The sequence below is a fragment of the Mustela nivalis genome (assembly GCF_964662115.1).
Source record: "Mustela nivalis genome assembly, chromosome: 6".
In the NCBI taxonomy this organism is placed as follows: Eukaryota; Metazoa; Chordata; class Mammalia; order Carnivora; family Mustelidae; genus Mustela; species Mustela nivalis.
The window spans coordinates 1,680,614-1,807,900 of NC_139025.1; the positions used below are offsets into that span (position 1 = coordinate 1,680,614).

At 66.3% G+C, this 127,287-nt stretch overlaps 4 protein-coding genes and 2 long non-coding RNA genes across 9 annotated transcripts; 2 read left to right on the forward strand and 4 right to left on the reverse strand.

Moving 5' to 3' along the window:
* Positions 1–2,744: 2,744 nt before the first annotated feature.
* Positions 2,745–7,627, reverse strand: CRIP2 (cysteine rich protein 2). The gene is made up of 8 exons (XM_082737360.1): positions 7,476–7,627; positions 4,656–4,750; positions 4,490–4,547; positions 4,018–4,158; positions 3,866–3,934; positions 3,690–3,784; positions 3,416–3,473; positions 2,745–3,336 (listed from the first exon to the last, which is right to left on the reverse strand). The coding sequence occupies exons 1-8, from the start codon at positions 7,516–7,518 to the stop codon at positions 3,269–3,271; spliced, it is 627 nt and encodes a 208-aa protein (XP_082593486.1). The 5' UTR covers positions 7,519–7,627; the 3' UTR covers positions 2,745–3,268.
* Positions 7,628–10,489: 2,862 nt separating this feature from the next.
* Positions 10,490–41,181, reverse strand: MTA1 (metastasis associated 1). 4 transcript variants are annotated; one of them, XM_082737326.1, is made up of 22 exons: positions 41,023–41,180; positions 29,633–29,700; positions 25,741–25,834; positions 22,589–22,639; positions 22,374–22,500; positions 22,243–22,306; positions 21,121–21,238; positions 18,734–18,836; positions 18,031–18,130; positions 17,532–17,720; positions 16,619–16,693; positions 16,477–16,535; positions 16,111–16,226; positions 15,786–15,937; positions 15,504–15,693; positions 15,286–15,375; positions 14,136–14,288; positions 13,955–13,990; positions 12,410–12,421; positions 11,457–11,488; positions 11,207–11,358; positions 10,490–11,126 (listed from the first exon to the last, which is right to left on the reverse strand). In XM_082737326.1, exons 1-22 carry the CDS (start codon positions 41,048–41,050, stop codon positions 10,976–10,978), a joined length of 2,160 nt encoding a protein of 719 aa, XP_082593452.1. In that variant the 5' UTR covers positions 41,051–41,180; the 3' UTR covers positions 10,490–10,975. The 4 variants fall into 4 exon arrangements, 3 of the variants coding, with proteins under 3 accessions (XP_082593452.1, XP_082593453.1, XP_082593454.1); XR_014313434.1 differs by lacking the exon at positions 12,410–12,421 and having other exon boundaries at positions 15,786–15,890; positions 41,023–41,181; XM_082737327.1 differs by lacking the exon at positions 12,410–12,421.
* Positions 41,182–41,374: 193 nt separating this feature from the next.
* LOC309868007 lies at positions 41,375–44,741 on the forward strand. Its single transcript, XR_014313450.1, has 2 exons — positions 41,375–41,478; positions 42,302–44,741. It is a non-coding gene; the product is annotated as an uncharacterized lncRNA (long non-coding RNA).
* A 604-nt stretch (positions 44,742–45,345) lies between these two features.
* Positions 45,346–57,705, reverse strand: TEX22 (testis expressed 22). The gene is made up of 4 exons (XM_082737363.1): positions 57,169–57,705; positions 48,065–48,193; positions 47,819–47,982; positions 45,346–45,907 (listed from the first exon to the last, which is right to left on the reverse strand). The coding sequence occupies exons 1-4, from the start codon at positions 57,304–57,306 to the stop codon at positions 45,877–45,879; spliced, it is 462 nt and encodes a 153-aa protein (XP_082593489.1). The 5' UTR covers positions 57,307–57,705; the 3' UTR covers positions 45,346–45,876.
* A 2,448-nt stretch (positions 57,706–60,153) lies between these two features.
* LOC309868005 lies at positions 60,154–61,728 on the forward strand. Its single transcript, XR_014313447.1, has 2 exons — positions 60,154–60,991; positions 61,211–61,728. It is a non-coding gene; the product is annotated as an uncharacterized lncRNA (long non-coding RNA).
* Positions 60,727–116,395, reverse strand: PACS2 (phosphofurin acidic cluster sorting protein 2). Its single transcript, XM_082737325.1, is given in 26 exon segments — positions 60,727–61,410; positions 61,993–62,106; positions 62,331–62,557; positions 63,234–63,369; positions 63,498–63,540; positions 64,688–64,730; positions 67,770–67,802; positions 68,513–68,621; positions 68,903–69,013; positions 69,289–69,331; positions 69,333–69,444; positions 69,746–69,852; positions 69,993–70,097; positions 70,368–70,500; positions 71,348–71,490; positions 71,976–72,050; positions 72,202–72,292; positions 74,063–74,220; positions 76,214–76,273; positions 77,362–77,442; positions 77,829–77,902; positions 78,378–78,540; positions 79,895–80,020; positions 81,097–81,186; positions 83,286–83,373; positions 116,159–116,395. Coding segments are annotated over 26 exon segments (2,703 nt in total). The 5' UTR covers positions 116,278–116,395; the 3' UTR covers positions 60,727–61,291.
* Between the last annotated feature and the right edge of the window lie 10,892 nt (positions 116,396–127,287).

Here is a 127,287-nt window from a genome sequence, read left to right on the forward strand (position 1 = left end):
GCCCCCACGCAGTGCCCCAGGCTCCAGGCCCCTTCCTCAATGTGGACAAGCATCAGGTTGTTCCCTCCTAAGGCTGAATGGCCAAACGCCCCAGGGCAATTGCTGGCCTCCCTCTCCAGGGTCCACCCCTGCCCTTTCCCCAGGCTCAGCTGAGTCATGGACACTCAGACATTCCCAGGGCCTATTTTCAGCAGCTTTTCCCCCGGGACCCCCTGTCTGCTCCGAGGTTCTGCCCCAGAGTGGGACCGCTGGGCCCCCGACGGCCTCTCCTTGGACCCTCGGACACTGCACTTTCCCGGAAGGACTCTGCTCCGGTCCACCCTGGCCTCATCCAGGACAGGAGAGAGGGCAGCTCTCCTGCTCTCTTGGAAGCAGGACTGGCATGCAGATACGACCTTGGGCTCCTTCTGTCAGCCCTGCCTGGGGTCCACAGTCTGGCCAGATCGGGGGCCCCCTCCTCCCCCTGAAGGCTGAGCCTTGTTCCAAGAATCTGTCCTGGGGCCAAAGCCCATGCAGAACCGCCTCAAATTCTAGCCTCACCAGCCCAGCAGCTGAGCCTTTTCATGAGCCCCGAGCCCCTCCCCCCACTCCGGGAAGCCAGCCAAGCCCTGTGCTGCCTACACCTGGCTGCCCCTGTCCCCTGCCAGTCTGCACCTGGTGTAGCGCTGACACTCAGCCCCTGGGACCACAGCCAGTGGCCAGTGAGCTGGAGCTCAGACGAGGGACGGGAAGGAATCCTGTCCCCCTCCACCGGCCCTAAAGAAATTCACGGAGGCTGGCCTGACCCTGGGTAGGGTCCTCAGAGAGCCTCCATCTGGGGCCCGGGCGCCAAGAGGTGACGCTGGGTTCCCCCTGCAAGGAGCCAGGCTGGAGGTCCAGAACATGGGAATCCAGGATCTGGACTTTGGGGAAGTGGAGGCAGAGGGAAGAGCAGGGAGGGCTGACCCCACCGCACACCGGGGACACGAGCCTGCGCCACCGGAGCGGCCCAGGACCTTGGCAGGGCCCGGCTTTCCCCAGCTTTGGAAGCCTGGACCTGGGAGGGGGTGGCCTTCAGTTGGGGAGCAGGGGGGTGAAGGCCGGCCTGAACGCCACGCGTGGCCCTGGGCTTCTGGACCGGGAAGGAGGCCGTTAGATGGCATGTCAGGGCCGCCCCACCAGCTCGCACGAAATTGAGGGGCAGGGGTGGAGGCCAGGCGAGGGACAGGGCCCAGCGTGGCGCGGGAGCACACGGGCCCATTCCCGCCTCCCCGGCCTCTTGCGGGAGCGTCCGGGGCTGCGGGCGTCGGAGGAGGCACGCAGCTTGTCGGGGCTTCCCGGAGCGCGGGCCGCCCCCCCGCCCCCGACACGCCTAGCGCCCGGCGCCCGACCGAGGGTGGGGGCACCGCCCCGGTTTCCATGACAACCGCTGGCAACAAACAAGGCGCGCGTCATCCTCCGCCCGCAGGAAATGGGAGGCGCCTCCCCCTGCCAGCGCCCTGGGCCGGGGTGCACTGTGTCCCCGGGCGGTCCCCGCCCCTCACCCCGGCGCGGCCGAGCAGGCTTTCATGCGCTGCGAGGCCGCGGCCGCTCGGGCTCCGGGAAAAGGCACGCTGCCACCACGTCCGCTCCCCACATAGTTTCCACTGGAGGCTCCCCAGGGAGGGCCCGAGCTGTGCCCTTAACAGCTCCCTGCGCCGCAAGGGGCAGGCATTTCCCATCCAACACCGCAGCCAGGGTGGGCAGCCCGTGGTCAGAAACGTCCAGCCCACCGGCGGTCAGGCCTGGGCGGGAGGTGGGGGTCTTCCGCGGAGCTTGCGCGGAGCGCCGGGGCCTGCGTGAGCCTCCCCTGTGTGTGTGGCGGGCGCTGGCTGCCCCTGGGGTACCTGCTGCGGTGTCCCGCCTACTGCAGGCCACCTGCCCCGCGCATGCTGGCTGCACCCCCAGGCTGGCCAGAGGGAAGGAGACACCGCTGCCCACAGTGGGCACAGCTGGACTGGACTGCCTGGGAGGAAGGCGGCCGGGCACTGCTGGACATGGGGGCCTGCCGATGCACCCCTAGGGACACGGAAGGCTGCTCGCAGGACAATAGCCACAGCACCCAGCTCAGCTGTGCCTGACCCAGTGGACTGGAGGGTGGGCCAGGGAGGGGCCTGTGCCAGGGGCTGGGCCCAGGGAGCTGGTCCTGGGGAGCAGAGTACAGGGGCGGGGAGGGCCAGACCGTGCTCTGCCCCGGAGCAGCGGGGAGGGCAAGGCGCGCCCCCTGGTGGGCTGTCCAGGATTGGCCGGTACCGAGAACGCCCTGAGGAGGAGCTCCCGGCAGCTGCCAGGGGTCCTGCTTCAAAGGGCAAAGCCAGGACCTGGGGAGGGTGACTGTCCGTGTGGACCCAGACGCAGGGACACTGGCCGGGCGGGAGCACCTGGACAGGCGGACTGGAGCCTCAGACCGTCCGCGTTCTGTCCCCCTTGCTGAAGCAAGGAGACCAGGCCCATGGGACTGCACCTCCCCATCCAAGCTCATTCCGACCCCTCCCCAGCGCCCTGCACTCCCGCAGTGGACCCCCCTGTGGCCACCTACGCCCTGCCCTCCCGACCCCCCCAGTGCCAGGCCATGAGCTGTTACTTGAGACTGACCCCTCCCCACCTTGGGGACAGGACCCGCCCCCACCAGAGGCCAGTCCACAGGTGTCTGAGCATCTGGGGTTGACACAAGGGCTTGCTGCCCCAGATTCACAGCCATCTCCCAACCAGAGACAGCGCTCGGCCCCCATCCTCAAACCTTTTATTGACAGCCGGGCTAGGCAGGTAAGTGGGAGCCGTGGGAGGGTGTCAGACAAGCGCTCGCAAGGCCGTGTGGGAGGCAGGCGGCGGGCTCCTGGCAGGGACGCCCTAGGTCCGCCCGAAGGTCACCGTGAAGAGCGTGGCTGTGGCCATCACCGGCAAGGGAAGCGGAAATAACACTGGGGGGTGGGCCTGGGGCAGCAGGAGGGGGACAGTGGGACGGCCGCCTCCGAGAGACCCACCGGGGCCACAGAGACACACATACGAGACTCACACGGGGACACAAAAGAGCATAAGGGGCATGGGGGGTGGGTACAAAGGCAGACACAGCGGGAAAAATGGGGCCGGGCAGTCGGGCCTGGTCTGCAGACAGCGCAGCCGGTCCCCTCCCGCATGACACTCAGGCCCCAGACTTGCAGGGCAGGACAGCCCGGGCAGCAGGGGGCAGCTGGTTGCTGAGGACGCCCAGGAGGCGGATGGGCACACGACCCCCAGAGGGGCTGCAGCCCTAGGGTTGGACTTTGCCCTCTGGGTCTCTGTCGTAGATGTAGCTGCCCACGGCCCCGGTGTTCACTCCTGCAGAGAGAGGCAGCCGAGTGGCGCGGAGCCGCGGGGAGCAGAGCCCCCAGGCCCCAGCCCTCCGGGCCACACTCACCCTTGGGTCCGAAGAGAATCCCGTAGCAGGGCTTGTGGCAGTAGGGCTGGCCGTCGTGCTGGGGCAGAGCGAGGCGTGAGCGCGCGCTCTAGCCCTCCTCCCCCCAGCACCCCTGCCCCGCGACGGCCACACCCCGAGTGCCCCCGCCGGGCGGAGAGGGCGGGGCCGCCGCGCACCTCCGTCCGGCCACCAGGGGGCAGCACGCACAGGCGGGTCCGGAGGGCGCGCCCCCCCCCCCGCCGCCCCCCGCCGCCCCCCGCCCAGCCGCCCTCACCTCCGCGTGCCCGCCCGGGGTCAGCGTCTTCCCACAGCGCCCGCAGCGCAGGCACGGGCGGTGCCAGTCCTTGCCCAGAGAGGTCACCTTCTCGGCTGGGAAGAAGGGGAGACGGTGAAGCGGGGGACCCTCGCGGGCGGCCCCGCCCCGGGCAGCTGCTGGGCGGAGTCACTCACCAAAGTAGACCCTCTTGTTGCAGCCGGGGCACACGTTGGGCTCCCCCGTGAAGGTGGTGACGCTGGAGGCTGCGGGGAAACGGCGCGTGACGCCGGCCGTCGGGGCGGGCCCGCCACGACCCCTCCCTCCACCCCCGGCGAGCCCGGCGCACCTCTGCTGGGCCCCTTGGGCGGGCCGCCGGCCTTGCGCTCCTCAGCCCGGGCCGCGGGCACCTGGACGGGGCCCGTGACCTGAGGTCCCTCGGCAGCAGGCTTCTCGTAGATGTAGGAGCCGGCGCCCCCGATGTTCACACCTGGAGGGGCCCGCTGCTGTAGGGGGTGACCTCACCCACCGCAGCTCTCACAGTACACCCAGCTTCTCAGAAAAGGGCCCTCCTCGGCCCACTTGATAGGGTCAGGACCCCCCCCCCACCCACCCAGAGGGTGCCAGCCGGCCGGGCGTGGAGGAGGCCGGAAGTTCAAGGTGGAAGGGTCTGTTGGGTCCGGGGTGGGCAGGGCGAGAAAGGGACAGGGGGCCGTGGGGGTCCAGGGGGTGGGCTGCCTCCACCCCACCATCCCCCTCTCCAGCCCCGCCCCCCCAGGGCCGGAAGGGTCCACAGGCCACGCAGGGGGACTCAAGCTCACCTTTGGGTCCAAAGAGTGTGGCATAGCAGGGTTTGTGACAGAACGGCTTCCCATCATGCTGGGCAGAGGGGCACAGAGTGAGGCCCGGCCCCAGGTGTGGAGAGCCGAGCTGCCTCCAGCCCTGCCCAGGCCCTCTCCGCCCCTCCGCCCCGGGGAGGTGGCTCACCTCGGCATGGCCCCCAGGGGTCAGCGTCTTGCTGCAGCGCTCACACTTGAGACAGAACTTGTGCCAGTCCTTGCCCAGAGAGCTCACCTTCTCAGCTGGGGATACGAGGGGAAGTCAGGGCCCACAGCCCTCCCGTGGCAGCCTCCTCACCCCTCCATCCGCCCCACCCAGGAACCGCCAGCCCCCACTGCGTGCCTTCTGCCCCTCGGGGCCCCTGCTCTCCTGCTGGGCCTTGGTCACCCTCCCAGCCCAAGGCCCACTCTCGGAACGGGAGAGTTCCGAGCACCTGTTAGGCCTCTTGGCATCCCAGCAGGCCCTCCGGCAGACACCTGCTCCGCACTCACACACCTAGGCCTCCCACAGACTCCTGAGCCTCCTAACTGGGCCCTGAAGGAGTTGGCTGAGCCGGACGCTGAGGGGAATGGGGGGAGGGGCTGAGCCTCCAGACCCCCTGTGGGGAGGCCCGCGCCGTCCCCCTCATGGCATGGGACAGAATGCCTACCTGTCTACATTTGGTTTCCTCAGGATAAGCCCTGGGAACTCCCCACCCCACGGCCTCCAGCTGCTGCACTGACGCCCAGGGCCAGAGGACAGCTGCTAGGGGCCCAGTCACCACCCCCAACCCCCCATCCCTCCCCTGCCCACTGGGCCACCTCCTAACGGACGGAAGTGTGGGGCCTCCCCAGGAGAGCCGGCAGGAAAAGGGCGGTGGAGGAGAGAGCAGGAAGAAAGGCCAGAGCCGAGCCGGAATTCCGCAGGGAAGGGTCTGGGCAGAAGCGTCAGGGAGGAGGAGGTCAGGCGGGCTGGGCCCTTCCACGCTGGCAGAGCCCCAAGAGGAGGCCAAGGACCAGCAGATATCTTCTGGTCCCCTCACAGAGAGGCTGCAAGCCAGGCTTCCCCAAGGGCATGCGCAGAGCGGGCAGCGAGGGTCTGGCTAGCTCACTCCCCAGCCGCAGAGGCCCATGGGTGCTGCTGGTGGCCCCAGCTCCCCGGGGCCCTGGCAGAACCTGCTGGGCCCAGCGAGGTCAGGGCCAGCGTCCAGGACGCCCCACCCCACACCCTCTTCCCAGAGGCGCACAGGCTTAGATCCCTGTGGCCACTCGACCCAAGGGTGCAGAGACAGGCTGGTCAGCTGTCCTGTGTCCATGGCAGGCTTGGGTCCTCTGGCAGCCACACGCTCCCGCCCAGGGCTCCTGCTGGCCAGCGGTGGCCATGGCAGCTGCAGCTCAGGGCCGCCACAGCTGCACTGCCCTGCCATGCGGGGGGCGGGCGAGCGACCCTGAGGCCCACTGGCTGGGTAGATGGCCGCACGTTACCAGCCCAGTTGGGGAGACAGAACTGATTGGGTCTGCTGTCCTGGAAGGGAGCTGGTTCCCCACTGGGCTGCACCATTGTTAAGGACACAAAAGCCAGGCATGCTGAGGTCACTCTGGGGTGTCCTGGCCCAGGTTCCACTCTGCTGGGGGGGGGGGGTGTGCCTGATTGGGGGAGGGGCAGGATTCCAGCCCAAAGCCCCCCCCCTCCCCGCCCCACTTGCGCCTCCTGCCCAGGACAGAAGCCAGCCCAGTCTGAGCTGCCTTTGTTTTCTGCTGGGAGCAGCGACCGCCCAAGCAGGCAGAAGCGCTTTCCAGGCTGTGCACAGGACTGTCAGCCCCAGCCCTGGAGAGCCCTGAGCTGGCCTGGCTGCGGGCACACTCATGTGCAGTGGGGCTGGCAGGAAGACTCTAGCGCTGTCCCCCACCCTGAGCCTTGCAGGGATGAGCCCCCTCTGGGTTGGGGACTGAGGACGGGGCCAGCTCCTGGGGAGGCAGCCGGAAGCCTCTAGGCTCTCGGCCAGGCCAGAAGCACTCCAGGCCAAATCCGGTCCCTCTGCTCTGGGAACAGCAAACAACCGTCCACCTCCTCCTCCCTCCCCTCAGCAGGGTAGCCAAGTGGCTTCCTTCACCTTGGCCTGTCCCCATTCCAGACCCTGAACCCTGCTCCCACAGTGACCAGGGAAGGGTCCCCTTCCTGCCCCCGCCCTTCTGACACTGTGTCCGTCTGTAAAGGTGTTAGCAGGAGTATCAGGGGACAAAGTCGAGAGAGGGTCAGCCAAGAGAAGAGTGGCTGAGTGAGCCAGACACCAGCGCGCGGGTGCCAGGGGGTGGGTAAGTGCCCCAGGGCCACATCCGCAGAGACCTACTGCCCCCTCCAGAGGCAGGGGCTCTCGGCCACCTAGGCTCCAGAGCCCTCTCCTGCTGGCGGGGCTTCGCTCGTCATCCCACCTGCCCACAAGAAAGTCCTGGGGAAAACTCGCGCCAAGCCAGGGAGCACGTTGGGACACGCAGGAGTTAAGAGGCCAAGGTCGCCCCCGCATGGACCGAGTCCAGACAGAGCCCATATCTGGCCTGGCCGGGTGTGGGCAGAGGTCGAGGTGGTGGTTGGGGGGTGGTCACTGCTCCGGGCCACGCCGTCCCGGCCACGTGTCCGCGGCGCAGGGCCGGGCGCAGCAGGAGCGCACGGGAGGCTCCCACGGCGTGCGTGCGCCCCGCCCCACACCGCCCCGCTCCGCGCTCGCGAACCCCCAACGTGACCCCCAACCCGGCCGCATCCCGGGAAGACGCGCACCCCCGCCGGCCGCCCCGGCCGCCGCAGGGCTCGGGCGTGGCCGCCCCCACCTCACCCAGCTCCGCCCTCCGGCCGCTCCCGCGTGGGCAGCGCGGCGGGCCGGGCTCGGGGTCGCGCATCCCGGGACCGCGCATCGCCGGGGCGGGGCGCGCGGCTCTGCGGCCGGGGGCGGACCGCGAAGGGCGGCGGGCGCCGGTCCGGCCCCGCACTCACCGAAGTACACGGTCTTGTCGCACTTGGGGCACTTGGAGGCCATGGTCGGTGCGCCCGTCGGCCCGCGCCCTCAGCCCGCGCCCGTCTCCGCGCCGCCGCCGCCGCGCCGCGCCCCGCCCCGCCCGCCCGCTGCCCGAGCACCCATTGGCTCCGCGGCCGGGGCGGGGCCTCGGGAGCCCGCTCCGCGGGTCCGGCCGGGGGCGCCGCGAGGGAGGGGGCGCACCTGCCGGGGCCGCGGGGGTGGCCCGACCCGCCTGGCGCCCCGACGCCGGTGCCTCGCCCGTGTCCATGGCGACGCCGGAGCCGGGGCGGGGCGGGGCGGGGGTCCGCGGTCCCCACGGTTCCGGGGGCATTCCCGGCTGGAAGGGCCTCGGCCCGGAAGGCCGGCCCCTGGACACGCAGACGGACGCCGGGCTTCGGCGCCTGGTCCCCACCCCTGGGGGCCCCCACCCACCCCGCCGCGCGCCCCCCGCCCCGCGTCCCTTTGTTGCTCGGTTTCCATAGCGACAGCCTCTCGCCAGGATCGGAGCCGGATTCCCGTCGGGCGTGGCCACCTGGCCGGGTCTGGGTCCTGCCCCGGCGCCCGCCCCCGCCTGACACAGTCGTTGGTGCTCGAGTCTCGGTGGGTGGGGGGCTGGGCGCCCCACACGTCCAGAAACAGCGGGAGAGAAACCGCTGGAAGCAGGAGAGGCGGAGGGCGCCAGGCCGTGGGGGGGGGGGGGGACCTGGGCGTGCCGCTGGCTGGTGCAGAAGGCACTGCCCCGAGCTCTGGTGGGATGGGACAGAAGGCGGGGTAGACCCTGCGTGCTGGCGGTGCAGGCGCCGTGCCCCAGTGGGCTGGCACTGCCATCTGCCCGCGTCCCTGCCCACGGCTCCGGCGGCGTGCATCCTTCCTGGACCCACTAGCTCAGGGTCTAGCGGGTCCAGAGCGCCAGCCTCCTGGCTTCAAAGCAGCAGGGCTAGGCAGCTGACAAGCACTCGGGGTCCTCTCCCAGCGAGGGCACTCCGGACCCCTCCATCCAGGAGCCGGAAGAACCCGGTCCTACTCGCTCTGGAGTGGGGGGTCCAGGAGAACCCCCTCATCTCCCTGAGGACCTGCCTGCCGGTGAGCTCTTTCCTGGGCCTCCAGCCCAAATGACCCCACCCAGTCTGGGCAGCTCCCCTAGAGCACCCCTTCCTCTGCCCCAAGTACTGGCCAGGCTCCTGGGCCAGGTGTTTGTGAGAGAATCTGGGTCCCACAGCTCTCCAGAACCTGGACTTTCCCAGCCCCACCCTGGCCCAGCTCCCGGGGCCCCGCCCCCCAACCTATAGCCACAGCTGCCCCAGCGAGGACAGCCCGGAGACATGCGGTCCCTCCTCCAGCCTGACTGACCAGCCTGACCAGCCCCCCTTCCCATCCGCACCCTGACTCTGGCCCCTTGCCAGGCAAGGCAGGAGATGGGGGTGGGGAGGCCTCAGCAGTCCTCTCTCCTAGGGCCAGCGGGGTCCAGCGTTTGACACCCAGCTCCTTGCTGAGGCTGGACCTCAGGTGTCTTCTATAAGGTTGTGTGGGAGGAGCCTGGTGCCCAGCCCTGACGGGGCAGTGACAGGGCAGTGACAGTGCAGAGTAAAGGAAAGACTTTGGCATGGGCCCGGCCCCTCTGACAGTGGGGAACAGATCCCCGGTGTGACAGGACTCTTCTGGATCAGTGGACACTGAATAGCACTGTCCACCTCTGAAAGCCCAGAGGGCTACAGGGTGGGCAGAGACAGGGCAGGACAGGTCCCCAATCAACAGCAGGGTTCCAGAGAAGCAGATAGGGTCCACAGATGGTGGGGGCAACTAGCCAGCCAGGTGTGGGGGCAGGTCCATTGTCCCCTGGGGCCATAGTGGCTTGGCGTCTTGGCAATGTTGGTAACTAGCACACAGGACCGTCTTGGCTCTGCTGCATGGACCCCCGGGCAAGGCGGGGGGGGGGGGGGCGGGGTTTGGAGGTGCAGGCCCCTCCTGGGGACGACTCTTGTATCCGAAATCCCCTGCGCCTGGCGGGGAGGGAAGGGACCCCTAGCCCACCCTCAGACCCCAGGTTGGAAAAAGGGTCCTAGGCAAGATCTCCACGCAGAGACACCACAACCTGCCTCGGGGCAGGGTGGGGACATGAGGACTAGGGCCCACTTCTCCAACACCCTGGCCTGTCACCTTACTGGGCCCCCTCCAGGCTGGAGGTGGGAGGCCAGGGCTCCCTTATCTGTTCTCAGCGGGAAGCAGGAGCCGTGGCTATTTTAAGTACCCGCTGAGATGTGCACACATCCCGGCAGGACTGGGGGCGGGAGGCAGAGCTCAGGGAGATAGGAGGAGCCCCGCCTCTGAGGGCCGCTGGGGTGGCAGGGATGGAGGTGTCCCCCTCCACTGGACCCCACTCTTCAGCGGCTGGATCGCTCACACCGGTCTCGCCGGCCTGCAGGGGTGGGTGCACACGGACGGCCAGAGGTAGAGTTTCTGAGAACAACGTACTTGCTGAAATCTGAGCAAATCCTCACTCTGGAAACTCCACACCTGCTGGGGGTTGGCCCTGCGGCTCTGGGCAGAAATCCGCAGACAGCTGGGGCAGGGCTCTGCCAGGAGCAGGGAGGTGGGCCGGCCTGACCCAGCTCTGCAGGCTGCCCCGGTGGGATGAGAGCCACGCAGCCACAGGAGCCAGACACCTGCCAGTCTGGGTCCCAGGGCACGTCCGGGGCCCCCCACCCCCACCATCTCAGCCAGACACAGGGGGTCTCAGCTCCACAGTGGGAAGGCCCTAAGCTCTGGACAGCCCTCTCCTGACCTCCACGGGAGAGACGGGGTCCTTGCGCCACACCCTACACAAGGCAGGTGTGGGGGGCAGAGACAAAACGACAGAAACCCCAGCCCAGGCACAGGTCGCCTGGTGCTCACGGGGGGCTTTGGCCACGCCCGGCGCACAGGTGGGCCTGGGATGGCCCGAAGGCCCCAGGCAAGGGGAGGGACAGGGGACAGAAGACACGGGAAGGGCTGGTTGGTTTTTTTCTTTTTATGAGTTTTTTTTTCTTTGTTTTTTTTTAATATGAAAATTACTTGAAAAGACCAGGGGCCAACCCCACCAGGCAGCTCGGCCAGCCACTGGCCGTGCCGATCCTAACATTCCAGATGTAAGTTACAGAGCTTAAGTTCATCTACAAAAAAAGTAATAAAAATAAAATTTAAAATGGCACCTTCAACAGAACACAACGAGACTCCGGCCGTCCCGCGAGGCCCGCAGCTGGTGCAGGCGTCCGGGGACGGTCCCTCAGCTCCGCTCCGGCCAGAAAGTAAACACAAAGCTAAAAACGGCTCCTCGGCATTCGGGGAATAAGCTTGACGGCACTTCTTCCCGCGGTGTCCCCGAAGGAGCGGCTTCTCTGCGGTGGGGCGGGAGGGGGCTACCAAAACCGGGCGGCGGGCGGGCGGGCGGGCGGGCGGGCGGGGGCTGTGGCCGCAGAGGCCTCGCGGGGCCGCGAGGCGCCTAGTCCTCGATGACGATGGGCTCGTCGTTGACGGGGGCCGGCGGGGGCGGCCGCAGCGGCAGGGCCTGGCTCTGGCGCAGGGCGACCGGCTTGTAAGGCCTGCGGGCCGCGCGCTTGGTCTCCGAGGACGACAGCAGCTTGCGGACCTTCCTGTGGACAGAGCGACGCCCGCGGGTGACAAGGGCGTGGTGGCTGCCCCCCGCTCACCCGTGGCCCGGGGAGGCCCCCACCTGGTCTCCTCGGTGGCCATGTAAAAGACGTCGTCAGGGGCGTCAATCCAGTTCATCCGCCGCCGCTTGACGGGGGGCAGCGAGCCCCCCCGGATCAGCCGCACTTTGGTGGGGTAGGACTTCCCGTTGAGCAGGAGGTTCCGGCTTGGTCCCTGCGGCAGGGGGGAGGCGTGAGGGGGGCCCCAGGGAACGAGGGAGCCGTGTGCACGCAGCAGCCTCCCCACGCCTCGTCGCCGGCTCACCCTCTTACCATGTGCCTGGTCTGCCCGTGGTTCGCCAAACCTGATGGGAGAAGAACGGAACGTGAGGCCCGGCAGCCGGCGGGCAGGGACCTGGAGTCACACACAGCCTGGGCCCGGGGGATGGGGGCGGGGGCGGAGGACACGGGTGCCTCGGCCGGCCCTGGCCCTGGCCCTGGCCCAGTCCAAGCAGCCCCCAGCTGACCCCACAGCTGCTGGGGCTCCAAGACCACCTCTGGCCCAGCCTGGGGGACAGGTACCGCCGTGGGCTCGAGGCAGGAGGCCCGGAGTCTCAGGTCTGACAGCCCGCTCCCTAGCACGCAGGCCGCCCGCCCTCGACTGCGCGAGACAGACGAAGCCGGGTTTACAGAGTAGCCAAGCAACGCCGAGCCCAGCTGTGAACACTGTGGTGTCAGAAGCCCCCTGCAAGGTGGCCCCTGCTCAGACGAGCTGCACAGACCCCAACAGGCCAGGCCATGTGTGGCTTTCTCCCAAGGGCGTCCAAGCGTCCCTCACTGACCCTGGGGCTAGCTGCCTTGGAGAAGTGAACGGAAGCTTCTAGAAGAGACCAGGCCAGATGCCTCCACCCTATGGGTTGGGCCTGGAGCTGCAAGCCTGTGCCAGTGGCCCCCCACCGAGAAGGCCCTGCCCTAGGTCGTGGTTCACATGCCCCCAGACCCTGGCCCGGCGACCCCGGGGCCGCCACGGCCGCCCCTGCTCTACCGGCAGCTGTGAGTGCACGCGCGGGAGTGTTCACCCAGCACAGGAACGTGCCGTGGGAGCACGCGAGCCTGTCCTGCCGGGACTAGCTCTCCCCAGACACGCTTCTCGGCCAAGATCTTTGTCTTGGGGAGCAGCTGTCCAGTCCCCCCGCAAACCACCTGCTAGCTGGGGGTGCCCGGGGGCAGGGCAGAGGGAGGGCTGCCGTACCAGGCCTGCAGCCCCCCGGCCCGGTGCTACTTACCCAGGTAAGTGCCTATCAGAGCGCCGGGCGCGGAGGGAAGAAAACACACGGTTAGTGGGAGACCGTGAGCTCAGGCACGGCCACGGGCCATGGGCTGAGGAGCAGACGTGCCGGCGGGGCCCAGTTAGTGAACGAGTGCCCCAAGGGTGCGGCCCTGGCCCAGAGCTCAGCTCAAGGCTGTCCTGTGGTGACCCAAGAGGGCCGGCTGTGGCCTCCCCTGTGCCGGGCTCGTGCGCGAGGCCCCCGAACCCTTGGGCGGGGGGTGGGCGCCCCGACAGCCTGGGGACCCGCATGCTAGGGCTGAAGTGGAGAAACACACCAATTGGGATAAACTGAAGAAATCAAGGTTAATAAATTAACCTCGTTCACCACACGGGCTAACGGCTTTTTACAAAACAAGCTCCAAGCCCACAAGCGGTGCAAGCACGGGCTTCCGCTTCGGCCAGACGTGATCGGGGGTCTGTGGGGCGTCTGCCCAGAGGGCTGGCGATCAGGCCGGCCCCACTGCTGACACAGGGCAGGAGGCAGGCCCCGGCAGGAGGGCGGGGGAGGGGCAGACAGCCAAGAGAAGAGTGGGCGGGCCCGGAGCAAGGCCAGGCTGGACGGCCGCCGCCTGCTGCCGTTTCCAGGTCCCTGTGCCTGGCCCACCACCATGGGGGCTGCGGACTCTGGGCACGTCCATGCTCGCTGGCCCGTGCTGTCGGAGTGCCCACCCGGGCCCCTGAGGCTCCCGTCACCAGGGGCCACGAGTGCATTCCCCCCGTCCTTCCCTCCGGCCTGCTGCCCCTGCCTGCCCCCCTCACGGGTCCGGCTGCTGGCTGACCCTGGGGCAGCCAGAGCCACTGGGACCCACAGGCCCCCCACAGCCACCTCCTCCCTCTGGAGCAGCCCCAGAGCCCATGGGTGCCCCTTGCCCAGCTGAGCAAGCAAAGCAAGACCCTGAGCCGCTGCAGGGGGCGACTGTGGACACGCCTGGACGCGTGGACACCCTGGACGCGTGACCGTGGCACCGGGGCACCTGCTGCCCGTGCCTTCTCAGCCAGCCTCGGACCCTTCCCCTGGGAGCCCCACCCCTGCAGGGCCGTGGCCCGGCCCACGCCCACAGCGCGGGCCTATCTGCCCCCACTGGAGAGGCCAGCGTCCCGAAGCCCCCCTCACCCCAGGCAGGGCGCGTAGGAGGGCTGGAGGCACAGCACGGGCAGCCACGGGAGCGGAGGCTGACGGCATGCGGGCAGTCACAGCACGACGGCGGACAGTACAGGCAGGCGGGGGCGCCGGGGCTACCCGAGCATGGACAGTCCACTGACCGGGCACCGGGAGGGCGGGGGCGACCCGTGAGCCGGAGGCCCCAGGGAAGGAGGTGGCACGTGGGGGCCTGCGAGGGTCCCCTGCCCAGTGACACAGGAGCGGCCCGGCCCGCGTGGACTGCCCCGTGAGCGGGCCCCGAGCCGCCCGCCGTGCACCATGCATGCGAGAGCACAGCACACACAGGCACCGCCTGGGGGCTTGCACGGCGCCCACGCCCGCGGCCGCCCCAGGCCTTACCCCTACTGGGCATCAAGAGACGCTTCTTCATGCTGCCTGCCAGCGCCCGGCGGCGGGAGAGAGGAGAGAGAGCACGGTCAGCAGGTGAAGGCCAGGCGGGGCCGGGGCAGGGCAGCCCACGGCCGGCAGGCCGCACCGGCCGAGCACGCAGGCCCCGCCTGGCTGCCCAGCGGACACTCACCGTCCACGCCGTTGTGCTGCTCGTAGCTCCTCTTGCCCAGGATGGTGGGGGAGCCGTTGTTGATGACGGGGGCCGACTTGGCAGGGGTCAACCCGCCAAGCACACCGGATACGCTCTTCACAGGGTCGGGCTTGGGGGGGCGGGGATGGGTCTCTGTCGGGAGCGGCAAAGGATGGGCTTTGTGGGAGCCGAAGGGCAACAGCCGCCCCCAGGCCCCACTGTGACGGGGGATGACCGCGGGGCCCGCTGGGGCAGACCCCCCCCCAGGCCCGCACCTCGGGGTGTTCTGGGAGCAAGGAGAAGCCAGGGAGGGCCGGGCCCCACCGGTCACTGGGCACACGCCAGGAGCTGCAGGCTCCAGACACGGCCCCAAAACAAGCAAGCCCATCAGAGGTGTCCAGGTCTGGGCCAGCAGAGCGGACCGCAGGAGGCTGGCCGCCGGCCAGGCAATGAATGAACAGCCGGGCGGCCGAGCCAGGGACATGTCCCACCGAGGGCTGGGCCATAGCTGGCTCAGGCTCGTACCTGCCAAGGCTCCCCAGCCCTTGGTGGCTCTCAAAACGGGGCAAGGCCCAGACCCACGACCCAGACCTGGACACCGGATGACGCAAGACCCACTTGTGTGCACACGGACACACTTAGCTCACGGCTTTGGAATGTCCTTTCTAGAAGGTCAACCACCTCCATGCCGGGAGGGGCTGACTCGCAACCCGGCCCTGGGCCCAGCGAGGGAGTCAGCCCTGAGCTCTCACGCCCTAGCAGCCGGCGGCTGAGCGGTGCTCGCGAGGACGCGCCCTGTCCGCTGCTGACCAGTGCCCGTGCCGCTCACACAGCGATGGGCCTTCCTCTGGGGTGGGGGTGAGGGACCATCCTGCAGGCGCCCACCGTGGATGCCCATCCTGGCTATGTCCGACCCAAACCCTGGAGCCCGCCAGGTCCCCTCCGCAGTACAGAACCGCAGGATGGAGGGGAGGGTGGGGCCGGGACCGCGGCGGCGCAGGCCCCCATCGCCCATCCAGGCCTGGTGTGGTGTGCGAGGTCCCAGAGGGGCAGGCCAGGAGCACGGGGGTCGGTCCGCAGCAGATGGAGGGCGCCCCCGCAGGTGCCCCTGAGCACAGCAGCCACGCCGTGTGGGGAGGGGCAGGCTCACCAAGATACCGCAGCACGGCTTCCAGCGGCTTCCGCACGGCCTGCTTCAGCACCAGCGGGCTCTGGGAGGCTTCGGGCAGCCGGGCCGTGCCTGCAGGGGCCGTGCAGGTCAGGGGGGCCCAGGGCGGGAACCCCACCCCCGCGTCCCCTGCGTCCCCCGCACGCATCCCCACACCCACAGCACAGCCCGTGAGCTGGAAGCCAGGGACCGACACTCACACTCGGCCTTGATAGCCGCACTGTTGATGGGCACGTAGGGGTGGCGGGCGGCGTGCCACGGGCGCAGGATCTCTCGGCACAGGCGCCGGGCGATGCGCGTGAGCTTGGTGGTGTGCAGGTAGAAGGCCTGTCTGGTCTTCATGGCAAACTTGGGGCTCCCGCTGCTCCGGGCTGGGATGCCGTGGGGGCTCTGCGGAAGGGGGCGCGCCGCCCCGACACAGCGCCATGACCGCGGGCCGCGCGCCCGGCCGGGCATGGGGGCGGGGAGGGGCGCCCACTTACCATGTTACTGCGGTTTGGTCCCGGCCTCTCTCCATCTAACCGGGTTGGCATTTTCAAGCCACCGTACTTCTTCCAGTACGTCCAGCAAGACGCGCAGAGGCGACACTGCATGTTAGGGGGACCCCAAGAATACCACTGGTAAGACTGGGCGGCTACGGACAACAAAGTTGGAGACAGACGGGTCCTTAAGCAGAACCGGTGAACAGCAGAGAGCATCACAGCGTCGCCTGCCCGCCCGCCCGCCGAGCGCCCCCCGCCAGGACCCCAGGGCGGCACAGGGCGCCCAGCGCGCGGGTGGGCCCCGAGGCCCGGGGCGGGCACTTACTGTAGCAGCTCTCACAGGCTCGGCCGGCCCCAGGGCTCTGGCCCGGCGCCCCCGCGCCGTTCACCACGCCTGCCTTGACGTTATTGGCGCTGATCTGGTTCGGGTTTGGCTTGTTACTTAGGGTGAGGGAGAGAGGGAGGCCGTCACGGGGGCGCCGGCCGCAGCTCCGGGAGACGAGCGGCCCCATCCTGCCGGGCGGGCGCCGGCACTCTCCCCTGCGGTCCTGGGCGCAGCTGCGGCCGGCTCCGAGCCCCGACTGCACCCCAGCTCTGGCTGGCAGAGCCGTGCTCGGCCCAGAGGAGGACCGCGCCCCTCCCGCCCAGCCCACGGCCCCCAGGGGAGCGAGGACACGCCGGGCGCACTTACTAGTTGGGGATATAGACTTGCTTCAGCTTGCTCTCCGCCTCGGCTGCTTTCAAGCGTTTCTGGAAACAGGAAACGGAGGTCAGGGACCCGGGCAGGGAAGGGCTGCCGGTCAGGGCACGGGGCGCGGGCGGGGGGCACGCACCTGCTGCACGTATCTGTCTGTGGTCTTCCACATGTAGTAGTACTCGATGATGCTGGTGAGGGACTTCCAGGGCAGCTGCACGGGACGGGGTTGCGCGTCAGGCAGCAGGGCCTCCTGAGCAAGGAGCCCCCCACCGGACAGGACCCCTCCCGAGGACGGCCGGCTTGCCGCCATGCGGCCCTCCCCAACCGGTGGAGGGGGCTCCCGCCAGCCCTGCCCACGCCAGCTGTGGGACCAATGTGCTCTGGGCATGAACGACGTACGTCTGTGGTGTGGACGCAACGTGGAAAGCTGCCTCGTGGCTTGCGGGACTCAGATGCCGTCTGTACACTGTCCCCAACCTGCGGCCGAGGCGGCCATACACTCACAGTGGGGTCCCAGCCCCGCGGCCCCACGTGTCTGGCCAAGCGTTCCCTGTGGGCCACCTTCTGGCTACGCTCGCTCACCGTGTCTGGGACCTCAGCAAGTCCCTCCTACGTCAGACTCCGGAGCGAGGGGACCCGGCCCTCTTCTCTGCCCTCCACGGGCCTGTCTACCTGTGGCACGTCCCCCACGCCTCCTAGAGGCTTGCTGGGAGGCCCACCCGTGACCTGGGACGTTCCTCCTCAGACGCCGGCCTGCTGGCCGTGTCCTGGCACTCCCCACGGGGCTTGCCGTGCTCAACGCGGCTGTCCCTTTGGAAGCACGTATGTAGTCTGGCACAGCACAAGGACAGAGAGGAGCGTGTGAGGCCACAGGCGCTGCCCACGCTGGCACTGCCAGGGGCTCACGAAGGGACAGTCCTCAGTGGACACGGAACAAGGACGCGGGAGGACAGGCTCAGCGGCTTCAACAGAAGCCATCGGCGGCCACGGAGCCAGGAGGACCCTGGTGCTGCCCCGGGGAGGGGTTCCGCACGCACACCGGCACTCACAAAGTCTTGCTGGATGTCTGTGAAGTCCTTCCCGTACTTCTCCAAGGCCTCCTCGAACAGGCTGGCCTCGGAGGCGGACCACTCCTCCATCTCGTCCCTGCAGAGCACGGGCCCGCCCTGAGGCACCAGTGCCGAGATGGCCTTGGCGACGTCGTACACGCTCTTGTGCAGCGTGTCCATGGCGTGGAACTGTGGCGGGACACACGGGGGTCACGCAGGCCCACCCCCTGCTGGGAGAGGAGGAGGGGCCCGGGAGACAGCCGGGGGTCCGCAGGGGTGCCGGTGGGCCTGCTCCCTGGACGAGCCTGCGGGGCTCTTGCGGACAGCAGGGGCAGACCCGTCCCACGTGGAGCCAGCGAGTCAACCTGTTTCCTCGGCCCCTCCTGTCCCTGCCCACCCTTGCTAGCGTGGGAACCGGCAGGGAAATGTGCCCTGTGAGGGGCGGGGACGGGGCAGGCCACCACAGGCCCCACCAGCATCAGCCGGGGTCCCCACTTACCAAAGTGATGTCCCGAGAGGCGGCTGCGGCGCTCATGTGCAGGCTGGGCTGCCGGACGGAGCTGCTGCAGTCCAGGGCTCGCGCGAAGGTGCCCACAGAGCTGGGGGTGGGGACAGTGACCACTGAGACCCCCTCTCTCAGTGACCAGAGAGACCCCCCCCAGCCCTACCCAGAGCACACGAGACGGCAGGCCCTGGAGACGTCGCGTGTGGCTCTGCTTCCCGAGGGTCCCCCTGCACAGTGAAGGCTCGGGGTGCAGCTGAGAACCACGGGGGCCCCCTGCACCCTCACAAGGCCTCCCCGCCGCTCGCCCAGCCCCAGGGCTCGACGGGGACCAGGAGTAGGCGTGTGCCCTTCTTGGAACCCTGCCTCCCTTGTGGCCCGAAGGCCCGGGTCTCAGGGGCCGTGTCCTTCCTTCTCAGCTCCCCCGAGCCCCACCCTGCTGTGTGCCCACGGCAGCCCACGACCCGTCCGGACAGGGACACGCATCTCTGCCGTCACCCAGCCCCAGGAACAGCCCCATCTGTGCCCGGCAGCTCGGCCTCTGCAGGTACCTGGCCTCCACGGGGTGTGGGCAGGCGACCAGGCCCCGCCTCTCAATCCACTGAGCCACCCAGGCGCCCCCAGGCCCCGCCTCTCAAAGCCGGAGCCGCCCCAGGACCCCAAGAGCAGTCTCCGCGTCCAGGGAAGGGAAGGGACCCACCGGGCCACCACCAGGAACTGGTCAATCTGCTTGTCTATGAGCGGGTTGTGTGCCTCCCACACCTTGGTCTCCAGCCTGGACTGGTCACGGCCGTCCTCCTCACCTGCACGAAACAGAAGGGTGACGCCAACGAGACCCTCAGACCCCCCCAGGCTCACACCAAGGCTTTTCAGAACGAAGGGTCTGCTCGCTTCTGGGGCCCTGGGGGACAGGCAGAGGGCCAGGTGGGCCCAGGAGGCGAGGCTGCCGTCGACGTGCTGGGCACCCAACGCATCTTCCGCTCTGCGAACAGCACGCCGGGGCCGGCACAGCAGGCCTGACAGCGGCGGCAGAGGCCGCTCGTTCTGGGTTTGCCTCTGGGATCCTGAGGCAGTGTGAGGTCCCCCAACTGGGACACAGGACGCCGACACAGCAACGTCCGGCACGGGCGTCTGCTCGGCGTCCTGCCCCTGGCTGCGCTGGACCCTGCAGACGCCAGAGCTGGGCTGGAGCCCGCGATCCGGGGGACGTGACGGCTTCGGGCAGAGCAAGCTCACAGGCAGAGGGCAGCACGGACGGCACAGGAGACCCCGGGGAGGGTTCACGCCCCCGCATGGCCGGCCAGCGTGAGCAAGGCACTCCCTGGCCCACGGCCACAGCCACAACCTCTCAGGCCTGCAGCTGCCCATGTGCCGGTGAGCCGCTCTGTGCCCCTTGCTTGTGGGGGCAGCGAAGTCCAGACCGAGGTCGGGGACCTTCACAGCCGTGTCCCCCACTGCATCAGGGCCCAGCCCACCCTCCACAGAGTCTGTGTGAGCAGGTGGCTCAGGCCGGGCTCACAGTCGCCAGGAAAACACGTGCTCCGTCGCTTCAGGGAAAGTCAGGCCTCGTGGGCCCAGCCGGGGTCACGGCCCCCCAGCACAGGGGTGCGGGACAGATCCCGGCTGCCCCGGACGGAGGCACAGGCTGAGTTCGGGCGGGCTGCTCCCGGTGTCGCGGGTGGCGTCCTTCTCAGGCGACCGTGTGCGGAGACCCTCGCCTGGGATCCAACGCCTCCCACCACGCAGCCTGGGGGCCAGCCCACTCGGAAGCCCCCGCGGGCGCCACGCCGCTCCCACTTCAGTGTCAGACGCGCGGCAGGCAGGGCGCCGTCTCGTTCCCTGGGAGGGTCCTGGGCTCCAGGGGCGAGACCCCCTTGCTCCAGCACCCAGGAGCTCGCTCGGCCCAGGCCCGGGCCCTGCACCCCTGAGGCTGCCCTCGTGGCCTGGCACCCAGGTCCCTGCCGGGAAAACTAAGGGCCTCGGACACAAGCCACTCAGTGCTCCTTCAGTCAGACCGGCTGCCCTCAGGACGGCGCAGCTCGTGGTGGCGCGTGCTCAGGGAAGCCCCCAGACGCGGCCCGGAGCCAGAAGGGGGGACGCAGGGCAGGACAAAGGGACCCCGTGTGCTTCCTGGTGTCCTGCAGTGCCTGCCCCCAGGCACCTCCTCACGACCAACCGCCCCGAACATAAAACCACCAGCCGACACAGGGAGGAAGCCGGTGTGCAAGCGCACACGCGTACTCGGCATCGGTGTGTGCGTGGAGGGGGCACGTGGGCACACGCACGTGCAACGAGGCAGCACACGTGTCAACACCACCAGACCAGCGTCGGAGAAGGGGGCCTCACACGCGTGGAGGAGGGCCGCAGGCCCCAGAAGGGCGCATGTCCTCAGGGAACAGCGGACACCGGGCCCTCAGCCAGCTGGCCTGGCGAGCCGCGGGCCCACAGACCCGGCTGGGCTTGGAGCAGGGACGTGACCCTGCAGCGCCGAGAGCCCCAGAGGACGCGGGACGGAGGTGCTCACGGTGGAGCCCCCCAGAAAGACGCTCACGGCAACTGGCCACAGGCTCACCCACGGGTCCCACATCACAGTTCAGAACTACCTCGGCAGAGCGGCAGGGGACGGGAGTGCACCTTGGGGGCGGGCAGGGGGCCGGGGAGACCAGCGGGCCAAGGGCCCCAGGCAACACCCAGCCGAGGATGCCCCCGGCCTGGCGCCCCTGCACCAGCTCGCAGACGGCCCCGGCCCGGCGCCCCTGCACCAGCTCGCAGACGGCCCCCGCCCGGCGCCCCTGCACCAGCTCGCAGACGGCCCCGGCCCGGCGCCCCTGCACCAGCTCGCAGACGGCCCCGGCCCGGCGCCCCTGCACCAGCTCGGAGAAACGATGCGGCCGTCCAGGCGCAGCCCACACTTCCCAGGCCCCAGCTGCCGGGGCCCGCGACGCCCACCGGACAGATGCGCACGGCCTCCCCCTGCACCACTACGGACGGCACCTCCCACAGGCAGGAGCCGGCGACACGGGCAAATTCATTCAAACAAGGTTTCTGGAGATGAAGCCGGAGAGCCGCCGGCCGCGCCGCGCCCACCTTCCTGCAGCAGGTCGGTGACGTCCGCCTGGTACCGGTTCCCCACGCGGATCTCGCCCTTGTCGGCCAGCAGGGTCTTCTGCTGGGGGTCGTAGACTAGAGAATAGAAGAAGAAATCCTGAAAGACAGCACACGACGCGGCGTCAGCAGGCCGCCCGGGGCCCCGGCCGGAGCCCACCCCACGCGGGGCGCGTCCGCGCGGCTGGCCGTTGCCGGCCACAGCCCCGCAGGACGCTCAGGGAGCAACGCGGGTGCACGGGATGCTCGCATGCAGCCCCCCGCAGAGACGCCCGTGCACCACGGAACATTCTGGACCCGATGCCCAGGCGGCTCGCCCGTCTGACCCCTGCTGCCTGCGTCGGACATTCAGCCAAGTTTCCCAGAAACCACGTTGAGCTGCCCGGCGGCCATGTGGGCTTTGGGCGCTGGGCCTCTGGCTCAGCCCGGAGGCTGCCACGAGCCTCCACTGCCCGACCCCCCGAGGCTGGACCAGACACGACTACAGCACCTTCAGCACGGCCCGCTGACTTGCAAGAGCGAGGTGCTTCCGGAGCCAGCGACTGGACACCGGCGCGAACAGCCGGGCCTCGCCTCCGGGACGGGCGCCCCCGACACTGCGCCCCCTGCCGCGCAGCATCCCGCGCCTTCTCTGAGCATCTGCCCGCCTGCTCTGCAGGACTGTCTGGGGGCCCGACCCCTCCCGGCAGCTCTGCAGGCTCCCGCCTCACGCCCCCCGCAGTGCACACAGGAGGGGTGAGGCGGGGAACACGCGACCCACCACAGGCCACCCACCCCTCCACACCCCATCTGTCCCCGCGGACACATGCGTGTCTGGAGACATTTTCGGGGGCCACACCCGGGGCGGAGGGGGCTCGGGGAGTAGCAACCCACAAATACACGAGGTCCCCACTCTTGTCTGTGGTGCAGGAACGCGCCGCGGCCCCAAGCCCCTGCCAAGGCTGACGCTTCTGGCTTCACAGAAACCGAAGCCCTTCCCGCTGCCCGGCCAACACAGCTGCAGCTCACGAAGGTGCGGGTCCCTGTGACACCCCTCCAGGCTGTGCCCCTGCCCATCCTCCAGGGCTGCAGACCCGGCCCCGGGGACCCTGCGGCCGGCCTCACCTCCCGCTCCAGGTAGGACTTGAGGGACTCGGTCTCGTTGAGCAGGGTGACGCTGCACTTCCCTCTGCAAGAGCGGGCACGGCGTCAGCGGGGCAGGGCGGCCCCTGGGCACCCTCCGGGCCGCCGGCTACCTGATGTGAGTGGCGGGCAGCGACTCCAGCTGCCGGGACAGGAACAGCTCGCGGTGCCGCAGCTGGTGCTTCAGCTTCTCGGGCAGGTCCACCATCTCCGGGTTCTCCATCTCCTCCTCGAGCTCTCCTGACGGGCGGGGGTCCCGTGAGCCCGCCGCGCCCGCCGCATGCCCTCCCCCCAGCCCGGGCGGCTCCCCGCGGCGCGCGGCTCTTACCTTCTTCGCCGTTGTCGGCCCCCGGTCCGGTCTTGTAGCAGACTGACAGGGCTAAACAGACAGACAGACAGCGCCCGGACGGGGGTCGGCGACGGAGCACCGGCCGCCCACCCACCCAGCCACCCGCGGGCTGTGGGGAGAGGGAGCGGGGAGGGGGGTGGACACAGGGCCGAGGGCCTCAGAGCCGGCGACGGGCAAGGGACGGCCCGGTCAGGTCAGCGGTGAGTCCACCGTCCCACGCGTGCCGGCCCAGTGGGCCTCAGCCACACCTGCAGGGCTGGACCAACAAGCCCAGGATTCACATGTGTGCGTGTGCATGCCTGTGCGTGTGCACACGCGGGTCCGGGTACTGGGAAGCCCAGCACACAGCACTGGGGGTGCAGTGACCCTGAAGGCACAGTGGAGGTCTGGGGCGGTGTGCGGGCCGTGGGAGGCCATGCAAGGGCAGGGGCGTGCAGAGGTCAGCCACCGCACGAGGCAGCCCCGGGTCCCTATCCGGGTCTCTCAGCCGCCACGTGGCCCTCTGCTGCCCCCCTGTGGTGACCAAGGGAAGTCCCCGGGTACACAGGCCAGGGCTCCCAGGGAGAGGCAGTCTCATGTTTGCTCCAGGGGTGTGGGCCCCGGAACCCAAGGGTCCACACTGCCGGCCCCCGGAGCCCGAGCGTCCACACTGCCGGAACCCGAGCGTCCACACTGCCGGCCCCGGAGCCCGAGGGTCCACACTGCCGGAACCCGAGCGTCCACACTGCCGGCCCCGGAGCCCGAGCGTCCACACTGCCGGCCCCCGGAGCCCGAGGGTCCACACTGCCGGAGCCCGAGCGTCCACACTGCCGGCCTTGCACCTCCCTGCCCACTTGCTGCACCCCAGCCTGCGGACATCACCCGTGTCCAGACATCCCCCAGCCAGACACAAGCCCACCGTGACCCATCAGAGCCGCCCTCAGCAGGGGTACGGAGGGGCCCCAGGAGTGGGAAGGGCTTGGGTCCTATGTGCACCCCCAGGACACCGGGAGAGCTTCCCACGGCCCCGTGCCCCCCATCTCAGCACCCCAAGCCTTCCTGCGGGCTCGGCCTCCAGGAGCCCAGGGAGTCACGGCTGGGGAGGCAGCCTGTGTGTCCCGGACCACCGTGTCCCGGTCCTGGACCCCACGTCAGGGGCTCCGCCCCCCACCTGACCTAGCAGCTAGCTCCGGGCGTCTGGGGAGGTCAGCTGTGCCTGCCACTCTCCCAGCACAGAGGGTCCTGCTCTCAGGACAGCTCTGCTTGGAGCAAGGTTCGGGGCAAGGGGCTGTGGCCACGTGTGCTGTGACCTGAGGAGACCGTCCCGGTTGCCTCCAAGGGGTCAGGATGGAGCGGACAGCGGCTGGGACATCCCACGGAGGTGTCACTGCTGCGGGTCACCCATGTGGCCCGGGGGCATCTAGCCTAGGCTGGGGCTTCTGTCTCTGAAGAAACCCTGTCAGCTGACGGACAGGAAAGGCCAGAGGCCTCTGACTGAGCAGTGGGCTCCCTGGGTCTCTCCCTCCTGCCGGAAGAAGGGCCCGCAGTGACCACGCCCGCCCGACACTGGGCTGCAGCACGGGCATGACGGCGGGCGGCTCTCTCCTGGGCTGCACCAGCAGAGCTGGCTCCACGGAACGTGGCTGCTGGGAAAACCACCAGAAGACTCCGCGGCCAGCACAAAGCGTGGCGGCTCCCAGAACGCAGAGGGAGGGTCCTGCCGGGGGCGGAGCCCATCATGCACCCCACTACAGTGCTCTGGGGGACCCTCAGGGCCACTGCCTCCCCCCCACCAGCTCCCATCACGTAACACCAGCCCAGCGCCCTCCTGGAGCTGACCTCCATGGTGCCCCACAGCGGGAGAGCCCGGCCCTGGGGACGCCGTGGGCCACGTGTGCAGGGGCTGGAGACCGAGCCACTCTGGGCCAGGCAGCGGACCCAGGTGAGGAGACCCTCAAGCATCAACAGTGACCCCCGGGTCTCACCGTCTATGCTTCATCCACGACTAGACACAAGCCACCGGCATCCTGAGTGCACGGTGGCCGATGAAACCAGAGGGGGGCATAAAGTGCACCAAGGCCCACAGCCACCCCCACAAGCACAGACATGGCCCCGCTGTCACCCGGGAAGCCCCTCCCCTGGGAAGCCAGGCAAGGCCAGCCAAGCACCGGCTCGGCTGTGCACCCCTGCACAGTGCAGGGGCTTGTCCCAGGGCCCTGCTGAGCTGTGCTGATCTGCCGGGGGCCCCTAAACGCGCCTCAGTGCTTCCGTCCCTCATCCCCGAGGCCCTGGGAGACCTGGTCCCAGACCCACTGCCTCTGGCCCCTCTAGGACCCACGGTGGAGGCCGGTGTGGCCTGAGTGTGCAGCCTCTCCCCCACCATGATGGGGGAAAGGCCGGGGTCCCCCCCAGCTAGGCCGTCCTGGCTCCCCCGTGTCTGGATCCCCAGCCCAGGGGACAGGTGGGACCACACCTGCCCGGACACACCGGATGAGCTCATGAGCACAGCGCCGGCGCCCAGGCGGGACGGCCTCTCAGGCAAGCACCGGGGGACCGGCGGCAGGCAGACCCCACCCCCGAGAGGAGCCGTCCTCCCCCGACAGAGGCCAGAACACCGGCCCAGGCTGAGGCAGCTCCCACCCCAAGGATGGGGACGCTGGGAATCCCCCCGTCACCGCTGGCTGGAGGGGCCACACGGGGCCCTGGGGCATGGAAGCAGGGGCGGCCCCGTCCCCAGACTGTGGCTTTCTGTTTTCAAGCGGGGACGCTGGCCCCTGGCCGGGAGGGGCTCACGCTAAGCTGCTGGGAGCCCCTCACGCCACGACTTCTGAGACTCAGGTTCTGATTACAGACGGATTCTGCCTGGAAAGCACAGCTCCAAGCAGCACCCACAACCTTCCAGTGGGAGCCCCCCCCCCCCCCCGCAACACCCAGGCAGGGTTCCCCAGGTTGGTCCTGTGAGCCAGAAACCCCAGGGAGGCGCGCCAGGCCAGCGGCCCGGACGTGGCAAGGCAGCAGAGGGCCCGGGCAGCGGCGCGGAGAGGCCTCCAGGACCCCACGAGCCGACCCTGGGGGTGGGGGGCACAGGGCAGGTGGGAGCCACAGACCCAGCTGCGCCCTGGGCCACCCCCGTGGGAACGGCCGAGACTCACTGGCGTGCTTGTCGGCCAGAGCGATGAGGGTGCTGGAGATGTCTCGTCTGCGGTAGAAACACACCACCTTGGCCTCCACGTTCCCGTTGGCCGTCTGCAACAGCAAAGCAGGGACTGAGAACACATGCCCCCAACGGACCGCTCCCAGCAGGGGCGGCCCCCAGAAGGGACCTGGGCTGGGACCTGTGACCCAGCGAGGGGTTGCTCGATGGACCTAAGCCCAGTCTGGGCTCCTACCCACCCGAGGCCTACCTTCCCTCCACCTCTGGTGTCATCTGTGGACACAGCTGACCCTACCCACGGGCCCAGATTCACTCCCGGTGGCCTCTTTGTCCCTCCGATAGGTCTTGCTTGCTCAGGGCCAGAACCTGGTGGACATCTGGTCACCAGAATAGGACGACCATGCCCCAAGGTTGGCCAAAGCCTGCCGTGCCCTCGGCCCCTGGAGCACCTGCCTTCTGGCACCCCTCTGGGCCTGACCAAGGCCAGCACACCCCTGAGCAGACCCCGGTGTCGAAACGGAAGCAGCCAGGGCCATCCGGAGGACTCAGTCTGGTAAGCGTCGGACTCTGGAGTTCAGGTCAGGTCCTGATCGCAGGGTGGTGGGATTGAGCCCCCCATCGGGCTCCGTGCTCAGCGGGCGTCTGCTCGGGATCCTCTGCCCCGTTCTCCTGCTTGTGCTCGCCCTCTCCCGAATACATCCATCTTGAAAATACACCCAGAGGCAGCCCGCGAGAGACTGGGAGCGAGCGGTCGACGCCCCAGCCCTGGGGAGAGGCCTTTACGGACCTGCACGGAGCTCCTCAAATACGGGACGAGAACAGGACGCTGAGGGAGAGTCTCATGGGAAGAGGGACCTTTTCTCAACTCACAGGGACATGAGGCTTCGCTACCACGACTCCATACAATTCAGTGCCAGCATCGCTATCATTAAACAAAATCGTCTTTACGACTCAAAAGTTCGAGTTATTTAATTCCGTGAAGCCGACAATCGTTCAAGAAGTCTGGGACTTCCCGCGGGTGCACACGAAGGCCAGGCAGGACCCGCTCTTGGCCCCGCACACTTGCACACGCGCAGGGCTGGGCCCCTCCAGCGGGAGAATGGAGACCCTCCTACCGAGTATGAGAATGGGGGGGCACCCAGTCGGCAGCCCACAGGCACCAAACCGTTGCAGGCGCCGTTTGCCATGACAGCTACGGACCTGGGGACACTCTGCATGCACAGGCTTCCTGAGGCTGCCCCACGAAGGACCCCCGATCGCTGCAGATGTCCTAAGAACGGTTCCAGAAACCGCCCGCTGGGGTCCAGACGAGCCATGTCCGCCGGGCTGGGGGCGCCCAGGAAGGTCATCAGGGCCACAGGCATGAGGAACGAGGTCGGACCCGCGGCCGCCGAAGCCTCATCCCAGGGGTGGGACGGGGCGGCCACCCTGTGTCTGCAGGGCACAGCCCACGGCCCCCGCTCTGGGCCCTGCTGGGGTCCCTGCACCCCAGCCCTGGCAACAGGCGCTGCCCTGCACAGCCTGGGCGAGGCCTGGCTCGAGACCCAGGACACCCGGGACTCCCTCTCCCAGGAGCTCCCCTTGCTGGTGCTCGGGACTCCCGGGGGCCCCACCAGGCTGCGGTCTGCACACACCCGGGCAGGAGGCAGGAGCCGGCCGGGGCAGGCTCTCTGGGTGGGTCTCCAGACCCTCCCGGTGGCGGCCACAGCCCCGAATGGTCTGCCTTCCTCTTCTGAGATTCCCACAGCCCAAGCACCAGGCCAGATGCCGACCTTCTGAAAGTCCAGTATTCCCTGCCGGCCGCTGCTACTTTATGGGCACCTCTGGCCTGGCCGCCACCCCACGTCCCTCCCCAGGCCCCTGCTCCTTTTCTTCCAAAACAGCAACATCCCCCAGCGCTGTGCAGACCCACCCAGCTCCGAGGAGGAACCGCAACAACCACCCCGAAGGCCACAGCCCAGGGTCACCGCACGGACGCGAACCAGCTCCGCAGGGCGTCCCGTGAAAGGAGACCCAGCGCGGCAGGACCCCTGCGACGGGTCTGCAGAGACTCCCCGTTTACAGAAAAGGGGCAGAACACGGTGCCCCTGCCCCTGCCGCCAACACCCTGGCAGGTGCCAGTTCTGCCCCGTCTCACCTGCCGCCAGCCCGGCCCTCGTCTCCCGCGCCCCCTACCAACCGCACGCTGGACTCTGGGTCTCCGGGGGCACCCTCAGCTCCTCAGCGAAGCCCAGGTTCTGGTTTTAGTCCCACCAACAGCTCCGGGTCCTCCCTCGCACCCTGGGCCGCCGCCCCCCACGTCCCAGGCCCTGCCTCTGCAGCACCCGCGCTCCTGCCAGAGCCTTCCTTTCTCCTGCAGCGCGAGGATGTGGCTTTCCACATTCGAGGTGTCCTTTGAACACGTGGCACCTCTGAGCCGTTCTTCCTGTGCCTGAGGGGCCTGTGGGCGCGGTGGCCCCACTAGGGGGACCTGCAAACAGACCTCCTGGCAGCCCCTGCTGGAACCCGGCCCGAGGTGGATCTGAGTCTACTTCTCTAGCCAGGACTGAGCCCCACGTCCCACAGGACCGCAGGGGAGGCTGGTGGGGCCCGGGGGCCGAGCACACGCCAGCCCACACTGTGCCTGCAGACCAGGGCCTCCCCCCTGGCTCAGCCGCACTCTCTGGTGCAGGAGGGTCCCCCAAGGCCTCCCGCAGCGTTAGCTCCAGACACAGCGTTAGCTGCGGCCACTGCCGGGCTGGGCCCTGGCCATCTGTGCCTCACTGGCCCCCACTGGTCCCACAAGCGGTACGACCTGCTCTCTCGGCATCAGGCCACCGCGAGGGTCAGAGGCCAGGCTGGCCTGGTCAGGGGGGCCACCTCCAGCCACCTGAGACCCAGCGTCCACGGCAACTGCAGGGTTGGCCCCTAGTGGCCCCCCAGCATGCTCTCCACTGCCACGGTAGGAGTCCCCGAGTCAGCAGGTGCCAGCAGGTGGGTGGGTGACCACGGGCTCCTGTCCAGCTGGGATGCCGTCCACCCCTTCTCCAGCCGTCCCTCGCAGGTGGCCTAAAGTGTCCCACCAACAAGGCGCCTGGAGGGCACGTGTCGCAGCGGGGGCCCCATGATGTCCTGGCGGCCTCCCTTGGCCCCGCCACCTCCAGCCCTGGGCCCGGCTCTTCCAGGCACTGCCCAGCTGCTCCCACCAGCCTCGAAGGCACAGGCTCCCCGCCCCCACGTGGCACACGCAGCAGGAGGCTCTTGGTGAGCAGGGACAGCGAGTCAGGGCTCAGCTGCGACCCAGTCTGGTCTTTGGGGGACCAGCACCCTGACCATCCTGCCCCGTCCTGCGTGACCCAAGAATCCCCAGCCACAGAGCCGCACAGCCTGAGGTCCAGGACGGACCACAGCGGGGGACAACAGGTCTCTCCCTGGGGAGGGCCCCTCTCCCGGCAAACCCAGCACCTCAGGGAAAGGAGAAGCCGCAGGGAGTCCGCTGACCCAGGGCCGCACCTGCCTCTCCCCCAGCGCTGCCCAGGACGCCTCCGATCAGGCGGCCAGCAGCAGAGGCAGGGAGGGTGGCCGGCGGTCTGCAGGCCCGGAACCAGGAGAAAGCGGGTGCCTCAGGGAGTGGGAAAGAGGCAGGAGGTGGGCAGGGAAGCCCCAGCCGGCGGGACCCCACAGGGCGTCCACCCCAACCATGTGCCAGACGTTCCTGCCCTGCTCAGGGCCCTGCTGGACACACCCCTGCATGAGGTCGCGGGGACCTCCCTGCCCGGCTCTCCAAGGAGAAGGACCCGGGTCTACGCAAGTGACCCTGGGGACAAACAGACCAAAGGGTCTGGGGCCAGCCCTGAGACCCCAGGCGGCACTGGAGCCCCCAGCCCTCAGGCCACACGAGCACACGCTACCTTGTTGAGCTCCTCGATCCTGCGGATCAGGTACGGGTTGCTGGAGGAGTTCTCGAAATAGACGTAGTCTGCAACAGGAGGAGAGAGCGTCACCCGCAGCACGCAGCCCTGCAGACCAGCGGGGCCCTGACCCCCCCCATCCCCATGCCCTCAGTTCTAGGCACCGGGACACAGGAGGGGACGGAGGAGCTCGTGCCCCAGCATCTCGGCGAGAAAACGAGGGACCCAGAGACATGCTGGTGGGCGCCAGGCACGGATCCACGGTGGGGGGAGGGGCCGCCCCCGCAGAGGCCTGCAGCCGCCCCCTCTATCCCAGGGACCCACATCAGCGGCCCCCGAGACCTCTGTCCCTCCTGATACCACGCTGTGGGAACCAGACTTAGCTTCCCCTGGGGACGGCGTTCTAGGGCTGCCGCCGGCCCGAAAGGGGGGCCCCCAGTCACACAGGCCGCGGCAGGCGAGCGAACAGAGACACCAGCCTGGAGCCCACGTCAGCGCAAGGGGGGCTGCTGGGCCCCCGCACGTCCTCCCCCGGCCCCGTGCACCCCTGGCGGTGAACGGGGAGACCAGAGCTCCCTGGGCAGAGGCCAAGCTCCCTGGGACGGGGCAACGGCAGGTGCCAGAGAAACAAGGTCCGGAGATCTTGAACAGATCCCAGAACACTACGGCATCACGAGCGTCCCTCCAGCTCCGCAGCGGGCAGCCTGGGCTCCGTCTCAGGGAGGCTCGCAGGCTCCCACGGAAAGCCCAGGGCAGCCACGAGGCCGCCCGCCGCCCTGATGTTGCAGGTGCTCCGCGGCGGCGCGGCGGAGTCAGTGCCAGGAAAGGGCTGGTTGAGGTCCCCACCAGCCTGCACCAGGAACGCCGGCCCCCTGTCCCCCGCTGCCCACACGGACGCCCGCAGGCCCTCCTCCGGCAGCTCTGCAGAAGACCGGAGGAGACTCGTGGCCGCTTAAGGCCGGGCCATGGCCAAGTGCCCACACCGAGAGCAGCCTCTGCCGGAGGACCCAGCCCAGCCCCACCCCCACGAGAGGTCCTACGGGTACTGGGGGGGACCCAGGCAAGCAACTGCCTTGCACACCTGCCTGCACACTTGGAACACGTGACTTTTATCTTGTAAATCATTGCTCAAAAAGCCATTTCTATGCGAAGTTATAAAACTTTCATTCTAAGAAACGCACGTGGCTCTCCCGAGGCCTCCGGGGCCGGGGCTGGCCGTCCTAGTGGGTGCACCCCACCCCCCGCGTCCCCCACCGGTCCCGGCGGCCAGCCACAGCCCGGCGAGCACCCCCACCATCCACAGAACTACAGGCTTCGGGGGAGCGGGCTTGGCTGCGGGTTCATGACCCACGGTCGATGACAAAAGCAACACGAGGAGACAGTGAACCCGGCGGACGGCAGCACACCCGGAAACACGCGCGACAGAGAAACGCCGGAGGGAGCCCAGTTGCTCCTGAAAACGGGCCGTGGCGGCTCAGCCTCCGATTGGGAGGCAAGGGAGAGTGAGAGACGCTGCGGGGCGCGGGGCCGGGCAGGAAGGGATGCGCGGCGGCTCTGGGCCAGAAGCCCGCGGCTCAGGGGAAATGAGGCAAACCCAAGCTCACGCTGGACAACAGGCAACCCTGCGCCTGCTGAAGAAATCAGGCTCCAGGGCGCCGAGGGGCTCGGTCCGCTGGGTGTCTGCCTTCGGCTCGGGTCATGCTCTCCGGGTCCTGGGATCGAGCCCCGCAACCGGGCTCTGCGCTCGGCGGGGAGCCTGCTTCCCCCTCTGGCTCTCCCCCCGCTTCTGCTCTCCCTAAAATAACAATCTAAAAAAGAAAAAAGTAAGGGGGTAGCGGCCCATGGATTTAAAAATTCTTCCAAATGTAACCACAAAGTAGAAACAGGCAGAGAGGAAAGAGAAGAAACGGCCCCCAGGCCCAGGGGCCCTCCCTGGGGAACGTGCCAACACCGAGGGGCGACCCGACGCCCGCCCCATGCCCGCTGTACCCGAGAGCAGACGTGGGGACCACGCGGGAACCGACGCGACGCCACAGCCCCGGGGTCTGTCCCAGAATGCAGGTTGGGTCAAGGTCGGAAATCCACGCCGTCTGAGCAGACACAGGGACACCGGCGCGGACAGGAACCCTCCAGCAGCCTGACAATGGGACACCGCCAGGCCCGCCACAGGCGCCCGGGGGCCTCGGCTGCCCTCACACCGTCACTGTCCTCCCAAGCAGGAGCACGCCAGGCACAGCCCGGGCAGCACTCCCCAAGTACAGAAATCCCGAGTCTACGCGGAGGTGACCGACTCAGGGGGCGGGGCGTGAGCTCGCGGGACACGCCTGGCACCGAGGAGCGTCCCCTCAGCCAAGGGCCCACGGTCCTGGGCAGGGACCTGGGGGTAATGAGACAACAGCAGGAGAAGGGAAGGGACAGCCCCACACAGGACCGCGGTGGGGCCCTGAGTCGGTCCGGGGCCCACGGGGCAGGAGGCTCTGCCCAGGACGCCCGGCGGGCACGAAGGCGGCGTCGCCACGGAGCGTCCATCGGTGACGCTGGAGGGAGACGGTCATGGGCACGGAGCTTTAGCTGACGGGACCGTCCGGGCCACTGGGATCCAAGGTCAGAGTGTGCGAACAGCACCACGGCACAGCGGCCCGCCCCACGGCGCCCGTGGACCCCGGCGACAGGCCGGCCGAAGCCTGGGCCCCGCCCCATGCACCCTTCCCTCCTGCTGTCCGCCTGGCGCGGTGGTAACCGCCACGAGGGGCCTGCGCTGCCCGCGGCGCTGACCGTCTCGCGCATCGGGAAGCAGGGCCGCCGCGTGCCCGGGGTCCGGAGGGCCCACTGCAGCCCTGGATGAGGCCCCGTCCCAGCACTCGGGGTCGGGCCCAGCTGCGCCTCCTGCCGGAACACGCCACGCAGTCGCCCCACGGGGCACCCAGAGCTTCCGGCGCCATTGGCGGCCACCACCGCGGCCTCGCCTGGTCAAGGTGCGGCTCGGGGGCAAGTGCGCCAGGTCACGCGGCCTCACAGAGGACGGTCAGCAAGCATCTTCCGCAGCCGCAGGGAGAGCAGTGGGTGACAGCGGCCCTTCTCAGTTTCTCCCCCGGATTTACGGAATCACAGGGAGATTTGACCCCCGCTGCACCCTGGGCTGCTGCACGGCGGCTGAGTCGAGCAAAGACAAGACCTACGCAGGGTCGTAATCCACAGAACTGAGGACGGTGACGCGCACGAGGGCAGAGGAGGTCCCGCTGACCCGCGGGTCCCAGGAGCAGGAGACCCCCAGTCCCCCAGGAGCTCCCTTCCCCAGCACAACGTCTCTGAGCCCTCGTGTGGTCGGGCGCCTCCCACGGCTTCCGCTCTGTCCCGCGTGCCCACCTGTGCCAGCCGGGGTGCCCCACGAGTGGCGCCCCAAGGCAGGCCGGTCTCTGGCCACAGTGCACGGCAGCTCCCCCCACACAGCGTTGCCGCCACCAGCCGGTGGCCCCACTTGCGTCTGCGCCGGGCCGTCTCCTCCTGACTTGCCCGACAGCTCGTGGCAGCCGGTCCCCGCACGCCTTCGGACCCTGTGTTCCCGCATGCCGCCAGCTGTCCCACGCAGCCCACGGACACACTGCTCCACGTGGTCACGCCTGTTGGGAAGCGGCTCCCGGCTGGCTGAGGAACGTGGGGCAGGAGCCGTGGACGGCAGCAGGTCTCCTTCCTTCCGTGGAGAAGCTCCGCTGGACGGAGGCTCCATCTTCAATCCTGCACCTCTCCTGACCGCCGTCCGCTCGCGAGCTGGGCGAATGCGGTGGTGCCAACAGATGGCGCTGGTCACAGCGGTAGTGGCCCCAGTGACACGCGGTGCTTTGCCATCTGAGCCGAGCACACAAGGACGTGCACACTGCTGGGGTCCACGTGCACACTGCCTCCCTGTGTTCCCGCAACGGGAGGTCACGGCACGGAGACCACCGCGGCACTCCGAGCGCTGCCAAGCAGGACTGTGTCCATGTGACTCGGGGACAGCACGGTGACGGCTCGGGTGACCTCGGCCGCACCTGGGAGAGTTTACCGCGATGCCGAGACAGGAGTCTCTCCTGGAATTCTCACGTGTGGGACACGCCACAGGGGTCCACTCTCCGCAAACAGCCCACGGAGAGCTCGCACCATCCCCATCAAAACCCCACGAGCCGACCCAGAGCCGCGTGGAGACGCAGACATCAGAGCGGGCCAGACGACTCAGAGAACACGGACCCGGCCTCGCGGCTTCCCGGGGGGACCAGCGGCAGGAATCGCAGAGCCACAGGAAACCAGTATGACGAGGAAGCCGGCCCGTCCGGTGAGAAAGGACACCCAGGACTCAACGCCGGTGACGGACGACAGGGCACACGTGAACGTGCAGAAAAAAACGGAGCTTCGAACTGCACGTCACACAACATGCAGCCCCACGCGGATCACAGACCGGACAGTGAAACCCATGGGGGGCGCCGGGGGCACAGTCGGCTCAGGGCGCGGTCCCAGGGTCCTGGGACGAAGCCCCGTGTCGGGCTCCCTGCTGAGCGCACACACGTTCTCTTACTCTCTGATAAAGAAAACCTTTAAAAAATTTTAAGAAACACAAAACCACAACAATTTTAAGAAAACAGGACAAAATCTCTGTGAGGCTGACTCAGGGCCAGATTATCACGGAGGAAGCTCTGCACGGCTCACGCGTGACTCCAGAACCACCAACGAGCTCTCCCGACTCCACGCCGAGAGAGGAGATGACCGGCGTCTCAGAGCAGGACAGAGGCCCGCGCGCCAGGAGAGGCCCCAGGCCGCTCGTCGCCAGCAGGGACCCGACGCCGCACGCCCAGCAGGACCGCGAGATGCTCGCTGTGCAGCCGAGTGACCCGGTCCCCGCGGCGGCGTCCTCGAGAAACCAGGCCGTGTTGGCGGAACTCACCACCGGAGTCCTCGCCAGCTTCCCCTGGCGTCACCAGAGACCGGAGACGGCCCGCCGGATCCTCAACTGCATCTCCAGGATTCGGGCTGAGACCCTGACCCCCACGATTCCCGCCCCCCTCACGACAGTCCCCCTCACGCGACCCGAGGGCCCACACACCCTGGAAGGCGGCCTCAGCAACGGGAGGAGCCTGGGCCTCCCGGCATCCCGGCGTCCAGGGCCGAGAAAACTCAGCGTGTCGTCCACAAACAGGCCAGCTGTGGCATGTGCCCGAACACACACCGGCCACCGGCACGGAGCCCGCCTCGCAGGGCGGCGTCTGGGGACTCCACGTCCGGGGCTCGCTGCTCAGCGGACGCCGGGTAACCCCTGGGGCTGTGGACTTGCTCTCCAGCACCCCGGGGCACGGCTGGCAGACGGCCGACCCGGCGAGCCTGACCGTGAGTACACACAGCCACGGGACGGCACAGGGCACGTGCACTCTGCCGTCACCGCTGACGCCAGCGGCGACCGCCCAGGGTCGGGGTCTGCTGGCCGGACCGACACGTGACCCGCAGCCGTGCAGGTTCCGGGTCAGAGACGCTCGACTCAGCGTATGTGGCCGGCACCTGCAGGAGTCCCCCCGACCCAGGCGTGCCCGCGGGCGGCGCCCCAGCCTCCCTGCAGACGCGCCACACCAGACAGCGCTCCGAACACCAGCTTAACAGGAGGACAGGAGCGTGGAAAGCGTGTCTCTGGACAGGCCAAGGAGGAGCCCTGCTCACGGACCGGAACGAGACCAGGAGGCAGCGCGCCGCGCCCTTCGACCGCAGCTGGGGCCCGCCCGTCAGGGACATGTGCCTCAGAGACTAGAGCGGGTGCCCCGAGTCCTGACGCGGGTCACAGGTCAAGGTGGGGAGCAGGCGGAGATCGGGCCCTGCGGAAGGCACGGGGACGGTCCCCAGCAAGAACAGAGCCCGCATGGCAGACAGCGGTCACGGCGAGACCAGCCCACGGGGTCAGGGCCATGGGCGGCCGGACACGCGTCCCACAACACCACCGAGAGCTCAGCCGCGCCACGCCGCGCCCAGCACCCCCGAGCGCTGCACCCCAGCTGTCAGAGTCCCTCCAGAAGCCACTCCCACAGGCTCTGCTGGGGACAGGACGGCCAGCTCCAGGCTTCCGCTCTGCTCCCCCACAGTGGGGATACGGCAAGCCTAGCATTTGCTTTTCTTCTTTCTTTTTCAAATTTGGGGATGGAACCAAAAGAAACACCAGCAGTGGCCAGTATCCCGGCCTGGCAAGGGGGCAGCCGGGGCTGGGCACACAGTCCCGGAGCACAGGACACCGAGTGACACCCGACTCACATCTCTGCCGGACCATCCCCCAAACGGTGTCCGAGGGTCCCGGTACTTCTACCCCCTAACCTGGGCCGCCCTCCAGCAGGGACACCTCCCACGCCCTCGCCCACTGGGCCTCCCACCCACCCACCCTGCCGGGCTGGAGCACAAGGGGACTGCAGAGGACCCCCCAGAATATGGGGGTGGCCCTGCCGGGAGAGCCAGCAGCATGGGACCACGTCACCGTCCCCACAGAAGTCCGGGACCAGAGCCTGCCTGGAGGGGGAGGTACGCAGGACAGGGGAGGGGCAGAGGCCTGAATGGGGCAGGCCCCTGTGCGGGCACACACGTGCTGGGGGAGGGGACTCGACGGCTCCCATGGGACCTCCTCCGCCCTCCCCTTCTCTGAAGACCCTGCTGGCTCAGCCGCCTCGAGTAAAGGGTCAGTGGGAACCACAGGCGCAGCGGCCCACCACGGGCTGAGGCTTCTCTGGGCCGCATTACAGGGGACCCCCGGGAAGCCCTGCCCTGCAAAGGCCAGGGGTCCAGCAGGGCCAGCCCTGGGGCCCTGCAAAGGGTCACTGCGCAGCGCCGGGACGGGTCACGAGCTCTCTGAGGCTTCCGACGGGACCCTCGGCTCTGCAGAAGCCGTTAAACAGTTGTAAGCAGTGAAGACAACTTAGAAGGACCACCTCCTAAGGCCGGTCACAGACCACAGAGCTGGGCCCAGCGTGGGGGCCACCAGGCACGCCAAGGGCCAGGGAAGGGGCACATGGGCCCTGAGAAGAGGCAGAGCCCAGCCCCCGGGGCCCACTCCAAGGGGCCGGCCTGCATGTCAGGAGGGCAGGCGGCGGGGACCTGAGCACCTGACAGCGTCTGCAGAGCCCAGTCTGGACCCCCGGCCCCTGTGGAGGCTGCACCTCTGCCCCGTCCGTGCACAGTGCCCTCGGGAGCCCTGAGGCAGCTGCGCCCCGAGTCTGCTGCCAGATGCACGGGGCACAGGGAGGGACACAAGGGTTCCAGGCCGGCCAGAGCCACACTCTGGAGCCTCGGCAGGCTGGGCCTAAGTGCGGCCCCACGGACGCCCCTGCCCCTGCCCCGCCTCCGCGGTAGCCACCCCCACGTCCACACCCCCAGACGCCCGCCGCACTGCTCTGAGCTGGCAGCCCCTCTCAGAGGCGCCAGGGTTTGGACCCCTCCCTCCAACATTCTTGACCCACAGTTTCTTTTCTACGAATCCTAAAGTTTAATGCCCAAATTCTTCTCTCAAAAGACACATGGGGGTGCCTGGGTGGCTCAGTGGGTTAAAGCCGCTGCCTTCGGCTCAGGTCATGATCTCAGGGTCCTGGGATCGAGTCCCGCATCGGGCTCTCTGCTCAGCAGGGGCCTGCTTCCTTCCCTTCCCCTCTCTGCCTGCCTCTCTGCCTACTGTGATCTCTCTCTGTCAAATAAATAAATAAAATCTTTAAAAAAAAAAAAAAACCTTTTAAAAAATACACTGTGAGGGGCGCCTGGGTGGCTCAGTGGGTTAAGCTGCTGCCTTCGGCTCAGGTCATGATCTCAGGGTCCTGGGATCGAGTCCCGCATCGGGCTCTCTGCTCAGCAGGGAGCCTGCTTCCCTTCCTCTCTCTCTGTCTGCCTCTCTGCCTACTCGTGATCTCTGCCTGTCAAATAAATACATAAAATCTTTTTAAAAAAAGAGAGACCTGGAAGGTCAGAGCAGGGCAGGGTGGGCTGGCCCCTAAGAGCCCGAGACAAAGGGCCGACCTCGCAGCAGGGGACCCTGAGCAACAACCCCCCCCCCCCACTGGCCTTAACAAGTTTGGGATTTTCCCGGGTGTGCGTGTCTCACCTGGTCAAAAGCTTAAACTCCACAAACAGCAACAGCACGAGCAGGGACAGGCGCAGAACCCAGAGCGCGGCCCAAAGGAACTCGGCCCCGTGGCCAGGAGCCTTGGGGAGCCCCTATCACCTCTCTAACGCACGTTTTTAAAAAAGCAAATTACTGTCCGTGGGCGCCTGGACGGCTCAGTGGGTTAAACCTCTGCCTTCGGCTCAGATCATGGTCCCAGGGTCCTGGGGTCGAGCCCCGCATCGGGCTCCCTGCTCAGCGAGGGTCTGCTTCCCCCCTGCAGCTCTGCCTGCCTGTGCGCTCGCTCTTTCTCTGTCATGTAAATAAATAAAACCCAAATCACCATCCAAGAGAACGGGTGTCAGCATCCAGCAATGAGAAGAAACGGGGGACCAATGGGAAACCCTGAAACCCAACAGTCTGTCCAATAGTGACCATGCTGGCAGGTGGCTTGCGGGTTCCGAAACCTTCTCCAACCTTCCCCAACCCCTCTGCTTGAAATGTGCGCCGGGAAGAGTCCCCCCACAGCACCCGTGGCACACCGCGGGTCCCAGAAGCCTGCCGAGGGCGCGGGAAGGCAGACCCCAAAGGAACAGAGGTCACGGACCCTGACCCAGCCACCTACAGTCGGGCCCCGCCTTGCCGCACTCAGAGCAGCCAACGAAGGCCTCTGTCGGCAGCCAGGTCACCTCCCTGGGAAGCAGCAGGCCGTCCCTCCCAGGCTGACCCACTCCACCCAGCGGGTCAGCTGGCACTGGGCCGCCCCCCCGCGCCCGCCCCACCCAGACGTCCTGGCAGAGCCTCGGAGCAGCCTGCCAGGTAAAACGCAGGACGCCCAGATAACTAGGGCTTGCCGCTACGGCGTTCTAGCCGGTGTGTCCTCCGCGGGGTTTGGGACACATTCAGACTCAGAAAGTGCTTATGTGACACTGTCGGAAAAGGCTCTGCTCTTAGGGTCCTGAGTGGAGGTAAGAAGGTGAAGGAAGTGTCCCACCTCTCAGAACATCCCCGAGACACTCCCCCAGACCAGAGCCGCCCAGATGGGGCAAACCCTGGGCCGCGATCAGCTCCAGAGAGAGGGGCCCCTTCCCTAAGCAAGCAGCTCCGCGGGGCAGGAGGCCAGGCGGCCCTGCCAGGCCCCTGGGCCACCGCCCCAGAGTCCCCATGCACACACAGAGCGAACAGTTCTTCGCAGGGGTGTTCTGAGTGGGAGCCTGTGGTCCCACCTGCGGCGCTCCGAGGGGACCAGCGGATGTGGGGCAGGCCAGACCCCCGCCAAGTTCACAGGCAGACAGGCCTAAAAGCCAAGCGGCAGAGCCCACACAGCAAGGGGGCCCAGGGTCTGGGTGGGGGCCCTGCTCAAGCCACCAGCCCCGTGCCAGGAAGGCAATGCCCGGGGCCACGGCCGCCACCCAGCCTGGCCTTCTCTCGTCTCCCTCCAGGAGCGGGTGCCCCTGTTCTGATGATGGCGTCTTCATCTACTCAATGAACCCCACGGCCCCGACGGCCCTGTGGGAACCAGCTGGTGGCCTGCAGGGCCCTGTCAACCGCTGGTGGGAGCCGTGGGGCCTCCCGCCAGGAAAAAGGGGGTCTGCACCGTAGAGAGGGGGTTCCAAGCACGCACGCAGAGGGGGAGCAGAACAGAGAAACTGCCTACAAGACAGGGAGGAGCCCTGAGCCGCAGCAGGGGGAGGGGGGCTGAGGAAGGGGCTGGGGGGTGCTGGGATGGAGGCAGGGGGGTTGCCCCTGGGGTCCGGCATCTATCAAGAGCTTCCCCGGCAGCGTGTTGGGGAGGGGCCTCTGGGCTGACACTCCTGCCTCGCCCCCCCCTCGCTTGCCGGGCCCCTGCAGCCCTGCCTGTGGCCCACATTTGTCCACTAGGGGCCTGCCGCTCCACGGGGTGCGGGCCCCCATTCCCATGACTGCCTCTGAGCCGGAGGTGGGGGGCAGGCCTGATGGCTGACGGGTGCCGTGCTGACCCACTACACAGATGAGGGCAAGCCCAAGGTCACGAGGCAGGCCTGGCTGGCTGGAGAGGTGAGTCCCAGGCTCTTGGGGGGCCAGCCAAGCTGTGACATCGGTGGACTGGGACAGTTCCCGCCCAGGACACAGGGAGGGCAGGCACCAATGGGAAGAGGCCCCCTCCCGGTGGAGGAGCAGGGCGGACTGGCCCAGGACCCCACAGAACACAGCGGAGCAAGGCCCCAAAGGCTGGGGGCTTCCTAAGACCCAAAGCAGAGGAGGAAGCGGGGGAAGCCCCCCAGGGCCCCAGCCGACTCCGCACCCCCCCCCAGGGCTCCTGACCTCTCCCCACCCCTCCCAAAGCACCTCCCTGCTGGGCTGGGGCACCGGAGGTGGAGGCGGTAAGAGCGCGGGGGCGCAGGGCGAGCGGCGGGGAGGCGGACGGCCGCAGGGGCTGCGCGCAACCTGCCCGGGAAGCCCCCAGGTCCACCCCGGGGGTCCCGGGCTCCGGGGGAGGCATGCGGCCCCAGCACGGCGCTCCCCACCGCTGCGCACCCGCACAGCCCGGAAGCTCGGCCCCGGAGGGCAGCCAGCACCTCCCAGGGCCACGCGCCCCAGCTCAGGGCAGTGGGGGCTCCCGCCGGCCGGACCCAGGCGCTCAGGCCCGCAGGATGCTCCGGGCCGCCCGGCGACGCGCACGCGCCCGTGCCAGGCCGGGCCGGGCCCCCAACAGGTGGGCAGAGCCCCCGGCGCCCCCACCCCCCCCAGCCCGCTCGGCCGCCGCCACCCGCTGGCCCCCGTCGGGGCCCGGCCCGGGGCCATTTCGGGTCGCCGGCCCGGGGCGAGCAGGGCCGAGGCCGAGGTGCGGGGCCGAGCCGGCGGCTCGCGAAGATGGAGCGGGCGGGGGACGGCGGCGAGGGCGGGGGTGCGGCGGGCGGGGGGGGCCGCGGCGCGGGAGGAAGGAGGGTCGGCCTGGGGCGGCCGCGGTGGGGGAGGGGCGCAGGGGTGGAGGGACCCGAAGTGGGCCGCGGGGGGGCCGTGCGGCCGGCGCGGCGGGCGGAGCGGGTGGGGGAGGGGACGGAGGGAGGTGGGGGAGGGGAGGGGCGAGACGGGGTCCGGGCGGCGCTGGCGGGGGGCCGGGGCCGGGGCCGGGGCCGGGGGTCTGGGGTGGGGGAGGGATGGCGCGGGCCCGGGGCGGCGGTTTGGGGGCGGGGGCGGCGGGGCCGGGGGGAGGGGGAGCCGGGGTGGGGGAGACGCGGCCGGGGTGGGGGGCGGCCGGGCGGCCGGGGCGGGGGGGGGCCGGGCCGCGGCGCATAAAGGCGGGCGGCGGCGGCGGCCTTACCTCCGACCCTGTACATGTTGGCGGCCATGTCCGGGCCGGCGGCGGCGGAGGCCGGGCGCGCGGGGGCGCGGGGCGCGGGGCGCGGGGCCCGGAGGCGGGGGCGCGGGGCGCGGGGCGCGGGCGCGGGCGGGGGGCGGGCGGTTTAAAGGGGCCGCCGCCGCCGCCGCCGCCGAGGCCGCCGAGGCCGCGCAGGGACCGAGGGCCGCGGCGCGGGCGGGAGAGGAAGAGGAGGAGCGGCCGCGGGCAGGGGAGGGGCCTCGGGCGCCACCGCCCACCGCGCGGCCGTTACCCGGCCGGCCCTCCCCGCGCCGCCGCGCGCCCCTGCCGGGGGTGGGGGTGGGGGGCCCCCTCCGCGCGCCCGGCCTCCCCGCGCTCGGCCCTGCGCGCTCCCCCGGGCGCGTCCTTCCCGGGGGCCCCCGCCGGGCCCTCCCCGCGCGCCCGCGCGCCCCTGCCAGGGTGAGCCCTCCCCGCGCGCCCCTTCCTGGGTGGGTCCTCCCATGCCCCCCCAAGCCCCCCTCGCAAGGGCTTCCCTGTGCCTGGGGCCTCCTGGCGTCCCCAGCGCCCTCTCCCCGGAAGGGTCCTCAGCCTCACCCGCGCCCCCTCTCCCCAGGTGGGCCCTCCCGGGGCGTCCACACCTGGGTCCTGCCAGTGTCCCTGCTGCCCCTTCCCGCAGGGGCTCTCATCACCCCCTGCACGCTGGTCCGGAGGCCTTCCCAGGGCCGCCCGCCCCCTCGGTCCCACTCTCCCTTCCCTGGGGACGGAGGTTCTCTATGTCCCCCACTGGCCTGAAGCTCAGCAGCCCAGCCTTGACCACAGGGCCCCGCCGCACACCTCCCTTCAGAGCCTGGGTCTGTCCACTCATCCCAGCGGTCTTTGCCCCCGGCCCTCACTGCCCAGCCCCAACCCCCAGCCATGCTTGGACAGTGGTGGTGCCCCCAGCCACCTCCATGGAGTCTCCTTCCCCACCCCAGCTACTGCGGCCTGATGAAAAAGCCAGAGGCGGGGGTGCCACTTCCCCCGGAAAGCCGTCTGAGACCCCTGAGGTCCGGGAGGAGGATGGCGACATACTCCAGGCATAGGGAGGCTGGAAGGGCTGTAGCGTACCCAGCACACCCATCAGGATCCCTAAGTATGTGTGTGTGCGCCTGTGTGAGCACGCGTGTATGTGTGCACACGTCCCTGCGCGTGCGCGTGTGTCTGCGTGCACGTGCATCTGTGTGCGCGGGCACATGTGCATGTGCCTGTGTGCACGCGCGTGTGTACACGCATGTTGCTTCAGGGGAAGGACTATGGAAACTGCGGTGACCACGTGGAACGGGCAAGACCGGTGGCCCTGTCGGGAGGAGCACGAGGTAGAGGGTGGAATCCCAGGAGGAGAGAAGCAGGTCCCAGCGGGAGTTTGGAGCCAGGACGGACATCACCACTGGGGGCCAAGAGAAACGTCCTGTCTGGGCCCCCAGGTTGCTGGTCTGAGCACTACCGTGGGTCAATGCCCTTTACTCCCAGGGGGCAGACCTGTGGCTGAGAGAGATCCCTGTGGGGCTTGGAGGGAAGCATTCAAGGGGTGGGGGCCCCCTACCCCTGGGGGAGGCTCCCAGGGACAGACCTGGAGGTCCCCAGAGCAGGTGCTGGGGTGAAAGCCAGGGGTTCCAACGAGGGCAGTGGCTGCAAGCGGAGCCTGCCCCGGGCTCCAGGAAAGGAAATGCTCTGCGGTGGGCGGCCACTCTCTGAGCAAGCCCAGCCCAGGGAGCCCTGGTGGATGGCTGTGGTGTGGGGGAAGGGTGTTCCTCCCTCCCCATACACTCCCTTCCTAATGCCCTGGTCTGAACCTTGAACCCCCTCACCTGGACAGTGACGCTGCACCACAGAACCTTCCAGTACTCGACAAGCTGATCAGAAAGTTAGAACTACCAAAAAATTCCCAGGCAGCCTTTGGGCGTGAGAGAGCCTGAAACTTCCCTTGGAAGGGCCTGCTTCTGCCTCCGTCCCAGAAACAGGATGGCTCTGTCCTGAGAGTGTGGCACTGGCCCAGCCGGGGAGGGCGGCTGACCGAGAGGTGGAGGCGGACCTCCTCCCTGGGAGCAGAACGGAGGACAAGCGCGGCATGGGGTGGGCGGCCCGGCCGAGGGGGTCCAGGGTCTCAGGGAAGACAGCCAGGCCCTAAAGGCTTCCCCATGAAGGATAGGGATATGGCCCTCCCGAAGCCGAGTGACATTTACGGAGGCCTGGGACCCCACAGCACACAGCTGCTCCAGCTGGGGCCTGCTTTCTGCTGAAAACAGACTAACAAGGAGAAGGGACGTTGCCAGCAGCGCCCTGCCCTGCTCCCAGCAGGCTGCAGATCTCAGGTGAGCTGCAAGAGAGACTGGGAACCCGCCCACTTACAGCCAGCTTCTGGCGTCAGAACAGGAACGAAGGCCTGGCGGCCACCTCCACACATCCCGGCCACCTCCACACATCCCGCAACAGAGAAACTGGAGGAGGGCGGGGGGAGGGGGCGAGGGCCAGCTGGAACCCCGGCGGGAAGCCACCGGAAGCCACCGGAGTGCAGGAGGCCGCGGGAACCTGGGCCGCACATGCCGTCCCTCATCCATCGGAAGCCCCAGGACTGGGTGACCAAAGGGCAGGATGGCAGCGAGCGATGAGGTGTGAAGCCACACAGCTGCTGGGATCAGCCAGGAGCAGCGAGGGGCAGAACGTGGGATTACGGGTGCAGGACGGGCTGGAGGTACTTGGGGAACGAGACAAAGCAGCTCAAACAGTAACTTAATCCTTACTTGGGACACACGTGGCGGGCCAGGTGGGGGGACAAGGTGTCTGCCCCCAGGGGACGCGCAGGCTAGCGGGTGAGGGCTAGAGCTGTGAATGGTGCACGCCACAAAGGACGCAGGGAAGGTGACAGAGGAGTCACGGTGAGGGGCACAGCTGTGGAGAAGGGTCAGGACGCTGGTGGAGGAGGAGGCCCCTCGGAGGGACAGGTGTGCACTGGGGGGCTTCGGGGCCCCCCTGGGCAGCAGCACGGTGAGGGCCAAGATGAGCAGAGGCAGAGCACTGCAGGAAAGGCCAGGTGACGAGGGGCCCGCACGCTCCAGAAATCCCGACAGAGTGGCGTCTGCGCGAAGGCCCATCTCCCCTGAGTCACTGGACTTCAAGGGTCCCTGGGACTGGCTTTCGGAAAGCAGGTCACATGCAGGACAGAGTGGCAGCTGTGCCTGCGGACCTGCAGCCGCGGGGCACGGAGACCAGGCTCCGAGGGAAGGCCAGCCACCCCGGCGAGAAAGCAGGGTCCCCACCCCTCCTGCGGGGAGACCTGTGAGCACCAGGAGGAGCCCCCGAAACGCAGCTCTTCCGGCCGCCAAGGGCTGACCTCACGTGCTGCCAGTAAGGGTGTAACCAAAGCGAAGACTGAGCGGCCACATGGGGCTGGGCCTGTGGGGTCCGGGGTGGGGGGGTGAGGGGCGTGGGTGCAGGCCTGAGGCCCGCGCCAGCCGGAGCGGAATGACTCGCAGTGGGCGGGGGCGGGGAGCCCAGCACCAGCTCCTCTGCGCCGTGTGCTGTGTGAGGGGAGCGCGCTGCCAAAGCCACGTGCCGCTGTCTCTTGATTTTTGCAATTTCTAAAAATAATCTTAGGAGAAGCTTTTAAATTTGGGGGGAAGATGCATTCATTAATTCAGCAATCCTGTTTTCCCTTAAAATTAAAATTTCTCAGGTTTGCAGGGGGGGGGCTCTGCGCTTACTATCTATTCCCACACACTCTCTCCTCGCTGCCTGGGTCTCTGGAGGTTCCTGGATAGCCTTCGCCGTGCGTCCGCAGCCTGATCTTGGTGCGATTGTGGGTGAGATTTTTAAAACTTTACCATTGAATAGTGAGCGGGTTCTCGCAGAGCCCACGAGGTCCTTCTTTTCAGCAGGGGCGGTGCTGGCCCTCGGGAGGACACCAACCACCCCCCAGCGCACATCTGCTTTCCTCCTCGGGGTGTCCACGGCCACCTGTGCTGCCTGCTCCGAGCTGACCTCCCTCGTGAGCACAGACGACGGGCGCAAGGGCCTCACCGGCCAGCGGGGCAAGCCTGCCGGTGGGACACTGTCCCCCTTGCCGCCAGAGCACTCCAGTGCCCCCGGCTGGGATGTCCCCAAAGGGCTTCCCTCCTCAGGGGTATCCCCACCTGGCCCCCCACATGGGGAGGTCTCTGTGGTCTGGCGGGGGGCGGGGTGTTGTTCCTCCTGCAGCATGAGGACACCCACCCGGCTGGAAGGGCTCGGGCAGTGAAGAAGGGACACTGGGGCAGGGGCAGCGCCCGGGGGAACCGTCGGTAAAACAACTTTTTTCTTTAAGGTTTGATTTATTTATTTGACAGAGAGACGCAGCGAGCGAGGGAGCACAAGCAGGGGGAGCGGGAGCGGGAGACGCAGGCAGGACCTGGGATCATGCCCTGAACCAAAGGCAGACGCCGACGACGGGCCCCCAGGTGCCCTGAAGCATCTCACCTTGGTTTCAGCTCAGGTCACAAACTTGGGGTTGTGGGGATGCCCTGTGCTCAGCGGGGACCTGGCTCGGGATTCTCCCCGCTCCCTCTGCCCCTCCCCCAACTTGCACTCAAAATAAATGCAATCTTAAAAAATAAAAACAAAGGAGGGACGTAGGTGGGGGCGGCCCAGGAGCCGTCCCCGCCAGCTGCTGCCGGCCTGAGACTGACTCCTCATCCTGCTGACCCCCGCTCTGCTGCTGGGGGACCCTCTTCTGTCCCAGGGGCTCCGCGTAGGTGCTGTTCCCGGTTGGGGCTGACCGTCCTGGTTTTTGGAGGCAGCCCCATGTTCTGTGGGATGGGACGCAGCACCCCCAGTTCTAGCCAGTCAGTGCTGGGCCCCGTGGAAGGCACGGCACCTCCAAAAAGATGTCCACATCTTCACCCCAAAGCTGAGAAGGTGCCCGTGGGGCCCGGGACGGCCCAGCCATGACGGTGGAGCAGCAGCCCGCAGCACCGGGGGCCGACAGAAGAGGCAGAGGCCCCAGAGAAGACGGGGTATGGGGCCCACAGGGGCCACGCAGCCGCCCTTGAAGGCGGAGGAAGCGGCCTCGCGCCAAGGCTGGCAGGCGGCTTCCAGAAGCTGGAAAAGGCCAGGAACGGGTTCTCCGGAAGGACGGGCAGCTGTGCGCACAGCCTGAGCCTAGGCTGGTGAGGCCCATTTGGGACCTCTGGGGAGCCCCAGCCAGGGAACATGAGAACAGGACGTCTGCTGGGGCAGCAGTAGAAAGCAGAGCTCTGGGTGGCAGCAAATCCATCCCCCGGTGGTAGGTGACCCCTGTGCTGGGCACCACACTCTACTGGGCGGGGCCACTGGGAGGGTCCTGAGGCCTTGGTAACCATGGTAACCACGCAGGAGGCAGCTGAGGACGCTGCCTGGCCGGGGTCTTGCCCCCCCACAAGGCCCCTCTGCCCTGCTGCAGGGGTGGGAGTGCCGGGCCCCGGGCAGCAGGCTCCCGGCCCAGCAGAGGTGCCGAGACCACGTGGAAGGCAGAGGGGTCCGTCGTGGCATCCTGGACTCCCCACCATCTGACTGCAGCCTCGTGACCAGCCCCAAGCCAGACCAGAACTGGTAGGTCAGCCCGATGACCCTCCAGGTCCCCACTCTGTGACAAAGAACTCCAAAGCCCTTGTCACCTCTACCTGACTGTTGGCACTTCAGCTCCCATTTTGCACTGGGAGCACTACTGGGTGGGGGCGGGGGGTCCTTCCTGCCCAGCATGGAGCCTGGCCCGGGATGCCCACCCCTAGTTCATCATCAGACGTCCCTATAGAGGGGAGAAGGGAGTCATCTTGTCCCCCAGGCCTCAACCTGAGCCTGCCCCTCAGGACACAGGACACGGGTTCCGGGACCCAGGGAGGCCGGTGTGTGCAGACCTATTCCTGCCCGCACCCAGGCCTGGGGTTCCTCACCTCATCTAGCCTGAAGTCCCCGCCACCCAGCTGTCCGCACACAGAAGCCCACACAGAAGCCCGTCAGCCCCGGAGATTCGGTGGCCAAGTCCCGGGGACAGTCCCACCCCTGCTGCTGTCCTTCCACGGCCCGGAGGCCTGGGAGCCTCCATCACCCTCCAGCTCCAGCTCCGCCAGTGCACTCCCCCACATCACCCGGGGCTCAGAAGCCTCCGCCCACCCCTCAACCCCCAAGAGCAGACGCTGGGATGGGCCCGTGCCCTCTGCCTGCCAACCACGGTGCGGAGGTGGGGAGACGCCCCTCCTTCAGGAAGCCTCTCCGTGCTCAGCGGCCCCTGGCTTCTGCTCCCCCAGGGCTACGCGTGCCCCTTTGGACCTCCCGCAGAAAGGGCCCAGCACGAGACCCGGTGTCCCCCAGCTGGGTGAGCATCCATGCCCAGCAGCTGGTGGCCCCCAACTCCCCACCCTCCTGGAGGACCAGCAGGGAGCTGCTCATCAACTGGGCTCTGTAGGGGCCCCGTGAGCCATCACGCCCAGGCCGAGGCCTCTCTAGACAGCAGATGGCTCTTCTGCAAGCACCCCCCACCACCGTCCTGTCCCCCAGGCCCCTTCAGGGGGCCTCCTGGAGGCTGGGCTGGGGCAAGGCACCCCTCCCTGAGGTGGCCTCCAAGGCCTCAGGGCTGCGTGTTCTAAGGAAGGGACAGTCACGGGGTCCTCCTGGGCCTGGGTTCTCTCATCCCTGGGCTCACGAGCTCCTGCGGGAGGTGAAGAGGCCCCCGCTGCCCCCTACCCCAGGGCCCCCAGGAAAAGCGCTGGAACAGACACTGGGCTGAGTCGTCTCTTAGGAGGGCAGTGACCTCGAGACCTGCGCCTCCGAGGTCGCCGTGTGCCAGAAAGGCGAGCTCCGGGCCAGGAAGGCGTGGAAGGCCTCAGCGGACTCAGAGGACCTCTGTGGGTGGGGCAGGAGCACGTCCTTGTCCACGTCCTCGGACACCAGCTGCGCCACGAGCCGCACGATGTCCTGGGGGCAACCGTGGGGTCAGGGGGCGGGTCCAGGCAGGGGCTGTGTGTCGCCGGTGCCCCCCGCCCCTCCCCCCACACACCCTGTAGTGGGGGTCAGGCCCACCGGTGCCCGGCTGCTCCCCGCCGTCCTGCGTGGCCAGCTGCCGGCGCTCGTGGATGCTGATGCTCCAGCGGCGGCTCGCGGGCCTGCTCGCGGGGGGCTCGCACACCTGCGCAGACAGGGGCGCAGTTGGCACCAGCCACTGTGCTCCCGGCTCCCGCGCCCGCCGACCCTCTGCACCGCACGGAGAGCAGCCCGCCCGCGCGTCCCCAGGATCTCGCTCGGCCTGCAGCGGCTCCCGGCCCCAGCGCCGGCCACTTTTCTGCGTGAGGGTCGCCCCCAGACAGGGAGGTCCTCGCAGCGGCGGCCGCGGCCCTTCCCGCTGGGGCCAGGAGGTGGCAGGCAGTAGGGGTCCTCCGGGCTGGCCTGCGAGAGCCTCAGGAGAGATGGGGTGGAAGGGGCTCCTCCTCGAGCCTCCTAAGTCAAGAAAAAGCCGCAGGAACTGTGAGGACCGGCGGAGAGGTGGTCAGGGGCCAGTGTGGAGGCTCAGCACAAGGCAGGAGGCTGGCACGGTGTCTGTGACCAGGAAAGACCAGAAGCCGCAGCCCCGCAGCACCGTCTCGCCCCCCCCCCCTCCGCCCCGGCAGAGCTTCCCAGGTGGGCTGTATGCGACAGACCCTCCCGGACTCTGGCCAGGCCTGGGGACGCCCCCTGCTCCCTCCCTGGGTTTGGGGCAGGTGGGACATCCGGTTACTGCTGCAGCGCGGCAGGGAGCTCAGGACAGAGGGTTGAGACAAGTGCACAGTGAAGTCCCCACTCCTCAAAGAATTAAAACGAGAATCCCCCGGTGGCCCTGGTGGGTGTGTCGCCGCAGGAACGGGCAGCAGGCCTCACAGAGACTCCGCACGCCCAGGTCACAGCAGCATGGCCCACAACAGACCAAAGGCTGTGGGAAAACCCAGACGGCCGTTGCTGGGTGCCTGTGTTCCCTAGAGGGGCAGGTGCCCACCGTGGAACGATTCAGTCTTCACAAGGAAAACGTGGCTGAGCCCTGAGGACACTACGCCGAGTGACACGGGCAGGTCACCGGAGGAGAAACCCTGTGTGATTCCACTCTGGGTGTCCCCAGAGGAGTCAGACCCACAGCGACGGGAAGCAGATGGGGCGACGGGGCTGGGGAGCTGCCCCCCGCCCCCCGCAAGCAGACGGGGGGAGCATCAGAGCCGAGGAGCGCAAGTCCTAAGTTCTGACAACGTGAACATACTCAGTGCCGCTAAGCCATACACTTAAAAATAAGAAGCAAACCCCCCAAAGTGGACATTAGGGCCCAGAGACCCCCACGGAAGGGGGCGTGAGGGCACACAGAGACCTGGGCCAGCCACAAGCCGAGGGGAAGGCCGGAGGAGGCGGCAGTGCTGCTGGCACTTGGGTCTGGCCCTCGCAGCCTGCAGACCTTAGACAACACGTTTCTGTGGTTTAAGCGTCACCCCCACCATCAACAACCGCAAAAACAAAAAAAGTGAAGTCCCCAGCCCCTGGGAGTGCGGCGGACCACGGGAGGCTGCAGACGGGGGCGTGTGGGAGCTGCAGAGACGGACGCGGGGCACGTGCCGAGGACCTGAGGCCTCGCGGTCTCCGGCATCACGCAGAAACAGCAAGGGTTGGGGGCGATAGAGTAATCCAGGTCCTGGAAGAGTGGGTTTTCCACGGAGAGTTTGTACCCATGAAAGCACCACGCGCGTGCGGAGGCGGCATAAGGACGTCTGGGCCGCTCCACAGTCCGGAGCTCAGACATCTCCGGGGCCCCCCTTCCAAGGCCCTCCGCCAAAATGGGAGTAGACCAGCAAGGACGGAGAGGGCGGCCCAGGAACTGGGGTCCCGCAGAGCGGGGGCCGGCGGGGCACTCCAGATGCCAGGCCTGGGGGGGGCAGCCTCCCCTGGGAGCAGAGCGGGCCTCTGGGCTCCCCAAGTGTGGCCTGGGGGGGCCCCGGAGCAGCCACAGGCAGTTGTCCACAGGGCTGGGGCTCGGAGGTGGACTAAGCTGTGGGTTCAGCGTGGGGCTTTGTCACCAGTGACGCAGCAGCTCCGGGTGCGGCTGGGGTCCCCGAGGAGAGGGTGCATGGTGAGGACAGGCCCCAAATCCCAGAATCCCGGTTTGCGGTGGGAATGGCCACGAGAGCTGGAAGCTGTGGGCACCAGGCTCTGCCCCTTGCGACCCCGAAGAGCTAGGGCAGGGCTGTCGTCCTAAGTTACACAAGCACATGTGTTAAAAAAATAGCCCAAATTTTGGGGGCGCCTGGGGGGCTCAGTGGGTTAAAGCCTCTGCCTTCGGCTTGGGTCATGATCCCAGGGTCCTGGGATCGAGCCCCGCATCGGGCTCTCTGCTCAGCAGGGAGCCTGCTTCCCCCTCTCTCTCTGCCTGCCTCTCTGCCTACTTGTGATCTCTGTCAAATAAATAAATCTTAAAAAAAAAATAGCCCAAATTTTTACAAACAGAGTCTGAAGTGGTGGGGCAGTGGGGCAGTGGGATCCGACAGACACATGCACGCACCGCCGGCCGCAGGAAACCGTGCGGGCCCCAGAGGGAAGGAACATCGCACACGTCCGACGCACTTTAGGCCGCCAATGAACAGAGATGCCAGCACAGGACTCGTCCGGGTCGCACTGGGCGGCCACAAGACAACGCAATTAAAAATTAACAGCAGAACCATATTGGGGCGGACCTTCCAAAGCAGCCCTGATCCGCCCCGAGTGAAAGGGGAAGTGAGGCCGCAAGCCGCCTCCCGCAGACACAAGCCAGGGAGCAGGGCTGCCGCCGTCCCGTGAAGACAGGACCCCAAATGCTGGGAAGGGAGGAAAAAGCCCCCCGTGAAGACAGGACCCCAAATGCTGGGAAGGGAGGAAAAAGCCCCAGGAGGGGGAAAGCAAGCGATTCGAGCTACGAGGAAGAGAAGAGCACACGGACTCGCCAAACGCTGGAGGCCGGACGAGGAAAGATTAATGAGGTTAAATGAGAAAAAAAAAAAAAAGAGAGACGACAGACGCGGCCACAGGACCGGAGGCCTCGCGGGCTCAGCGCGACAGCCGCCCCTCCTGCCGAGCAGCGCCGCTTCCTGGAGAACGGAGCCCATCGCTCACACGCCTTCCACTGCACGCGGAAATCCGCCTTCCCAGGGCCCGAAAGCGTCTCTCCGGAGAATCCGGTTGGTCCACGTTCGAACGTTGTGCACAGAACGAGCAGTTTCTTCCAGACCGTCTGGTCGGATTTCTGTGTCTTTGCACTAACCTTTAAAGACTTGGTCCGACTTCTAGGATTTCCCAGCGTGGATTTACTCTGGGGCCCCCAGTAGGAACCCTCCCACCCGCCCCCCGAGCTTCCGACGCTGCCGTTGCGTTGTCCTGGCCCGACTGTGGTGTGGTTTTCACAGGACACTGCGGTGTTTGATCTGCGGAATGGGCAGCAGCCAGCCACTGCCCCAGTCCTGGGGAAGTCTGTCCCCCGCTGTCCCGTAGGCCCCAGACTCACACAGGCGCTCGCTTCCCAGCTGTTTGCCCCGGACTGCGGCTCTCTCCCAACACCATACAGTTCTGTTTTATTTTAAGATTTTACTTATTTGAGAGAGAAAGAGCGAGACAGAGAGCACAAGCAGGGGGCGAGGCAGAGGGAGAGGGGAGGCAGGTTCCCCACCGAGCAGGGAGCCTGACGCGGGCCGAGATCCCAGGACCGCAGGATCGTGACCTGAGCTGAGGGCAGAGGCTCGGTGACAGAGCCCCCAGGCGCTGGTGCGCAGTGTCAGTCGCTGGAACTTAGCACCGACAAGCAAGACCTGCTCTCGTCTTTCTAAATCGTTGCACGGTTTCTTTTCCAAGTAAATTTTCAAAACGAAATCCTCATTCATTCAGATAACATCTTTACGGAGCAGCGACACGTGTGTGTCTTCGGGTGCTACATAAAGGAAGCCACACTCCACACACGCTGTGCTCGTGCTTCCCGCAGCACGGCCAGGCCTCCCGGGTCACCCTGCTGCCCGTGCGGGGGCCCCACCCACTCTCACTCCACACCCAAAGGCAGAGTTTGGCCCCAAAGCAGGAGCGGACGGGAGGCTGCTTGTGGGAGGTCTCGGTCCCACGGGCGCGGAACGTCCCCACGCTTCACCCTCCGAGCCACCCGCGCGTCCTGATTTCCCCTCTTCTTAGCAGATTGCATTTTGCTGGGCAGGAAATCGCAGGACGACGGTCACGCCCCGTACGCAGATCTCTCGTCCCTCGTCTCCGACTGCTGCCGAGAGCTTAGCTTCGCGCCTGGCCCCGCGTCTCGCTGTGACGGCCCTGGGGACAGACTCCTGTCACTGGTACTCTTGGGGCCTGCTGGGCCTGTGGCTGTGGCCGCACTACCCGTGCCCGCCGGCCTCCGGTGGCAGCTGGTGAGGGGCAAGGCTGCCTGCCCGCGCCGGCACCGGCGTGCCAGCCGCGCGAGCCACTGCGGGAGCGGGCTCTCCAGCCGAGGCCAGCTCTCTGGCGGCCGCCGCTCCCGCGTCAGTCCCGTCAGCGCCCACATCCCCGACCCACGGACACTGGCACGGACGCACTTGCTGTTCTGAGCCGCGGAGTCTGGGGGACCTTTGTCCGGTGCACAGGCAGCTGACACCTGGACGGCGACGTGGGCACATTCAGGGTAAGATGGCAACACTCGTGAAAAGTTCTGTTTTTTTGAAAAACTGGTATTGCCCCGAAGCAGGTACTCGGGGGGAAATCGGGCAGGTTTGACGCGTGGAATCTTCCCGGGAAACGAGGCGGCACGGACGTCCGCCGGCTGCTGTCGGCGCTGCCGGGCCCCAGGGCTCGCCTCAGGAGCGGCTTCGCTCTTGGGGGCTTCGCGGTCTCCGTTGGGAAAGGGAACGAACCCTTTTCTTCCACTGCGTTTTCTGCTCCGTTATTTCGGTGTATTGAGAAAGTGCGTTTTATTTTACGTTTCATTTATTTATTTGAGAGGAAGCGAGTGAACCAGAGAGCACAAGCGCGGCGGGGAGTGGGGGGGGCGGGCCCCCGCCGAGCAGGGAGCCCGACCACGGGGCTCAACCCCAGGACCCCGGGATCAGCACCGGAGCCGAAGGCAGACGCACAACCGACGGAGCCACCCAGGGGCCCCAGGGACTCCCGAGGGAGGTCGCCTCCGGCCGAGCCCTTCCTGGTGGTGGTCTCAGCGGCTCCCGCGGGTTCCAGCCGGGCGACGGGTTCGTGGCAGACACCGGCCATTTCGCGTCTCCCTTTCAGGCACTTACAGCTCGCTCCACCGCCCGACTGGGGCGCAGGCTCGGCGTCCGAGGCCCATCGTCGTGGTGACCCTGGGCGCCTGTGAGGGTCGGACCGAGGCTCCCCAGAGCAACCGTGTCACGTCCCAGACGCGTCCGTCGCGTCCTGCCTGACTCGGAATCAGTCGGCTTTCCCCGTGGTAGTTATGTCTCAGTTAAAAGAATAATCAATAGGTTTTTATGCTTGTTTTAAGGAAAGATGCTGGGATTTACTACCGTTATTTTCCGGATCTGTTGAGAGTCCACGCGTCTTCCCTGCTGCGCCAACAGACCACGTTATCCGTGCGATTCCCGAGTCCTCCGTCGTTTCGCACACAACGTCCCGGACTCTCCCAGCACCGGGGCTCAACCCGCACACCTTCCTCGCGGGCGGGGAAGAGACGGAGTCCCCGCTCCCGGCGGGCAGAGGCGCGGGGGCTGCGGGTCAGGCCGGCGCTGCCTGGTCTGACCCACAGGCAGGACTTCTCGGTCTGTGCAGTTCCAGGCGCTCGGCACTCTCTTTCCTCCCGCCCCCGCGGCACGGGTGGTCGGGCGAAGCCGCTCCGGGAGAGCCAGAAGCGGCTCTGGACAGTCCTCAGCGCACAGGCGGGGGGACTCACTTCCTAACGGCCTGGAACTGCCCGCCCTAAGTCCTTCACTGAGCCACTTTCTGGGGCCACCTGGTTCCCTTTGTTGTCATCCATGTCCCCGTTTTCGTGTGTTTTTTAAAGATTTTATTTAGTCACGTGACAGAGATCACAAGTAGGCAGAGAGGCAGGCGAGGGGCGGCGGGGAGAAGCAGATCCCGCGGAGCAGAGAGCCCGACGGGGGCTCCATCCCGGGATCCCGGGACCCCGACCTGAGCCGAAGGCAGAGGCTCAACGACTGAGCCCCCAGGCGCCCCGTGTCTTCCCCTTTTCTCCTCCCTTTCTGTTCTCTCGTGGCTAAGTCACACCTGACTTCTACCACTCGAAGGTGGACGGCTCAGGGTCACCGAAGCACAGTCCCTATGTCCTGCAGCCGTCACCACCCCGTCTCCAGAACGTTCTCACCTTCCCGAACTGAAACTGCCCTCCCGACGCGCCACGTCCCCAGCTCCTGGCGCCCCCACTGTCCTTCCGGAGTCTGCCCACTCTAGGGACCTCATGGAAGGGGCCGTGCAGCGTCTGTCCGTCTGCGACTGGGTGGTGATTCGCACAATGTCCTGAAGGCTCATCGGAGTCGTGGCGTTTGTCTGAACGAACTTCCTGCGTTAAGGCTCAGTCGTGTCCCACCCGACGTACACCTCACACTCGGCTGCGACGGACCCGGGCTGCTTCCCCAACCTGCTGTGCCCAGCGCTGCCGTAAACACGGAGGTCCACCTGTGGGCCCCACGCCTTTCAATTCTGCCGGATGCATGCCGGCGAGCGGAACGGGCTGCGGCGGGCGCACGTGGTCACTCCACGCTCATCCCTGTGGGCCTCCCCTGGTTCCCACACACCCACCAGCGCTGCACAGGGGTCCACGTTTTCCACATCCTGGCCAGTTCTTTCTTCTTCTTCTTTTTTTTAATTAACGACTGATTGATTTGAGAGAAGAGGGGGAGGGGGACGCAGGCTCTCCGCTGAGCAGGGAGCCTGACCTGGGGCTCGAGCCCAGGACCCTGAGACCATGACCTGCGCCGAAGGCAGAGGCTTCACCTACCGAGTCCCCCAGACGTGCCCCTCCCTGTTTTCGAGAGAGGGGTGGTGGCGGGGTGAGTGGTGTCCCGTGGTTTTGGTTGGCATCGTCTTGGCCTGCTCGAACGGGAGAAAGGTCTGCTCAAGCTCTCAGCCCGTTTCCGACTCAGGCGGTCTCGTCCGAGCTCCCTCTGTGCGTTCTGGACCCTACTCCCTCCCTAGGTGGGCCCCGTGCAACGGTTTTCCTCCCACTCCGCGGGATGACTCTTCCCTCTGTCCATGATGTCAGAAGATCTAAGGTTTTAACTTGATGGACCCTAATTTGTTTATTTTACATTCGCTGCTGGAGCTGTTGGGTGTCGTGTCCATCCAACGTAATGAAGGTTCCCTGTTTCGTAGTTCATGTCTTTGATCATCCTGAGTTGGTTTTCTAGGTGTCATCAGGCCAGTCCAACTTCCGGGTCTGGGTGCGAGTCCCGAGCTCCCAGCCCAGCGTGCGGGCGAGACGGCCCCCCACCATGGAGCATCTTGGTGCACTGATCTCTAACTCTGCCCCTGGTGTATGTTTTGCCTCCCTGAAAGGTTTTTTTGTTTTTTAAGATTTTACTTATTCATTTGAGAGAGATCACAAGCAGGCAGAGAGACCGGCAGAGAGAGGGGGAAGCAGGGTCCTCGCCGAGCAGAGAGCCCGATGCGGGACTCGATCCCAGGACCCCACATCATGACCTGAGCCGAAGGCAGAGGCTTAACCCACTGAGCCCCCAGGTGCTCCTCTCTCAAAGTTCTGTTGGCTTTCCACATGTGGTTAAACGTGATCGTCTGCCCTCTCCTGCTCCCGGACTTGGAGGCTAGAAAGGTCACCCCTGCACCCGGGGTTCTCCCTGGTGTTCAGGGAGAGGCACAGCTGTGACTGTCGTCCCCGTATGTGCACGGTTGCCCCACGAGACTTACTTGCAGTCCGTCTCCCCCACCTATGTGAGAGGCCATCTTGATCCTGTGCTAAGTTCTGTGGGCATTTGGGTCAATTTCCAGACTTTCTTCTCCGTCCTGATGTTCACACGTCACGCGTCAGGACTCCGGCTTCGTGGTGAGAATTCACATCTGCTACGACTGGACCTATTTTTGGTTTCTTCTATTTTACCGGTTTGGCATACCGAAAAAGACAAGACGGACGTTTATCGTTTTTAAAAGTGTATCGTTCTTCGGTGATCTCTACACCCAACAGGGGGCTTGAACTCACCACCCCGGTATCAAGAGTTGAGCTCTTCTCCCCAGGCGCCCCAAACATCCGGCACCTTTGTTGTGAGGACCCTCCGTGCCCGGGGCCTTCTCCTCCGGGAACTGGGCGTCTCTTCCTGTTGTCCGGCCTCCTGCTAACACTTTGGGGGCGTTTTAAAGTTTCTTTCAGGTTCGTTTGCCTACTTCCTGCCAAGTTGACTCCCGTTTTCTGATTGGCTTTTTTCCTTTTTCTTCCAGAGTCTGTTTATAACCGTGCGGGCCACTGCGCTGCACGCAGCTGCGCGGACCCTGTTCCCGGCTGCCGGTTCCCCTCCGTTCTGCCGCACGGAACAGGCCGTCGCGTCCCCGTGGTGCTGCTGTCCCCTGCGCTCCCATCCCTCCGGTCTGGCACAGGCCACCGTGAGGAGGGGCGCACCTGCAACCCCGTCGTGCTCTGCTCCGCCGGCGGTGCTCTGTTTCTGGCTTTACCCTCCGGCGGGGCACAGCGTCCCGGCGACCTGCGTCCTCCGGCGCCGGCTGTATGGAGCGCAGCACGCAGGCTGGACAGCGACGCCGGCAGACCGGGGCCCAGTGGCCAGGGCAGCCACTGCTTCTGCCGCCCCCACGCACAGGGAGCCACACACGGCTCTGGGCTCTGGCTTCTCTGCTCCTGAAGCACCCCGGGGCGGAGCCGCTGGCCCCTCTCACGGCTCCGGGGCACAGGCAGCCGCTCAGCCATCCCGCCTAAGGCAGGGCGGAGGGTGCCTCGAGCAGGCGCAGGCCCTGGGAATGCCCCGGTCACCACTGCCGGTCCCGCGGGGCCCCCCGCCCGCTGCGCCGCCGCCCTCCCGCCCAGGGGCAGGCGCTGCGGGGACGGCGGGGCCGCGGGAAGAGCGCGCATCCCGGGGGGCCCTGCCCGAGGCCGCTCGCCCGGGCCAGCCCACCTGCAGGGCCGGTCCCCGGGGCGCAGCTTACCCAGTCCTGAGTCCGCACCCGCGGCCCTCCGCTCGGGGCGCTGGGCCGGCCCCAGGCCCTGCTCGGGCTCCGGACGGGCGAGGCCTGCCGGGGCGCCTTCCCCGCGGGGCCGTGAGACCGGGGCTCCCGACGCTCCATCGCCGCCGGCCGCCGGGCTCCGGGCAAGGTCACCGCCGCTCCCCGGCCCGCCCCGGACACTGGGGCCGCGTCAGGCTCCGGCCCTCCAGCCGGGCAGGCCGCAGGCCAGGGGGCGCCGCGGGCCGCCCTTTCTCTCCGCAGGGTCGCCCCGCGCTGCCCCCCGCCCCGGGCCCCGGCTCCGCACCCGGCTCCGGCCCGGCCGCCGCGGACCGCACAGAGGAGCGCGACCAGCCGCAGGACGAGGGGCCCCGGCGCTCTCCCTCCTCCCGCTCCTGTGACCTCACCGCGACGCGGGCGCGCCGCACCCCGGGGCTCTGCGGGCGCGGCGAGGGCGGAGCGGGGTCCGGGGCAGCCGCAGCGCGGGGCGAAGGGGCTGACGACGGTCGGAGGTGCGGGGCCGCGCGGGCGCTAGCGGCAGGGGGCGGGGCGGGGCGGGTCCTCCCCGGCGCGGGCGGGCGGGGAACAGGGGCGCGGCCCACCGCCACCCCCGCGGCTCTGAGGGGGCGGAGCCCAGCGCGGCGGAAGTGCCGCTGGGGCTGGCCCCGCCCCGCCGCTTCCGCTTCCGGCCTGCGCTGCGCCTGCGCTGTGGCCCGAGGGGCGAGCCTGTGTGCGGTGGGGCCCGGCGCGCGCAGAGGGGTCCCCCCACAGAGGCCTCAGTTCTGCGCCTCTTGGGGGGCAACGAGGCGCAGTTCGGAGCTCGGGGGTCCGCGGCCGGAGCCCTGCAGGGCCTGCGCTCGCGCCCCCCGCCCGCAGCCTCGGCCTCCGGGACCCTCCGCGGTCCCCCCCGCGGCGGAACCCTCCGACCGCACGTGTCCCCCCCGCGACCCCCCGCCCCCCCGCGGCGGAGCCCTCCGACCGCACGTGTCCCCCCCGCGGCGTCCCCGACCCCCCGCGGCGGAACCCTCCGACCGCACGTGTCCCCCCCGCGACCCCCCGCCCCCCCGCGGCGGAGCCCTCCGACCGCACGTGTCCCCCCCGCGGCGTCTCCGACCCCCCGCGGCGGAACTCTCCGACCGCACGTGTCCCCCCCGCGGCCCCCGGGCCGGAGGAACCACACAGCTGGAGCGACGAGGCCGGGGGTGCCCCAGGCTTAGGACTGTCGCAGCAGCACCGTAGAGGAGCCCGCGCGGTCGCGTGCCGGACGCTCAGACGCGGTCCCCGGAGAGGCCGTTCGCACGAGTCCCGGTTTCCACGCGGGAGGGAGAAGCGCCGGAGCCACACGCACGTCCTGGAGACCGGACGGCGCGGGGACCGGGGCACAGACGGGGGCCCCCCTGGCCACAGCGCGAGGCCCCCGCGGAGGCCGCCCCGCCCGCAGGCTCCTGCGCCCTTGGAGGCCGGCCTGGAAGGGGGCGGGGGTCGGCACGGGAGCTCAGGCAGCTGACCTCAGAAGCGGGCCCCGTCGGCCAGGGAGGGACCTGCTCCAGGACAAAGGCCAGACCCTGAGAGCAGCCTGGTCTGCCCGCTAGGGGCAAGGCCGTCCCCGGCCGCTCCCCAGCCATGACCCGGACTCAGGACGCTGCCTGGCATGCCCTGAGGACACCGTGACCCAGGGGGAGGGCACGGGAGGAGTGAGGAGGTGGTGGGACCTCACCTGGCCTGGGCCTTGCCCAGTGGTGATGGGTGGCCTGCCCCTTGAGTCCCAGGTTACATCTGGTCACCCAATGGGCTGAGAACCCTTGGTCTGAGGGGACCGCTTCTGCCTGGGACCCCACGCCCCGTGCTGACCGCTGCACTCTGGCTCCGTCACAGATGGCTTTGGCTTCTGAGTCCTCTTCCTTGGAGGGAAAAACTGCTTTTCCATGGGTCCTCAGAATAGCTCCGTGAGGTAGGCAGGGGAAACAGGACCCTCCCTGTTTAGCCACTGGGGAAACTGAGGCACAGGGTGAGCGCAGCCCAGGTCTCTGAGGGACTCACGGTAGCTGGGACTGTGTGCATGACCTCCTGGGCCTGGGGACAGTGTGGTGGGCGGGCCCCGTGGCACATAGAACAGGACAGACTGTAGCCAGGCTCTGTAGGCCAGGGGCATAGGTTACCCCTGCGTGTCTGAGGACTTAGCTATGGAAGTGGACTTGGGGGACGTGGTCCCAGCAGAGGGACCCCCCCCACACACACAGCCGGCGTGGACATGACTTCCCCCACTTTGGTTCCTTTCTCTCAAGTCAGTTCTGCAGGTAGAAAGTGAAGTCAGGAGTCTCACCTGTCCCTCCCTCCTTCCTGCTGAGTCACTTTTGGAAAGGAACCTTGAGGACCAGTGACCAAGGCCCTGAGGCCCAGTGGCGGGAACAGGGCAGGGAGGCTCAAGGTCCCAGTGCCTGCTTCTGAGGGTAGCTGCTGGCAGATGCCACCAGGCCACCAGAGGCTCCGGGGCACAGTGGCCTGCACCCTGACCCCATCCTTCCAAGCCAGGAGCTGTCAGGGGAGGAGTCTGGGCCCTCAGGGAAGGTCTTCTGCCTGCACGCACCCCTGAGGCAGGGCCACACACAAGGCCAGACCCGTGTACCCTTGTTCCCTAACTAGCCCAGGGGCACTGACCGTGAGGCTGACACCCTGTACTGCCTTGCGGGAGGAAGTAAGTTGGGTCATAGAGAAGAAAAATGGGCCATGGCTCATCCTCCGGGAACAGACCTGTGGGTGCCCTGGGCTGTTGGTGACACCCGTCCTCACGAAGAGCGGGAATGTGCCGCAGCCTGTGCCCTGCGCTCGGCACTGTGTTCTGAGCAGAGCTGGTGTGGCCCCCTCGGGGCTACCAGGGTCCTGGGGCCACAGCTGCCAAGCATGGGAACTGGTGGGCTCTTCCCGTGCACGGCGGGCTGCAGGGCTGTGGGGGGAGCAGCGGGAAGCGGGACCCGGCTGGGCTTTTGCTGGAGGCAGGAAGGCAGGGGGCGATGCTGGTCCCCCGGGCTGGGACCCAAACCCACAAACTTGCTCGAGGGAGCTTGGCCTGGAGAGGCTGGGGGGAGGCAGCCGAGTGGGCTGGGGCCAGCGATGGGGGCCACTGTGCTTGCGAAGTCTGGGACAGGGATGACCAGTGAAAGCACAGTGATGGCTCCAGAGTGGCCAGAGGGACCATGAGTTGGGGGCTGGGGGACTGGGATGTGGGACCGCACTGGCTGGCTCTGCCCCAGCCCCAGGGGCTGCTGGGACATCAGAAGAGCAGTGTCTGTTTGGCAGCTACGTTACAACGTGTATTTAAAAGCATTGAGGGCGCCTGGGTCGCTCAGTGGGTTAAGCCGCTGCCTCCGGCTCAGGTCATGATCTCGGGGTCCTGGGATCGAGTCCCGCATCGGGCTCTCTGCTCAGCGGGGAGCCTGCTTCCCCCTCCCTCTCTCTCTGCCTGCCTCTCCATCTACTTGTGATCTCTCTCTGTCAAATAAATAAAATCTTTAAAAAAAAAAAAAAAGCATTGAAAATATCTGCTACTGTAAAACCTCCGCGGCCCCGCGAGGCTGGAGTTTATTGGGAACCACAAGTGGGCGGTGCTGGGGCGTCTTGTGGCCGCTGGACGGCTGCCCAGCCTCGTGTTCTGCTCAGGGCACTTCCGACGAGAGGCCGGCCTTCGGCGTCCGGCCGCCCGGCTCTGTGCCTGCGCCCACAGGCGCCCGCGGATCTGTGCAGCCACCCGCCGGACCCCAGCTCCCTGAGGAAGCAGAGTCCTGGCTTTCAGGAAGGACAGGACGCAAAGGTGAGGACCCTTCTTGCTGGGAGGCTCGGGAGGTCCTGAGGCTGGAACACACCTCGTGGTTCTCCAAGCTCAGCACGGCCTGCCCGCCCTCCCCCCGCCCCCCCGGCAGGTCTGGTTAATGGGCAGAGCAGTTAACGGGCTCCGGGGTGGGGGCTCCTGGCGAGTTTCCGGGTGGAGAGCACATTCATACTTAAGACTGTTTTTCTTTGTGTTTTTAAGGGTCTCTGTAGTAAACTGAAATGTTAACAGAAAAGCAGCTGGGCCCTCCCGGCGCGCGCCGTCCAGGGCTTCGGGGCGGGGCTAGCAGGCGGACTTGGAGTGTCCAAAGATGCAGACGGGGAAGTGCTTCACGTGGGAGGACCACTGCGCGGCCAGCTGGAAGAACTTCACGTCGCTCCACTCCACGCCGTCGATGAGGACTGTGAGGACAGGACTGCCTGACCGCCGGCCCACCATGCCCCGGCTTCCCCCAGGGACCCCAGCTGCCCAGGAGGCACGCGCCGGCCAGTCCTCCCACCGCCATCCACAGCCCCGCAGCCCCCACAGGGCTGTGCTGGGTCAGACACCCTCCGCTTAAACCGGAAGAGCCGCGGAGGAAGGCCGAGCGTTCTCGACCCCGGTGGCCATCAGACTCAGACTCATGAAGAGAAAACCGTCTGGGCTCCGTTTTCTGAATTAACAAGTTGCAGAAAATCGTCTATAAAAGGTCTAAGATTTAAAAAGCAATCTTAAAAGAAGGGAAAGGATTGAGAAGTTCTCTCTCAGAACTGAGAAGGCTGTTCTGTGCGCACACACGCTTTATCCAGGTGGGTCCGCAGCTGCCGGACACCCACTGGGCAGCCAGATGGTTTGCAGAGGGGACGTTCAGAAAGCCTCCTCTGCTTCACTTGCGCGCTTTAGACAGAGCCGACAGGGACTTGCGCCCAGGGAGGGCTCCCCAGGGAGGGCAGGACCTGTGGATGAGAGACGCCCCAGAGTCCTGGGGCCCCCCAGGTGCTCACCCCGCAGCATGTTCTGCTGGTGCTTGGCTGTGCAGATGAGGCGGCTGATGCCCTCGATGCACTGGCTCTTGGACTCCACGTCCTTGTCCTTGGTTTTCTTGGGCAGAAACATCACTAGGAGGGAAGGGCTGCAGGGCTCAGCCACAGCCCTTGGGGCCCTGCTGACCCGAGCCGCCCACGCCCCACTGGGACCCCAGCCGCCAGCCCTCCCGCCTGCCCAGGTGGCCTCTGCTCACCGCTCGTGGCTGGGGTCAGAAGCGGCCCCCAGACCCGCGGCGACTCGGGGCCTGTCTGGCCACTCTTCCAGTTCCCCCCCGGCGGGCCACCCCCCACCTCACCCTTCTTGTTCTTCTCCTTGGTGACCACGGTCATGGACATGGTGGGCGTGGCTGCGGCCTCACCACTGCCGGGCAGCCTGCTGACCTGGAGAGACCGGAAGGTGCACTTGAGCGTGTTTTTGGTGGCGGGCAGGTCCTTCTTCTCCACTTCTCTCTTCCTGTCTGCGGGCGGGGCTGCCGTCCAGTAGTCCACCTGCAGCCCCATCAGCTCCGCGCCGAGGCCCTGGCTGCAAAAGCAGAGGGGCCTCACTTCTCTGTCCCCCCTCGGCGGCTGGCACAGGCCAGGGGAGGGGCCCACTGGCGCCTGGGCTGCCCGTCGCCAGGGGGCCGCCAGGGTTGGGGTGGGGAGCCCCAGTCCTGGAGCCTCTGGGGACACACAGAGGTCACCCCGAGCATCTGGGCTGGCCGCTCGCCTGCTCTCTCCAGCCACCCCTTCGAGTCTGGAGTGCCAAGGCCATCTAGCTCCATGGGAGGTGTGGTCCCCATGGGAGTCGGGGGCAGCCCTAGGACCCTGGGGCCCACGGGGGTGGGTGGGAGGGGCTGCCGACACCTCCCCCGCTGGCTCCCACAGCCGTTACCCACATCCGTCCCCCGACCCCGTCTGCAGGCAGGGTCCTCCGTTCACTTAGTCTGTGTGGTTTCTATTCCTAGCGCCCCCAGAGCTGGGAAGGGGACAGGTCTCCCAAGCCAGCCAGGACCTGTGCCACCCCCACTCAAGGGGACGCCTGGCCCCCGCAAGCCTGTGTCTTCCCCAGGGCCATTCGGAGTGTCCCCTCTGGCTGAACCCTCCGCTGGCTGGTATGGTCACGGCCACCAGGGGTCCTCCGTGCTAACCGAGGACCCGCTGCATCAGGGGCTCACTGAGGACGGAGTGGGGCGCCCACCTCGCGCGGCCACGCTTACCTGGGGGAGGACAGGCCCCCGCTCACCGACGGGGAGGAAGGCGGGGTGGGCGAGGCCTCCTTGGCCGCGGGAGACGTGGACGGTGGGGTGGATGAGAGCCCACTGGAGCCCGAGGGGGCCGCGTCATCAGAGTCGCCTTCGGGAAGGAGTTGGGCGGTGCTGAGCTCCCCTCGGCTCTGTCCCCAGAGCGGCAGGAGCTGCCAGGTCTCCCACAGTAGGTGTCCCTCCCCCTTCCAGCCCCGAGGACGGGGAGCCCGGGGTTACCTGACGTGGCTGAGGACGGTTCCACTATTCCGACTTTGACCACCTGTAAGGCAGTGGGATACAGGCTGGCGGCCGCGTGCTGAGCTGCTGCCCTCCCGCCTGGGCACGCCGAGAGCTGTCTCCCTGCGGGCGCCCTCCTGCCGTGCCCCGCCCTCTGGGGGGGGCTCTGGGCTGGAGCAGGGCCCTAGTTCTTCCCGTCCTTGGAGCAGAGCTGAGCCCAGGGTGGCCTGGCTCCTCCCACTGCCGTGGCAGCCCCCTCTGAGGTCAGCCTGCCCCCCGGGGAGGGGCCATGGGGCCCACACTCTGGCCCTCCACAAACCCTGAGCCTGCAGCTGGCCTGGTGTGGGGTGAGGGACGCCTGCCTCGCTCAGGGCCTGCACCAGGCACCAAGTGGGCTGATGGGTGTGCGAGCCACGCACAATTAAACCAGTGAAGTGACTACTTCCGTCACAGTCACTTGGGTGCTTCCAGTGTCCACGGGGTTTGGCGCTGTCCCCTTCCAGTGGGTCAGAAGGTCCCCTGAGACAGGTGCCCCTGCACTAACTCCATCCCGGGCGGGCCACTACGTGCCCTGACGGCTGGCCAGGGTCAGCGATGGCACGGACATCCTGCTCTGCCTGTGGCTCCTGCAGCGGCTGCCAGGGCTGGGGACTTGCGCAGTGGCCCAGCCGGCAGGGAGCAGCCGTGGGAGAAAGACAACCTCCCATTTACAAGCCACGCCCCCGGCTGCGCAGGCTGGCATGGGAGGCACCTCTTCCTGTCCTGTGATTCCCGAGGGACAGAAGCACCCCTTCGCCCCATCCCTGTAGGACGGGTCCCAAGACTCTGCTGACCCTGGCACCCAGCCCCAGCCGAGTCTGACCCAGCCCGTGTGCCCAGGGCGTGCTGGGCACAGAGCCCTGGCCTCCAGGGGAGCTGTCTGCTTGCACCAAGCAGAGCTGGGAGCAGTGACCACCTCCGGGCCCGGCCCAGCCCTGCTCAACGTGGGAAACAAACACAGAGCAACGAGCTTTAAGGTGGGGGTGATGTGAGGAGTCCGTCCCTCAAACCGGCAAAGGTGGTTCTGGAACACACCGAGTTAATGCAAGCAGGCGCTACAAAAGCTTGGCAAGTGGGTCGTCCCCACGTGGGTGAAGCCACACGCGAGGGATGCCTCGGGGAAGGCCAAAGCCCCACAGAGCAGTACTCACCCCTACGAAGGGGATGAACTTTTGAGAGGACTCTTCGTCAGGGCTGAGAACGAGAAACAGGAGCCGGTCAGTCCCCTCACTCCGCCAGCAGGCAGCGGCGCCCACACCCCACCCACGCCCACCCCCGCAGCGCCCGGCCCTGCCCTCCGGCCCTGGGCTCAGCTCTTTGCAGCGGGGGACCAGAGGCCTGTGGGGAGCTGTGCACGAGCCCAGCTTCTCCGCCCGCTAAACCTGCAGGCCTCTGTTTCCACTCAGCCCCAAGACGACCGCTTGCGGCAGGTGCCCCGGGACCCCCAGCATGCGGGGCTGACCGAAAGCCAGGCTGCAGAGTTTCTCTAGTCTTCGGCAGGCTAGGTGAAGTCTGTGCCGGCCAGAGGGATGGGGCAGGGGCAGTCCCCAGGCCTCCGGCCTCGGGCGCAGGGTGCACACGCCAAGCCCTGGGGCAGAGCACCACCCCAAGGGCAGCCTCAAGGTGACACGGAGTCTCTGGGGCCATGCTGCTGGTGGAGGCCAGCCAGCACGATGGCCGTGAGGTTCTGTCTGGACTGGGCCCTGCCGGCCTACCCTCGGCTCCCCTGAGATTGCCAGCGGAGGCCTGCGTGTCAGAGGCCCTCGGGGGGGGGCGTGAGGGACGTGGGCAGCAGCCAAGGGGACGCAAACCATGCCTGAGCTGCATGGGCCAGGTCCGGCCCGCCGCTCATCTCTGCAGATGGCCACACGGTGACCGGTCTCTGCCACAGGGCCCAGGCCGCTTGGGCACCAGGCTCCCCTGCTCCTGACCCTTGGGAGAACCTACGGGGCAGGGCCAGTGCTGGGCCTCCCGGGACCTCAGAGGAGGGAGGCGCCTGCTTGCCTGGCCTCCCCCCGCCCCGAACATCAGAGCTGGCCTCACAGAGCAGACCTTCTGCAGGCGGCTTTGCATGGGCTCTGGGGTGCCCCCTGCTGGCTGCCATGGTTCCCCCCAGGCACAGGGCTGTTTGGGGAGAAGCCTGGGCAGCACCCCACCCAAGGGCCCTGCTCTTGTGGGGATGGAGACAGGCAGCTGGCCAGCGTGCCCCACCAAGTGTTGGCACCTGGCAGCCAAGGCCAGTGCCAGCAGGAGGCGCTGTCCTCGCCCAGAGGCTCAGCACCCGCCTGAGGGAAGGGCGGTGGGCAGGCTGCTGGGTGCCCCCTGGACACAGGGCCCTGGCCTCTGAGCTAGCACCGCCCACCACACCCCCGAGGAAGTCCTGGGTACTGTCTTTGGACGAACCACCTACAGAGGAGGGCCATCCCACTGAAGACCGCCGGACGCCCAGCCGCGCTGACCCGAGGGGACAGAGCTCATCCCCGGGCAGTTCGAACCCTGGGCCAGGCCCGCTGGCACAGGCGAGCTCCTCAGGGGCCCCCACCCACAGGGCTCCAGGACCCTCGCCACAAGCAGCACGCAGGGAGGCGGACGGGGGCTGGAGGGGCCGGGAGATGCCACCACACGGGGACGCTGCGGGGTCTGAGCCGCAAGCCGAGCCTCTGGCCATGCAGACAACATTCAGCCCGTGACGCGCCCGCGGGACAGGGGGGACACCGGCTTGCCACGAGGCCCCTGCACTCCGGACCTGTTCTGGGTGGGGCAGAGGTCAGGACTCCTCAGGCTCCCACGTGTGGCTCCGTGGTGGGGCCCCCGCACCCCGGCCCATGAGACCACACGGGGGAAGCACAGCTGTGCCTCAGCTCGTCGCTGGGGGCGTGGAGCCGGGGCGCAGAGGACGCCGTCCCTGGACGTGCCCCCGGGGAGCTCCTGGGGCTGCGCGCAGCTGGTGTGGGTCTGAGGGCAGGCCGGGAGCTGTGGGCAGTGTAGACCGTCTGCAGGCGCTCTCCAGGGGCAAGAGATGGGGCCCCGAGAGCCAAGTCCACTGCCCACCGTCTCCTGGGTTTCCTAAGCCCTCTGTCCTCTGTCCAGCCAACAGAGGCCACCTCCTGACCTCCGGTTCGGGCTCTAAGGGCGGCCAACACGCTGGGCCTCCCTGGGCCCCACCCGGTGCTGGTGTCACCGCTGTGGCGCGGGGGTGGGGGCAGGGACATAGGCCGAGGGCCAGGGTCCCCTAAACCCGGGCCGGGGAGACAAGAGACTGGCGCCAGGCAGCAAGCAGGCTGCGGGTGTCGCGGCATGGCCCCCGGGGCGGTTGGAGCAGTCACAGGCACACCACGGCTGGTCTTTCTTTAGCTCACAAAGGCTCGTTTAGCAGGACCATGGAGGAACGCAGACCCTTCCTCCTAATGTGTCCAGCAAGGAGGTTGCCGGGGGCCCAGAGACCATGGGCTGGTGGGCCCAGGAGAGAAAGAACCCAAGACACAGAGTGGAACAGCGCCCTGGTGGGGGCCCGACACATAGGCCACCAGGACAGGCAAGGGGAGCCCCCCAAAAAGGGCAGCTCTGGGGGCGCCCTGAAGCGCGGCTCTAGAGCACAGGTTTTGAAGAAGGGAGTCATGCGGGTGAAAAGCCCTTCACTGAGCGTGGGGGTCACGGCGGCTTAGCCGCTGCCCAGCTAGGAACTGCTCTGTGCCGCTCTCCGCAACCCGGGGCGCAGGGCCCATAGCCAGGCTCGGAGCGCGCCATCCGGGCAGGCCCCCCGCCTGTGGCCCGCACAGCCTCGCGCGCAGAAGCAGTCGTGGTGCGGCCCTCCCAGGGTGCTGAGCCCGAGTCGGGTCGGCAGACACGCTGTGCTGGGACCTAAGTCCACACGCAGTCCGCGTGGCATCAGCGGCCCAGCCACCTGCTTCTCCTGCAGGACATGGTGCCCAGGTCTCAGCACAGACTCCGTGGACGGGCTCCACTCGGCGCTGCTGCCAGAGGCACCCGGGCTGCGGCGCACAGAGGACAGCCTGCCCACCGTGACGTCAGCCCACGGTGCTCTGCGCTCCTCTGAGCTGGCGGAGACGGAGAGCCAAGTCCTGGCTCGGGGTGCCCACCCACCCGCCGCTCGGCCAGGGGGGCCCTGCCTGCCGGGTGGCAGGATATGGGACGCCCCCTGCCGGCTCTTACTGCTAAACAGCCCTAAAGACCAGCACGGGGACACGGGCGCAGACCCAGGGACAGCGGTACCTGAGGGTAAAGTCAAAGTGAAAGTTCTTTTTCCTTTTCGGAAAGCCACCAAAAGAGAAAACACAGAAACATTATCACGGGCTCAGCAGCACGTCCGGCAGCGCGGGAAGAGCCCAGCGCTGTGAGCCGGGCAGCCACTGCGGTTTCCCATCTCGTGCGGGGGGAGCCACGAGTGTCCCGCAGACGGGACCCCAGACACTTCTCCTCTTCCGACCAGCCACAGACCTGGCCCTCAGCCCACCTCCCTGAGGGGCCCATTGCCCTTGTGGGCCTGGCCGCCAGCCCTCTGCCTGGCCGCGGCGGTGGCCCCCGCGCCTGCCCGCTGTCGGGCCAAGAACACGTCTCCAGCCTGGGAAGCCGAGGAGGCTGAAGGAGCCTGGGCCTGCGTTCCCAGAGCAGGTCCCGGCCAGGACAGGGCCAAGTGACGGGGGTTCCCTTAACCTTTGTTGTGGGAAGTTCCAGCACACTACGGAGAGGAATCCTGACGGGCTCCTTCTGACGGGCTCCGAGGAGACCTGGGGCCGCCAGACCCACTCACGGGGTCCCCTCCCAAGCCCCGTTCGGTCCCGCCCCTTGGCCATCCAGGTTTGTCCCCGCTGACCGTGCTGCCCGAAGGCTCTGAGACCAGAGCAGGTGGGGAGGCCTATGGGGGGCGGTGGCTGCGGGCGGCCGTGTCCGTGGCATGGAGCGGGGGCCCCTCCCCTTTCCCCGCACCCCGCCCCGCCCGTGGCCCAGCGAGGTACCTCTTCTGCTTGTAGGTCAGCATGGCCTCCGCGATGGGCAGCTGGTGGGCACAGTTGGCGCCTGCGATGTACTGTGTGATCCTCGACACGATGTCTGGCGTGTCCTGCACTGCACGAGAAGGCCAGGCGGGGTCCGTGCGGGGCCACACTCCCCGTCTACCCTGCGTGCTGTCTCCGGGGCTGCCCGGTTCCCAGCCCAGGAGCAGTGGCAGCACTGAGGCCGGCTGAGGGACCTCCTGCCCTCATGGCGTCTCCAAATCCCTGGGAGCCCTCGCCAGGGGCCCCCACGGCCAGCCCACTCTGAGGCCCACGACAGCCGGCAGGGAGAACCGGGCAGAGGCCCCAGGTCTCCCCAGGGAGGCCCCACCTGGCCGGGGCCCCAGGCCTCACCAGCGCTCTGGGCCTCCAGCTTGTTGAACAGGTCTCTCCAGGCCAGGTCCTGGAAGAAGTTGTTGTAGCGGTAGTCCACGGAGCCCAGGTACCGGGCCACGGGGTGGGAGCCTGTGAGCCAAGGGGAGGCCGTCAGGCCACATGGGCCACTTGGTGCCCCTCAGAGCCCTGCCCCACTCCCGGGGGGCACAGGGGCCACCGCGGAGGTGCACGGGGCCGGCGAGCCTCCCCCCCAGGACCTGCTCCCCCAGGGACCGACAGGGTGAGCCCACGGACACGGAGCCATGTCCTACGGGCTTGATCGTGTGGGGACTCACACGCAGCCCGGCCTCGCTTCCCCGGCCAGCACCGGGGGCCCCGGCGCCCCCACCGCCCCCGCCCCTCACCCAGCGGGATGACGAGAAAGCGCATGTAGCCCAGCCAGTCGGGGGGTCTTGTGGGACAGCTGCTCCACGAAGAGCCGCAGCACGGCGCTGAGGTAGTGCTGCGCCCCGGCCACGGCGATCTTCACGGGCGGCGGCGGCTGTGAGTTGCAGTTGCAGCTGCGGCCCCACAGGCAGGACAGAGGGGAGGGGCGCCTCAGGGGGCCGGCCCTGCGGCCAGGACTGCCCCACGCGCCCGAGCGGCCCCCGGGCAGAGGAGGGCTGAGCCCCGGGCCACGAGGGCCCACTCATGACCCCGAGACGGCCGCCAACACCCAGGTCATCCCCCCGCCCGACCGCCAGACCTGGACAGAAGACGGGGCTGCCCACGGCTGTGTGCAGGCTCGTCGGAGTCCGCCCCGCCCCCGCCCCCGGGACAGAGCCACGGGCGTGGCCGCAGCGGGGCCCCAGGCGGACTCACTATCTCTGGATCCTGGAGACGATGGTGCTGAAGGCCGCCTGCACGTCCGCCGCAGAGCAGGTGCACACCACGGGCAGCGCGTGCCTCTGCAGGACCTCGGACAGGAACTGCGGGCGAGGAGGGCGCGGCCTGGGCCCCAACGCTGCCCCCGGCCGCCCGCCAGCACTGCCCCCCCACCCCTGCTGCGGGGACGGCGCCCCCCCACCCCCCCTTCCCACCACAGGGAGGACACTCGGCCCGTCCCCACCTGCCCCTGCCAGTCGGAGGTGTTGACGAGAATGATGTTCTCAGGAAGCTGGTCGTCAGAGATGAGGATGTGGTTCAGCTGGTCATACACGGTCTTCCTGGGGATCTGCAGACACGGGTCCCCCGCATGGGTAGGAGGCGTGCTGCAGCCCCTCAGCCGCCCAGCGGACCCCTCCTGCTCAGCAGCGGGCAGGAGAGGCCGGCCCCGTCCTCGCTCAGGAACTCAGCTTTGCCCTGGACAGCGGTCACTGGGCCGAAGACCCTGAGGGACCGTCATAGCCCACGAGGTGGCCGGGCTGCCGCCCCCCGGAGCCAGCAGTACTGGGTCGGTCCTGGGCAGTGTGGCCTCTGCCCATGCCCCTCCCAGAGCGCACACCTGCAGCTGGCTCCTCGTGTCCGGGCACCGCTCGTTGTCCAGACTGTTAGCACGCTCGTTCTGCGGCCTCGCGGGCTGCCGCTCCTTCAGGGACGTGCTCCGACCCCGGCGGCCGGCCTGCTTCCCCTCAGACCTGCAAGGAAGCAGCATAGGCTGGGGCCGGCCCATGTGCTCACCAACCCAGGGGAGGGGACTGCTTGGCGGCGGGGGCCGTGGCGGACTCACACAGGCTGGCAGGGCAGGGGGCAGGCAGGGCAAGGGGCCCACGTGGCAGCCACGCCCACACTTGGCACAGGCGCTTTCTCTGTGGGCATAAGGCCCGACACAAAAGGTGTGCGCCGGCTGTGCAGAGCCCAGGCCCCGAGAAGGGGGCTCTGCCGCCCGAAGGTCCCAGCCCCGTGGGTCTTGGGGCGGGAACGCAGGGCCCAGCGGCAGTGGCCATGTGTGGTGGCCCAGAGGGTGTGGCCAGGGGCCCAAGGAAGGTGACGGGATAGGCTGGAGAGCACATCCCCAGGAGGGGATCCGAGGTGACCCCCGGACGGACCAACATGGCAGTGGGGACGGGTAAGAGACTCTGCGGGAGTTTCCTCCACTGGGAGGCTGCCTGGGTTCCTGCCACTCTGAACCCCCACCTCCATGACGCCCGCCGTGAGGGGCAGGGTCCCCGCCCACAGAGCTGCCATGGCGGACCCAGCACCACCACGGCCTGGGGGCTGCCCCGCCAACCACACCAGGCTCTGGGCCCGGCTGGGCACGCCCCCTCCACACCAGCACCCAGGGCTATGCCGGTCCACCTCAGCCCCAAAGGCCTGCTGGCAGCTGCTACAAACACGGGGTGGGGGTCCCACGTGGCTCTCCGGGGCGGACCCCGAAATCCCCATGCTTCTAAGCGATTCCCCTGCAGTCAGAGGGGGCCCACCGCCCACACTGGCCCACGGGTACCGTGCCCGCCCGCCCGCCTGCCCAGGGCATCCCGTCACCTGGCGGAGGGGAGGACAAGGGACTCGGTCTTGGTGATCCGTCCGCTGGGCGGCAGCTTCTCCGCGAACAGGTCCAGAGCTGAGGTCTCTGCCTCCGGGCTGTCCTCAGGCTGTGCCGGCTGCTCCCCAGGGGCGGGCGTGCTCTGAGATGCAGAGAAGGGGCCCGAAGGCAGGGCACAGTCTCAGGCCCGGGGAGCCCCTGGTTTGGGTGGGGGTGTGTGGGCTGGTTTCAGGCCGACAGCTCTCCACATGGGGCACAGACACCTCCCCCTGGGGAGCTGAGCCGACCTCCATTCCCACCCACGGGGCTCCCGGCCCTGGCTGCCAGGGGAGCCCAGCACGAAGCCTCCCGTGAACCTGCCCGCAGCCCAGGACCCTGTCCCTGGGAACCCCCACGAGGGCAGAGACAACTGGAGCCTTCACAGAGCCTGAGCTGACAGCAAAGCAGGGGGACGCCCCCATCCTCCTGGAACTAGGGTGACTCCGGGGGACCCTCACCGTCCCTCAGGGTGGGGGCACCCTCACTGTGGTTCTGTGCCCTGGCCCTGGGAGACGGGGCTAAGGACCCCAGAGGCAGCGCGTCAGTGGCTCTATGCTTGACCCAGGGCACGAGCCCACGCCTACTCACGGGGGTCACTGTGTCGGAGGCGCTGTCGCTGGGCTGCTTGCCTCCCAGGGCCCGGGTCTTCTCAGGCACGTCGGCCTATGAGGACAAGATGGGAATCAGGCATTGAGCAGGAGGCTTGGGCCCCACAGACCAGGAGCACGGGGTCAGGCCGTGCACAAGCTCCCCTCGGCGCGACCCAGAAGAGACAGCTGCCCCGGCGGGAGAGAGGGCTGCCGCGTCTGCTCACCGGACTCGGAGGCTCCTTGTGGCTCCGGACGCTGTGCAGGCTCCCGATCTCTGTCTGCGAGCTGGAGTGCGACAGCCCTTCGAAGTAGGGCCTGGGTGCGGGGTGGACAGAGGTCACCCTCCAGGGCCCTCCCCACCCTGAAGGTCCAGTCCCCGTGCTCCTGGGATCCGGCAGCCACGCAGAGCTGGGGGTGCTGGGCGGTGGCGGGAATGACGGCCCCACGGAGGACCCTGAGCGCCGCCCCCCGCGGAGGACCCCGAGCGCCGCCCCCCGCGGAGGACCCCGAGCGCCGCCCCCCGCGGAGGACCCCGAGCGCCTCCACCCACTCAGACACCCGCTGGAGACGGCTCGCATCCCTGAAACCCACCCACTCCCGGCCTTCTCCCCAGGAAGGGTGGCCGGCGGCACGGGCGTGCGGGCAGCCTCAGGCCCCACGGCCAGCTCGCGGCAGCACAGCAGCAGCCTGAGACCACCACAAGGTTGCCATCAGCAGGCCCAGCGACCCCAGGCTGGCAAGTCCACACCCCTGCCCCCTGCAAGACAGCAGGGCAGAGCTGAGGGAACTCAGACACTCAGAACACAGTGCGGGCCGAAATGGTGGGTGGGGTGTGTGCCACCTGGGGACAGGGAAACGCAGGGGCAGGACCAGGGCCCGAGACGCCCACGCACAGCCCGGCGACTGGGAACAGCAGCTGGCCCATAACGGGCTCTGCGGGGCCTCCGCCAGCAAAGGCGGCCCAGCTGAAGGCGGCCCAGCCCAAAGCGTCTCGGCAGCCTTGCCGGCTCTGCTGGGGGAAGCACCACAGGCGCGGCGGCGTGTGGTGGGCCGAGACGGTATGCAGACCCCCGAGAGGCACCTGCAGCAAAGGCCAACGGCCGACACCTAGACCAGAGCCCACAGACGCCACAGGCACGCCCACTACGGGACTGGCCACGGTGGGGGTGGAGGCCACCTGCACAGAAAGCCCACCCTCCCCGCGTGCATCTCTGTCCCACTGACTTGGATCGAAAGGTTAAGGGGTGTCTGGGGCTCAGTCAGGAAGCGTCTGCCTTTGGCTTAGGTCAAGGTCCCAGGGTCCTGGGACTGAGCCCCGCATCGGGCTCCCTGCTCAGCGCGGAGTCTGCTTCCCCTCCCCGTCCTCCACTCCCGCTTGTGTGTGTGTGCACTCTCTCTCACATTTAAAAAAAACATTAAAAGCAAAACTAGAAAGCCACAGATCTTCTGGACTCCAATACGGCCCCCACTCAGCAGCCACACAGTGTTGGGTCCTGTGGCCAAGCCTCCCCCGACCCCAAGCCCGGGCCTCCTGTGGTCTCCTGCCCCAGCCAGGCCGACCCCCGGCTCCTCGGGGACCAGCGCTAGCACTGCTCACCCGCCCCTCCCACCCGTGCAACAGCGACGCTCTGCGGTCCCCCATCTCCCCAGTGCACGGAGAGCTCCATGGCCCCAGGCCTGCCAGCCCGGCCGGCCCCCTCCTGTGTCAGGTGCCTCGCTCAGCCCCGCCGGGCCCTGGGGAACCCCTGACCACCTTCCCCACCCAGAGCCCTTGCCCTCCATCTCTGACACCATGACCTCTTGCAGGGACGACCCCAGTGCCTGCTAACGGGTCTCCTGTCTTCCTGCTCCTGGTGGGCTCCAGAGAGATCTTTCCAGAATGCCTGATCCTGTCCCTTTGCCACTGCTCTCCCTCCAAAACACGGCAGACCAGGCTGTCTGCTCGGATGCACGCCTCTCCTCCCTGACTCAGAGCCCACGCCCCAGCTCTGGCACGCTGCCTGAGGCCCCTGCGGTACGGGGGATGGCAGGCCTGTGCCCGCCGGGCCTGGGGCCGGGGGCAGCAGAGGCGGCGTGTGCGCTCACCTGAGCTTTGGCTTGGGGGTGCTGAGGACACTGTCATCATCCTCCAGGTCCGGGCCACTGTCGCTGGGGTTTTCCATGTCTAACGTGTCATACAGAAGGTCCAGGTCCTCCTCTGCCTCGGGGACATGCTCTGCGGGGTCCTGCTCCGAATCCAGGACCTACAGTGAGGTCAGACGTGGGAGGGCAGGCTTGGGGGGGCATCCCCTTGGCAGGACAGACAGGAAGATGACACAGAGCCAAAATACCCCCAACCCAGTTCTGCCAGACACTGGGGTGACCCCTGGGACCTCCGGTCACCGGGTACCGGACACAGCAGGGCCATTCTGCCCTCGTGGCTCGTGCTTCCACAGGGAAATGCACAGCAGGAACACAGGGCAGGGAGTGCCTCCTGGGACAGGCCTGCATGGGGCTCAGGGCTTGGAAGGCCTCCCTCCCCAGGGGCCCCCACCCTCTCACTGCTCCCTCCTCCCAACCCTGAACTGACTTCTGTCCCCACGTGTGGGCTCCCCCCAGAACGTCATGAAAGTGGTTACACTGTGTGCAGCCCTTGGCTTGGGGCTCTGCCCACGCGGGCAGCTGTATCCAGAGGTGTCTGTGCTGTTTGCCTCCAGCCACGTCCCGTCACTGCCCGCCCATCCCTGAATGCGGCCTCGGCCTAGCTGGCCGCCAGTGGATAAGCCACTCCAGGCTTTGCTGCCGCAGACAAAGCTCCTGGCACTGTCCGCCCCTCCGTCTTCGTGTGGACATCCTGGATCTTGTGAGCTGATACCAGGTGTGGGATGGCCGGCGGGATCGATCGGCCAGCGGGATGGCCGGGGGAGGGTCAAGCTGACGCTCGGAGGAGTGGCTCGGCTGAGTTCTGCAGCGGCTGCCCTAGAGCCGTTCCCGCCGGCATTGCGGTCCGGCTGCTCCCCACCTGTCAGCACCTCTGCACACCACCCTGCGAGGTCACGGCGACCCTCTGCAGCCTCGGGAGGTCGCCTCACAGCGTCTCGGGGCTTCCTGGCTATTCAGGTTTCTGCTCAGAGAAAACCTCTAGTCAGGGCCTTTGACCGACTTTTGCGCCAGACCGTTAACTTCTCGTCAGGAGTGTCTATTTGGGGCTGTGAGGCGCCTCTGGTCTGGCGGGCACAGCTCCCTTACGGGTCTATAACTTGCAAACACCTTCGAGGTGACGGCCGCCGGTTCGTCTTCCTGCTGGGAGTTCAGAGCACAGGAGCGTCCGTGTTTGGATGAGGACGGACTCGCCCGGCTCTCCTGGTGGCCTGTGCGTCTGCTGTCCTGCCTAAGCCCCATGGCCGGGCCCCGCAGCCAAGATCACTCTCCTGAGTTCCGCGGTACAGGCACTTGCGTAGGTCTCTGACCCACGGAGCTAATCCGCACACGGTGCGGGTCTCGCGTGTGGACATCTGGCTGTGCTGTCACTAGCTGCGAAAGGCCTCCCCTCCCCCACGGAGTGGCCTCGGCATCCTTGTCATTTCCATGCAAGTCCGGGGACGAGCTGGTCCGCAGACAGGCAGCCGGGGGTCTCACAGGGACCCTACAGAAGCTGCGGACGATCTAGAGAAACCGAGGCTGAGACCCTTGGAGAAGAGCTGCGGCCACGCCACCGAGAGGCCTCCAGGCGTGTGGACGAGCGACCACGGCCATGACCACGCACGGCAGTGACACGCCACCGCTCCCGGGCGGCTCTAGGACCTTGGACTAACTCCCCTCTGCCCGCGTTAAAAAGAAAACGGAGGCGTCTCTCCTGTAGTTGTAAGAGCTGCACAAGCCCCTCCGGGCACATCTGGGGAGCAGGAAGCAGCGGAAGGAAGCCGCAGGACAGAGCGCGTCGGCTGTGGGGCACGTGGGAACTAACCAAGAACGGCCCGAAAATACCCTCAGAACACAAACGCACGGGCACACCGCCGAGCGACACCCAGCCCCCCGCCGGGCCGTTCACGGGGCTGCGATTCCAGACGCGGGTGGACGGCCTCAGCCCGGGCCTTGAGGTACCCCAGGGGTGGGGCGGCCCGCTTCCACAGACAAGGACACGGTGCCTGGGGGCCGCGGCACAGGCGGCGGCGGAGCCAGGACGTGGCCCAGGTGCCCGAGGACCCTGGTCACACAGGACACCGAGGGCCTCGCCGTCCAGGCGGGGTCACTCACCTCATCCGACACTTTGAATCTCCGCAGCAATGCCACGACCTTCTGCTTGAAGTTTTGTTGCTGCGAGACAAGCAGGACAGACTCAGAACCCAAGGGGGCAGCCCCCCTCGGAGGACACGCAGGTGCGGTGGCAGGGAGGCCAGGCCCTCCCCAGCGGCTGACACACAGCTGGGGTTGGGCCCAGACCCAGGGGGAGGGGAGGGCGGGCAGCATCTACGTCCACGGCCTCCGAGTCGGCAAGGCTGCCGGCTCCTCCCAAGGCCCCACCTGGCCCCAGCAGCACCCGGCAGCCAGCCCACAGCGGGCAGGGAAGGTAGGGCTCAGCGGGGAGCCGGAGCCCCACGGCCCAGCGTGGCCCTGGGTCTCCGAGGCTGGAGCCAGCCGCCCCTGCCCCCCTCAGGGGGTGTCCCCAGAAGGGAGCCCCCCACAGCCCTGCACGGGCATCAGGGCTCTGGACCTGGAAGCGAGGCTCCCAGAGGGGCTGGCACGCTCCCCCTGCCACACGGGGACCAGGCCTGGGTCTGCTGGCAGAGGGGCGGGGGCTTCTGGGGCTGAGCTTGCATCCCACGGGATCCGTGGCTGCCAGTGTGCGGCCCAGGCCAAGCCCGTGCACACAGGGCAGCTCGACTCTGGGAACTCCCGCAGGGCTCTGAGCCCAGTGGTAGGCATCTTATGATGGCCTAAGGCCTCTGCCTGGACCTTTCCCCCAGATGAGAAGCGGGACAGCCCCGCCAAAGCCCGCGGGCCACCGTGCCTGCTGCGTGGCTCAGATGCCGAGTGCAGAAACGAGGCACCAGCCTCAAACGGCGTGTCTGGGCACACACGGGTCAGAGACAGCCTCCCCAGCTCTGCTCGTGGAGCGGCCTGAGCAGGTCAGCCATCGCTGCCCTCACGCCCGGCCCCCTGGACCAGGGGCGGCTGCCCGGGATAAGCACGAGGAGCCCACCCGTGACACTCCCGTGGACGACGGCCAGCGCCTCGTGGCCCGCCTGTCGGCACAAGGCTGTGGAGTCTCCCCGCCTTCACGCCTCACCAAAGAGGCCAGGCCATGGGGGTCCCGGACGGCTGCCTCACATCCCAACCCCCACTCGGGGCCCCCAGCCCCCAGCCCCCTTTCCCCAGTGTTAGTAAAACCAGTTTCCACCGACCCTGGTCATGGACGCCGTTCTTACTATCGGTCGCCGCTGCTTCTTGGGTTTCCCCACATCAAAGTCCTCCTCGTCCAAGTCCTGGGAACACAAGCACAGGGCTGGCAAGGGCACCCCCGAGCGTTGGTGGGCCTGCGGCAGGAGCCCCCAGGACGGGAAGCAGGCGCCAGCAGCACACAGGGGCCGGTCTGGCCTCCATCTCCCCTCCCTCACGCCGCTCGGGGGCCCCTGGCCGTCCACACCGCATCCACGCACGGAGCGTGTGAGGGCCCCGGCCCCGCACACCAGGCCCGGCACGGAGCGTGTGAGGGCCCCGGCCCCGCACACCAGGCCCGGCACGGAGCGTCTGAGGGCCCCGGCCCCGCACACCAGGCCCGGCACGGAGCGTGTGAGGGCCCCGGCCCCGCACACCAGGCCCGGCACGGAGCGTCTGAGGGCCCCGGCCCCGCACACCAGGCTCGGCCTACCTGTCCTTGCACGGCATCGTCGCTGGCCTCCTGCTCAGAGGAGAAGCTCTCGTACTCTTCCTCGGAGTAGTTATCTACGGAACGAGCAAGCGGAAGGGGGGGCACCCGGAGGTTCCGACTGGTGTCCTGGCAATGAGGCGGCGCCCGGAGCTCGGGGCCCCTGGACCTGCGGGGAGCCGTGCGCAGTCCCCGCCCCCCAGGCGGACTTCGGGGGGAGCAGGCCTGCGCTTCCCCACTCCCACGGTGGCCTCTGTGGACCTCAGATGCTTCAGCCTAGATTTCCTGCTCAACTGGGCCCCTGCGTGCCCTCCCACACCTCGGGGGACAGCAGCCGCCATTGTGACGGGGGCAACAGCCGAGCTAGGAGCTGTGCGCGACCTTGGAAGGCACCGCGGTCAAGCCCAGACTTGCCAGCGGCTGAGCTCACGCGCCTGCGGCCCAGGCTCCCAGGGTGGCCACAGTGCTGCCGGCGGGGCTGGAGGCCAGATACCCCGGGCCTCCCCGGCTTCTCCAACCCAGCAGGCGGGGGCCACCAGCAGCCGCACTCACCTGCCGACTTGGCCTTGGGCCCCGCCTGCATGGCGCTGTCCTCATGGTCGATGGGCTGGCTGGACAGCGAGAAGATCCAGATCTCAGCCACCTTGACGGAGGCCTCCTTGAGGCTGCTGCAGAGGCAGAGCACCTGGCCGCCCTCGGAGGGGTGCTGCATCACCTGGGGGCGGGGCTCGGTGCTAGAAAGGGCCTGGGGCAGGGCCAGCGGCTGGGGCTGGGGCTGGGAGGGCGGTCAGAGACACGTCCGTGGGGCAGGAGGACACTGGCCGAGACTCTGGGGGTCAGTGCCAGGCCCAGCCACCAGCGACCGACAACTGTCAGGGAGGGAGGGTCTGTCCAGAGGCTGCGGCAGAAGCAGACTGTGTGTGAGGCTGTGACTCTGGGCCACTAGGCCCCGGGATCTGCGTCCAGGGACCCGTGTCCATGGGGCCCCCAGGAGGACCAGCCACCAGCACGGGTGGGGGGTCTTGAGCGGCAAAGCCAACACCTCCCCAGGCCGGAGAGTCCTTGCTACCATTCCCGTCGGTGAGAGACTCCAGCTGACCGGGGACAGGCTCACATGCTGTGCAGCGCCCCCTGCGCCCTGCCCGGTGACATCGCGGAGGACACCCCTGCAGGTCGGACCTTCTGCCTTGGGGCTCACTGGACCAAATCCAGGTGTCGGGACTTTAGGACCCGATTATGTTTAATTTGGGGAGCCTGACCTGGGTGCCAACTCTTGAGTGCGGACATGAAATTTTGGGGAAAGGTAATGTCTGTGACCACTACCATCTCAGAAACCAAGCCAGGAAGGTCAGCCAGCACCCAGACGCATCCCTGGGCCCACGTGTGCACAGCTGGACAGACACGCGCCCGGCCTCCCTCCGCACAACCCCACACCCGTGCCACCTGCCTGGAGGGACGCTGTCGGGAGTGTTAGGTAGGTAGGGTCTGAGGGGAAACAGGAGGCCGGTGGGCTCGACCTGGTGCCGTGGGCACGGGGCTCCTGGGCCAGAGGAGCAGGGCAGGGGAGGGGGGTCAGCCCTGCCCTCCCCCAGCTGGGCAGCGACAGCGTCACCGTTGCCTGGACAGCCCTGAACACGACCCCATGCGGTAAAGGCCCCAAAGCACAGAGGCCACGAGGGCTCTCGGCTGTCCTTCTCCAGGGCCCAGCCCAAGGCTCCCAAAGGCCCTGTGGCAGGCAGCGGCAGAGCCGGAACCCTCCTCCCGAGCCCCACGCACGGAACACCAGGTCCTCTGAGACTCAGCCGCGGCAGCCGGTCGGTTCTAACCCGTTTGTACGAACGTCCTCTCCTTTCCTCCCCCAGCAGCAAGCGCGCGCCGCCCACCTGGGCAGCCCACGGGCCAGGGCCATGCCCACGGGAGGGGACGCAGATGGCCCAGAGAACACTCTCCCTGGGGGGGCACAGGACGGACCCACGCTGGGCCAGAACCCACCCACGGCCCAAGGGTGGCTGCTTGGGCCATGGGGTCAGGCCGGTCGGAGGCCTCTGGCTGGGCGGGGATGCGCGCACCTCGGCCATGTTGATGGAGCCCGCTGCCAGCGTCTTGTAGCCCAGGATCGTTCGGTTTTTGTACCGCTTCCTCCGCTGCAGCATGATCTGGAGCTTGTTGCCTTCTCTCTTCAGGAAGTGAGGGTACTGCAGAGAAGGGGGTCACGGCTGCCATGTGTCCCCGCAGCCACGCTTGCCCAGCACCAGGAGGCCTTGGGGGCTGTCACAGGCCTCCACCAGGGACCCAGGGCAACCACCGCTGGCTGACAGGAGCAGCTGGCTAGGGCCCCTGGGTCATGAGCGGGGTCAGCCAATGCACGTGACCATGGCGTGGACGGCAGCGGACGTGGCCCCAGAAGGGGCGCTGGTCGGAGACCCCAGAGCCTTCTGCAAGAGCAGGGTCACAGGCACGAAGCAGGGCTCGCAAAATATCCCTTAACACGTGCAGAAGCTGCACGCCCTGCACCGTGGCCCCGCACTTCGAGACCGGGAGCTGCGTATAAGCAACGTGCCAGGAAAGCGAGTCCCGCAGAAGGAAACCTTCACACGGACCCCAGAAGCTCCCGCAGGAGCAGAGCTGGGGTCACATGCTCCACCCCAGGCACAGCCACGCACGGAGAGGCACCCGGGCGGGAGGAGGGAGCCGGCGGGATCCCCGCGGATGGGTTGCACTCCCGCGAGGCGACAAGACTCGAAGGGGTTTGCAGGGGGTCGACACTGAGCACGTCTGAGGATCTACATGGTGCCCGCCTTCAGCCATGGTGCGGAGAGCACAGGGGCAGGGTGCACGCCTGCGGGGGCCTCGGGCCGGCCTGCTCCCACCGCAGACTCAGGCTCTGGAGGTCCCCGGGGAGGAGGGTCTGTGTCACACTGGGAGCACCGTGTCCCGGACGCACCGAGCCCCTGTGCACCGGCAAACTTCCAAAACTGAGGTCTGTGCTCCTCCCCATCTCTGAACGCCGGGACCAAATGGCCTATTTTAAGTTTGTTTATTCATTCATTTATGTAATCTCTACACCCCACATGGGGCTTGAACTCACCACCCTGAGATCAAGAGTCACACACCCTCCCGGGGAACCAGCCGGCCGCCCCACAACGGCCCGAGAGTGTGTCTGGGCCTCCGCGCGTTCTGTAGCGCGGGAGGGGGAGGGCGGGTGGGATCTCTAAGGTCCAGCACGACGGAGCGAGGACAGCCGCTGCCCCAGCCCCCGCGCCAGGCCCACCTGCAGGGAGAAGGTGAGCGCCAGGTCCGTCTCCACTTGTCCACTGGGGGGCAGCACGATCTCGTGGGAGCGCAGGATCCGCTTGGAGCCCTGGGACAGAACAGGACCGGCTCCCATGGTGGCCTCACACCGGACATCACTCCCTCCAACCCCGCAGTGAAGACCCACAGATCAGACAGCGGCTCCCAGGTTCCCAAACACACCCTTGGGGAGATTTGTCAAGAGCCTTAAAAATGTCCCCTTCCGGGGCACCTGGGTGGCTCAGTGGGTTAAGCCTCTGCCTTCGGCTCAGGTCATGATCCTGGGGTCCAGGGATCGAGTCCTGCATCGGGCCACCTGCTCCGCGGGGAGCCTGCTTCTCTGTCTGACCCTCCCCCACCTCATGCTCTCTCTCTCTCTCCTTCTCTCTCAAAATCTTTAAAAAAAGTCCCCATCCTGAGACCTCCAAGTCCTCCCTTAGGTGGTCCAGGCTGCTCCCTGCCACATTTAATGTAACTCCCGGAAATCCAGCAGCGGGGTGCGGGGGGTCAGAGGACAATGCTGGGGTCTGGGGGGTCACGGGACAATGCTGGGGTGCAAGGGTCACAGGATAATGCCTGCAAGGACCCTTCTGCATTCCTGCGACAGTGGACGGGTGAGTGACCGCCTCCCCAGGGAGCCCAGCGTGGCAGAAGACGGTTCTAATTACAGCACAGCTGCCCTGGCCCAGGGTCAGAGACGAGAAGTCTAGAAACACATCCGAGAACACACAGACATGGATAAAAGACAAACATGCTATTTAATAACGACCCTTCACGTCACCAGGAAAAATTACTAAGTAGTAACAAATCATTAGTACAAAACGTCCAGATCCTCGCCTGAAACCATATACCAAAATACAGCCCGAATGGATCACAGATCTTCTCAGAGTACAGCTTCCAGAACAGCTGCCCCCACACCCACGGAGCGGAGACGGAAGGCCAGGGCAGGAGGCCATGGATGGACACCACGTGACCCCTGCCTGCCGGGCACCAGCAGCCATCACATTCAGAGCAACAAAGACCAGCGGCTACCAGGGTGTGGGGGCTGGGGCTCCAAAGGCGGCCGACAGGGTGAGCGGGCAGACAAGCGGCTGAGGGCAGGAGCGCGCTGTGGGTCCGGGGCAGAGCACAGACGTGCGGGCAGACAGGAGCGACGGGCAGGGTCCCAGGCACAGGGCGGGGCTGGCCCCCGCGGGTGCCTTGCCCAGTGGATGCCCTCTGGGCCACGTCGCACCCTGTGCAGGGGTCGTGCTGTGGGCCCCTAGGCCCCTTCTGCACCAGACCCCTCAGAGGACCGGAGCCGACCGGCCTCGCTGGGAGAGGGAGGGCGGCGGCCACAGGCAGAGGGCACAGGCAGCGGGCACAGGGAAGTGGGCACAGGCCCCGGGGAAGGCAGGCCGGCCCACGCCCTCGGGGACCTGAGGGGCCGGGGGCTGCTGAGGGCACAGGAGCAGGTCTCGTGTGTCAGGGAAGACGGCCCAGCGGAGGGTCTGTGGGAGATGCCGGGCACTGGAGTGGACGGGGCAGCCAGTGAAGGGGGCACTCAGGTAGCAGGAAAGGCGCGGCTCCCGGATGGGGAGGCGGTCGTGTCAGAGGTCAACGGTGGCCGATTCAGAGATCGGGGTGCGTGAACTCTACCTCGCTCTGAAGCCCTGGCAAGACCATGAGCCCTCCTCACCAGGGGGCTCAGAGCACAGCCCGGGCCGCAGGCGGGTCCCCCGCGGGGCCGGTCCCCGTGCAGCCGACGGGCAACCTCACACGCCTGGCTCTGACGGGAAGTTACCGCAGCCTCTTCAGGGAAGCAAGTGGTTTCTTCGGATCTTAAAGATGGCGGCAACCGACGGGGAAACTGAAGACAGGCCTCGCACGTCAGCGCTCAGCTGACTCGGGGGCCCGGAGACCCACGCGCCGGCGAGCCCCGGTGGGCCCGCCCTGGGAGGCCTGGGCCGCGTCCCCGGCACCCCATAGCCCATGAACGCGGGCTCCAGAGCCTGGGCCTGCGGGTCTAGTTTTGCCAGCCCACTGGGACCATTTTCCCCGTCAAATGGCAGGGGCAGAGGCCCCCCTGCATCCTGGGGCAGCCGCAGGCTCGCCGGCCCCCGGCCCAGGGGAGGGTCCAGAGGTCGGTGTGCTGGCCCCTCCCGCCCTAGGCAGCTGGGGCCCCCTCACCTGCATCTTGACGGCAATCACCACTGAGATGAGCTCCTTCTCCAGCTCCTTGAACACCACCAGCTTCTTCAAGGTCAGGCTGCACAACCTGCCAAGGGCAAAGGCTCAGCGGGGACCGCACCCTCCCACACCTCCCGGAGCCCCAGGAAGGCCCCATCCTAGGGAGCGCTGGCCTCCAACGTGGCCCCCTCAAGAGCCCCTGTGGGGGGCGGGTCGGTCTCCCGCCTGCGGGGCGGCTCCGGGCAGGTCTGTGGGCAGGCAGGCCGGGAGCCCGCAGGGACCGGGTGCCAGGTATGGAGCCCCTCTCCCAGCTCCCGGAGCACAGGCCTCTGCACGCCCCGCCCCATGCCCCCCCCCCGACGATGTCCAGGATCGCAGCCCGAACCCCAACTGGCCAGCCCCTCCCCGGCCTGCGCAGGGTCCCTGGAGACACCAGCAGCTCTCCGGTCACCCCTCTGCATACGCCCACCCCGCAGCGCCCATGTCCCTGAGCCCACGGGGAGCGTCCATGAACCCTTGTGCTGGCGTCACCACTCTAAGCGTGGGGTGCAGGCGGGGCATGAGGGCCCTGCCCAGGGGAGGCCTGGGCCTCGGTCCTGGTCCTCATGTCCCGGTCCTTGGCTGGGGAACAGCAGCGGCCGTGCCTGCCTTGCAAACTGGCATGCAGGACTGCTTCGCCGCCCGAGGCTTCATGGTCCCAAAGGTGGCAGAGCCACCCGTCCAGGAGCCAGGGGAAGAGGAGCCCAGTGTCTGCGCGGGGCAGATGCCGCAGCCAAACTGGCTGGGCCCCGCCTGCAGCTCCTGGAAGGCTCGCTCACTTTCCCGATCGGATGTCAGGCCAGTGCTCACGGGGACAGCTCCGGGCCCACACGGGGACAGCAGAGGCCCACCCCACCCACGCAGCATCAAGCCCCAGAGTCACACAGGTCCCACTTGGGGCCGCACACCCCATGCCCACCTGCATTCAGCCAGCAAGGTCTGTGTCTACACCCGGAACAGGGGGGCAGATGCTGCTATGGCCCCTCTTCTGAACCAGAGACCCAACACTCCTCTGTCTGCCTCAGAGGAGGCATGGGGACAGGGGCGACAGAAGGAAGACCCCAGCCCCCTCAACTCCCCATTCTCTCTACCCAGGCAGCAGGGAGCGACAGGACCCGGCCAGGAGCTCAGGTCTGGACACAGGGCCTGGGTCTACTCAACAGGGTGGCTCTGGAAGGTTTCATGGGCTCCGTGAGCACCTGCCGGCCGCCCACGGAGCAGAGACACCCACCTCCATCCTGGGCTTCCTAAGGAGACCCTGCCGACATCCCAGGCATGAAATGAAGACCCCACTATTCTGTGTTTTCTTAGATTCCGTATTTATCTACTTGACGTCCAGTACTTATATGGCCAACAGACGGCCGGGGCTGCTTACAGTCCTCCTGGATCCAGGGCCCGTACTCTGAACCCCTCCTCGTCCAACCCTCAACGCCAACCTAACAGCCCCCTGCCCTGCACACCCAGGCCCAGGAAGCAGACAACCAGGAGCTGCTCCTGGCTCCCTGTGCCTCAAGGTCCACCGGAGTAACTCCGACCAGCTGATCCGGAGCTGATGCCTTGCCCGCAGAAACCCCGGTGACGCCTCTGGTCTGGGCCTCACCTGCGGTCCCTCTGTCCCCGACCGGCCCCGGTGCCTCCCCACGGCCCCGGGCCCGGCGCCTCCTGTTCTGGGAGGCAGTGAACAGTAAACCCTCCTCTCACCGGCACTGACCTGTCTCACACAGTCCCCCTCACAAACCAAGACCAGTGCACACCACCGACTCCCGTCCTGGGCCCACAGCCGGCCACGGCGCAGCACTCAGGGCTACGAGGATGCCGGGGGCAGCACGTACCCTCAGCGGAGCCCAGAGGAGCCAGGAGACAGACTCGAGGGCTTCCCCGGCCAGCAAGGCCCCTGACTCGAGCAGAAGGACAGCTCCAGGCTGGGGACAAATAGCACTGTGCCCACAGCCCCTGACCCGCGGGTGCCCATGGGAAGCGCAGCCCGCTCCACCCGCCAGGCCACTCTGGCTCTGCAGGAAGCGAACTGGGAAGGAGAGAGAGTGGTGAAAGCTGTGGCTCACGGGGACGAGCGCCCACGGGGACCAACCACAGCCCGGCACAAAAGAGCACCAGCGCTCTGAAGAGGACTGATGTCGTGGGGCGCCGGGGTGGCTCCGTCGGTGAAGCGTCTGCCTTCCGCGCAGGTCATGGTCCCAGCGTCCTGGGATCGAGTCCTGCCTCGGGCTCCCTGCTCCGCGGGGAGTCGGCGTCTCCCTGTCCCTCTGCCTGACGCTCCCCCTGCTTGTGCTTGCGCTCTGCCTCTCACTGATAAATACATAAATATTTAAAAAAAAAAAAAAAACTGAAGTCGTGTAAAGTACGTTTTCTGATTACGACGGACTCATCTAGAAATCAATCGTGGGGGCGCCTGGCCGGCTTGTCAGCGGAGCCGTAACTCCTGATCTCGGGTCATGAGTTCGAGCCCCACGCTGGCCGTGGAGCCGACTGACAACAGACAAACAAAAAGAAATCAATGGCGGACAGAAGGCCAGAATCACCAACCACTCCGGACCGTAAGCAGCACACGGGCCCGGGAGGAAAACTCGAAGGATCCAGAAATACTTTGTGCCGACCTTCAGTGAGCTACAGCTCGAGCCCCGAGGGCGGCAGCCGGAGACCTCCCCGCGCTGACCCCGGAGCCTCACCTCAGCAGGCAAGTGAGCGCAGCAAGGGAGCAGCCAGGACAAACAGACGCCCCGGGCGGAAGGCGGAGAGGCCACCGGGAATGAAACACCAAACGGATACAAAGAGCTTCCCACGGGCTCTTTCGGAAGAGCCGCGACAGTGATGACGTCTCTCGCCCAACAAAGAAAAAAGAGAGGACACCACGAGCCCCACCAGGAAGGAAAGAACCCAGATCGCACGGGGGCACGGAGGGGCAGAGGCCACTCGGCCGCCGCCGCGGGTCAGGCCAGGCGCTTGGATGCCACGTACCACGACGTATCGACCCGTAACCGCAGCGCGGCCGGCCGGGCTCCGGGAGGCCCTGAGCATCTGAACAGCCTCATCTACCAAAGAAATTGAATTAGTAGCTTTAAACCTTCTGAAGAACAAAACTCCAGGTGGGTTGAACCAGATATCAAAGGACGAAACAACATCAGTTCTACATAATCTCTTCCAGGAAACAGACACGGGAGGCTACTTCTCAGCTCATTTTATGAGGGTCAGGAATTACCCTGACTCCAACACCAGACAAAAACATAAAAAAAGAAAACCATAGACCAATATCCCTCTATGAACACAGACGTAAAGATCTTCAAGAAAATATCAGCAAACTGAATTCACTGGAGGTAAACGTAGCGGCTCCTACACCGACCCAGCGGGGTTCGCCGCGGGCAGGTCGACGCTGGAAACCAGTCAGTGAGACTCCCCTCATCCACAGGCTCACTTAGACAAATCATAAAGTCCTGGAATGGGGGCGCCTGGGGGGCTCAGTCGCTGGGCTGCCTTCGGCTCAGGTCGTGGTCCCGGCGTCCTGGGATCGAGTCCCGCATCGGGCCTCTTGCTCCGCAGGGAGCCTGCTTCTCCCTCTGCTTCTGTCTGCGGCTCTGCCTGCCTGTGCTCGCTCTCTCGCTCTCGCTCTCTGACAAATAAATAAATAAAATCTTAAAAAAAAAAAAATCTCCTCAAATGATTTTTAAAAATGGTGACAAAATTCGACTGCACTTGTGATTAAAACTCTTGGTGAACCAGGGACAGAAGAGAACGTCCTAACCAGCCAAGGTCATGCAGGCAGCAGGACGGCCCCCCCGACCCCAGCACCCGGAGGCAGAGCTGCGCCCTCACACCCCTATGGCACGGCACAAAGCTAAAGCCTTGTCCTGCGCAATAAGGCAAGAAAAGGAAATAAACGGCAGAAGGGAAGGCGGCTCCGCCGTTAGCCGCTGCCTTCAGCTCGGGTCGTGGTCCCGGGGTCCGGGATCGAGCCCTGCTTCAGGCTCCCTGCTCTGTGGGGACCCTGCTTCCTCCTCTCCCGCTGCCCCTGCTTGTGCTCCCTCTGTCGCTGTGTCTGTCAAGTAAATAAATGAAATCTTCCAAAAGAAAGAAAGAACGAACACAAGGACTGGATAAGGGAACACTCAGCTCAGCTGTCTTCTCTGCAGACGACGCAACAGTTTAGAGAGAAAACCGCCCAGGAAGGTGCAGGGTGTGGAGCAAGCCCCCAGAACTCATGGGCTGAGCAACAGCAACGATACAAATTCAACGTGTGAAAAGCAGTCCCATGTCTACGCACTAGCAATGAACGATTAGAAGTCAGTTTTTAAAAGCTCCCATTTATAACAACTCCAAAACAGAAAGAGAAAACCTAAATTTAACACGGCCAGCGCAGGACCTGCAAGCGAGGGCAAGGAGCCAGCGCAGGGTCAGCAGGCACAGGGGAGCCGGGCATTAGCACTCCCCAGACTCCCCAGGCCGGATCTACGGTTCAGAGCCGGGAACCCCAGCACAACACTGTCGTAGATGATGACAAGCTGGTTCCTAAGTGTGTGTGCAACGCAAAGGACCCAGGATACTCGAAAGGATTTTGGAAAGGAGACGCAGGGGAGGCGGGCAGGGGGCCACAGACGCAGGAAATCAGAAAAACTGGACGTCATCAAAATTTCGTGAAAGAGGGCGCCTGGGGGGCTCAGCGGGGTAAGCCGCTGCCTTCGGCTCAGGTCATGATCTCAGGGTCCTGGGATCGAGTCCCGCATCGGGCTCCCTGCTAGGCCGGGAGCCTGCTTCACCCTCTCTCTCTGCCTGCCTCTCTGCCTGCTTGTGATCTCTGTCTGTCAAATAAATAAATAAAATCTTAAAAAAATTTTTGTGTGTGTAAGAGTAGCCAGAGAAGCTAAGTCTGGGATTAAATACTTGCAAAGTGTATATCCGACAAAGGGTTTGATCCAGAATATATAAAGAACCTCCTAACTCAACAGTAGGAAAATCAAGACCCCAATTAAAAAATAGGCCACAGATTTGCAGACACTTCACTAAAGAAGACACACGGACAGTAAGCAGCCCACGGAGAGGCGTGAACAAGCCATCGGGAGCGAGGACTCGCGACCTCGAGCTGACGGCGTGGCTGACAGGCACTACATGTGCTCCCGTGCGTGTGCCCCCAACACCGGACCGCTCGGCGCACACGTCCACGCCAAGACCCCATGTGGACCCTCACGGTGGCTGTGCGCAGCTGCCCAAGCCTGGAGACACCCGTCACGCACAGAGGAGGGAACCAGCCCGCCCACTGCACCAGAAGGCTGCCTGGGGACAAGGGGGGCAAAGCCCCGACGGAGACAAGCACGCACACACGCACAGTGGCCCACGCTGGCCCCTCACGCGGGAAGCGCGCCCAAATCCAAAAGGCTGGGCCCCGCACGTCAGGCCACCACCGCGGCGTTCTGGAAGGCGCGCACCAGCAGCCCAGGGGCGCAGCAGCCACGCGGGGGGGGGGGGGGGGTGCAGTTCTGGCTGGGACCATCCACGGTCCTGAGCCTGGCTAAGGGGGCAACAGGCAGGTCGGGCTGCAGACAACCAGGGGGGTAGCTGAGCTCTGCTCCGAGTGTCAGTCACCAGGCGACCCGCACGCCCCTGCTCTGGGGTGGGCTCTCGCCTCCCAGGGCCGTCGCGAAACCTGCTTCTGGACAATCTGTCTGGGCAGGGGCCGTGGGGGTCCCCTACGGGCTGCTCAGAGCCTTCTGTCTGGGGGGCCTGGTGGCTGGCGTCTCCTCGACACAGGGAGAACTCCAGAGCCCGGGGCAGAGCCGCTGGCTTTCTGTCGGACGGAAGGGCCCGTGCAGCCGCCCTGGGCGAGCCCGCCGCGGCCCAGAGCCGTCTGAGCGAGCACCCGCCCGCCTCCTCCAGCCCGTCCCCGCGGCCGGAGAGACACCAATGAGTCACTTGGAGTTTCCTTTCTGTTTTTCTTCCTCTTTCTTTTTTTCTTCAATTCTAAGACACATTCAAGCTGATGCTATTTGTGCAAACAATATTTAAAAAGCACAAAGAGAAACATTTGCATACGGGCAGGACACACGACGTTTGTTTTTATGCGAGACCGGCTCCGAGAGCAAGGCCCGAAGGCTGGAGTACAGATCCGAGCCCAGGACGAGATTTATTGCCTAATACTTGGCCCTCAAGGAAATCATGAGCAAATACACGAAAAAACCCCACAAACGATGATTCATCACTAAGCCAGGGCTGTCACTGTGTAAGACGCCCTGTAACTGTACCAGACTCAGCAGCAACAGAAGAGGAAGCCGAGCGTATCCTAAACACACGGTCAGTGCACCACGCCGCCCCTCGGTCCCCCCGACTCCTGTCCCGGGGCACCGGCCCACACGGCAGGCTCGCGCCTCCCTCTCACATGACGTCTGCTCCGAGGAGTGCAAAGCCAGCTTCCACAGCGAACCCTGGAGAAGCAGCGTTCAGGTCTTCTGAACCCGAGAAGTGTGGGGCTTACAGAGAGATCACGGTGATGCCACGAAACCCCAACATTCCTGCTGTATCCCACAGCAGAGATTAACAAGTGTTTTCCGTGCTGACTTGAGATCTTTTCAAAGAAACCAGGGCCAGAACCCCAGACGTACACCGTGTGCTTCCCCCGCCCTCCCTTGCCCTCTGCAGGAGCCACCCTCTGGAGGGGCCTCCTTCCCGGGGGCTGCCCGCTGTCCCCAAACCAGCCCTCCTCCGTGTTACCTGGGGGTCGACTTCCCAGCCAGAGGCCAGTCTTGCCAGGCGGGCAGCTGGGCGAGGCCACTGCGGGGGATGAGGTGTGCGTGTCACCGCGGGCTTGCTGCCTTCTCCAGGCTGCAGGGCGCCGTCTCCACGGCCGCCTGGGACATACCTGGGACGCCAGGCGCTGAGGCCAGCAGAGCCCTCGGGGCCTGGGTCATAGACACCGGCACGGTTATGCGAGGCAGCCGCTGGCACCGGCTCGGGCTCCCCATCGCTGAAACAGCAGCTGCGCGCCGGGCCATCGGGCATATGCGGCCATGCCACTGCCTCTTGAGGCGTCTGGTTCATGTCCCACTATCTACACGTCCGTGACATGTCCCTTCCACGGAACAGCCGTGCACGCCCCTGCCCGCCATGGCCTCTTCCCCGAGCAAACACACAGCTTCTCCATCTCGCCCCGGCGGCCCCCAGGCTGCTGCCAGCGACCCGACACGGCCGACGTGCTCCGGGAATGCACCTGCTCCGTTGCGGGAGCCCCGCGGAGGGGCCCGGTCGCAGGCTCCCAGCTCCGCGCCCTCGGAGCCGGCCAGGGCCCCGGCGCTGTGCTCCTACTGGCCCAGGGAGGTGCTGACTCGCATTCGCCCCGTGTCACGGTCCTCCGGTGGCCACCAGCGGGGCAGGTCCCCCTCGCACATCTGCTCTCTCTCTCCCTCTTCTTCCAACGCGCCTGCCGTCACGATCAGCGCCTGCCCTGACCGCCTCACTTCCCTCAGTGTCCGGACGAGGGGACCGCCGGCTCCAAACACGCCGTCCGGGACGCTTCCGGCGTTAGAAGTCCCGCGAGTTTGAGGCGGCCGCCGCGCAGCCCCAGACAGCGACAGCCCCTGAGAACGGAGTCTTTGGGTCTGGGGTGCCGGTGGGGCGCGGGCACGGGCTGCGGCGTGTGCGTGTCCCGCGCCCGTCTTCCCACGGGCCGCTTTCCTCACAGACTGCGGAGATCACCCCGGCTGGAGGCCGCCACACTGGGGGCGGGGGGTGCGCGACGACCACCTTCGTGATTTACGCTTCGGGCACCCCGTCCCCACAGATCCGCCTGCGCGGTCCCAGCAGGGCGCTCGGCGAGGGGTGCGACCGCCGCCTGCTCCCCCCGTGGGGCCCGGGCGTCCTGTCCTCTCCGAAGCGCGCCGTGGTCACGCGTGGGCCATCGTGTGCCCCGGAGGGCGGCCTGCACGTCTGCCGGCCTCGTGCGGTTCCGCCGGCGCGGCTCATGCCGTCAGACCCCGTCCCGGGCAGCTGTCCCCAGCGCACGCGACGCCTCGCAGACGCCGCGCCCTCGCTCGCCGACCCCCGGCCCCGCCAGCGCCGCGTGCGCCCGACCTGTGTGTGGGAGAAGCGGGGTCTCCGCACCCCTCGCTCAGCCACTTCCTGTTCTCGAACGAGGGTAGACGCGGCTCCTCAGAGCGTCTGACGTCCTGGGTTCACCTCACTCCCAGGGAGCGACCAGCTGCTTTTAGGAATAACATTTCCTTTTGTTTTTAAAGGTTTTATTTGTTTGTCAGAAAGAGAGCGGGAGCATGAGCCGGTGGAGGGGCGGAGGGAGAGCAGGCTTCCCGCCGAGCAGGGAGCCCCATGTGTGCCGGACCCCAGCACCCCAGGACCCCAGGACCATGGCCCGAGCCGAAGGCAGAGGCTTCCCGCACGGAGCCCCCCGGGGCGCCCCCTCATTGTTCTTCTCTGCCGCAGGTGACGCCGCAGCAGACGGACACCAGCACGGCACGGAGCCGTGGTCCTGCTGCGGACACACACAGCTTCGCCTCCACCTTCAACCTCTAACTTCCGCAGCATCTCACGCGAGACAGGACTCAATTCTTCAGGATTTGGCAACGTTCGGGGGCCTGGGGGGCTCAGTGGGTTAAGCCTCTGCCTTCGGCTCAGGTCATGATCTCAGGGTCCTGGGATGGAGCCCCGCATCGGGCTCTCTGCTCCGCAGGAAGCCTGCTTCCTCCTCTCTCTCTGCCGGTCTCTCTGCCTGCTTGTGGTCTCTGTCAGATAAATAAATAAAATCTTAAAAAAAAAAAAAATTGGCAAAGTTCACCAATAAAGCGTCGGATGCTGTGTGGGAGAAGAGGTCTTTACGCGAGCGAACCGCAGGTGACCCCCGCCCTCCCTGGCCCAGCCACTCGGACTCCTAACCGCACGGAACCATCCCATCAAGCGCCATCCGACCGGATTCGCCCGCTCTGACTTTTCCTGGGTCCGCTCACCCGTGCCACGGTGGCGGATGCGCCCGTCCCCCTGGGCCACGTCCCCCGGAGCCGGAGCCCGTCCCCTTGCCTGTCCCCCTGGGCCACGTCCCCCGGAGCCGGAGCCCGTCCCCCTTGCCCGTCCCCCTTGGCCACGTCCCCCGGAGCCGGAGCCCGTCCCCCTTGCCTGTCCCCCTGGGCCACGTCCCCCGGAGCCGGAGCCCGTCCCCCTTGCCCGTCCCCCTGGGCCACGTCCCCCGGAGCCGGAGCCCGTCCCCCTTGCCCGTCCCCCTGGGCCACGTCCCCCGGAGCCGGAACCCGTCCCCCTTGCCCGTCCCCCTGGGCCACGTCCCCCGGAGCCGGAGCCCGTCCCCCTTGCCTGTCCCCCTGGGCCACGTCCCCCGGAGCCGGAGCCCGCCCCCCTTGCCCGTCCCCCTGGGCCACGTCCCCCGGAGCCGGAGCCCGTCCCCCTTGCCCGTCCCCCTGGGCCACGTCCCCCGGAGCCGGAGCCCGTCCCCCTTGCCCGTCCCCCTGGGCCACGTCCCCCGGAGCCGGAGCCCGTCCCCCTTGCCCGTCCCCCTGGGCCACGTCCCCCGGAGCCGGAGCCCGTCCCCCTTGCCCGTCCCCCTGGGCCACGTCCCCCGGAGCCGGAGCCCGTCCCCCTTGCCCGTCCCCCTGGGCCACGTCCCCCGGAGCCGGAGCCCGCCCCCCTTGCCCGTCCCCCTGGGCCACGTCCCCCGGAGCCGGAGCCCGCCCCCCTTGCCCGTCCCCCTGGGCCACGTCCCCCGGAGCCGGAGCCCGTCCCCCTTGCCCGTCCCCCTGGGCCACGTCCCCCGGAGCCGGAGCCCGTCCCCCTTGCCCGTCCCCCTGGGCCACGTCCCCCGGAGCCGGAGCCCGTCCCCCTTGCCTGTCCCCCTGGGCCACGTCCCCCGGAGCCGGAGCCCGTCCCCTTGCCCGTCCCCCTGGGCCACGTCCCCCGGAGCCGGAGCCCGTCCCCCTTGCCCGTCCCCCTGGGCCACGTCCCCCGGAGCCGGAGCCCGTCCCCTTGCCTGTCCCCCTGGGCCACGTCCCCCGGAGCCGGAGCCCGTCCCCTTGCCTGTCCCCCTGGGCCACGTCCCCCGGAGCCGGAGCCCGTCCCCCTTGCCCGTCCCCCTGGGCCACGTCCCCCGGAGCCGGAGCCCGTCCCCCTTGCCCGTCCCCCTGGGCCACGTCCCCCGGAGCCGGAGCCCGTCCCCCTTGCCCGTCCCCCTGGGCCACGTCCCCCGGAGCCGGAGCCCGTCCCCCTTGCCCGTCCCCCTGGGCCACGTCCCCCGGAGCCGGAGCCCGTCCCCCTTGCCCGTCCCCCTGGGCCACGTCCCCCGGAGCCGGAGCCCGTCCCCCTTGCCCGTCCCCCTGGGCCACGTCCCCCGGAGCCGGAGCCCGTCCCCCTTGCCCGTCCCCCTGGGCCACGTCCCCCGGAGCCGGAGCCCGTCCCCTTGCCCGTCCCCCTGGGCCACGTCCCCCGGAGCCGGAGCCCGTCCCCCTTGCCCGTCCCCCTGGGCCACGTCCCCCGGAGCCGGAGCCCGTCCCCTTGCCCGTCCCCCTGGGCCACGTCCCCCGGAGCCGGAGCCCGTCCCCTTGCCCGTCCCCCTGGGCCACGTCCCCCGGAGCCGGAGCCCGCCCCCTTGCCCGTCCCCCTGGGCCACGTCCCCCGGAGCCGGAGCCCGTCCCCCTTGCCCGTCCCCCTGGGCCACGTCCCCCGGAGCCGGAGCCCGTCCCCTTGCCCGTCCCCCTGGGCCACGTCCCCCGGAGCCGGAGCCCGTCCCCTTGCCCGTCCCCCTGGGCCACGTCCCCCGGAGCCGGAGCCCGTCCCCTTGCCCGTCCCCCTGGGCCACGTCCCCCGGAGCCGGAGCCCGTCCCCTTGCCTGTCCCCCTGGGCCACGTCCCCCGGAGCCGGAGCCCGCCCCCTTGCCCGTCCCCCTGGGCCACGTCCCCCGGAGCCGGAGCCCGTCCCCTTGCCCGTCCCCCTGGGCCACGTCCCCCGGAGCCGGAGCCCGTCCCCTTGCCCGTCCCCCTGGGCCACGTCCCCCGGAGCCGGAGCCCGTCCCCTTGCCTGTCCCCCTGGGCCACGTCCCCCGGAGCCGGAGCCCGTCCCCTTGCCTGTCCCCCTGGGCCACGTCCCCCGGAGCCGGAGCCCGCCCCCTTGCCTGTCCCCCTGGGCCACGTCCCCCGGAGCCGGAGCCCGTCCCCTTGCCCGTCCCCCTGGGCCACGTCCCCCGGAGCCGGAGCCCGTCCCCTTGCCCGTCCCCCTGGGCCACGTCCCCCGGAGCCGGAGCCCGTCCCCTTGCCCGTCCCCCTGGGCCACGTCCCCCGGAGCCGGAGCCCGCCCCCTTGCCCGTCCCCCTGGGCCACGTCCCCCGGAGCCGGAGCCCGTCCCCCTTGCCCGTCCCCCTGGGCCACGTCCCCCGGAGCCGGAGCCCGCCCCCTTGCCTGTCCCCCTGGGCCACGTCCCCCGGAGCCGGAGCCCGCCCCCTTGCCTGTCCCCCTGGGCCACGTCCCCCGGAGCCGGAGCCCGTCCCCCTTGCCCGTCCCCCTGGGCCACGTCCCCCGGAGCCGGAGCCCGTCCCCCTTGCCCGTCCCCCTGGGCCACGTCCCCCGGAGCCGGAGCCCGTCCCCCTTGCCCGTCCCCCTGGGCCACGTCCCCCGGAGCCGGAGCCCGCCCCCCTTGGCCAGCAGCGGCCTGTGCGCCGTCCACACTGTGTCCGCCTCCCTGAGTTCGGGTTTAGTGTCTCGGTTGCTCTATTTCTCCAGACTTGTGCTGCCCTTGCTGTGGCCCGAGCTGGAAGACGCGCCCACGGCACAACACCCACTCGGTCCCTGACCCCGAGGCCTGCCAGGGCTCAGGACGGACGCTGCCACGGGACAGCAACATGGGCTTCTGGACTGCAGGTGGTGGCCACTGCCCCACTCACAAGGGCGACCTCCTCGCCACCTCGGGGCTCAGGAACGGCCCCTGTTCCGTTCCATGAGAGCCCAGCCCCAGTCCCACGTCCCCCACCTAACGACGCTATCACAGCTATCCCTGTGTCTCGGGGGACAGAGGGCGTCTCGTGAAAGGTGCCTCTGTCCTGGGAAGGGCGTGCCTGGACCTGGGCGTGTGAGGGGCCCTGGACACCTCAAAGACTAAGTCCTTGAGGTCTCTGCTTCCCGTCAGCAGGACCGCTGCAAACACAGGGACACACAGGGACAGCCACACATCCCACAGACCCGGCAGGGCAGGGGCCGCAGAGGGCCTGTGCGAAGCCGGCCGTGACGGTCAGCAGAGGCGCCCATGGCCCAGGACAACGGGCGCCCAGGCTGGGCTGTCCTCGGGCTAGAGGCGGGTGCCAAGCACCTGCCCCTGGGTGTCTGTCTCTCCATGCCGGCTCTGGGCGCCGTGGCTTCCGCATGTTCTCAGGTCAGGGGTCCTCACGGAGGGCAGGAGGACAGGCCTTTGGGGAGGTCCTCCCAGCCCAGGGCCGCTGCGAGAGCTTCCCGTGCCGAGGCCACGAACAGAGGCTGGACCATTGGGTCATGAGGGCATCTGGGGGAAGAGGGAGGCAGCTGGCAGGGAGAGCGAAGGACAGGACGACACCCTAGGAGTGGGGATGTCGGAGGCTGGGCCGTGGCCACTCTCAGGGTGACCCGTACCAGTGAAGGCAGAGGACCTGGAGAGCAAGCAGGGGCCAAGTCCAATGTGGGACTGGGGTGAGGCGTGGGCCCCTGGGATAGGTGGCCAGTGGGCAGGCCAGTGGGGGGAGCAGAGCACTCTCTCCATGAGAGGGAGAGTGGGGTCGCAGAGGCCTCCCCTTGGGACACCCAACAAGGCCCTACAGGCTGGACACACAGCCGGGGAGAGAGGGCCGGGTGCTCTGCCCTGGGGTCAGGGAAGGTGTCCCGGGAAGGCGAGGTCAATGAGGGTCCCCCAAGGTGGTGACACGAGCGGTGGGGAAGAGGCGGTGTCCCGGAGGCCCTGCTTTTGGGAGCTTTTCGTGAGTTGCCGAACGAACAAGCGGCATTTCAGGAAGCTCACCGACACCTAGTTTTGCAAAACTTTCCTTACATGCAAGACGGGCCAGACATTTCCACTTTCACCAGTGTCGTGTGGTTAAAGACATGCAGGGGCTGCTGGGAGGTCGTCCGCCCACCCCACCGAACCCTGGGGACCCACGTGCATGCTCCCCGCAGGAAAGGAACACTGGGGGTCGCCCACGGCCCACTCCTGCCGGAGAGCCGGCCAGCACCACGCCCTGTCGCAAAACAAAGACCTAGGCCCACCCACCTGCAGCATCTCAATTCCACACTTGGAGGGCAGAACCCCAAGTCGGGAGACAAAGCTGGAAACAGCACAGGCGAGACGGACCACCCCCCAACCTCACGTGTGACACAAACCAGAGACGGGAGCCCAGGGCCCTGCTGCCCCCGGGGGTGTGTACACGGTGGCCAAGGAGGCATCCGGCGTCCAAGAATCTCCTTTAAGCCTCTGCACTCCGCAGAGCCTGGGCAGCGGTGGCACCCGCAAGTAGGGGTCCAGGCGGGGCACGACTGGGGTCCCTCTGGCTCCAGGGCGAGGGGCAGAGGAAGGTCAGTCCCCACCTGAGGCCCTCTGGCCAGTCGGACGCTTTGGAGACCAGCCTCACTTGGAGCAGGACCCCAGCCACCCCCATCCCCGGGGCCGCTCCCGGGGTCTCCAGCGGGGCCCAACCAGACTCGGGGAGGGTCAGCGCTGGCCAACACCATGGTTTCTGATTTCAGCTCACCGCCCCCTGCCCCGTGGGGTGTGAGTCTCCTCGGTGTTCTTTTGGAGACGGTAAGGCCAAGTGTAGCTCAGTTTTTATTGTGGTAAAATAAACATAAAACTTTTTTTTAATTATGCAGCTCGGTGGCAGTCAGCACACCCAGTGGGCTGCACACCCACTGCCACAGCTCCAGAACCTTCCATCTTCCCCGAGGGCCACTCTGACCCCACGCATGCTCCGCACCTCGCCCGGCCCCCCCGCGCCCCAGCCCTCTGTGTCTGTGCAGACGGACTCCTCTAGGGACGTCCGGTGAGGGGTCACAGGGTGCCTGTCCTCCCGCGAGTGGCTGAGGTCAGTCTGTGCGATGTCCCCGCGGTTCAGCCTCGCAGGGGCAGGTGTCGGGACTTCCTCCCTTGAAGAAGACCAAGGAGGCGTCCACGCGCGGACGGACTTCTTCCACTCACCCGCTGCCGAACCCCTGGGCTGCTTCCGTGGCCTGGCTACTGTGAGCCACGGAGTGCGTGTTCAGACGCCACGGCCAGGCCCTGGGGCCACCACACCAGGAGCGGGACTGCCGGGCACCCCATGCTTAGAGCCTCGGCGACCCCCTGCCCCGCGCCAGGTCCCGCGCCCGCCCACGGTGCGCAGGGCTCTGCTTTCAACGTCTGATCACAAACCTCTGCCCCACGACCCCGAGAGGAAGGCAAGGCTGTCTCCCCCGACTGCCCCCCAGGCCGCCCAGGGCGTGGGAGAGCTGTGCTCACGCCCCGCCGAGGACCCTGGGCAGACAGGGCGCCGACAGGGCAGGAAGGCGATGCTGCCCCTCGGGCCGGAGGGGCTGCCCGTGGGTGCAGGCGGTAAGGCTCGGCCCGAGCAGCCTGCAGCGGGGCCCAGACGGCGGATCCCGCCTGAAGGAGAGCCAAGGGCCCCCTGCTCTGCACAGAATGTTGGGGCTCCTGCTGCGGGACCCCAGGCTCTTAATTCTTCTGTCCACGTCCACCCTGTTGCCGCTCCATTCTGTGGTTCTTCTCAGCGTTGTCTTGCTCCCCGTGCCAGGCTTTCTGTCTGCCATCACGACGGAATGTTCCGGAATGTTCTTTCACCAGAGCCTCCCATTCCCATGTCCCAGCTGCAGGCGTGCGCCCCCGTTGAGTTCTGCCACCTGCTCTCCCTCGCTCTGCTGACCCTGGACTCGTGGCTGCTGCAGCCCAGAGTGGGGACAAGGAGGCCTCCGGCTCCGCCCTCTGCCCCGAGCCCCGTGTCTGGGCTCCTCGGCCAGCCGCCCACCCAGCCCAGCGGACCGGGTCCTCCTCCTGGGGCTCCAGCCCCTCCTGGCTTTGCTGGGTTTGGGAGGAGGCCCCCAGGCCCGTGTGCATGCACGTCACCAGCTGCGGTTCTCTACATTCTGCTGAAGGTGACAGCTCCCAACACGCAGCCTCTCCCGTGCGTGGCCGGGGTCTTCATGACCACCCAGGGCTGGAGCCTTGGCCGTCCTGCCCCGACTCCTCTCCATCTCCTGGAAGTGCTGTCCTCCTGGCCCTGCTCCCGTCAGCCCCACATCACCTGCCCTGCTGTTCCCAGGTCCTGCTGGCATGGAGATGCCCGGTGCCCGCCTCCACCCAGCCTCTGGGCAGGCCCGACGGGCGGCGCCACCCAAGACCTCCCGCGTTCCAGCCCAGGGTCCAAGCCAGGCCCCCACCTGCTTGTGGTCCCCCCACGGCAGCAACCAGGCCCGAGCTGCAAGGTCACTGCCTGTCTCCCTCCTCGCGGAGGGCGCTCGGAGCCGGGAAGTGCTCACCGCCCAACAGCAGGACCAGCCCCAGGGCCCAGCATGCCCGGCACAGGCAGGCAGTTCTCGCCGGGGAGGAGGGGCCAGGTACACCACGCCGCAGGGAGGAAGGCACAAGACCCCAGCGCAGGAGACCCACTGGTCCCGAGATGCGAAACGTGGACGTTAGTGCGAGCTAAGTCAGACAACAGATGCAGGAAAACAGCCGCGGGCAGACAAAGGACTAATGTCCAGGGCACAAAGCCTCTTACAGAAGCACAACAAAAAGACAAACATGGCCAGAACGTGGGCGACAGCCACAGAGGCGGCCCACAGAAGTGCGGACCGTAGCCCCAGTGACCTCAGGCTCCAGAACCTTCCAGGGCTGCTGTCCAGCCCCTGCTGCCCGGAGCCCTGAGGCTGAGGGCAGAGCAGGACACGCACGCGCCCCCTCCCCCGCCACCGTCTCACTTTGAAAAGCTCCAGCCACGGGAAAGTCCGTGGTTCCGGGAGGGCACTGCCCCCAAGCACCCACGGACACCTCCTGTGCACACCCAGGATTTCCGGCCAAACACCCAAGAATGAGTGAGGGCAGCAGGACCCCAAGGCCCCAGGGAGCACCCCCCAGGAGAGGGGGCTGTCTCCCGAGATGTCCACGGGCCCAGACACCTGCCACGCGCAGCACACCCCCCGGCAGGTGCTCCCGGGGCCCGCGAGCCTGCGGAGGCCCCACTGTTGGCAGCACCGCAGACCAGCTCCCCTGCCGGCCACCTGCTGGAGCCCAGACCCGTCCTTGCTGCCCGTCCACGTCACTTGTTGCTGAGGTGAAGTACATATAATGTAAAATTAGCCATTTTATTTTTTCTATTTTTTTAAGATTTTATTTATTTATTTGACAGAGAGACAGAGACAGAGACAGATAGCACAAGCAGGCAGAGAGAGAGAGGAGGAAGCAGGCTCCCCGCTGAGCAGGGAGCCCGATGCGAGGCTCGATCCCAGGACCCTGGGATCATGACCTGAGCCGAAGGTAAAGGCTTAACCCACTGAGCCACCCAGGTGCCCCAAAATTGGCCATTTTAAAGTTTTCAAATCAGTGGCACTTGATACATTCACCGGTAAGCAATCAGCAGCTGTAACCCCAAACGTCTCATCACGTACAGAGCTGGCCCAGCCCCTCGGCTGCCACCCACCGTCCTGCCCCAGACCTGGCAGACACCAGTCTGCTCCCGCCCCATGGGTCCTCCTGTCTGGACGCCCCAGGGACGGGAACCACAGGGCACACGGCCTTTTGTGCCTGGCTTCTCGGCCGAGCACGCTCCCCAGAGCCGTCCAGGTTGCAGAGGGCAGAGAAACGGCCCCGTACCCCAGAGGCTTTGCTCGCGTGTTCACCCGCTGATGGACATGTGGGCTCTTCACACCTTCTGGTGACTGTGCAGGGCACCGTGGTGGACATTCGTGAGGGAGCCTCCCCTGTCTGAGGCACAGGCTCCGAGACCCCCGATGGGTGCCCGAAACCTCGGCAGTTTTCCCGACACGCACAGGGTACGCTACGTCGGGCCCGACGGCTCACAGCCACGGACCATCGGAGAACAGTGGTGCAGCCGCACTGCGAGGGACGCTCTGGGAACGTGGTCTGCGTACCGTCCTGTGCCACGCCCACCCTGCCCGGGGTGACGTGAGTGACGCTGGTGTGGGACGAGCCTGAGTGACGCTGCCCTCACGCTGCCCTCTGACGCCGCCGCGCGCACTTCTGCCGGACGCCCGGCCCCGGCTCCGCCGAAGGCTGATTCCACGGGGCGAACTAGTAACCCCACCAACCCACTGAGGGACTGAGCCCTGCTCCAGGGCGGCCGGGACAGGGCACCCCATGTGGCCAAGGAGGGGCCCCGCCAGGCCTGGCTCCGAGGATGGCTCACGGGCCTGCAGGGCACAAGGGGGGTGCAGCACGGGTTTCTGCGGAACAGACGAGCGCCCGGGCTGGCCCTCTGAGCCAAACGCTGACTTGTACAGTTTCCCTCCAGGCATGGGGGAGGGGTTGCCATCGCAGCCACGCGCGGGGACATTCCTCCGGGGTCCCAAACGCGCTGAGTGTGTGTTTGGTAGGACGGAAAACTAAGGGGCCTTTTGTGTAGAGAAGCTGACCCATCCGTGCAGTCGTGTGTCTGCCCTGGTGGGAGCTCAGGCTCTGCGGTGGCCGCTAGCCAGGGGCCCCCACGCTCCAGCCGCCCCTTGGAGCTCAGCCAGTCCGAGAGCGGGCCCCCCACGCCCCACTCCAGGTGTGCCAGGCCACAGAGCGGTGTCCGTGCGAGGCTGGGGAGGTGAGGCGCGGGGACCAGCGGCTTCCTGTAAAGACACACCAGCGACATAGAGCGGTGGCTGGACGGTTCGTCAGAAGTTCTGCGCCAGGCTGAGGGTCTGGTTCTGCCCATGTCCCTAAACACTGGTCACCCTTCCCCGGGAGCCTCTGGGGACTGCCAGCTCCGAGTGGCCAGCTCGGCCTTCTCTGATGTCTCTGGTGTGAGCCTTATTGGGACAAGGCTGCTTCCTGCTGATCAGGAGGCAAGGTCAGAGGTGTCTCCACTGGCCAGCACATGGGGCCAGGAAGGCCTTTGTTGACGAGGCTGGGAGCCCCGGAAGGAAAGGGAAGGAGGGGCGGCTGGGTCCCTGTGAGCCCACCTCCGGGCCCCCGTCCAGCCAGCCTGCCCACAGAGGGGCCGGAGGAAGGGCGCAGGGGCCAGTCCCTGAGGGAGCTGCTGGTGTCAGTGGTCCGCGCGGCCACCCGAAGGGAAGAGTCTGGAGCCTGCGGGGAGTACCATGTGTCTGCTGGGAGGTGCTCCGAGCAGCCTGGGACCCCCAAATCTCCAGCCAGCCGCAGCTACGAGACCACTTTCCACAAGAGCGTTGGCCGTGGGCCACCAAACATCAGGGGCTCTCCTCCTGGGGCTGCGTCCCCCATCGGTGACCCAGATGCCTCAGAGGTCGCCCCGGCCCCAGGCATGCAGGTGCCCCTCACCAGCCACTAGAGGGGAACACAACCCCACCTTGTCTCTGGCAGGTGAGCCCCTGCCCAGCGCTGTCCTGGAAGGAGGCTTGCCCAGTCTTGTCCCAGGCTAACCCAGAGAAGGAGCAAGAACGTTCCCTGCAGGGACAGCAAGCCCATTCTAGGTCACACGGCCCTCAGTGATGGGCCGTCACAAGGTGTGGGGCCCACGGCTGACCGCAGAGTACCGTGCCGTGTGCAGCCCCCCAACACAGGCAGGCTCCAGGGAGGGACAGAACCAGCCCCCGCTGGGCATGGGCTGCGGCCACCCCGGAGGGCACCAGGTGGTTCCAGGTTGTCCGGTAATGGGAATGTGCATGGGGCAGCCTGAGCCCCCGGAGGAGAAGGGAGGCAGGGGGTCCCACGAGGCAGCCCACGGCTGGGAGCCGGGAGCAGACAGAGCTGGTACGGTCCACGTGGGCCTGACCCAGCCGGGTCCCGGGCTCTGCCAGGCCCCGGGTCCACGCGGATAAAGAGCAGCGATGTTGCCCACAGACACGGTCGGGGGAAGGGACAGCGGAGACCTGCAACGGGGCAGGAGAGGTGCGCCCCACGCTGGAGGTACCCCCCAAAACACTGGGGGGCAGTGGGTGCTACAGACTAAATTCTGTTTCCCAAGCGCATGTCGAGACCCGACCTGCTGTGTGACGGTATGAGGCGGCCCAGGCAGGAGAGCCCGCAGCTGCTGGATGGACACTTCCGCGGGCACGGACCCACTGCAGCCACACGGCCGCCTGCAGAGCAGCCTCCCCGAGGAAGCCCGGGTACCCGGAGGCCCACAGGGAACAGCAACCCTACCATCACGGGGTCGGGTGCCCCACCTGCCCGCTGCGCACCCCTGCTCTCACCCACAGCCGGCTCTGGCTGCGGCTTCTGCCCAGGGCTCCTGAGTGTGCCCAGGGTTGCCCCCCAACAGCACCCACTGGCCAGCAGGGGCCCCTGGAGCAGGCCTGGGGGACATGTGCACGCCCCACTGCGTCAGGAACGGCTCGCGGAGCCCCCGGATGATGAGGAGCAACCCATGCGCTCGCGCGCCTCAGCGTCCCCAGGGCAGCTCTGACGCCATCCAGGGAGTCGCGCCCCGGGCACCAGACCCAAAGGAAGCCCTTCCGAGGACCTGGCAAGACACGATTTCCCCCGAGGAACCGGGAGCAGGCTTGTCTCGAACCTCTTGAAACCACCACAGAGCCCGGAGGCCAGGACCCTCAAAGGGCTGAGGGCAGGAATCTGGGAGCCCTGAGGCTGGTCCCACTATGCACAGGGGACAGGGGCCGGGCGGCAGGACGGTTTTGTTTTCCCTTCAAGGTCCCTAAGCGTCCTTTCCACACAAGCCGGCAACAGAGAAAGAGACCAGAGAACACGTTTCCTGGAGGAAGTAAAAGAAGCCAATTGACCTTGATCAGTTTCTGAAGAAAAAAATGACCAAAACAGCAAAGGAAAAGCAGAACAAAGATAACCGACGTGAGTGCAAATCCCTCACGGCCAGTCAGAGGTCAGCCTGGCTTTCACGAGTGAGCGCCAGGGGACCGCGCGCTCGGGCTGGCCAGGACCACGTCGGCCACGGCAGGCACCGCGGTGATGTCAACATGATGTCAAGATGCGCCAAAGACCGAGAGCGGGACGCGGGCGGAAAGGACCGGGGCCTGTCCCAGGTAGCGGAGCCACGGCCGGCTCTGGCCGCCTCCCGATCTCCTGCAGAAGGTGCGAGGGCCAGGTCCCGAGTGGGGCAGGGGGCTGCTGGTGACCTGGGGAGCAGCAGCTCCGGCCCCAGGGCCAGGGTCCACAGGGAGATGCCGCTCGCTCCGCTGGCCAGGGGTCCGTGGGTCCGTGAACAGAGACCCACAGGGAAGGAGCATGGCCGTGGTCCTCACGTCCGTGGCCTCGGCTGGGAAAGGCCACCAGACAAAGCTCCAGGAAGCTGCGTCCTTTGCCCTCTCACCAACACGCCGTGGGCACATGCAGCCCAGCTCTCTGGGAGACCACCCCGCAGGCACTTCCAGCCCTCCTGGCCGGGGTCCTGCCCCAGGAGCCCCACACTCTGACCACACTCCCTCCGCCAGCAGTGGCCCCCGTCCCTCCCTCCACGCCCCCCCCCCCCGGCTGCCTGGACACACCCACGTCACCAGCAGCTCCGTTGTGTGTGGCACACACAGCCCCGGAGAACGCAGCGCTAACTGCCCGCCCGGCCCTGCCCAAGGCCTCCAGGGCTGTGCCACGCTCCCCAGGCCACACACCCCGACCCACACCCTGCTCTGACACTGGCTCCTCTGAGAAACAGGGGGTCGAGCCAGGACGGTGGCTCCCCTGCCCCGAAGCCACCGGCCCCCTGCAGCCCTGCCCCTCCCCCGCTCACCCAAGCCCCAGAGACAGGCCTCCGGCTGGGCTGCGAGCACGACCTCCTCTCCCAGACACGCCCACGCCCTCCAGATCTCTCTTGGCCGCCCCCCCAAGGGTCACCAGAGAAGCCGCAGCGGGGGTCCAATAAGGGGTCTGTGCCCACACGTCTCCTCCCAGGAGCAGCCTCCCGGAAAGCCTGGGTCTCGGGCTCCCGTGTCCAGGGCTGTTCTCGCCCCTCCCTCTGCTCGGGGAGCCCAGGGCCCAGCACTGAGTCATTCTCAGGCACACCCCTGCCCCCGGGGCCAGCAGGGAGCAGGTTCAGGTACTGCCTGAGCTGTCACCAAGCGAGGGACAGTCACACCGAGGTCAGGTCAACGTCATGGCCTGCATCCTCCAGGGCCCAGCAGTCATCGCTCAGGACCCCTAGCTCCCCATGCAAAGCAGCGCCGTGCCCACAGCCGAAAAGAGCTAGGATGGTGCCCCACCACCGGGTCAGGGGGGCCCTGCCTCGTAGCCCGGCAGGCGAGGACCAGAGCTGGACGGCGGCTGGACCCTCGCCTCTCCACGTGCCTGTGGGGGACTGTGGGCCCGCAGCCACCCGGAGCCTCGGGTCTGGGGAGAGCGCCACCGCTGTGCCCCACGACGCACACCGCCTGCCTCCCCCCGTTCAAGCAGCGCTCCGGATGCTTCCGTCACAGTGAGACCCCCAGAGAGTACTCAGGACCCCTGCCCCAGTGGACCACACTAGAGCCCAAGACTCTCCCAGAGCTCCTGGAGGCCCCTGCGTCCCCCCCAAACCATCTGCCAGGCTGGTGTCCAGGCTGGTGCAGGAGGGCCGCGGGCAGCAGCCGGGGGACAGCAGGCTGGGCCGGCTTCCGGGGGCTGCGCCTCCAGGCAGGAAAGGCAACAGCGGCCAGGGAGCAAATCTCAAATGACAACGGGACTGCCAAGTTGGGCACCTGGCGTGGGGGAGGGGTGTGCAGGGACAGGGGGACGAGGCCGCGCTGGGGGCCTCAACAACCGTGGGCGCCCTCCAGGGGCCCAGCGCGGGGCCGGCAGGATGAGAACTCCCGCCCTGGCCTCACCTTGCCCTACTGTGAGGGTCGATCTGCGGCCCAGGGTGTCGGACCGAAGCCCGCCGACTCTGCCCTTCCCTGCTGTGCGACTCTGGGTCTGCCTGCCTGTCCCCCTGGGCCAAGAGCCCCACAGTCCGGCACCAAGCTGCATGTCTCAGGAGCAGGGATCTCCCTGTCCCCTTCCTCTTCGTGGGAACTGGACTAGCGGCCGGGTGGAGGGAATTCCGCAGACGCCGTCAAGACGGCTAATCAGACTTAGACGCGCTGCTGTTTGTTGTAAACACAACGCTCCATGCGGCGGCCCAGCGCGCGGCAACTTAAAGGAAGGGCAGTGGCGGTGGCAGAGCCCGAAGGTCTGCCTGGCTTCCTCGCCGCCGGCCAATCGCGCTGTCCCCAGAGCCCTCTCTGCCTGGAGCCACAGGCAGGCAGGTACGCGGGACATCCCAGCTTTCCAAGGACACGGGTTCCTGAGCCCCCCCAGCGGCGGCTGGCACAAAGCTGTCCCCGCCCTGACAGGTCCCTGTGCCGAACAGCTGCGGAGCCCCAGCAGCCTGCCCGTCTCCCCGCAGCAGCCACGCACCCCGGAGGGGAGGGGCATTATCATCCTTTTTTGAGGAAACTATTCTCCAAGAGACAAAATAGGGATTCATCCTCTGCTAGATCTAGAAGGCGGGGGCACAGGCGCCTGGGTGGCTCAGCGGGTCAAGCCTCTGCCTTCGGCTCAGGTCATGGTCTCAGGGTCCTGGGATCGAGTCCCGCATCGGGTTCTCTGCTCAGTGGAGAGTCTGCTTCCTCCCTCTCTCTCTGCCTGCGTCTCTGCCTACTTGTGATCTCTTCCTGTCAAATACATAAATAAAATCTTAAAAAAAAAAAAAAAGACGGCGAGGGCAGGGCCGAGCAGGCCCTCAGTGCTGGGCAGAGGGCATGGGCGCACCCCCACGCTTACCAGCCCCTCCTGGGAAACCTTCCCCACGGCCCCCACAGCCGATCTGCCCCCTGCATGAGGCTTTTTTCTGCCAAGACCAAGCCCATGGGGGGCGCTCGGGGACTTGGTCCTGCTCCAGGGCTGGGCTACAAGTCAACACACTTCTGGAACCTTCCATGACCTGCCAGGGCCACAGTGACATAGTCTGGGACCCACAGATAGTCTAGCCCATCCTCCCCCCCACCCCCGCGCAGACCCCAGGCCTCAGCCTCTCTCTCCTCGCCAGGGACCGGCGGCAGCAGCACCCACAAGCTGGGCAGAAAGCACGAAGACGGCCTCCGCTCCCACGGTGCTGCCCAAGAGCCCAGCGGCTGGTGGGGAGCCCTTGTGTGCCCCCCCACCAGACCCTCAGCTTCCCGGCTGCCCCTTCTCCTCTGCGCCACCGCCACCACCTTCCCTCCGTGGGCCGGCTCCGAGTAGGGCCCTACTCAACCCCAGCCATAGATCAGCCCCCACCCTGTCCTCACGCCTGTCTCTCGGGGACCCCACACCCACAAATGAGTTCATCATCCTGCCTCGGGATGCGTCATTGGACAAGCTCTGTGTTTGTAAACACACGGCCCGCTCGTTCCTTTCCTGCCAGAGCCGGCCAGAGAGGGGGTGCACTGGTGCCGCTCCCCAGTGCCCTCTGGACATGATCAAGCCTCAGCAAGAGCCCCCCTGCCACGGAGGACAGGCCGCAGCCCAGGCCCCCACGGGGCGCCCAGTGAACAGTGAAGCAGCTGCGGGCCAGGTCACCAGAGCCCACATCCCGGGACAGGTCTTCACAGCCAAGGTGGCCCCACTGCCAAGCACAGCCCAGCTGAGGTGGACAGCCTGGGCCACTGTAGAGCACAGGAGGGGTCCCCAAGCCCCACTGCCTCTCCAGGCCCACTGCAGAGCACCTCCAGGCGGCCTGCACCCAGCCGTGCCCACGGTTCAGCACCACGATTCACTGACCAGAGCCCACCCCGCACGGGACACCCGGCCTGAGCCACTTCTAGGTGCCTTGGGGATGCAGTGTCCACTCCCAGGTGGGCAGGGGTGAGCTGTGGGGCCTGAGCCAGCACAGAGCGCCCCACCGAGTTCAGAAGCAGGGGGACACCCGCCCTCCTGGGACCTGGGGACACCTGCACAGAGCCGTTCCTCACGCCGCGGTAGCTGAGGCCAGCACAAGCTCATCCAAGACCAGGGCAGGGCTAACCGGCCATGACGCAAAGACACGCCCTTACGGGGCACGAGGTCAGCAGCGGTCACCCTAGAAGGTGAGCCTCAGGTTAAGTGGAAGATGCAGACGCCCCCAAGGGCACCGGTCAGAGGCTCTGACTCACACACAATCACCCCAGCGGCCACCCAAGGGTCTGCCCTGGGGGCGTCACCACAGGCCCAATATGGGCCACATGTGCCCTCCCCACTGAGCGGCCGTGGACAGGGAGGAGCCTGTGCCACACGGAGGAGGCCAGAGACCGTGTGGCCCCCCCAGGGCAGAGCCGGCAGGTTGGAGGAGGCACAACCAAACCCGGGTGGAGGGAAGGGCCTCCAAGGGCCTGCCCAGGGCTGAGGGGACAGAGACGGGCCAGCCCCTACCAACAGGGCTCCACCGCCACAGCGGCCAGAGGGTGACAGCGCGGACAGACGCCTGAACCCGCGCTGCCCACCTGGGCCCACAGCACGTGTGCAGGGGAGCGCGCTGGAGCCGTGGGACGGCCACCGAGACAGGACCCGGCCAGCTGCCACCAGCCATGGGGCCGACGAAGCACCTCCCTTTCTGCCAAGGGCAAGACCCAGCATGTAGCAGGAAAAGGCCGGACCAGGCTCCTCCCATGGCCCACCCAGCCCACCGGACGACGTCTGTGTCCCCTGAGCCCCCTGTGGCCACGGCCACCCTGTCCCATCCTGTCCCACCACAGGGACAAAGGTGCCTCAGGGCCTCTCCTTGCACCGCAGGGTCTCGGCACCATGGCTGGGGGCGACGTGTGGCCGGGGCAGGGGCAGTGAGAAAAGGCCACGGCGAGGCTGGCCACAAGAAGGGCGGCGCGCCCGCTCTCTGGTGCCTCCCACCGCCGTCTCTGCCCCTTGAGGTGCCGCCAACATCATTTGCCAGGTGCCCCTCCTCCGGGGACCCACCCTGGGTGAACCAACCACAGGCCCAGGGCTGCAGCCTTGACTCCGCGGGGCGTGAAGGGCCAGGCCCGCAGCAGCTGGGCTCTGCCCGTGGACGGTGCTGAGAGAGGCCCTGAGGGGCATCTGCTTCTCCCCGGGTCAGGGGCGGAGCACGGAACACAGCCTTCCTCCAGGGGCCCGGGGTCCAGTGCAGGCTGGAGACACGGCGCGACACCGAGGCCAGCACCAGACCCTGGCGCTCGCAGTGCCTGGCAGCGCCTGCCCTGCACGCCGGGACCCTGGCACCCTGGACGTAAGCAGCCTGGGAACACTCGCACGCTGCTTTCAGGGCGAGCCCCCGATCCGCCGCCGAGCCGCGCGGCCATGGGAGCCCACAACGCACAGGCCAGGCCGCAGCCAGCAGCTCCACGCACTTGCCACACTCTGTGTCAAGTCCACGCTCTGCCCGGTGCCTCCTGCGGGGACGCGCAGATGTCCTGCAGTGCTGCGCGAGACTCGTGGAGCCCGACGCGGGGGGCCCAGGTGCCCGGCAGCCAGTGCTCCCCACCCTGCCCGCCAGCCTCTGAGAGCCCGTCGCCGTGTGCCCGCTCCAGGAGGACCCCTGAGACTGACCCACCACAGGGTCGAAAAGACCGTCCTTCGCCAGTGTAGAGCCGCTCTCTGGACCCGTCCCCTCCCCCCCGCACCATGGACACTCTCCGTCCTCCGCCCCGCTGGTGGGACGGCCAGCGCGTTGGGCAGAAGCAGGGGGTGGGTGCCAGATCCCAAGAGGTGCCTCAGGGGTCCCCACTGAGTTCACAGACCCGTAGGCACCGCACGGGACCACACGTGTGCCCCAGCAGACCCCCTGCTCAGGCCCTTTACAGCAGCTGCTCCCTTCCTCACAGAAGCCTGCTCTGCGCGGGAGGCACGGAAGCAGACACGCGGCCCGGGCGTGCACACGTACGCACACGTATGCACACACATGTGCGGGCGGGCTGAAGGGAGCTTCCGTAAGGCGCGGTGGAGGCGCACAGTCGCCCCACAGACCTCACAGCTCGCAGGCTGCGGAGCCGGCTTCCTAGCCTCTCCCCCAGAGCAGACTTGATCCTTCAGACGCCGCAAGCACCCGGTCCACTCTCAGAGCCTGCCCCCCCCATGCCCACATCTGACAGCCCCAGCCACGGGCCAAGTTCACCGCTGGCGCGGCCCATGGTCCAGCCTGCCCCGCTCCCCAGCACACACCCCCAAGGAGAGCGACGCCGGCTTCCTCCCAACGTGAAACAGAACCCACCGTCCAGAGCAGAGCCCCTCCATTCAGCTCCAGGAGCGTTCACCATAGCCCCTCAACGTCTGTGCCAGGCTGGGGCAGGGCTGGGAGACGGCGCCATCGCCGCCAGCTGCAGTGGCCCTCGTGCGGGCTGCAGGGGCAGCGGCACGTGGACAGAAGTAGAAGGAAGGGCTGAAAACTGCCGACCGTCACAGGCACACGCGAACCCTGCCCAGCCCGCGCTCACCACGCCCCCACTGTGGTCACTACACACGCACCGCGATGGGAGAACACACAGCACGGGGCAGGGGCAACCACCAGGCTGAGGGCGTGGACACGGCCCAGCACTCCAGAGTTGGAAAGCCCAACCCTGACCACGGCAGTATCAGGAGAAAGCCACGCTTGGACACCGGAGGGGGGATGGCGAAGCCGCCAGGGAGAAGGACAGACCTTCAGGTGACTCTCCCCAGATGGGCAGCTGACTTCTCGAGAGCAAAACCAAGCACAGTCAGGGGCTACACTGTCCATGTGCGGAGCGGAGGTGCCGCCTGCACCCACCCCCAGGACACCCTCCAGAAGCCAGGGCAAGCGTCTCGAGAACACAGAGTTAGCTACCGACACACCCTCACTAAAGCAAACCCTAAAGATGCATCTTCAGACATTAAAGGGAGAAAGCAGTTCCAAGTTCCGAGCTGCCGAAGAATGAAGGGAAGTGGTGAGCGTCGAGGGTAACCCAGCGCACACAAAGCGAAGGAACAACAACGCCTCGTGGGCTCAGCAGGACGATGAATGCTGAACACGGTGCATGAGCAGGCAAGGGTTGGGTCAAAATAACAGGTTCTGGGGTCCGTCCCCGCGTCTGTCGGGAATAGGATAAAGATAAATTAACTTTGAAATATAGCCAGTATGGGGGCGCCTGGGGGCTCGGTCAGGGAAGCCTCCGACTCTTGGTTTCAGCTCAGGTCGTGATCTCAGGGTGACGAGACCGACCCGCGGGGTGCGGCGCTGGGCGCACTGGCTGTGGCGCCTGCGTGGGATCCTCTCCCTCTGCTCCTTCCCCACGGAACACGAGCAGCTGCAAGTCACAAAGTCGCCGCCGAAGAGACAGAAACACTGCCGCATTTCAGACTGCTATATGAGGTGGAAACAGAGTAAGGAAAAAAGTCAGTGGGAGATAAGGGAAGACAAGAGAAAAGCAGACATAAAAACCAGAAAATAATAAGCACAGAAATAAAATGATCGATATAAACCCAAATATCAATGATTTTGATAAATGACAACAGACGGAAAGTTCTAGCTAAAAACTTAAGCTTGTCGGATTGAACGGAAATGGATTCCAGATCCGCGGCGAAGAACCAAAAGCACATGTGGCGTATGGACGCGGGGTCTGACCGAAAGGACGGGAAAGAAGGAGGCAGACGCCACCCAGAGCCTCCATCACCAACGCACGGTCGGAAGGAAAGCACGACCAGAGTCACATGTGCCTGAACTTCGAAGACCTGGGAGCTGTTTTTTTGTTTGTTTGTTTTTCAGATTTTATTTATTTATTAGACACAGAGACAGAGATCACAAGTAGGCAGAGAGGCAGGCAGAGAGAGGAGGAAGCAGGCTCCCCGCCGAGCAGAGAGCCCGATGCGGGGCTCGATCCCAGGACCGTGAGACCATGACCTGAGCTGAAGGCAGCGGCTTAACCCACGGAGCCACCCAGGCGCCCCACGGGGAGGTGCTCTAACCAAACAGGTATGCCTGAGAACTTGGTTTCAGAACGACAGAACTCGGAGAGAAACGAGTCCGCCCCGCACCGGGTAAGGTTTCCACGCTCGTCCCGCAGACAGAAAGGGGAACAGAGCTCCGACCGCAGCGAGCAGGCTTGCTGTGCGCGGAGAGACCTCACACACCGTCCACTGCCAGACACACACTCCTGGTCCGCACACACAGAGCAGGCTCGAAACGGCTCAGACGGAGCCAGAAGGCACGTTCCGAAAACCCTAAGGACCCGCCGCCACACCGAGCACTTTCTCCGCCCGCAGCGCGGCTAAGAGAGGAGCCGTGGGAAGCTCACGGGACAGTAACTAGAAAAGTCCCCACATGTTTGTCTCTCGAGAAACTCCGAAAATCCCGACAGATTAAAGAAAGAGCGGCGGGAGATTGAAAGAAATACGTGTATTTTCAGGGGAACGACCGTCCACGTCGAAGCTTGTACGAGAGGAAACCAGGAAGAACTAAGGAGCCGCGCGTCTGTCCTCAGGAACGGGACGGAGCAGCAGAAGCGGCAGGACACACAGCGCTCCCCCGGGCCGCGGCCGGGCGCCCCACCCCCGCCCACCCGCGCGAGCAATGGAGGGAACGGAAGAGCACGGCGCACAGATCAGCTGCTCAACTTGGTCCCAATAAACCTGAAAAGCTGGACAAAGCGGACAAATTCTCAGGAATACATGTTTTGTAAGAAGCTAGCTCGGGCGGGGCGAGCGCCCTATGCCGCTGACAGCCCTGAACCCAGGCTGTGCTGCCCACAGAGCAGCCCTACGGTACGGTGACTTCCCGGGAGACTTTCCCCAAACCCTCCGAGGGCGCACGGTTCCAGGCTCGCGGCAACGACCCACAGCACAGCGGACGAGCCCTTGCTCTGAAGCACATCCCTGGGGTATCGCAGACCCTACGCATCTACACACGAGTCCCCGGTCGCGATCACCGGAGCCCACCAGCAAGCAAGAAGGGTGGCGCTGCGTGACCTCCTCCGGGACGGAAGGTCCGCGTAACGCTAGAAAACCATTTCCCTGACGTGACCCTACGTGACACAACAGCGGCTCAAGGAGAGTCACAGGACACTCAGAAGTGTTTACGACACCCGTCTGTCATGCTGACACCCACGCCCGTCAGGCACAGGAGTGGTCAGACGGCTGGTAGTCCCGCACGGCGGTGTGGCGAGCGGCACGGCCCCGGCCATGAGCCCACCGCAGGGCACCGCGGCTCCTCCCGAACCCGACAGGTGCCCACCTCCGCACGGCCGCTCCTCTGGAAGACAAGCGGCGACAAGCGACTTCCCAAGTCCTGCCCTGGACGGGCGGTCGCAGCGGCTCTGAGCCCCAGAGCCTCCAACTGCCAACAACCCAGCCGCTTGCTGAGAGCCGCAGCACCGGGTGCCACGCCATGGGATGGGGGGAGCTGTGGAGTCCCCGGGAGCCGCGTGCCACCGGCGCCAGGCTGGGAACCAGGACCGGCCTGCAGGCGCAGAGCAGTGCATGGTCTCGCTGGGATGTGGCTGGCGGGCACAGCATCACCAAAACAGGCACTGCCGGCTGGACATGCCTCTAGCACGCAGCCCCGCAACCAGGACCCGCAAACACACTAAGGATGCACACAAGGAGTTCGTCCAAGATTTGAGGGAACAACACGCACAGGAGAGGACGGGCGGCCTCACAGCATTTAGAAACTGGTGACTAATGTCCAGCAGGAGTAGGAAGCTCATAGTGTAAAAGGACCCAGAACCTGCCGAGATGCAGGGTGGGGGCCCAGGAGGCTGCCTGGGGAACCCCAGCAGCGGGGCACGCCCAGGAGGCGGCTGGGAACGGTGGGACACAGCTGCCGATGGTCACTGGGAGGAGCACTGCGGGAGGCTTCCTCGAGGATACCACGCCGTCGGGCCTCCCTCGAGGTACAGCCCTGACCCCCGGCAGTAGGCCCTGTGGGGAGCAGGGAACTTGCCACCACGATCAGAAGGGCCGAGCAGGGAACAAGAGCCAGCCCAGCCGAAGGCAGGGGCACAGACCTTGCAGACCGGCACGAAATTCACATCGTTGCAAGAAGACTGTCCAGCACTTCTGGCCGGGCAGGGATTACAGTCCCCTGAAGACGATGCTGAGACTCAAGTCCAGGAGAAAAACAAAGATGAGAAGCAAAAAGAAAACTTGGCCGAAGAAGGGACAAGGACGTGCAAGCGGCCTGCGTTAGTGATCAGAGGGATTCAGATGAAAGCCACAACACCACTTCACACCCACCAGACTGGCAAAAATGAAAAGCCAGGCAAAACCTTGGCAAGAATGCAGCGCTGGGGACGGGCGTCCCCGCCAGCGGGGGCTGGCGCTGGCGCGACCGCGCTCCACGAAGCAGCCCGGTGTCACACTGATCACAGCCCCCCAAACCCCACTACGGGCCGGTGCTGACGCCAGGCCGGCCGCCTGCAGCGACACACGCACAGAGGACCGGCACTCGGGTGCCGACCGCAGCACAGACGAAACTGGCCGACCAAGCCCCAGGTCCCCTTACAGTAGGGACTGTCATTCCGCAGGGACCACACGGCAGAGACAGCCACTGGCGCAACATCACTCCAAAACGTAAAGACCGGGCCAAACCAAGACACTCAAAGGGATAGAGGGAGTGTGACCCCTTCCACAGAAAGTCCCAGGAGCAAGCTGAGAACAGCCCGTCCGAGGGCTCGCACGCGCAGAAGGCACAGGCAAGGGACGAGCACCCCCTCTCGGGGAGGGTGTCTGCTCTCCAGTAAAGTAGGAGGGCATCCGCTCCAACCAACATTCTGGACGGTCAACCCGTCAACTCTGCCGGCCTACCCTGACCACTCGATGGCCCTGGGGCATCACCATGCCACCCCCACCCCTACATCCCACCCAGGCAGAGCCACGGAGCTCCCAACCCCAGCCCTGTCCCGCCAGCCCCCACATCCCCCGCCCACACCCTCCCCCAACACTCACTGGAGTGGACGTCCCAGACCAGCTCCAGGAGGGGCAGGCCACGCCCCAAAGGCAGCTCCTACCTCCTGGCCTCTCCTGCTACCACCCCCCAGCACCCCCAGGTAAATGTCAGGGCTCTTTTGGGTAAGCCCCAGGAAGCCGCTGAGGACGGGCAGCAAAGACGGGCTCCTGTCTGCACCCCCCCTTCTGGGGACACTTGGAGTATCAAGGGGGCAGTGACACAGGAGGCAAGGAGAGGACGGGTGTGGTGGACTGGGTGGTGGTGGTGGTGACAACGCAGAGGGGACGGACAAAAGGGGAGTGAGGGGGAAAGTCCTCAGGGATCCCCGGCTGTGAGTCTCGACTCTAAGGCAAATGCCCAGGATGGGCAAGGGTAAGGAGGCTGGGCCCGGGAGATGCTCCTCAGCTTGGCTGCGAGCCCAGAGGCTTCCCAGAGAAGAGGCAGGTGCACCAGGAGTCCTCCGCCGCAAGCCCTGTTAACGCTGACCCTCAGGTCGCACAGGAGGCCTCATACAGATTGGCGGGTGTGTTAAGGGCCCAGTCTGTCCACTTGGCACAGCAGTGCTCTGACCTCCCAGCCCTGCACTCGTGGTGGGCAAGCCCCACGGACCAGAACCCCAACTCCTCACCCCGTGACACCTGCAGGATGAGCCTGCGTGTGGTCCCCCAGCAGCTCACCACCCACTTCCTGTGCCTGGACGGCGCTCCTGAGGCCCTCACCCATGGAGCGCTCTTGAGGTCTGGTGTCCACTCAGAACAGACTCTGGTGCGAGTCTGGCCCCTCCTCAGCTTGAGGGCTCCATCATGGGGGACCACCGAGCCAGGAAGAAACCAAGAGAGGTCCAAGCTGCCAGGAGAAACGCAGCTGCCCGACCGAGTGGACTTGATCTGGCTAGAGCACTGGCCTGTGGGCTAGAGCTCCACCAGCTTCTCCCACTGGGGTCCAGGCACGTCTTGGTCAAGGGAGCGGGCAGTCTTTCACCAAAGCGGAATTGACAGCCCGGTGCAAAGTGCCCTGCTCATGGACACGCAGGTGTCTCTAACTCGGAAGCCTGGTGCAAGCAGGTAAGGGGCCAGCAGGACCGAGCAGGCCCCCGCGAGCAAAGAGGCGTGTGCTGGGTGAAACCGTACAATCCTGGTCCCAGCCCGAGTTGTTCCCCGGACACTGCGGGCCCGCGGGTCACTCTCAGGACGCCCAGCTGGACAGGGTGGCTGGCCGCAGAAGGAAATCTGACAGCAGTGGAGAGAGGAGACACCTGAGCCGACCCACCAGCGCCGCAGCCGTGGACAGGTGCAGGATGCCGCCCGGGAGCCCAAGCAGGTGAGCGCCCCGCGCCTCGGAGGAGCCGGCGCCACAACCTCCCGCGGCGCCAGGACCTCGGGGGCCCTCACGCGTCAGAGGTCGCTCCCACAGAACGCGCACGCCCGAGAGGGGGGCGCAAACGCGAGGCCCCGGCTGGGGGACCCCGGGCTGACGGTCCCGTGTGCGGGTCCTGGGTCAACCGTCCTGGGTGGGGGCCCGGGCTGCCAGGTCCCGGGCGCGCGGTCCCGGGCGGGGGGACTCTGGGCGCGGGTCCCGGGGGACGGCCAGCTGCACTGTCCCGGCTGCCCCCTCCCCGCGCGCGAGGGCCCGGGTGGGGTCCCGGGTGGGGTCCCCGGTGGGGACGGCCCCGGGGCGCAGGTCCCCGAGGGACAGTGCGGGGCGGGGACCCCGGGCGCAGGGTCCCTGGCGGACGGGGCCAGGCGGGCCGTCCCGGGCGGGGACGACGCAGTGCGCAGGGCCCGGGCGGGCGGCCCCGGGCGGGCGGTCCGGGCGCGGGTCCCGGGCGTCCGGCAGGTGCGCGCGGGAACAAAGCGGCCGGGCGGCGGCGTACCTGGGCACGCAGCTGGGGCTGGAGCCGTCCACCTCCCAGGTGGCGAACAGGTTCATGGGCACCGGCGTGTTGAGCGCGGCGGGCGCGCCGGCCAGGCCCAGGCGGCCCCGCTCGGCCATGGCGCCGGCCCCGCCGCTCCCTCGGCGGCCTGGGCTGCGGCCGGGCCGCGGACGCGCGGCGGCGGCGGGCGGGCGGGCGGGCGGGCCGGGCGCGCGGAGGGCGGCGGCGCGGTCACATGGCTGCGGGCGGCGGGGACGGCCCGGCGGGCGGCGGACAGGCCCGCGGGCGGCAACCAGGCTGCGGCCGCCCCGCCCCGCGCCGCGCGCCCCGCCCCGCCCCGCGCCGCGCGCCCCGCCCCCGCCCCGCCGCCGCCGCCGATTGGCTGGGCGGGCGCGCGCTCGCCGCCTCGAGCCCAATCGCGGCCCGCGGAGCGCTCGCCGGAAGTGCGGGGACGCGCGCGCTCCCTGCCGGCGACCCGCGCTCGCCCCGGCCCGCGGCCCGCGAGAGCGCGCGTCGCGCCTGCGCACCGGCCCCGCCCCGCCCGCCCCGCCCCCCGGGAGCCGCCGAGCGGGACCCCGCACGGCCTCTTTCCCCTCTTCCGGGGGCCCGTGCGCCCCACGCGCTCCCGCGTCCCTGGCCGCCCGCTGCCGCCCAGCACCCCGCCCCGCGCGCCCCGTGTCGCCACGCCCCGACCCCGGGGCCTCCGCCGGTCCCGCCCCCCGCTCACTGACCCTGCCCTCGGGGTGCCCGGAACCGACGCCCCTCGGGTCCCCGGAGGCTCCCCGACCCCGCAGAGTGTCCGTGCGCCCCCCGCGCCCACACCGCGGGCCTCGGGTGCCCCCGCCCCCCACCCCGGGCCCTGGCGGACCGCGGCCGGGGGTCCTGCGTGCGGGGCCGCCTGGGCGCCGCGACCGGCCTGGGCGTGCGGCTGACCCTCGGCCGGCCCCCGCCGCAGCGCGCTCCCCGCGAGCCCCGGCCACCCGGCAGTGGGACCGTGGACGGCAAGCCTCCGGGGCGGGGCGGGGCGGCTCCTGGCCCCGGAGCTCGCCGTGCCCTTGGGGACCCAGGCTGGTGGGAGGCCGTGACCAGGGCGACCCACTGGGCCCGCGGGTCAGGGAAGGTGGGGAAAGGCCCCCGAGAAAGGCCATCTAGATGTGGGGGCCCAGGGAAAAGTGTCCTGCCCCATCCTTTTGGCGGTGGTTCTGGTCGGTCACCAGTTGCTGCCCTGGGAGGTGGGACAAGCTTTTCTGACGTCTGCTTCTTCGTATCCGCACTGTTCCTGCTCACTTGCTCTCTTTCCTTCCCTGTCTGTGTTTTGTTGTGCACAGGTGGTTTGCTTGAAACAAGTCCCGTCCAAACAAACCCTCCCTCTTCCTGGCCCTGGGGCTCCGCCATCTGGGGTGCCGCTGCGGACCCCATGCCGCTGCCTCCCTGCGAGGCCGGGCCCTCCAGCTGTGGCTCGCTCTGCAGCTGCAAACAGCCAGGCCACACTTGGGAGAGGACAACAGGATCTGTGTTCTGCACACGCTCCTGCCCCCAGGGGTGGCTCGGCGAAAGCCCAGAGGGCCTGTGTGTCCTCAACCAGCTGACGGCGTACTGGGTACGGTCACAGAGAGCTGGGCCTGCCAGGCAGAGCGCCTGGGGCCCTCCTGCCTATGAGGTGGGGAAGGGGACGTGACCGTGTTCAGGGAGCACGCGGCAGTGCCTGGTGAGGACAGGCAGCCTTTGGTGGGCGGGCAGGAGATAGACAACCCTTGACCTCAGCGCTGCCTGACACTCCAGGTCCATGTGTGCCAGCGTCGCGCCCAGGCAAGGAATATGGTGGGGGCCGTGTGAGGAAATATGGGGTGACCACGCCAAGCACATGGAGGCTTGACACCAGTCATTCTAGTAAAGCCGCACACTCCCAGCATTTCGAGCCATTCTGGGATGTGACAGTCCTGTCCCCATTCCCATTTGACTACTGAGGAAACTGAGGCACGGACGTTATGCAGCTGCTATGGGAGGGGACCCGGGTGTGAGTCCCACCGTCTGACCCAGGGCCACCCCTGGTGGGCACCATGGTGGAAATTCTTAAATGCTTTAGTCAGGGAGGCAGAGACAGAACACCCCACCCTGTGCCCTCTACCTGTGACGCTGTCTGTGCAGCTTTTTAAAGCAGGGGTATGAGCACCACAGTGTTCATGGGGATGAGATTGTGGCTTTTTGGGTTTTCCAAGTTTTCTACAGTGGTGATCAGAGATACTTTTTGGCAGAACCTGTTATTTGCATTGTTATTCTCAGAGTTGAAAATGAGTCTGTGTTCATCTTCCACTTGTGGACTGTCCCAGGATGAGTGCCTTCAGAGCTGGGAGGGCGTCCCTCCGTGTAAGCCTGGCATGCCGTCACACACACACACACACACACACACCCCGAATGCTTTATGGCGGCTGCATCTTTATAGACAGGAACTTAGTACAAGAGGAACTTCTCTGGACAGCCGGGGCGGCTGGGTGTGGTTGGGGAGGAAGCCTCGAGGATTGGTCTTCCAGAACCCTGGAACTCCAGAAGGGCTCCGTGACGACCTTTCCTGAGGAACTGACAGTCGGCTGGAACTTTCCTGGTCTGCCACCGTTTTTTTAAATGAATTAAAGCCTCGGGTTTCCAACTGGTGTGATGGACTCATGCTGTGTCGCAGACAGGAAGGGTCAGGCTCAAAGCCCCTTTTATGCCCCCCCCCACTATCACTGAGAGCCCCTCTGCCTGCAGGTGAGGGCTCTGGGGTTTCTGCTTGGACAGTACAGACTTCTGGCTCTTTGGAAACTCATTCATCTCTTCAGCCTGACTTAAGATTAGACCACCCAGGTGTGGGAACATGATGAGGCACCGGGCAGGTGTGGACCCTGCTGGCAAGAGGTTCCCTTATGGGTGAGGGGGCTGCCAGGCTCCCCTTGGTCCAGGAACTGGGCGTGCATCTTTCCTTCAGAAGAGACACAGGATCATGGGCAGAGTTGGCAACAGAGGGCGCGCTGGCGGCAGACCTCTGCTGTGCTCACGGGTGTTACACCCCAACGCAGCATCGGGGGGCAGCTCAGCCTCTCGGGGCGGTGGTCTCCTGTAGGACCCGGGCACTGGCCAGCCGGATGACCTCTCACCCCGGGACGCCGAGCAGCGCTGGGAGCTGGGACGGAGCGTTGGAGCAGGAGAGCAGACAGAGCATGGAGGGCCCAGCCAGAGCCGGTGCTGGGCAGGGAGGCGGGCGGAGGGGCAGGGGGAGGAGCCCATCGGCCACAGCCGGGGGCTTCACTCTCCCCCCAAGTGGGCTCCCTCCACAGACTTCCCACGGCGGGGACGGGCCGCTCGCTCCTGCTTCCGCGGCAGCCCGGTCGTTCTGGGGAGAAGGGGCTCCGGAGGCCAAAGTGGGTGGAGGAGACCCCGGGGGGCATGGACGGGGGTGGGGGCAGGGAGGGGCGGGTATGACTGCGGGTTTTAACGCGCGAATAGGCTGGACGCGGGAGGTGAGGGTGCGGGCGCCCACGAACTTGGCGGCCACCATGTTGCTCGTGCAGCCGGTGACAGCTGGCGGTCTCAGTGGGCCCGAGTTGATAGAGACCAGGGCGTACCTGGGAAAGTGCTTCCAGCGAGCACTCCACCTGGAGCAAGGGGCGGGGAGGGCAAGTCATAGACACCTGGACCGAGGGAGCGGCAGGGCCCTGAGCAGCCCCCGAAGGCTGACCCACCTAGAAGCCCAGAGACAAGGGACCCCTACGAGTTAGGGGGAGTAGCTCCCTGCACATCTGCTGAGTGGCCAGGTGGGTGAGGAGGAGCTCACGGAGGAGGAGACGGTGAGCCAAGGGGTGCCGCCCCATCCCCCAAAACACCGGCAGGAAAGCTGGGATCCTGTTCAGAGGAGCAGAAGCAAAATAAAATACCTGGGAACAAACTTGGTCAAAGTTAGAAAGTGTTAAAATTCTGCTGAGGAAAGTAAGAGAGGTTTACTCAGTCCTAACTTGAACCTGAACTGTGACCTACCCAAAATGTCGATTTGCATGTAGTCCCATTAATTCTCAGATGTACGGGGGACACTGAGTGCGAGCCCATGGCCAGGACACGTTTGCAGAAGAGGGAGGCAGGGCTGCATTGACCTAAAGGATGGAGTGACAGGTGTCAGGAAGTAGGGACCAGCTGGGGGCGGGGGGGGGGGGACACTGAGAGCCAAGAATGGGCCTCAGGCACTCAGGAACCCAGGGGGTGGACACAGCTGCACGGGGATTATCAGGGAAAGATGGGTTCCCCAAATGCTGTGGGACGACAGGCTGGACTCAAAAAAACCAAAAACAACTTAATCTTTACCTCGCTTTTTACACCAAAATAAATTCCAGACGGAGCAAGAATTTAATCTTGAAACATGAAACAATAAAGGCTCTAGAAAAAAACTGGAAAGAACGCTTTATAGGTTTTTAGTAAGCAGGGTTTTTATAAGCCAACCACAAAGCCCTAAAAGAGGAGACTCACCATTTTGTTCATGTTCCGAAAAAAAGCCAAAAGACCACAAACTTGGAAAATTTGCAAAAGATATAGCAAAAGAATTTTTTTAACCCCTAAAGAGCTCTTGCAAATCAGTAAGTAAAAAAAAGAACCAAGTAGAAAAATCTGCAAAAGATAGGACCCCCGTTTCACAGCCAGTATTAAAAATTAAATTATATACTGGGGCACCTGGGTGGCTCAGTGGGTTAAGCCGCTGCCTTCGGCTCAGGTCATGATCCCAGGGTCCTGGGATGGAGCCCAGCATCAGGCTCTCTGCTCAACGGGGAACCTGCTTCCCCCTCTCTCTCTGCCTGCCTCTCTGCCTACTTGTGATCTGTCTGTCAAATAAATAAATAAAATCTTTTAAAAAAATTAAATTATATAAATTTATAACCACGAAATATAAAGGTAATAAACACACCGGAGTCGTGCTGCTAAGCGTAATGCATTCTTAGGACGCTCTGTGCTCCTCGTGTATTTGCGTCTGGCGAAAATGCCGCTGGCCGCACTCCCTGAGCTCACGTGCGGAGCGCCCGTGGGCAGCTGGAAGTCAGCCGCGTGGGAGGGTCTACACCGCAGACGCCGGCAAACCCCCGGGGAGGGGGCAAGGGCCCGGAGTCATTGCTTTCCTTCGGCCGTGGCTGGGAACCTCGTGCTTCGCAGGTCTTGCTGCCGGAGCTCCCGCAGGACTCGTGATGGTCTACTTTCCGGAAGCTTCTCCCCTCCAAACAAATTCTGTCCCAAGAGCGTTGAACGCCCCGTGGCAGATGCTTCACTTCCCAGGACAAAACACAAAGGTTGCGAGACAAAGACATCGGGGTGCCCTGTGGGCGGCAGGAGCAGCACGAGCGTCTGGAGAAGAGCTTACTCCCTCCTCCCGCGCCAAGCACCTTTCTGGAGTTATCCTCGCCCCCAAACCCACCATGTCAAGCCCGCCGCCTGAGATCCCAGATCGTGCACCAAGTCCCTCCTCCAGCAGAACATGAGCAAAGGACACCCCCCGCTTTCCTCTGATGGTGGCAGTCTTGGCTAGGAAGGAGACTTTATGTCTGCACAGGCCACGGCCTCTGTCCGTCCACTCTGTCCACTGCCAGGTCCCTCTCACTTCGCAGCGACTGGAGGCTCCCACCCTTTCCTGAAGGCCCCTGGCTCCTCCCACCAATGGCCGCCCATCCCTCCTCTCCTTCCGGCCAGGAGATGGAGCATCCTTGGTGGCTTTTCTTTCGAACAGCTTCACTAACGTAGAATTAGCCGAAACAGAACCCGTGGGGCTCCTGGGCGGGTCAGTGGATTAAGGATCTGACTCGTGATGTCGGTTCAGGGCCTGATCTCAGCCTGTCGAGGTTGAGCCCGCGCCGGGCTCTGCACTGGGTGTGACTGGGTGTGGCATCCGCTTAAGGACGTCGACCAGAACCCACCCATTGAGAGGGGACGATCAAACGATCTCTGTGTACCTTTGTCAAGTTGTGCAACCGTCACCACCAACTTTAGGCCTTTCTCAGCACCCCGACCCCTCCCCATGCCCACTGGGAGTCCCTTCTGTTCTCTCCGGCCCCTGCAACCACCACCTGCTTTCTGTCTCCACAGATGTGCCTTTTCTGGACGTTTCTCCCAAATGGAAGTAGACGGTAGGTGACCCTCTCACTCAGCGAGGGGCTCCCGTGGTTCCTTCCCGCGGCCCTGGGAGTGCTTTGTTCTTCTGACGACCAGCCCAGCGCTGTCCCGTCGCAGAGGTGTGCCGCCTTCTGCCCGTCCGCTCACCGGCTGGAGGACGTGGGTTTGCTTCCAGCGGCAACTACCAGGACGAAGGCCGCCGTGAACATCCGTGAACGAGTCTTCGTGGGGACCCGGGTTTTCCCTCGGGCGGACTCCTGCAAGAGCAGCTCCGTAGTAGGCGAACTCTTGACCAGCGAGACTCCTCGAGAAACTTGATGAAACGGCGGTCTTCTTCCAGAGTGACGTCACCATTTTCCCTTTTCACCAGCAGCCTGAGAGGGGTCCTGTTGCTTCTCGTCCTCAGCGGCACTCGCTGTCTGTCTTTTCCACTATACTGTGGTTGCCAAACACTATCTCCTTGTGGTCTGACGTGCACTTCCCCGACGAACAATGATCTGAGCATCTCTTCCTGTGCTTCTTGGCCCTTTGTGTGCTTCTTTGCTGACATGTCTCAGATCTCTTAGTTGGGATGCTCACATTTGTGTTACTGGATCGTAAGAGTTCTTTCTATATTCTGGAAAGAAGCTATCCGTCAGACTGTAATTTGCAAATATTTCTCCAATCTGTGGCTTGTATTTTCATCTTATTAATGCTGTTTTTGGAAAAGCAAAGTTTCAAATTTTGGTGAAGTTCAACGAGTCAGTTGTTTCCTTTATGGTTTTGGTGCCAGATGCATGAACTCTTTACCCAAACAAAGGTTCTGGAGATGGTGGTTCTGGTACTTTCTCTAGGGACTCTTCAGGATTTTCTACATTTAGATACTGTGGTCACCTTCCTGTCCAGTCTACACGCCCTGCTGCCACTGTGTTTTTTCCCCCGGATTTTTATTGTTTTATTTTAGTTCCAGTACGTTACACTAAGAAGCAGTATTATGTTTCAGGTGTATGACGCAGCGGTCCTGCGTTCTGTACAGTCCTCGGTGCTCTCGTGGGCGGCGCACTCTCAGTCCTTCCCTTGTCTCACCTTCCTCCGGCGGACAGCTGTCTCTTCTCTATATTTGAGTCTGCTTTTCCTATTCTTCTCCTGTTTAATTCGATGTTTTGTTTTTTAAGTTCCAGATATGAGCAGAATCATCTAGTCTTTGTCTTTCTCTGACTGACTTCCTTCATACTCTCCAGATCCATCTAACCTGTGCTGCTCCAAATGGGAAGATTTTGTTCTTCTTCTGGCTGGATGATACTCTGTTGTCTGTCTACACCACCTTTTCCTTACCCACTCATGTATCACTGGACACTCGGGCTGCTTCCACAGATTGCCTTTTGTAGATAATGCCGTTATACACACAAGCATGTATGCTTGTGAGTTAGTGTTTCTGTATTTTGGGGCAAATACTCAGTAGTAGTACAATTACTGGATCATAGGGTAATTCTGTTTTTCCAGAGTGGCTGCACCAGCTTGCATTCCCACCAACAGTGTAGGAGGGTTCCCCTTTCTCCGCATCCTCGCCAGCATCTGTCATTTCCTGACTTGTTGATCTTAGCCATTCTGACTGGTGTGAGGTGGGCTCTCACTGTGGTTTGGATTTGTATTTCCCTGATGCCGAGTGATGTGGAGCCCTTCTTCATGTGTCTGTTGGCCGTTTTTACGTCTTCTTTGGAAAAGTGTCTGTTCATGCCTTTCACCCATTTTTAAATTGGATTATTTGGGTTTTTGGGTGTTGAGTTATATAAGTTCTTTATAGATCTTGATTACTAATCCTTTATTGGCTATGTTTTCTCCCATTCTGTCAGTTGTCTTTTACTTTTGTTGACTGTTTCCTTTGCTGTGAAGAAACTTTTCGTTTTGTTGAAGTCCCAATAGTTCAGTTTTGCTTTTGCTTCCTTTGCCTCAGGAGACATACTTGGTGAGAATGTGTAAGCGGATGTCGAAGAGGCTACTGCCCGTGTTCTCCTCTAGGATTTTGATGGCGTCTTATCACACACTTAGGTCTTTCATTGAGTTGGCATTTATTTGTGTGTGTGGTGTAAGAGTGGCCCGGTTTCATTCTTCTGCACGTGGCTGTCCGGTTTCCCAACACCATTTCTGGAAGGGGCTGTCTTTCTCCCTTTGGATATTCTTCCCTGTGTCGTTGAAGAGGAATCGACCGCATCACTGTGGGCTCCCTTCCGGGCTCTCTATTCTGTTCCCTTGATCGCTGTGTCTGCTTTGGTGCCAGCCCCATGCTGTCTTGATCACTGTACCTTTGTAATATATAGAACTTGAAATCCAGAATCGTGATGCCTCCAGCTTTGCTTTTCTTTCTCAAGATTGCTTTGGCTATTCGGGGTCTTTTGTGGTTCCCTGCACATTTTAGGATTGTTTATTCCAGCCCCATGAAAAATGCTGTTGGCGATTTTGATCGGGATGGCATAGAAAGTGCAGATTGCTCAGGGCAGTGTAGACATTTCAGGGATGCTGGTTCTTCTGCTCCGTCATGTGCTGCCATCATCTCGAGCCACTGCACTGGAGGCACAGAGTGACATAAAAGGGGGAGAAAGAGAACCGACAGCCCGCTGTCCCTCGGGCAGCTTCAGGGCTATACCTCTACCATCTCTTTCTCAACATATATACTTTTTTTTTCTCCAAAATCTGGGCTGAAGTATACGGACTGGGTTTTTTTCACCTAATAACACACCATGAGCATTTTTTATATCCTTGACTGCTTCTCTGGAGTGTAGCTTCCATTAGTCTTTTGGTGTCTGTGATGTGGAAATACTATAACGTGTTTACCCAGGTGTCCCTGCGGTGCATTTAGACCAACACCATATATGTGGCAAAGCATTACCAGCATCTGATTAAAACAGTCAGTTATTCCCTAAAACGTTAGTAAGGGCTACGGGAAGGAGGAGCTTGTATTGTCACTATTAAGAGAATTTGGTTATGTTCTGACAAAACGCAGGAGGAAACCCAGAAAGCTCTGGGACTGTTCCATGCTCCGGGAGTTAAGGGAAGGTCCGTCCGTCCCCCAAAGAGCGAACAACACAACAAAATGCATCTTGTGGCGAGAGCTGGGTCGGACCCGCATCTGTTCTCACCTCTCCCTTGGGACAGAGCCTTCCATTGAGGGCTGGACACAAGACCCACCCCCAGAGGGGAAGCCCCCTTTCTCAGCTTTCCAGTGGACACTACGGGCATGTGCCCGGCTTGTGAAGGACTATGTGACTGTGTGTCAGCGACACCTTGTTTCTCAGTGAGGAGACGGATCCAAAGACGGTGACGGAGGAGGGTGGGGACCCCTTTGTGTGTCGGCACAACTGGCCACAGGCGCCCGGGTCAGACATTCCTCCTGGGGCGGGTGGGGGTGGGGGGCTCCCGGGGAGACCGGCATGTGGGTGGGGGGCTCGGTGAAGGGGGTGGCCGTCCCAGGGTGCTGGGCCCCGTCCGGTCCAGGGCCCGGGTGGAACTAAAGGTGGAGGAAGGGCGGATGTGCCCCCTTTTCCCGCCTCATCGCTGAGGGGAGATGCTCCCCCCGCCCCCGTCCTGTCCTTGGACCGAGACTCACACCCTGGGCTCCCCTGGTTTTCTGGCCTCGGGACTCAGGCTGCGTCACAGCACAGGCTTCCCCGCGCCACGGCTCGGGGACGGCAGATCACGGGACTCTCAGGCCCCGTGGTCACAGAGCCAGGTCCTCATCACACGATCTCGTAGAGAATCTCCTTGTCCACGTGCTTCGTGGGGGTCCGTGTCTCTGGAGACCTCGGACTGCCACAGGACCTTGGGAAGCTGCTGACAGGCCCTGCCGGAAGGAGAGCTGGCTGTCCTGGAGGGCCGTCCTGAGTCCTCTCAGCGGAGACACGGGGCCTGCCACGCGGCGCCGTCAGCCAAGCTCACGGGTGTGCACCGAGTGAAGCTGGAGCTCGTTGTCAGCACTGGAACCACACCTTGGAGGAGACCAGTTTTCCTAACCAATGTGTGAGTGTCTTCCGAAATAGCCAGGGCCACAGCCGTGCTGGAATCCACAAGGAGACGAAGAGGGCAGGGCAAGCAGGTGGACGGGCTCTCCTCACGCCGCCCACAGGACAATCAGCTATCAGCCTTCCCCGGACAAAACGCCAGCGGGAGACCCAGACGGACCTCCCCGTGAAGCACAGCAAAGCCACCTCCAGGCTTGGGGGCTCTCTTAGTGTAGAACCACCGAAGGACATTCCTGGCTGAGGGCTGGACGTGTCAGAGGTGTCCATGGCCAAACCCACTGTCTGCAGAGTGAGACGGTGACTGGGGGAAATGTGTCTGTGGTCCCCAGCACGCTAGCCCCCCGCGAATGAGTAGGAGCCGCGGAGAGGCTGGGAAAGGTGCCCCCGCCAACGGTGGGGACCAGCCGGAGTCGCAGGCGAGAGATGCTCCTGTTCCTCGCCAGGGTCCCTGTGCTGGTGCTGGTGTGGGGGTGGGTACCAGCACCTGGAAGGATCAGCACCCCCATCCGGGAACCGCTGGAGGCCGGTCAGAAGGCCCTGCGTGTGGCAGCACCCCTCAGCGACACTTGCCAGCGACCCCGAGGTCGACGTCAGCCCAGTAGGGAATGAGCTGCAGACCCAGCCAGCCTGCCTCCCGGCGGGGGCCTTCCAGGATCACAGAGCAGGGTGCAGTTAGGTCACACAGCTGGCCGGCAGACGTGGCAAACGCGAGCCAGCCGTGGGAAACCCTATGTGTGCAGATGCCTAAAAACCGAATCCACGGCGCCATCTCTGGCTCACGAACACGTGGGCAGGTGGAACAGGTATTTCCAGGCAGGAGATGTGTGTAGAGGACATGAGCTCGGGTTAGAGATGGATCCGACGTGTTGAGAAAGCACCTGCGTCCTGGGCATTCACTTGATTCGATTCCTCCTTTTTGCTTGTCTTTGGTTCCTGCTTCCTCTGCAGTGCACACACATGAATTAGACACTGAACACAGAGGGCAACTGTGCCGGCTCCGACGTCAGAAGCCAG

Excerpts from the sequence above, each read along its gene's own strand:
- TEX22 (XM_082737363.1), bottom strand. The coding sequence starts at position 57,306 with ATGGAGCGTCGGGAGCCCCGGTCTCACGGCCCCGCGGGGAAGGCGCCC. Across the intron at positions 48,194-57,168 it reads GGGTGCGGACTCAGGACTGG|GTGTGCGAGCCCCCCGCGAG; the intron begins GTAAGCTGCGCC and ends CTGTCTGCGCAG. Across the intron at positions 45,908-47,818 it reads TCGGAGGCGCAGGTCTCGAG|GTGCCGTGCCTTCCACGGGG; the intron begins GTCACTGCCCTC and ends ATCTTTTTGGAG.
- CRIP2 (XM_082737360.1), bottom strand. The coding sequence starts at position 7,518 with ATGGCCTCCAAGTGCCCCAAGTGCGACAAGACCGTGTACTTCG. Across the intron at positions 4,159-4,489 it reads CACACTCTTTGGACCCAAAG|GTGTGAACATCGGGGGCGCC; the intron begins GTGAGCTTGAGT and ends GGGCCCCTCCAG. Across the intron at positions 3,337-3,415 it reads GATTCTCTTCGGACCCAAGG|GAGTGAACACCGGGGCCGTG; the intron begins GTGAGTGTGGCC and ends CTCTCTCTGCAG.
- MTA1 (XM_082737326.1), bottom strand. The coding sequence starts at position 41,050 with ATGGCCGCCAACATGTACAGGGTCGGAG. Across the intron at positions 18,837-21,120 it reads CACCGACCTGCTGCAGGAAG|GTGAGGAGGACGGCCGTGAC; the intron begins GTGGGCGCGGCG and ends TGTTTCGTGCAG. Across the intron at positions 16,227-16,476 it reads CAAGTCTATATCCCCAACTA|TAACAAGCCAAACCCGAACC; the intron begins GTAAGTGCGCCC and ends CCTCACCCTAAG.